At 43.7% G+C, this 126,704-nt stretch overlaps 1 protein-coding gene across 2 annotated transcripts; it reads left to right on the top strand.

Annotated features, from left to right (window-relative positions):
* Positions 1-14,346: 14,346 nt before the first annotated feature.
* LOC106573315 (protein BANP) lies at positions 14,347-86,959 on the top strand. 2 transcript variants are annotated; one of them, XM_014148265.3, is made up of 14 exons: positions 14,347-14,646; positions 24,554-24,632; positions 28,217-28,305; positions 36,629-36,828; positions 37,236-37,337; positions 37,569-37,741; positions 43,352-43,591; positions 45,812-45,973; positions 47,288-47,418; positions 49,689-49,760; positions 50,900-50,944; positions 71,004-71,147; positions 84,724-84,880; positions 85,042-86,959. In XM_014148265.3, the coding sequence occupies exons 2-13, from the start codon at positions 24,563-24,565 to the stop codon at positions 84,838-84,840; spliced, it is 1,545 nt and encodes a 514-aa protein (XP_014003740.1). In that variant the 5' UTR covers positions 14,347-14,646; positions 24,554-24,562; the 3' UTR covers positions 84,841-84,880; positions 85,042-86,959. The 2 variants fall into 2 exon arrangements, with proteins under 2 accessions (XP_014003740.1, XP_014003739.1); XM_014148264.3 differs by having other exon boundaries at positions 84,724-86,959.
* The last annotated feature ends 39,745 nt before the right edge of the window (positions 86,960-126,704 follow it).

The following is a 126,704-nucleotide window of genomic DNA, read 5'->3' as shown; positions in this document are numbered from 1 at the left end:
CTCATGTTTCTTTGCCCAACCAAGTCTCTTCTTCTTATTGGTGTTCTTTAGTAGTGGTTTCTTTGCAGCAGTTCGACCATGAAGGCCCGATTCCTCTGAACAGTTGATGTTGAGATACTTGAACTCTGTGAAGCATTTCTTTGGGCTGCAATTTCTGAGGCTGGTAATTCTAATGAACTTATCCTCATCAGCAGAGGTAACTCTGAGTCTTCCATTCCTGTGGCGGTCCTCATGAGAGCCAGTTTCATCATAGCGCTTGATAGTGCGACTGCACTTGAAGAAACTTTCAAAGTTCTTAAAATGTTCCGCATTGAATGACCTTCATTGTAACGCCCTGGCCATAGAGAGGGGTTTTTGTTCTTTATTTTGGTTAGGCCAGGGTGTTACATTGGGTGGGCGTTCTATTTTCCTTTCTCTATTTTTGTATTTCTTTGTTTTGGGCCGTGTGTGGCTCCCAATCAGGCACAGCTGAAGCTCGTTGTTGCTGATTGGGAGTCACACATAAGGAGCATGTTTTTCCTTTGGGTTTTGTGGGTAATTGTTTCTGTTTAGATTTTCCTAACAGGACTGTTTTGCTGTCGTGTTTTTGTTCATTTTTGTAGTGTTCTCTTTTGTTCTAATTAAATTCCAAGATGAACACTAACTCCGCTGCACCTTGGTCTCTCTCTCACGACAGCCCTTACAGAATTACCCACCAACAACGGACCAAGCAGCGGAGGAAGGAGCAGCACAAGGAGAGGCACCAGGAGAAAAGCTATCTGGTGTCGTGGACTTGGGAGGAAATCCTGGACGGGAAAGGACCATGGGCTCAAGCTGGGGATTATCGCCGCCCGCAGTGGGAGATCGAGGCGGCGAGAGCTTAGAGGCGCTGGTATGAGGAAAGGGAGCGCAACGGACACGGGAGGCAGCGGCACACGGGGAGATTGGCGGAGTCAGGCGGTAGACCTGAGCCAACTCCCCGTGCTTACCGGAAGCAGCGTGGTGCTGGTAAGACACCGTGTTATGCTGTGGAGTGCACGGTGTCCCCAGTGCACGGTGTCCCCAGTGCGCTACATACCAGCCCCCGCAAGTGCCATGCGAGTGCAGGCATCGAGCCAGGGCGGATGGTGCCAGCTCAGCACGTCTGGTCTCCAGTGCATCTCCTCGGTCCAGGTTATCCTGCGCCGGCATTGCGCACTGTGTCTCCAGAGTGCTGGGAGGGTCCAGTTCGCCCAATGCCTGCTCTCCGCCCGTGCCAGGCCAAAGTGGGCATTCAGCCAGGAGTGTGGGTAAAGAGCGTCGGTACCAGAACTCCAGTGCTCCCCCACAGCCCGGTTTATCCTGTGCCTCCTCCTCGGACCAGGCCTCCAGTGGGTCTCCCCATCCTGGTCCGTCCTGTGCCACCTCCCAGGACTAGGCCTCCAGTGGGTCTCCCCATCCTGGTCAGTCCTGTGCCTGCTCCACGGACCAGGCCTCCCCATCCTGGTCCGTCCTGTGCCTCCTCCTAGGACTAGGCCTCCAGTGGGTCTCGCCAGTCCGGAGCCACCAGAGCCGCCCGCCAGTCCGGAGCCGCCAGAGCCGCCCGCCAGTCCGGAGCCGCCAGAGCCGCCCGCCAGTCCGGAGCCGCCAGAGCCGCCCGCCAGTCAGGAGCCGCCAGAGCCGCCCGCCAGTCAGGAGCAGTCAGAGCCGCCCGCCAGCCCGGTGAGTCCTGTGCCTACGCCTAGGGCCAGGCCTCTTTCAAGTTTAAGCCTCGTTACAAGTGCTTAAACTTGTAACGAGGCTTCATGGGATTTATTGTATCATAAAGTAATGTGGTTTTGTTGCATCTAATGGCAGTGTTCGTGATAAACAAACGCAAGGAGACACTTGTGGATTCGACAGCTCCAATGCAGTTCCGACACCGCCAAAACAAAAGCTATGCTGGTGTCGGCTAGTACAGATCTGATCAAATCTAGCCCTGTGTTGGAGTTTGTAGTGGCTGTTTAAACTGATCCAAACTGATCCATGAATTACACTTTCTACTGGCTCGGAATACTTTGTGTCCTTGACTTCCAAACTTACTGCTGTGGAAGCCTGCTTTTGTAAGAGCAGGAATGGTAAACATAGCATCCCCAAACAGCTTAGTGAATACATCATGGTTTTTCACCTGATTTACAGAGGTTCCCAGGTATTCATCTGCTATCAGCTCTGTTATCCACTGATCCTTTGGCTGAAGGAGACAACCATTTAGTGTAGCCACATTTTTATCTGTGCAATGTCTTGGCAGGTGTGACTGCAGTCTCTTACATCAGGGTAGAATAATGCCAGAAAAGGCATGACCTGCTCCCGGTCAATTCCATCCACCCAACCAGGAATTAACAGTGAAGGAAAAGCAGCCATCAAGTGCTCAGCATATGTGAGAACTCCTTCCAGATGGTTGGAAAGCATTCCAGGTGAAGCTAGTTGAGAGAATGCCAAGAGTGTGCAAAGCTCTCATCAAGGCAAAGGGTGACTACTTTGAAGAATCTCAAATATAAAATATATTTGGTTACTACATGATTCCATATGTGTTATTTCAAAGTTTTGATGTTTTCACTATTATGCTACAATGTAGAAAATAGTACAACTAAAGAAAAACCCTGGAATGAGTATGCGTGACCAAACCTTTGACTGGTACAGTATGTAGATAAGTAAATAACTCCATTACTATGCAATTGCTAAAGAATTTTATAACATGTTAATAGCCTAAAGATGTTACTACAGTTGTTTAAAGATATTCCTAAATAGCTGAAATAACAACTGAATGTTTTTTTCAGCTTAATATTGCGGAAAGAATATTGCTTCCATCAATGTAATTGTCTTCATCATTTCCAATCCCCCATATATTTTTGGGGGTAAATATATATATCCATACATGCATGCATACATATACACATATATACATACACATACCTATATAGACATACATACTTTTTAAAAGAATATACCTTTATTATTATTCCCCGCAAACCCTACCACCCTTCCCCCAATTGGAGTAAACTAATAAACACTTCGGCTTTTACCTTCAATTTATTCATCTTATACATATTTTACAGACACAGTCTATTTTACAATAGTTATTTTTTGTTTGTTTTTAGTCCTTCCTCTATTTCTGATGTCCATCCAGTTTGATTTCTATTTGTAACTGCTATTTCACAAAAGTTATGAACCAATATACATTTTACAGACCCCGTATGTTTTACATTGTTTATCTTGTTATTAGTCCCACCCTTCAGCTCCATTTAACCCTTCCCATCTATCTCTCAACATCATCCATTTCAGATTTCTATTTGCCATATATTTTTCAACTGTGCTGTGATGCTTCACAAAACAATTGAACCTTTCTATTCTCATAGCTTCTACAGATTGTAAATTAAAAATAAACATTTTTGCTAAAATAATATTATATTACTGATTGATTGACTATGGCTTTTCAAATCACCCAGTATTGCTATCTGCAGCGTTAGTTCTAGGCAAATGTTGCAATTCTTCAGCCATTCCTGGACCTGTGACCAAAAACGAGCTACATATGGACAATACCAAAATAAATGATCTAATGACTCTGCCTCCTCACAGCAGAATCTGCAGAGCTGGGAAGATTGTATCCCTCATATATATAACATCCTATTAGTTGCAAGAATTTTGTATAGTAATTTAAATATAAAAATTTGAAGTTTTGAATCCACCGTTGTTTTGCATATGAATTCATTAACCATGTGTCATGAAATGGGTACATTGAAAATCTCTTCCCAACTATTTTGCAATTTATATGGCACAGCTGTCAGTTTTTTGGTCCTTAAATGAAATTAGTATATGTTTTTATTTATCACACTTTTAACCATTTATGTTCTTTAATACAGGGCCGACATACAAGTTCCTTACTTTTTTCCCCTTCTACTTGCCTCTTCCATTTTTGTGGTAATGCTGCAATTAATTGGTTGTAATTTTTGGGTAAGGACCCATTTGATTATTGGGGTTGTTCTTTGCAAAAGTGTAAAATGGATGAACATTTAAGAAGTCAATAAACAAGTGAACTCTTACCCATGTCCCTTCCGCCAGAGGGCACATGCACTATATTGAGCTGGACAATAAATGTCCTGATATGCTCACATTCCAGTCTTGCAAAATCTAAGTTGATTACAAAATAGAGGAATAACTAGTGTGTCATAGCGACATTTATAAACTGGGTGGTTCGAGCCCTGAATGCTGATTGGCTGAAAGCCGTGGTATAGCAGACCGTATACTATGGGTATGACAAAACAAAGAATTTTACTGCACTTATATGTTGGTAACCAGTTTATAATAGCAATAAGGCTCCTCTGGGGGATGTGATATATGGCCAATATACCATGGCTAAGAGCTGTGTCCTAGCACTCCGTGTTGCGACGTTCCTAAGAATAGCCCTTAGCTGCGCTATATTTGCCATATACCACCCCCCCAGGCCTTATTGCTTAACTATATTCATAAACAAAGATACAATTAAAAAACAGACTATAATAACATCAAAAGATATGTCGATGTTGGCAGATAACTTTAAAATGTGCCTCTTTTGGCGGTCACAAGAGTAGCTGCAGCAGCTAATGGGGATCCATAATAAATACAAATACTAAACATTATGTTGCAGTTGCTGATAATGGCAAATTCCTCAGTCTCTAAACAAAAGAAAGACCATCTTAGACACACATCTAGAGGAAATAAGAACTCACAATACTATGTTGTCAGCAAATTAAGAAGTGTAACCAAACATGGTACTCATATTAAGACGCTTTGTTAAGTTGTTGAATGTGGAAATGAGGAAAGGTTTCCCAGCCTCATCCAACAACATCTAACTGGAGACAGATGTATTTGTCCAGGTCAGTTGGAACTGAAGCTGGTGGCTGGGTCTCTGTCATCCCTGCCTCGATCTCTGGTGGCTGGGTCTCTGTCATCCCTGCCTCGATCTCTGGTGGCTGAGTCTCTGCCATCCCTGCCTCGATCTCTGGTGGCTGGGTCTCTGCCATCCCTGCCTCGATCTCTGGTGACTGGGTCTCTGCCATCCCTGCCTAGATCTCTGGTGGCTGGGTCTCTGCCATCCCTGCCTCGATCTCTGGTGGCTGGGTCTCTGCCATCCCTGCCTCGATCTCTGGTGGCTGAGTCTCTGCCATCCCTGCCTCGATCTCTGGTGACTGGGTCTCTGTCATCCCTGCCTCGATCTCTGGTGACTGGGTCTCTGCCATCCCTGCCTCGATCTCCAGTGGCTGGGTCTCTGTCATCCCTGCCTCGATCTCTGGTGGCTGGGTCTCTGCCATCCCTGCCTCGATCTCCGGTGACTGGGTCTCTGTCATCCCTGCCTCAATCTCTGGTGGCTGGGTCTCTGCCATCCCTGCCTCAATCAATGGTGGCTGGGTCTCTGCCCTCCCTGCCTCAATCTCTGGTGGCTGGGTCTCTGCCATCCCTGCCTCAATCAATGGTGGCTGGGTCTCTGCCATCCCTGCCTCAATCAATGGTGGCTGGGTCTCTGCCATCCCTGCCTCAATCAATGGTGGCTGGGTCTCTGTATCCCTGCCTTGGTTGCTGGTGAGTGGGTGGCAGGAGTTGTCCTCTTATGATCCTTAGAGTTAAGAATATTGGTGTGCTTTGTTGTAACCAGTTGGCCTGGCTGAGAGTGGGGTCCGATTACAGAAGATATAGATACTCACTCAGGAGTTGTAGAATGGGGACACAACAACAGATATAAGTTTCCCGAAACTCCAGTTAATTGCACAGATGCAGTGGTACAAGTCAGTGGGGGCTCTAGCTGCAGCTCCATTGGATAAGAGCTCAACGGTGACACAGAGCTAAGGTGAGCACAACATATTGTTCACTACACAAACACATAAGGGGGGGTCAACACAGCCGGACGTCTTACTGTAATAATATTGTTGTGAAATATGTCAGTTTAAACATGTCTTGGTTTAACATATTCATATTTGATAAACAATTAAGATGCAACTTCACAGATTTCCGTCACCACAGTACAAGGATTCTGCTGGGGTCATATTTACACCAACTGGCGGAAATATCCAGACATCTGGCGTCATTGGCCACGCTTTTTGGATGGTCCTCGAATACAAACAAATGAAAATCAAATGTAGCTACACTACTGGGGATACATCATGCAATATATCTACAATTTAACAATTCAGGTTTCAGGTTCCTCTGCACGAGCCTCCTCACTTAGCTCCTGAACCTCTCCACGCGCCCCGTCTCCATGCGCCTCATCTCCATGCCTCTCCTCGCCCCACGTCTCGACGGCCCTCCTCTCCACAACTCTCCTCTCCAGACGTCTCGTCTCCACGGCCCTCCTCTCCATGCCCCTCCTCTCCACGGCATTCCACCCCGCGGCCCTCCTCTCCGCGGCCCTCCTCTCCACGGCCTTCCTCTCCACGGCCCTCCTCTCCACCTGCATCCTCAGTTCTTGGCTCCTGAACTACTGTACTTCATAGAGAGGGAAATATGATGCAATACATACATAATTGATCAGATATATCATGCAACATATCTACAATTAAACATTTTTCCGTTTTAATACTTGTTAATGCTTTCATATACACTGAAAAATCAGTCTTACCTTACGATGACCTGCCCTGTGGGTACTAAGTGGTCTTCATCTAACCCTGCCTATAATAAGTATTATCTTCTATGGGCTACATGGGACGCTAGCGTCCCACCTGCAGGACATAGCCAGTGACATATCAGGGCGGCAAATTCAAAAACAATAAAATGTCATAATTCAACTTTCTCAAACATACAAATATTTTACACCATTTTAAAGATGCACTTCTCCTTGATGTAACCACATTGTCCAATTTCAAAAAGGCTTTACAGCGAAAGCAAAACATTAGATTATGTTAGGAGAGTACATAGACAAAAATAATCACACAGCCATTTTCCAAGCAAGGACATAGGTCAATAAAACCCAAAACACAGCTAAATGAAGAACTAACCTTTGACGATCTTCATCAGATGACACTCCTAGGACATTGTTACACAATACATGTATGTTTTGTTCGATAAAGTTCCTATTTATATCCAAAAACAGCATTTTACATTGGCGCATGATGTTCAGAAAATGTATTCCCACCAAAACGTCCGGCGAATGTGCACATCAATTTACAAAAATACTCATCATAAACGTTGACAAAATATATAACAATTATTTAAAGAATTATAGATAGACTCCCCCTGGATGCAACCGCTGTGTCAGATTTTAAAATAGCTTTACAGAGAAAGCACATTTTTCAATATTCTGAGTACATAGCTCAGCCATCACGACGAGCTATTCAGACACCCGCCAAGTTCGGGGCAACCTAAACTCAGAATTAGTATTAGAAATATTCTCTTACCTTTGCTGATCTTCGTCAGAATGCACTCCCAGGACTGCTACTTCCACAATAAATGTTGTTTTTGTTCCAAATAATCCATATTTATGTCCAAATACCTCCGTTTTGTTCGTGCGTACAGATCACTTATCCAAAGGCATAACGCGCGAGCGCGGAACCAGAGACGAAAAGTCAAAATGTTCCATTACCGTACTTAGAAGCATGTCAAACGCTGTTTAAAATCCATCTTTATGGTATTTTTAACGTAACATTGCGATAATATTCCAACCGGACAATAGCGTATTCATTCAAGGAGAAAAAGAAGGAACAGCGTGCTCGCGTGACCGCGCATATCCAATCCCTTTGTTGCCAGGCAGTCCACTCAGTAACTGAGCTCCTATACTCTGCCCAGTGACAGGAGAAGGCTCAAACCACTTTCTGAAGGCTTTAGACAGCCAATGGAAGCCTTAGGAAGTGCAACGTAACCCCACGGATACTGTCGTTTCGAAAGGGACTAGAAAGAAGAACTACAATTCTCAGATCCTCCACTTCCTGGTTGACTTTTTCTCAGGTTTTTGCCTGCCATATGAGTTCTGTTATACTCAGACACCATTCAAACAGTTTTAGAAACTTCAGAGTGTTTTCTATCCAGAGTAGTAACCTGTTTAAATTGGGTATGTTTTTCATCCGGCCGTGAAAATACTGCCCCCTAGCCCAGACAGGTTAAGTAGCCTACTTACTATACCTGCTCTTATACCTGTAGCTATGTTGTATGTAATGTAATTATATAACATGCCTACCAGCAACAGTTCTCAGCATGTATGTTGGACAGTAAACACTATTCAACCATGGTCCTGTAGAGCCGTGGGTTAAGCAGGCTTGAGGTCAAGCCCAGCACATACAAACCCTCCAGTGTGTTAGTTCTCATAGTGTTAGTCGGGACAAAATCATGGACACCCAGGGGCTCTCCAGGAACAGGGTTGGTGACCAACGCCCTAAATTTCATGACATGTCAGGAAAGCCTATGACGTTACTTTATTGGAGAGAGTGTAATTTTTGCGGCCTTAAAACCAGAAATCACATAAGTCTTGTTCTGGACCTGGAGAAAGTCAGAGCCCAGGGTTTTGGTCCATTGGCACTAATCCATAAAACCCAAAACAAGCCCTAACCCCTAAGTAATACCTTCAAGCCCAGGAACAGTGAACATGTGACACTGGTCATCTCTGCAATATAGATACAGCCAGGCAGGTAGCTAGGCATACGTGCAGGTAAATATAATAAAATCACTTCTAACACTCTTCCCTTGTTAAACACATTAAATCTGCATTAACGTTATTAGTAGCTAAGTTAACATATTTCTGATGATCCACTGTCACCCATGGTGTGTTGCTGCTATCTACTGTATATCTACCGGTAGTAGCTAGCTAGCTAGAGTCAAAAAGCATAAACAAATCGTTAGGACCAATGAGAGTAGAGTTACCGAGTTTCCGCGTCACACACACACATGTCCATATATGGCATTGCGTTGGCAGCCATATTGGATTTTCTATCTGGTGATATCCCTGGAACCACGACCACGTTATACCTTGTAATAAATGCTATTCCTTCTAGTCTTGTACTGCTGGTGAAAGGGATGTTATTATATTCAGATGTGTCTCCTTCACAGGAGGTTGGTGGCACCTTAATTGGGGAGGACGGTCTCGTGGTAATGGCTGAAGCGGAATTAGTAGACAAATACATCAATCACATAAGCTGTGTTCTAATACCAATACTAACATACTGTATAATCAATACTTAATGACTACATACTACATACTATTAGTTCATTTTAGTATACTGTAACCAAACAGTATTCTTTCAGTTGAGCGTACTAACACTTCGCCTGTCTACCGGAAGTTAATGCTGTTGCCATAGAACTTCTTGCTAGCTTGTTAGCATAGCTAACAAATTACTAGCTAGACATCTTACGACTTCATTTACAATGTCGATTGAGAACGCACGACGACTATACCACTTAGCTAAGCTAAGAATTAAGTGAATAATCAAGTCAATAAACTTTGGGTAGTTAGTTAGATAGGATATAATTAGTATACTGGCAAGTTCGATGTATTAGTAGCCAACTAACGTTAGGTAGCTAACTAACATACCGGTACATACAAGCAGCTGCTGTAATGATATGCTATGCGGTTTGTAAGGCTAGCGTAGCTAACAAATTGTCAGCCAATATAAAGTGTAACGTAACTTATTTGAAATGTCATTACTTTATTACATTGCTCAACATTTTCTTAACACTTGTCATAATTAGTTAAAGCAATTAATTTGTATCCGCTCTCGTCGGACTTCGGCTGCATATTTTCCTTAATTTTCTTCAAATCTGAAAATGTTGTGAAGCTACGCCCATTTTCTGAAGAATTTCATTATGGGCCCTAAAAGCACAGAAATAGTGTTCACTGCTTGTCTACTTCGTATTTTGGAGAATGTAGGACGACATCCGGGAACTTTTGGAATACTAACTATATTCATACTATGACCAATAAGAATACTGTCACACCTGCTGGCGCTCGAGGGCGCAAGGTTGCCCTTCATTACGCACACCTGTCACCATCATTACACGCATCAGCGCTCATTAGACTCATCTGGATTCCTTCACCTTGTTGATTGCCCCAGCTATATCTGTCTGTTCCTCCGTTGGTTCCCTGTGTCAGCATTAATGTCATTATGTTTTCATGTCCAGACGCTGTCCTGTCCTGTTTCATGTCCATTGTTAATTAAATGTTCACTCCCTGTACTTGCTTCTCGTCTACCAGCATCGATCCTTACAAATTCTACATACTCAATTCACGTAACAGATAGTATGGTTAGTATGAGTATTCAAACACAGCTATAGTTTGATGCCATTCCATTTACTCCATTCCAGCCATTGTTACGAGCCATCCTCCCCTCAGCAGCCTCCACTGGTCTCCTTGCCTACCATCTTTATACAGTTGAAGTCAGAAGTTTACATACACTGTCACGACTTCCACCGAAGGTGGCTCCTCTCCCTGTTCGGGCGGTGCTCGGCGGTTGTCGTCGCTGGCCTACTAGTTGCCACCTATCCATTTTTCCTTTTCGTTTGTGTCTGTCTGTTTTGTTTACACTTGTGTCCTATTAGTTAATTTCGGTGGGTTTATTAACCTCCGCTGCCTGCTATTCTTTAAGCGGGATTATTTGCTGTTGTTGCTCTGCTAGGGGTGCATGTTTGCGCCACAGGGTTTTTTTTCCTCACGGTCGTGTTGTACCGTTTGTAGTGTATTTAGGAGTAGAGGTTTCTCCTCCGTGTGTTACGTTTATTTCCGTGTGTGGCGACTTCGTTGGGTGTGTTTCCCCACCTGTTGTTGTCGTGTTTGGGACGTTCAATAAACGATTGTGCTACTGGAAATTCCTTGCTCTCCTGCTCCTGACTCCTGCACCTACCTCTTCTTAGGTGGCACCTAACATACACCTTAGCCAAATACATTTAAACTCCGTTTTTCACAATTCCTGACATTTAATCCCAGTAAAGATTCCCTGTTTTGGGTCAGTTAGGATCACCACTTTATTTTAAGAATGTGAAATGTCAGAATAATAGTAGAGAGAATGATTTATTTCAGCTTTTATTTCTTTCATCACATTCCCAGTGGGTCAGAAGTTTACATACACTCAATTAGTATTTGGTAGCATTGCCTTTAAATTGTTTAACTTGGGTCAAATGTTTTGGGTAGCCTTCTACAAGCTTCCCACAATAAGTTGGGTGAATTTCGGCCCATTCCTCCTGACAGAGCTGGTGTAACTGAGTCAGGTTTGTAGGCATACACTTTTTCAGTTCTGCCAACAAATGTTCTATAGGACTGAGGTCAGGGCTTTGTGATGGCCACTCCAATACCTTTTTTTTATTTTTTTATTTCACCTTTATTTAACCAGGTAGGCTAGTTGAGAACAAGTTCTCATTTGCAACTGCGACCTGGCAAAGATAAAGCATAGCAATTCGACACATACACCAACACAGAGTTACACATGGAATAAACAAAACACAGTCAATAATACAGTAGAAAAAAATAAAACAAAAAGTCTATATTCAGTGAGTGCAAATGAGGTAAGATAAGGGAGTTAAGGCAATAAATAGGCCATGGTGGCAAAGTAATTACAATATAGCAATTAAACACTGAAATGGTAGATGTGCAGAAGATGAATGTGCAACCTTGACTTTGTTGTCCTTAAGTCATTTTACCACAACTTTGGAAGTATGCTTGGGGTCATTGTTCATTTGGAAGACCCATTTGCGACCAAGCTTGAACTTCCTGACTGAAGTCTTGAGATGTTGCTTCAATATATCCACATAATTGTCCTTCCTCATGATGCCATCTATTTTGTGAAGCGCACCAGTCCCTCCTGCAGCAAAGCACCCCCACAACATGGTGCTGCCACCCCCGTGCTTCACGGTTGGGATGGGGTTCTTCGGCTTGCAAGCCTCCCCCCTTTTTCCTCCAAACATAACGATGATCATTATGGCCAAACAGTTCTATTTTTGTTTCATCAGACCAGATGACATTTCTCCAAAAAGTACGATCTTTGTCCCCATGTGCAGTTGCAAACCATAGTCTGGCTTTTTTATGGCGGTTTTGGAGCAGTGGCTTCTTCCTTGCTCAGCGGCCTTTCAGGTTATGTCGATATAGGACTTGTTTTACTGTGGATATAGATACTTTTGCAGCTGTTTCCTCCAGAATCTTCACAAGGTCTTTTGCTGTTGTTCTGGGATTGATTTGCACTTTTCAAAGTACGTTAATCTCTAGAAGACAGAATGCGTCTCCTTCCTGAGCGGTATGACGGCTGCATGGTCCCATGGTGTTTATACTTGCGTACTATTGTTTGTACAGATGAACGTGGTACCTTCAGGCGTTTGGAAATTGCTCTCAAGGATGAACCAGACTTGTGGAGGTCTACAATTTATTTTCTGAGGTCTTAGCTGACTTCTTTTGATTTTCCCATGATGTCAAGCAAAGAGGCACTGGGTTTGAAGGTAGGCCTTGAAATACATCCACAGGTACACCTCCAATTGACTCAAATTATGTCAATTAGACTAACAGAAGCTTCTAAAGCCATGACATCATTTTATGGAATTTTCCAAGCTGTTTAAAGGCACAGACAACTTAGTGTACGTAAACTTCTGACCCACTGGAATTGTGATACATTGAGTTATTAGTGAAATAATCTGTAAACAATTATTGGAAAAATTACTTGTGTGATGCACAAAGTAGATGTCCTAACCGACTTGCCAAAACTATAGTTTGTTAACAAGAAATTTGTGGAGTGGTTGAAAAACGAGTTTTAATGACTCCAACCTAAGTGTATGTAAACTTCCGACTTCAACTGTACATAGATGGCTGTTGTTTGCAGGATAAGAAGTTTAATAATAAACATGTTAGACAAGTTCTCCAAATATTTATATCTGTAATTTTTTTATGTATCTATAACCAAGAAAATAAGAACAAAACATTATGTTTCCCTATACCACCCATGGACAAAGAGAACCATTTTAAAATTCGAAATTATATTTATTCTTCAAATGAACTTTTAAGATTGAAATTCAATGTAAAGCGTAGTTCTATTGACCTCTTTACCATATCTATGGCGTGGTGTTCGTCATCGATGATGTCCTTTTAGGTCCTGGTGTGATGTAATCCGCATTCACGTGCTAGTCGGAACTAGGAAACTCAGCTTTTCTCCATAATTGTCGGCTCCACGCTCTCTAAAGCCTCCATGCACAGGGTTGCCAATATACGGAATTTTCCGGGAAAATTGTAGTCTATTCATTTCTAAGCCATTGTAGGCTACTGTGCTCTACCATTTGATACAATAAATATGTTGAAATTACGATATAACTGGAGTCATTGCAAATCAATTTGTGCCACTTGTGTAGCCTACAGGCAAACGGATTTAATAGATATCCTATAACTCAGTTTGTTGTTGTATCCTTGTGTTATTATGCAATTATTAATGGCCATGTTTAGTTAAATTAAATTCAAAGTTATCAATTGTGATCATGGTCACAGCTCTATCACAAATGTATCATTCTCCACATTTAATGTCAGTTTCACTGTGGACTACTGTCAGTTTCACTGCGAGATGTTGTCCTATCAAGGGCTATAGGCTACCTGCATCTATACTGAACAAAAATATAAACGCAACATGCAACAATTTCTAAGATTTTACTGAGTTCATATAAGGAAATCATGTAATTGAAATAAATAAATTAGGCCCTAATATATAGGTTTCACATGACTGGGCATGGATGCAGTCATGGGCCTGGGAGGGCATAGGCCCACCCACATGGCAGCCAAGCGTACCCATTGGTGAGCCAGGCCCAGCTAATCAGAATGAGTTTTTTGCCACAACTGGGCTTTATTACAGACATAAATACTTCTCAGCACCCATTCAATTCTCTGGCAATAGCTCTAGTGGACATTCCTGCAGTCATTCCTGCAGGCAGCATGTCAACGCTCTCTCTAAACTTGAGACATATGTGGCTTTGTGTTGTGTGACAAAACTGCACAGAGATTTTGAGATCCTCTGTCCAACTTATCACTCAAACTCACCTGTCAGATGTATCTATAGTTATGCACATTCACAAACAGGATCTATCTACAATTATAAACTGTGTGGTTTGAGCCCTGAATGCTGACTGGTTGAAAGCCATGGTATATCACACTGTACCACAGGAAGGAGAAAAAAATAATTTGTACTATTCTAATTACGTTGGTAAGCAGTTTATAATAGCAATAAGGCACCTAAGGGGTTTGTGGTCTATGGCCAATATACCACGGCTAAAGGGTATGTCCTAAGAACATCCAAATACCACACTTCCTCGGCCTCACTGCTTAATAATAGCAGTCAAAACAAGTTAAATCGACATCCATTGATGGAAAATGATCTGGAGAGTTTAATAACGTCAATGTATCTTATATTTTCTCTTGCGAAACTCTCAATTATTTTGATGTTAAACTACATTTTGCTTCTTCTTAGCTCGATAACGTTATGGGAAAAGGGTTTGATTGATAAATGTGGCAACTCGTCTGTCGCTGCAAAAAAAATAAAACGTCGGCTAGTTTTAAGCACTTGTGAGCGAGTTTTCTGAGCTCACTGCCTAGACATATTTTGCTAGAACCTGGCAACCCTGCCATCGCAGCGGGTGGTCAGTGAAGAAACTGAGGCGAAGTTCAGGCTTTTTCTCTCGCGAGGAAGGACGCCGTTATCGAAATCCCTACAAACAACACGAGAATTCATCATTCACACGGTAATATAACCCAATCTAACACCGTACATACCCCGTGAGCCAGAAGTGGAGATACTGTATGCTTTGAACCTTCATTCAAGATTTCATTTAGAGGACTATTAATATAAGATAAACCACATCATAAATGTACAACGCGGCCACGGATATGGGCATTGAGGCCTAGCGTACCATTGTAATGCGTGCTTGTTGTACTTGTGGCTAGCACGCTAGCTACCGCTAATGAGAATTATAAATGGTTAACGTTAGTTAGCTAGTTTAGTGTACCTTCTGCAATGGCAATTGTTTTTGCCCTGATATATTACATCTAAATACACAAATGAGACTCAATTTGTAACCTCCTTTTTGTTGACGTTTTGTAAGATATGGCAGCATTCAGAAATGTTATTCCATATTTACCATGCAAGTTAGCCCAGCTAGCTAAGTAGCCCAGCTGCCGGGTAATGTCTGACATGTTAGCTAGTTTACTACTGTAATCATGGTTTGTCATGCAATAGTTTACCGTTCAGAATTTCTGCTGTTAATAATACAAATATACATGGATGAATCTAGGCTTATCTAGAATGTAAATTAGACGGGCTAACTAGCGAGCTACTTTACAACTCACTTGGATTGGCCTATATCAACGTTTCTCAAACTAACTGGGGAATCCCAAGGGCTGTACGTTTTTTTGTTTAACCCTAGCAGTACACGGCTTATTCAAACAATCAAAGTTTGATCATTTGAATCAGCTCTGTGAAACGCTGGACTAGATATAACTAGCTAGCTACATGCAATGGTGGAGAGTCATAATTTAGGCCCAGGGACTTATTCAGGAACGTTACGTTGATTCTGTGGCAAAACATTACACGGAAGCTAAACCGGGAGGGACCTACCTACATTTGTCCAATAGAAACTCGAATTCGTTGCAGAACTGAACCGTTTGGACTAGTGATTACACCATAGGTTTTAGCTAGTTTAGAGTCAACATCAAGACCTAGAATATCTGCAACTTCATTGTTTAAAGTTAGGTTGTAAACATATTGTCAGCGAATGAAGACATGCTGTATTATTTGTGCACAGTCGCCTGTTCGTTCAAGTTCAGACATCTAGCTTAATTGTAGTGCCATACCTCTATTTACTATTGCCAACAAGATAATGACCATAATTAAGTGTAAATTGTTGATCAATAAAGCTATTTATTTTCACACCCCTCCACACATTGGCATTCAAACCAAAATCCAGATATTTGCAATTAGGTACAGGTGGACCGTTTGTGCCACTGTAGGCTGCTACACAATATCCCATGATTAGTAGGCAAAGTTGGACACATGACACATAAGCTATGTTCGAATACCCATACCGTATACTACATACTTAATGACTATATAATATTAGTTAATTTTAGTATACTGTAAACCATGGGTGGGCAACTTCAGTCCCCGAGGGCCTGATTGGTGTCACTTTTTCTTTATCCCTAGCAAACACAGCTGATTAATCAAATTGCATTCTAAACTGAAGATCATGATTAGGTGATTATTGGAGTCAGGTGTGTTAGCTGGGGCAAAACTGTGACACCAGTCAGGCCCACGAGGTCTGGAATTGCCCACCTCGCTGTAAACAAATGGTATCCTTTCAGTTGAGCGTACTAACGCTTCGCCTGTCTACCCGAAGTTGGTGCTGTTGCTATGCAGCCTCTTGCTAGCGTAACAAATTACTAGCTAGACATTGTACGACTTTGTGTGTGTTCTTAAATTCAATCTGGAGTGCCAGAGTGCACTCTGCGTTAGTAAATTCAGAGAGTTGTCAGATTATCCGTTTTTAAATTCAGAGCGTTTCTCCCTGGGGGCGTTCAGAGCACACACTGGACGCTCTTACCGAGGAGCAGGGTTGTTTCGAACATTCTGACCTTAGCTTGGGTGCTTGACTGCCTCTAACTGGCTAACTACTTCCAGACACAAATGAGAGAACACCTCACTCTGACCATTTTACTCGCCCTAGCAGAGGTGGTTGGCAGTTTTCATGTTATCCAGAGCGTTGGTGACTGTAACTGTGCTGCTGGCAAGAATTGAATTCCGCTTTGTTTTGCCGACGTTTAATTACACAGGACATATTCAACGGGTGTTGAGTGTTCGTAAATTCATCATTTATTCTGTGCTCTGTAACATTCAGGCGAGTGCTCCGAACGGAGATAGCCAGAGCGAATTTACAAAAGCTCCTGAATGTCCATTGAGAACGCACGACGACTATACCATTTAGTTAAGAATGACGGGAATAATCAAGTCAATAAACGTTGGGTAGTTCATTAGATAGCATATAGTTAATATACTGGCAAGTTTGATGTATTGGTAGCCAACTAATGTCAGATAGCTAGTAAACATGCCTGGTACATACTGCTGTCGTGATATGCTATGTGGCTCGTAAGGATAGCGTAGCTAACAAATTGTCAGCCAACATTACGTGTAAGGTGACTTATTTGAAAAGTCATTACTGTATTACATTGCTCTACATTTTCGTCGGACTTCGGCTACATATTTTCTTCAAAACTGAAAACGACGTGAAGCCACACCCATTTTCTGAAGAGTTGCATTATGGGGCCTAAAAGCACGGAAATAGTGTCAACTGTTTGTATACTTTGTATTTTGGGGAATGTAGTACGACATCCGGGAACTTTTGCCATACTAACTATATACGGTTAGTGTGAGTATTTGAAGTTATACACTATATATACAAAAGTATGTGGACACCCTTCAAATTAGTGGGTTTGGCTATTTCAGCCACACTTGTGGCTGACAAGTCTATAAAATCGAGCACACCGCCTTGCAATCTCCATAGACAAACATTGGCAGTAGAGTGGCCTTACTGAAGAGCTCAGTGACTTTAAATGTGGCACCATCATAGAATGACACCTTTTCCAACAAGTCAGTTCGTCAAATTTCTGCCCTGCTAGAGCTGCCCCAGTCAACTGTAAGTGCTGTTATTGTGAAGTGGAAACTTGCCGGAGCAACAACGGCTCAGCCGCTAAGTGATAGGCCACACAAGCCCACAGAATGGGACAGCCGAGTGCTGAAGCGCGTAGTGCATAAAAATCATCTGTCCTTGGTTGCAACATTCACTAACGCGTTCCAAACTGACTCTGGAAGCAATGTCAGCACAAAAACTATTAGTCTGGAGCTTCATGAAATGAGTTCTTATGGCTGCACTCAAGCCTAAGATCAACATGCGCAAGGACAAGCGTCGGCTGGAGTGGTATAAAGCTCGCCGCCATTGGACTCTGGAACAGTGGAAACGCGTTCTCTGGAGTGATGAATCACGCTTCACCATCTGGCAGTCGGACTAATTTGAGTTTGGCGGATGCCAGGAGAATGCTACCTGCCCCAATACATAGTGCCAACTGTAAACTTTGGTGGAGGAGGAATAATGGTCTGGGGCTGTATTAAAAAAAATATATATGTATTTTTTTTTTGTATCTAGCCCCATTTTCTTTCCAATTTCATGATATCCAAATGCGATCTAATTACGATCTTGTTTCATCGCAGCAACTCTCCAACGTGCTCGGGAGAGGCGAAGGTCACGTCATGCGTCCTCCAAAACATGACCCGCCAAACTGTGCTTAACAAATCAAATCAAATATATTTATATAGCCCAGCTGATACATCAGCTGATATCTCAAAGTGCTGTACAGAAACCCAGCCTAAAACCCCAAACAGCAAGTAATGCAGGTGTAGAAGCATGGTGGCTTGGAAAAACTAATCCTTTTGCCTGCTTAACCCGGAAGCCAGCTGCACCAATGTGTCGGAGGAAACACTGTTCAACTGATGACCGAAGTCAGCCTGCAGGCGCCAGGCCCAACACAAGGAGTCGCTAGAGTGCAATGAGTCAGGTAAAGGCCCCATGGCCATACCCTCCCTAACTTGGATGACGCTGGGCCAATTGTGCGCCGCCCTATAGGACTCCAGGTCACGGCCGGTTGTAACACAGCCTGGGATCGAACCCGGGTCTGTAGTGATGCCTCAAGCACTGCAATGCAGTGCCTTCGACCGCTGCGCCACTTGGGAAGCCACTGGGGCTATTTTTCATCCTTTTGGCTAGGCCCCTTAGTTCCAGTGAAGGGAAAGCTTAACACTACAGCATACAATGACATTCTAAACGATTCTGTGCTTCCAACTTTGCGACAACAGTTTGGGGAAGCCCTTTCCTGTTTCAGCATGACAATGCCCCCATGCACAAAGCGAGGTGCGTGAAGAAATTATTTGTCGAGATTGGTGTGGAAGAACTTGACTGGACTGCACAGAGCCCTGACCTCAACCCCATCGAACACCTTTGGGATGAATTGGAGTGCCGACTGCAAGCAAGGCCTAATCACCCAACATCAGTGCCAGACCTCACTAATGCTTGTGGCTGAATGGAAGCAAGTGTGTTACTGGCCCACAATACCCCATAAAGTGAAATTATGTTTTTAGAAATGTTTACAAATTAATTAAATTAAAAGCTTAAGTGTCATGAGTCAATACGTATTCACCCCTTTGTTATGGCAGTCTAAATTATATCAGGAGTAAAAATGTGCTTGACAAGTCTCATAATAAGTTGCACTGTGTGCATCACAGGAGGTTGGTGTCACCTTCATTGGGGAGGACGTGCTTGTGGTAATGGCTGGAAGGAAATCAGTGGAATGATATTAAATACATCAAACCCATGGTTTCCATTTGTTTGATACCATTCCATTTCTTCTGTTCCAGCCTCCACTGATGTGCATTAATAGTCAGTTAACACGATTAAAAAAAAAATCTCATCTCTGTATCTCACACATACAGATAATTGTAAGGTCCCTCAGCCGAGGAGTGAATTTCAAACACCGATTCAACCACAAAGAGCAGTGAGGTTTCCAATTCCTCGCAAAGAAGGGCACATATTGGTAGATTGGTAAAAAAGAAAGCAGACATTGAAAATCCCTTTGACCATTGTGAAATTAATTACACTTTGGATGGTGTATCAATACACCCAGTCACTACAAAGATACAGGCGTCCTTCTCCAACTCTGTTGCCGGAGAGGAAGGAAAACATTCGGGGATTTCACCATGAGGCCAATGGTAACGTTAAAACAGTTAGAGTTTGATGGCTGTGATAGGATTAAACTGAGGATGGATCAACAACATTGTAGTTACTCCACAATACTAACCTAAATGACAGAGTGAAAAGAAGGTATCCTGTACAGAATAAAATATTCCAAAACATACATCCTGTTTGCAATAAGGTACTAAAGTAAAACTACAGAAAATGTGGCAAAGAAATGAACTCTTATGTCCTGAATACAGCACGTTATGTTTGGGGCAATTCCAACACATTACTAAGTACCACTCTTCATATTTTTGTGCAAGGTGGTGGCTGCATCATGTTATGGGTATGCTTGTCATCGGCAAGGACTAGAGATCGTTAAAAATTATTTTTTTTAAATAAAAAGCTAAGCATAGGCAAAATCCTAGAGGAAAAGCTGGTTCATTCTGCTTTCTTGAAAATGGCTGTCTAGCAATGATCAACAACCAACTTGACAGAGCTTTTGCAAATATTGTACAATCCAGGTGTGCAAAGCTCTAATAGACTAACATCATGATCAAACCGGCTCAGCGAGTGTGTGCTCCATCGTGCGCATGTTGAGTTTGTCTATCCCCACCAGACATGATCAGGACACGCAGGTTGAAATATCAAAACGAACTCTGAACCAACTATTTAAATTTGGGGACAGGTTGAAACACATATGAAACATTCATGGACATATAAATCATTTTATTGTTCACATACACATGTTTAGCAGATGTTATAGCGTGTGTAGCGAAATGCTTGTGTTTCTAGCTCCGACATTGCACTAATATCTAACAAGTAATATCTAACAATTTCACAACCTATACCCAATACACACAAATCTAAGTAAAGGAATGTAATTAAAAATATATAAGTATATGAATGAGCAATATCAGTGCAGCATAGACTAAGATACAGTAGAATAGTATAGAATACAGTGTATGTATGTATGTATGTATGTATGTATGTATGTATGTATGTATGTATGTATGTATGTATGTATGTATGTATGTATGTATGTATGTATGTATGTATGTATGTATGTATGTATGTATGTATGTGAGATGAGCAATGCAAGATATGTAAACATTATTAAAGTGACTAGTGACTAGTTTGTTAAAGTGGCCAGTTATTTCAAGTTTATGTATATAGGGAGTAGCCTCGATGGGTTAGTGATGGCTATTTAACAGTCTGATGGCCTTAAGATAGAAGCTGTTTTTCAGTCTCTCGGTCCCAGCTTTGATGCATCTGTACTGGCCTCGCCTTCTGGATGATAGCAGGGTGAACAGGCAGTGGCTTGGGTGGTTGTTGTCCTTGATGATATTTTTACCTTCCTGTGACATCGGGTGCTGTAGGTGTACTGGAGGGCAGGTAGTTTACCCCCGGTGATGCGTTGGGCAGACCGCACCACCCTCTGGAGAGCCCTGCAGTTGCGAGCGATGCAGTTGCCGTACCAAGCGGTGATACAGCCCGATAGGTTGCTCTCAATTGTGCATCTGTAAAGGTTTGTGAAGGTTTTAGGTGAAAAGCCCAATTCTTTCAGCCTCCTGAGGTTGCGGCTTCTTTACCACACTGTTTGTGTGGGTGGACCATTTTTCAGTTTGTCAGTGATGTGTACGCCGAAGCTTTCCACCTTCTCCACTGCGGTCCCGTCTGTGGATAGAGGGGTGCGCCCTCTGCTGTTTCCTGAAGTCCATGATCAGCTCCTTTGTTTTGTTGACGTTGAGTGAGAGGTTATTTTCCTGGTACCACACTCACTCCCAGAGCCCTCACCTCCTCCATGTAGGCTGTCTCGTCACTGTTGGTAATCAAGCCTACTACTGTTGTGTCGTCTGCAAACTTGATGATTAAGTTGGTGGTGTGCTTGGCCTAGCAGTCATGGGTGAACAGGGAGTACAGGAGGGGGCTGAGCACGCACCCTTGTGGGGCCCCAATGTTGAGGATCAGCGAAGTGGACGTGTTGTTTCTTACCTTCACCACCTGTGGGCGCCCGTCAGAAAGTCCAGGACCCAGTTGCACAGGGCGGGGTCCAGGACCGAGTTGCACAGGGTGGGGTTCAGACCTAGGGCCTCGAGCTTGATGATGAGCTTGGAGGGTACTATGGTGTTGAATGCTGAACTATAGTCAATGAACAGCATTCTTACATAGGTATTCCTCTAATCCAGATGGGATAGGGCGGTGTGATGGCGATTGCATCGTCTGTGGATCTTTTGGGGCAGTAAGAAAATTGAAGTGGGTTTAGGGTGACAAGCTAGCTTGTTGTTGCTAGCAAATTTGTCCTGGGATATAAACATTGGGTTGTAATTTTACCTGAAATGTACAAGGTCCTTTTTGTTTGCTGAATCTTTGTAGAATATTGACCAATTTTTAGTAACACAAAATCGTGTGTTCTCTACTATAACAATTCATCCATAGATAAAAGGACCAACCTAGTTAGTTTCTAGTAATCTGTCCTAGTTCTTCTTCTGTGGATTTTATATTGCTGTTGGCAGCCAACTTTAAGGTGCATTACTGCCACCAACTGGACTGGAGTGTGGACCTCATTCATCTTTCAATCACCCACATGGATATATGCTCCTAAAAACCATTGAGGAGATGGGAGAGGCAGGACTTGCAGCTTGTCTAGCATCTAAAATAGAACCATTGCGCATGTCTGTGTGGTCAGCATGTTACCCAGAAAGACTCACCGCTGTAAGCGCTGCCAATGTTGATTTTTAACATGTTGACCCAGGTGTGAATGCTCATGTAAATCAGATATTTTTGTATTTCATTTTAGAAAAATTTGCTAACATTTCTGAAAATGCATGAATACATTTTGAATTCAGGCTGTAACTCAACCAAATGTGGAATAAGTCAAGGGGTATGAATACTTTCTGAAGGCACTCTACATCTCAGTATAAAGTAGCTTCTTTGTCTTTCTAGATGAGAAGATGAGAGGATGCCACCTAAGCAGTGGTGTAAAAATACTTTCAAGTAATACTTCAGTAGTTTTTTGGGGTGTCTGTACTTTACATTTTTGACGACTTTTACTTCACTACATTCCTCAAGAAAATAATGTACTTTTTACTCCCTACATTTTCCCTGACTCCCAAAAGTACTATTTTGAATGCTTATCAGGACAGGAATATGGTCCAAATCGTGCACTTATCAAGAAAACATCCCTGGTCATCCCTACTATCTCTGTTCTGGCAGATTCACTAAACACAAATGCTTTGTTTGTAAATTATGTCTGAGTGTTGGAGCGTGCCCCTGACTATCTGTAAATTAAAAAAATAAGAAAAGAAAATGGTGGTTTGCTTAATAGAAGGAATTTGAAATTATTTACACTTTTACTTTTGATACTTAGGTACATTTGATCAATTACATTTACTTTTGATACTTAAGTATATTTAAAACAAAATACTTTTGGACTTTTACACAAGTAGTATTTTACTGGGTGACTTTCACTTTTACTCGAGTCAATTTCTATTAACTTATCTTTACTTTTACTCAAGTATGACAATTGGGTACTTTTTCCACCACTGCCCTTAAGACACCCACATTAGGAAGCTTGCTCAACAAGAAGCTAACACTCTAGCTGTTATTATTAGTTCTATGACCCAGACCCACTCAGGTAAAACTTCACACAGGGAATAGAGCAGGAAATAAATCAGACTCTTTCTCAGTTGTTTTCTCCTTGAATCTGGGGCCCTGTCCAGAACCCAAGACAAAAAAATCAAGGACAATCAATAAAATACTTAATTCAACCTGAATTTCAAACAGGGTTAGGGTTGAGTGCCCTCTGGTGGAAATCTGGTATTTTGACAAATGGAACCAGACAGTAACCACTTATTACTATTAACTATATTTGATTAACTGAGTTTATAGATATTTAATAATATTGACAATAAAATGTATACTTTTACTAGCTTCAAGGCTAAGAGCACATTCATTTCTCAGTTGCAGGGCATAGCTCAAGTAGTCAGTTCTTCATTCATCTTATATCGACCTTGAGGTAATTTGCCTTGTTAATCGCAAGTTGGAATATTGAAATGATGAGTTACGCATATTCTATGCCATGTCAGGATTTGTGGCCCTCTAATCAAGCCTAGTAAATTCACATGACTCAACCAATATTGAAACAAATGTATCCCAGTCCCCAATCAGTGAGTGGTGATATGTGCCAAACTAGTTAAGTGACTCGTCCTTGAATTATGAGGTCCAGTTAAGCAAAAGGCACAGAACAAATCACATTTTGAGGGTCACGTGTTGAGGGTCAACGTGACGGATGTGTTGTTGCCTACCCTCACCACCTGGAGGCGGCCCGTCAGGAAGTCCAGGACCCAGTTGCAGAGGGAAGTGTTCAGGGACTTAACTTAGTGATATCTTGGAGGGCATTATGGTGTTGAGTACTGAGCTGTAGTCTATTAACAGCGTTCTCACATAGGTGTTTCTTTTGTCCAGGTGGGAAAGGGCAGTGTGGAGTGCAATAGAGATAGCGTTGTCTGTGGCTCTGTTTGGGCATTAAGTGAATTGGAGTGGGTCCAGGGTTTCTGGGATGATGGTGTTGATATGAGCCATAACCAGCCTTTCAAAGCTTTTCATGGCTACAGATGTGAGTGCTACGGGACGGAAGTAATTTTGACAGGTTACATTGGTGTTCTTGGGAACAAGGACTATAGTGGTCTGCTTGAAACCTGATGTCTGTGCTACATGTTTTCTTTTTAGAACAACCCCCTTTGTCAAACTGTTTTATTTGCTTATTGCTGATTGTCATAAATTCACTGACATTGGGATTGAAGAGCCAGAGAATGTCAAGGCTCTTTTTATTTTCAATAATGATGTTGTTTTGTGGTCCTCTCTGGCTTTACAGGTCTGAATAATGTCGGAACAAGATTTGGCGGAGATAGTGCAGATAGCAGTGGAGGACTTGGGCCAGGGCGACCAGACTGGTAAGATCTATATTACAGACCACTAAGTTCTGTCCAATCACCATAACTAGGGCCATGTGACCTGACAAGGAAAACCACAAAGGGGAAATTGCTGGCTCTCGATAAATGTCATGCTAATACATCCAAAAATGTCTCTATACATCCATTTGTCTGTATTGTAAAGGAAGGGTCAGCACTGACTAACTATCCATTGGCTAAAGGTGAAGCTTCAATTCTGGCTTTAGATGTTTTATTTTAATGGCAGCTACTACCCATGTGGGTACATTAGCAATGGTCATAGAAATTGTTAAAAGGTTTTAAAAACAATTCTAATAAATTGACAATGGATTTTTACAATCTATCAGATATCGACAGAATAATAGCACATCATCTTTTTTACTCTCATGGACAAATAATGGGGTTCAGGGAGGTGCGTTGGGTCATTGTCCTGTTGAAAACAAATTATAGTCTCACTAAGCTCAAACCAGATGGTGGGAATTCGGGTGTTAAATTTGTCAAATTTTACTTTCGTAGAATGCACATTAATGTAATGTAGTGTAGTGTGTGTGTATGTATGTATATATATATATTGTTAATGTGTATATATATATATATATATATATATATATATATATATATATATGTTAATGTGTATATATATATATATATATATATATATATATATATATATATATATATATATATATATATATATATATATATATATATATATATATATATATATATATATATATATTGTTAATGTATCAGGTATTTAAAAAATATATATTCTTTGTTAAAATAAAGTAAAAGATATTTGCATAAATAAACCAGGTTATAACCGTTGCAGAAATGTTACACTAAATATCTGCGTGCACTATTTCTGAAAAGACTGCACGCACACACAAATATTGAGATTTATAAACTTGGCACATGCCATATATACACATGTTTCCCGTTATAAATCAGACCTGAATGAAAAACTGTGCACGCTTTAACACACATTATAACTCTTCCTGAATACTGCCCATCATTCACCTTTTATGGTGACAATAATGTTGTTTTTTGCTGTATACTTTGGAAGATTGGAATTAGGCCAAGACAGTATACCTAAAGGGAATATCAATGGCGAACTTGATCAAATGTCTTTGGCGGTGTTGGCAAAATTATTTATTTGCAGTGATATTTGCTGTATCGACCGTTTCAAATTGTTGTGGACCTGTAAACAGATTGTTTGAATTCAATAATGTTTTGCATTTACTTTCTCCTGAACCTAAATATGCTGCATGCCTGCGATTTCTGAAACGTTGTCTACTCTGAAAAAAAATGAAAACAACAGTAGGCCTATTTACTGTGGTAGCCTATACACTTCAATGCAAAAGATCAACTGTCTATTCAACTGTTAAATTCTACTGTATGTTATAAGCCGTGCTTCCTTTCGGATGCATAGAGCAAAAACGTGAAATTATAATAATCTAATAGGCCCAATGAAATGAGAGATGCACATGGTAATTTGTTGTATGGCTATTTCGGGAATATGAACTCATGGCCAGAAAAGGTAGAATGGTTATGATATACAGTACCAATCAAAAGTTTGGACACACTTACTCATTAAGGGTTTTTCTTTATTTTTACTATTTACTACATTTTAGAATAATAGTGAAGACATCAAAACTATGAAATAACACATAGAATCATGTAGTAACCAAAAAAAGTGTTAATATTTAATATTTTAAATTCTTCAAAGTAGCCACCCTTTGCCTTGATGACAGTTTGCACACACTCGGTGTGCAAAACTGGAATGCTTTTCCAACATTCCAGAAGGAGTTCCCACATATGCTGAGCACTTGTTGGCTGCTTTTCCTTCACTCTGTGGCCCAACTCATCCCAAACCATCTCAATTGGGTTGAGGTCAGGTGATTGTGGAGGCCAGGTCATCTAATGCAGCACTCGATCACTCTCCTTCTTGCTCAAATAGCCCTTACACAGCCAGGAGGTATGTTGGGTCATTTTCCTGTTGAAAACAAATTATAGTCTCACTAAGGTCAAACCAGAGGGGATGGCGGATCGCTGCAGAATGCTGTGGTAGCCATCCTGATGAAGTGTACTTTGAATTCTAAATAAATCACTGACAGTGTCACCAGCAAAGCACCATCACACCTCCTCCTCCATGCTTCACAGTGGGAACCAGACATGCAGAGATCATCTGTTCACCTACTCTGCATCTCACAAAGACACGGCGGTTGGAACCAAAAATCTCAGATTTCGACTCATCAGACCAAAGGACAGATTTCCACCGATCTAATGTCAATTGCTCATGTTTCTTGGCCCAAGCAAGTGTTTTCTTCTTTTTGGTGTCCTTTAGTAGTGGTTTCTTTGCAGCAATTTGACCATGAAGGCCTGATTCACACAGTAGTATCTGAATAGTTGATGTTGAGATGTGTCTGTTACTTGAACTCTGTGAAGCATTTATTTGGGCTGCAATCTGAGGTGCAGTTAACTCTAATGAATTTATCCTCTGCAGCAGAGGTAACTCTTGGTCTTCCTTTCCTGTGGCGGTCCTCATGAGAGCCAGTTTCATCATAGTGCTTGATGGTTTTTGCGATTTTCGTTTCTCTTTGCTTATTTGAACTGTTTTTGCCATAATATGGACTTGGTCTTTCACCAAATAGGGCTATCTTCTGTATACCACCCCTACCTTGTCACAACACAACTGATTGTCTCAAATGGATTAAGAAGGAAAGGAATTCCACAAATTAACTTTTATTAAGAAGGCATACTTGTTAATTGAAACGCATTCCAAGGGACTACCTCATGAAGCTGTTTGAGAGAAGGCCAAGAGTGTGCAAAGCTTTCATCAAGGCAAAGGATGGCTACTTTGATGAATCTCAAATATATTTTGACTTGTTTAGCACATTTTTGGTTACTTGATTCCATATGTGTTATTTCATAGTTTTGATGTATTCACTATTATTCTACAATGTAGAAAATAGTACAAATTAAGAAAAACCCTGGAATGAGTCGGTGTGTCCAAACCTTTGACTGGTACTGTATGTATTATGTTTATAAATGAAATATTGTCTAGGCTACTCGATACATTTGACCATTATAGTTTTCAGACGTAGCCTACAAACGTCAATAGAAAAGGTGAACAGTCTGTTAAACTGTGCTTCGGATCGGATTGTATAGAATGGTAGCCTATACAAACTTGTTGTAGGCCTATACACTATTTTGCGAGTATGAAACCATCACAGTCAGAAAAGGTGAGGAAGTTATTCTGCAATGATCATGGAAATGAAATAAATAATTGGAAATAGATTTATAATTATTTTAGAATGCAAAGATAAAATAAGTCTACTTTTGCTCTTCTCACTAACAACAAATGATTGCATCTTATTATATTTAGCTACCTGTTTTTTTGTTATGAATATGTCAAGATATAGTCCCCATTTGCACAAGGCTACCATTAGAAACTGTGCGTACGCACGGTACATTTGCGTACGCTAGGGTACATTTGGATAAATCACTTTGAAAGAGCTACATACAAGCAGCAACAGTGCATCTTTTTTTTATGATTGTGTGTGACTGCATGTGTGATGTGTTAGATGTGTTGGACAATCATGAAGATTCTGATGACAAGCCTGACAGGAAAAGGCCAAGGGTGGACAACAGCACCCAGGATGCCTCTCTAAAGGTAGGTTACTCATGGACTACTTTGGGGGTATATTGGATATGATATGCAGTTCTAAGCTGAGTCAGTCATGTGAGCATGTCAGTTTGTTTGTCCTATGAAAATAAATCTAATTGCATTGATGTAGTGTTACGATCCCAAACAAGAACTCCAAAAAACACTGCTCAACAGAAAAAGGGAACAAAATAATGAGCCACTGACAACCAGTACAAAACAGGTGGGGTTTTAAAATGGGTTCTGAAAGGCATCTATGGGGGGTGCCTACTGTCTGGGTGCTGGCCAAGTAAACTCAGGTAGGGTCTTAACGCCCACGAGATTTGCCATATAACGGAGAAATAAAAAAAAAAAGAAAACCCGCTCCAACTTCGGTTAGAAAGTGAAAATAAACATGGTGGAGGGATACATCTGAGGTGAGGATTTACAGATTTACTCCCGTGTACACCTGTGTCACGGCTGGGGTCCGCCCCTATATATAGACCCCATGGCCGCGACACACATTCTCCTTAATTTTCTCAGCGGACGTCCGTATGGTTTGAGGTACAAACTTTCTGAAGTTTGCTTGGTAAGTCACTGGTAAGTGTAATATCTTGCGTGGAAGTATACTCCCTGGCTGTTTGCAGCCTGGAGCAGCTGGCCACAACATGGCCGCCCCTCCTCTTGAGTGCTCCACTCGCTGCACGTGGTTGATCTGTATCTTCCGCCCGTGGTTTGTCGTACTTGTGTTTCGCTAGCGTTACACTACGACTCTGTGTGCACCCATTAGTATGGTGGCTCTTGCTGCCACAAACTGTAATTCACCTTACACAACTTGCCAACTGGCTTGTTCTGTGTGTGTGTTGTAAATTGCTTTAACATGCTGCTCCCAATGCCATAGGCGCAGGTTCTCTGCTAATTACCCTGTGGGCTTTTTGTCTTGTTCTTTCCCCTGCAGAGTGTAAGAGTATCTCGGTGGGCTTTCCACTACGTTGAGACATTAACTTTGGAGTTCCTCTTGGCGTTCCCCTAGGATAGGGGGCGCTAAAGCGATTTTTGAAAAAAATTTGTGCCCATTTTAAACGGCCTCCTACTCAAACTCAGAAGCTAGGATATGCATATAATTAATACTTGTGGATAGAAAACACCCGAATGTTTCTAAAACTGTTTGAATGGTGTCTGTGAGTATAACAGAACTCATATGGCAGTCAAAACCCCGAGACAGATCGAAACAGGAAGTGGAATTCTGAATTGCGAACTCAACTTCATCACGTTGCCTATTAATCACACCGTGAGCTATGGTTCATTGAGCACTTCCTATTGCTTCCACTAGATGTCCCCAGTCTTTACAAAGTGGTTTGAGTCTCCTACTGTTAAAACTGAATGAATGAGACGCTGTGGAACGTGGTCACACGGAGAGGGCCATCACCATTATGACGCCGACGCCCCTGGTTACCCTCCCCTTTCGAAACGTTTTGAAACACAATGCAATCGTCCCCCTCGAATCTTATTGGCTCTCTTGTTGAAAAACGCCCTGAAGATTTATGTTATACAACGTTTGACATGTTTGAACGAACCTAAATGGGAAAAAAATGCATATTCTCAAAATGGCTGTCCCGTGGCCGACGGAAGTTTTGGAGCAGCCTTCAGACGCGCTAACAAGAACAAGCTCTTGGAACATAAAGGAGTATTTTTTTCGAACTAAAATACATTTGTTGTGGACCTGGGATTCCTGGAAGTGCTTTCTGATGAAGACAACCAAAGGTAAGGGATTATTGACAATAGTATACAAGACTAGATGTGATATGCGATTATTCTAAGATGGCGCTGACCTGTAACGTTAGCCTATTTTTCAGAGTATCGCATCCCCTTTCATCGCAAAGTATGATTACCCAGTAAAGTTAATTTTAAATCTGGCATTACAGGTGCTTTCAAGAGATATTCATCTATAAATCTTAGAATGACAATATTACATTTGAAAAATGTTTTCGAATAGTAATTTAGTAAATTGTAGCTCTGTTTCATCGGATGCATTTGAGGGAAAATAGTTAGTCAACGTTACGTACCGATGTAAAATGCTGTTTTTATATATAAATATGAACTTTATCGAACAAAAGAATGCATGTATTGTGTAACATGATGTCCTAGGTGTGTCATCTGATGAAGAATGTCAAAGGTTAGTGCTGCATTTAGCTGTTTTTTGGTTATTTGTGATGCATGTGGTTGGTCGGAAAATGGCTATGTGGCTACTTTTATGATATACTCCTCTAACATAATCTAATGTTTTGCTTTTGCTGTAAAGCCTTTTTGAAATAGGACAACGTGGTTCGATTCAGGAGAGGTGTATCTATAAAACGATATAATTAGAATTTTTTTAATTTATTTTTTAATTATTAAATTTTGTTATGCTAATGGCGATATGATTTTTCGCTGGATGTCAGAGTTACTCCATCATATGGTGCTGTTTTTACTGTTTGCATATTAAAACCGGCTAGGTAATATTGCAGTTGGCGTAAAACAAAAACAAAAAACTAATAAATCAAATCCATGACCTGGTAATTTATCCCTCACCGGGTTCCTATTCCTTCAAGCGGGTCACGACATAAGCTCTCCCAGGGCGTCACACCCCTGCTCCGTGGTCTTGTTGGCTTGGCTGAGCTTATGGCTTCCCTTTGTGACAGGTGTGATGGTGGCATCCCCTCTGGGGAGAGGGCGGTGGAGCGCCCTACTGGATGCCTGTTTGTGTGGTGTTCTCAGAACGCCTGTGCCTGGCACGATTGGAGGCCATGCGCGAGTGGGTCGGCCAGACTCGGGCTCAGGCTGGGGACGAGCTCCCTCCCTCAGGAGTGGTGTACCAGCGAGCTGTTAGTCCCTCTCCTGGGCTCAGTATCCCTCCTAGGAAGCATGGCTGGAGCCACCGCAGGCAGAGCCCATCTGCTGCCAGTCCTGGATGGGGGCACGAGTCGGACCGCTGGGACCACCTTGAACGGAAAGTGCATGCCCTGCATTAGGAGGTTGATACCTTCGATGGCGATGACAGCTGTTCCCTGTTGGCCAGTGATATGCTGTTCCTGGGGGACAATGCTGGCACTGTTCACCACCGTGAGCGGAGCTACCAGGCTGACAGGCTATCAGAAGCCGGCAGCGGGGCTTCATCGCCCCCAGCGGCTCGAGAGGCTATGAGGAGCCTACTCACTCGAGTAGCCACTGCATTGGACATCAAACTGGTGGACAGTGATGACTCTCCATCTGTCCCCATCTCTGCTGAGTTCTGCGAGCCCTTTCAGGAGAACTGGGCCTCTGTCAGGGGGCTCTTCCGACTCACAGCAAAGACTGGACCATGGAGTTATGTTACGAGTCACTCGGCCTCCGGGAGTACCCAACCATGGACGCCATGATAGCTGCCATGGTCCTCCCGGACTGGGAGATTATAGTGTGGAACCTGCGACTGAAGCCGGGACCCCCCAGAGTCTTTGATGTGGACTTGAAAGCCACATATTGGATCCCTCTGCTCTGTTGGCTGCCTTACAAAAGCGGCCATGCTGCTGCAAACCTACCTGCAGACTCTGTTGCCCTGGCTGCGGGGAGTTCCTCCGGGAAGCGATGGAGGTGTCTCGCCTGGTTTCCCTGCTCCAGAGGGATGTGGCCTGCGCCAACGGATGGGCCATGGCGCAGGTGGTTACTTCCCGGCGCCATCTCTGGTTGGCCCAATCTGCCATCTGCCAGCTGCTCTCCAGAGCTACTCTCCCCATTACCCCAGGGGTTGATAACGTTCTGGAGCAGACCGATAAGGCTCGTAGGGACCGGGAGACCCTGAGATGGTTCATGTCACTGCCTCAGGCACCGGGTCCAAGGCAGATGGACCGTCACCTTCCACCTGCACCCGAACGACAGTGGGGTCCCTCTCCTGCCCCATGGCCTCGTGCTGAGGGACGACAGCGGGGAGGGGCACAGCGCGCGGTGGAGCAACAACCTGTCAACCGTCACCGCCATAGGGACATGCCTGTGGGACCCAGGCGCTCGTGGTGCCAGAGGAGAGGAGGGCCCTGGCAGGACCCCTGACACACCCTTCCCCGGCCTCGGCCGCTTCTCCTGGTCTCAAAGAATGTGGAGTCTCTCTGGGTGTTGTCCAAAATGCTTGAGGGGTACCGACTCCAATTACACTGCCGGCCCCCGTCCTTCAGGGGCCTTCGTGTCACCACGGTGGCTGACCCCCTGAAGAAAACCCCGTGGCTGGAGATCTCCTTACTTCTGGACAAGGGTGCCATCTGCAGGATCGAGACATCAGAATGGCTAGGTGGGTTCTACTCCACTTATTTTGTGGTCCCAAAAAGAGACGCAGGATTTCGACCGATTCTGGACCTCCGCAACCTCACTGGGTATTTGAAGATACTGAGGTTCTATATGCTGCCCGCGTGTTGCAGGCCGTGTCCAGGGACTAGTGGTTTGTGACGCTGGAACTGAGGGATGTGTACCTCCATGTTCCTGTTCACCCAGCTCATTGACAGTACCTCCGATTCACTTTCGAATGGATGGCTTACGAATTCGTGGTTCTTCCCTTCGGCCTCTCCTTGGTACCCCACACTTTCACAAAGTGCATGGACGCTGTCCTGGCACCTCTCACGTCCAGAGGATTGTTGATCCTCAATTACCTGGACGAATGGCTGATTTGTGTCCTGACCAAGACCCAAGTCCAGTCAGACTGAGACATGTTCCTGACCCACATCGGTGGGCTGGGCATTACTGTAAATGACGAGTCGTCTGCCTCCCGAGTGCCGCAGTGGTCTAAGGCACTGCATCGCAGTGCTAGCTGTACCACTAGAGATCCTGGTTCGAGTCCAGGCTCTGTCGCAGCCAGCCGCGACCGGGAGACCTATGGGGTGGTGCAAAATTGGCCCAGCGTCGTCCGGGTTAGGGGAGTGTTTGGCTGGCAGGGATGTTCTTGTCCCATCGCACTCTAGTGACTCCTGTGGCAAGCCGGGCACAATGCACGCTGACACGGTTGCCAGGTGTACGGTGTTTCCTCTGACACATTGGTGCGGCTGGCTTCCGGGTTAAGCGGGCATTGTGTCAAGAAGCAGTGTGGCTTGGCTGGGTTGTGTTTCGGAGGATGCACGGCTCTCGACCTTCGCCTCTCCCAAGTCCGTACGGGAGTTACAGCGATGAGATAAGACTGTAACTACCAATTGGATAACACAAAATTGGGAAGGAAAAGGAGTAAAAGTAAAAAAAAAAATATATATATATATATATATATATATATATATATATATATTAAAAAGTGCCGAAGGGTGGCCCAGAGGGTGGCCTTCTTTGACATGGAACTGGACTCAGTCCTCATGAGAGCACGCCTGCCCACCAGAAGGGTTCAGGCGATCTTATCTTGTCTCGACCACTTTCGGCATGGGCGGGTGGTATCCACCCTGACCTGCCATTGCCTGTTGGTCTTGCTGACGGCGGCCTCGTTGCTGATTCCCCTGGGCCTGCTCCATCTCCGGCCTCTTCAATGGTGGTTCAACTCCCACCGGTTGCACCCAAAGCGCCACCGTCACCGCCAGCTGCAGATGACCGCACAGTGCCACACGGCATTGTTGAGGTGGCGCTGTTGCTCCTTTCTCTCAGGTGGGGTGGAGATGCTGAGGATGTGCCACCGGGAGCTGGTCAGCACAGACGTCTCCCAGATTGGCTGTGGGGGGGGGGGGGGGGGGGGTGACCAAGGGCAGGTCGGCCAGCGGCTGTTGGCTACCCCCTTGGAGCGGCAGGCACATCAATACACTACAGCTCCGAGCTGTACTGCTGGCCCTGCGGTCTTTCCTTCCACATCTGAAGGGAATGTCCTGGTGAGAACGGACAACAACACTGGTGGCTTACATCAACCATCAGGGTGGACTGAGGTCCCACCGCCTCCATCTTATGGCACGGGAGCTCTTTCTCTGGGCTCAGGGACGTTTAGCGTCTACACACAGCGCATGTACATGGCATCCTGAATGTGGCAGCGGATATGCTCTCGAGGGAGGGCCCGCTACCTTGGGACTGGAGCCAACATCCCCAGGTGGTGCAGCACCTGTGGGACAAGTTCGGGAGGGTGCAGGTGGACCGGTTCGCCTCCCTGGACAATGCAAACTGCCCCTTGTGGTACTCCATGTCAGAGCCACCAGGGCCTCTGGGCTTGGATGCTCTGGCTAATGATTGGCCAGGGCTGGAGCTTTACGCATTCCCCCCTTTTCTCCTGACCCAGGCTGTGGACAGGACCTGGATGGCGGAGCATCGTCTGCTAGTGGTGGCCCCATACTGGCCCGGACGACCCTGGTTCAGCCTTCTCCTGTCCCTGTTGTCTGGGACACCTTGGCAACTGCCCCTGAGACCCGACCTGCTGTCTCGGGCCGGGGGAACTCTGTGGTATCTGAGCCCGCACCGCCTCAGTCTGTGGGCTTGGCTGCTGAACAGCACCAATGGTCCATGTTAGGAGTACAGGAGGGTGTAATGAAGACCATGCAGAGCGCAAGGGCACCAACTACAACCGTGACATACCAGATGCGCTGGCGGTTGTTCTACTCTTTGTGCACTGGTATTGAGGTTGTGCCCAAGTCATGCGGGGTGCAGTATGTCCTCCAATACCTGCAGTCTCGCTTGGATGAGGGCTTGGCAGCCTCTACACTGAGAGGGTATTTGGCCGACACATCTGCCTGCCATGTGGGGTGGATGGACAGGCCAGTGGGCCGCCATCCTTTGGTCTCTAGGTTTATGAAGGGGGTTCGTCAACTGCGTCCACCTAGGACCCGCTCAAGGGCGAGCTGGGATCTGGATGTGAGCTTGGCAGCTTTGGCAAAGCCGTTGGAGTCTGCCTCAGTGAAACACCTCACTATGAAGATGGCTTTCTTGGTAGCGATTACTTCCATGAAGAGGGTGGGTGAGCTCCATGCTCTTTCGGTCTGTTCTGAGTGCTACCGAATGGACCCCGGTGGGAGGAGTGTATCTCTGCCCCAACCCTTCATTCCTCCTGAAGGTTCTGTCAGACAGGCATGTGAACATCACTTTTATTCTGTTTGCTTACGACCCCCTGGCAGTGGTGGGGGGAGTCTGGGCCTCCCTCCGGCATGCTGTGCCCTGTGCGGGCACTGGCTGCCTATGCCTATGTGGAGCGGACAGGGTCAGTGAGAACAACAGGCCAGCTCTTTGTCTGCTATGGTGAGAGAGTCCTAGGCGCTGGCCTGTCAAAGCAGAGGCTCTCTCACTGGATCGTGACACGGTTGCGATAGCATACCGCCTGGCTGGCAGGCCAGTGCTGGGATCTGTGCTGGCACATTCAACATGAGCGTCCTGGGCTCTACTGAGAGGAGTGCCCCTCGCTGATTTCTGTGCTGCGGCCAGCTGGGCTTCCTCTTGCATCTTTGCTAGGTACTATCGGGTAAATGTGGCACCTCCCTCTGCGGTTGGTTCAGCGGTCCTGGGCGTCGCCTCCCCTTCCACATTGACGGCCCCTGCGTCTCGATCCCGCGCTGGGACTTCACTGCTGGCTGGCCAGGTCCCTCTAGCACCGACTAAATCTGGTACGGGTATACCAATATATTGTAGTGATCCGATACAGTTAACCATAACCAATGTTACCTATATATATTGATTGTGAGCTATATGGATCACTCCAATCCTCTACAGTGCTAGAAGCGCCTCAAAAATGATGTAGAGAATGTGAGTTGCGGCCATTGGGTCTATATATAGGGGCGGACCCCAGCCGTGACACAGGTGTACACGGGAGTAAATCTGTAAATCCTCACCTCAGATGTATCCCTCCACCGCGGAGTGATGCCAATATATTGGAGTGATCCATATAGCTCACATAACCGTGGTTATATTTGTAACCTTCGTTGTGATGCCAGCTGCAGAGAAGTATTTGGGATTATGATATTTTACTGCAGAAGCGTTACAGGGGGTGTTGAATGGTAGTGTTCTGTCCTCCCAGGCTGTCGGCCTGGGGTAGGATTAGATACTGATAAAGTAGTGCAATGGGGTGGTGTTTTTTTAATGACGGTTAATAGTTGGTAGGGTATTTTTTCCCCTTTTGTATCACCATGTATAATAGATTGTAAAGTAGGTGGTGGCATGCAGCTTTAACTTTTGTTTGCGGTCCGCCATAATACTATAGAAGAAGAACGAAAACTGAAGATTGTAAGAATAGGGCTACTGTAGTGCTTAGTCTCTAAGCTCATTGTAAAGAAGGGAACTTACTTCAACAACCACCAATGTGTAACATGCATTTACACACACACACACACACACACACACACACACACACACACACACCCACACACACAACTCTCTCTCACTCTCACTCTTTCCCTCTTCCACTCTCCAGACCTTGTTGTACTCCATCAGCCAGACGATCTGCCAGCGTCTGGACAACATGGAGGCCAAGTTGCAGATGGTAGAGGTCACGTGCCGGACCCTGGAGAAGAAGCTGGATGCCGTGGTCAACAAGAACCAGGCACCCATCCAGGTCCCTATGGTGGCCGGCTCCCCTCTGGGGGCCACCCAGACCTGGAACAAAGTGCGCTGGTGAGTTGAAGTGTGGACCCGGGTCCATATTCATTAGGGTATATCGTAGCAGGCCATTTTGCCATGACAAACAAAAATGAGAGTTTCTTATTGGACATGTCCAGGTAGTCTTTTCTGTCTCAGTCTGTTTTCTTCTGGTGCCTAATGAATACAACCTGGATAGGACTGGGGATCATGGTGGGATAGAATTCTGGGACTGGTCAGGGTGAGATGAGGACTTGGAGACAAAGGGTGATACACTGGAGGATGTTGACACTGGTTGACTTGTACTTTATGAGGGGTGAGGGAGTACTCATTCTCTTTCAAGTGAGTGCTTAAGTAGAATGCACTTATTCCCATGAACACAATTTGACACTGGAGCCTGTTGAGGTATTTGACACAGAAGAATTCCACATCTGCCCCTGCAGTGTTGTTCCACAGACCAATGTGATAGTGAGCCAAGACCGACCGAAGGGTCAGGAGGAGTCAGTAACTCGAGGGGCAGATTCACTGGAGAACCTCCTTAGCAAGTGAGTGACTGACACCTGTTTTTTTTAGAATCGCATATAGAACAAATACTGTTGTGCATGAAACTGTGATCTAAAGTCTGATATACACAGAACCGTCGTAACATGGTGGTCCTATGAAACCTGCAGAGTTTAGTGACTCAAACAGAACCCAGTGGAATGCAGTTTGGCTCGGCCTATGGGTCCCTGTGTTGATACCTCGCTCTAACTAAGCCTCTGTGTTTGTTCCATCAGCACAGTGGGCGGGCGGAGGCAGAACACGTTCTTGGTGAAGGTACCGGCGCCGGAGGACAGCCAGGAGGAACAGGAGAGCGGATCAGAGGCCAGCGACTCAGTGTCCAACAGTGGCCAGGCCAACAACTCCCAGAGCACCCAGAACGTCACCCTGATCACCCTCAACTCCGAGGGTACGACCCTGTCGGAGCGTGCACACGTGATACATGCATGCACATACACAAACCTTCACAGAAAACCAGAAACATGCACACACAGAGAAACTCAGAAACCACACACATGTCCCAAACATGGTTTGAAGTGTGCATTGTAAAGAAAAAGCCACTTGATCTTTTCATCCCTGTCCCCATTTTGTGAATCGGGCTAGAGTCTTCTTAGTTAGACAGATACATCAACACATTTGAACTCCAATGCAGCTGGAATTTGATTTCTGGATGTGATATGTTGCCTGGCACTTCTTCCTTAACGCCCAAATACTACCACCTGTGTTCGTGTATAATGGTGCTGTGTTGACGTTTCAGTCTGTATCATTCCCAGCGCATTCCCATCTGTTGTAGCTAGTGTCTCACACAGACTGTTTTTAAGTCTTCTAGGATGGTCTCACTCTGTCGAGTCAGCGGCTTTCCCAATGGTCACTGACACGCCTGAGGAGAGGAAATGTTTTTCTGATTGAGCAAAGTCTCTCACTCTGCAGCTCATGCTGTTGTTTTTGTTGTTTGGGCTGTTTTGAGTGGTTTCTGGAAGTTCCTTGGTTAGCTTCAAAGACGTTCCATGCATACATATTCATTTATTTGCAGCTGCAAGTTTCCATGGTGACGTGTCTTTGTCAGTGTTAGCCGGAGGGCACCATGTGGCTTTCAAAAAGGGTGTGCGTGTGTGCGAGATCCTTCCACTTTTTATTTATTTATTTTTATTTGACTAGGCAAGTCAGTTAAGAACAAATTCTCCACACCTCTCAAAAGCTTGGGGTCACTTAAAAATGTCCTTGTTTTTGAAAGAAAAGCCCATTTTTTGACCATTAAAATAACATCAAATTGATCATAAATACACTGTAGACATTGTTAATGTTGTAAATGACTATTGTACCTGAATATCTACGTAGGTGTACAGAGGCCCATTATCAGCAACCATCACTGTGTTCCAATGGCACATTGTGTTGGCTAATCCAAGTTTATAATTTTAAAAGGCTAATTGATCATTAGAAAACCCTTTTGCAATTATGTTAGCACAGCTGAAAACAGTCGTGCTGATTTAAAGAAGCAATAAAACTGACCTTTAGACTAGTTGAGTATCTGGGGCATCAGCATTTGTGGGTTTGATTACAGGCTCAAAATGTCCAGAAACAAAGACTTTCTTTTGAAACTCGTCAGTCTATTCTTGTTCTGAGAAATGAAGGCTATTCCTTGTGGGAAATTACCAAGAAACTGAAGATCTCGTACAACACTGTACTACTCCCTTCACAGAACAGTGCAAACTGGCTCTAACCAGAATAGAAAGAGGACTGGGAGGTCCCGGTGCACAACTGAGCAAGAGGTCAAGTACATTAGAGTGTCTAGTTTGAGAAACAGACACCTCACAAGTCCTTAACTTCAGCTTCTTTAAATAGTACCCGCCAAACACCAGTCTCAACGTCAAGTGAAGAGGCGACTCCGGGATGCTGGCCTTCTAGGCAGAGTTGCAAAGAAAAAGCCATATTTCAGACTGGCCAATAAAAATAAAATATTAAGATGGGCAAAAGAACACAGACACTGGACAGAGGAAGATTGGAAAAAAGTGTTACGGACAGACAAATCTAAGTTTGAGGTGTTCGGATCACAAAGAAGAACATTCGTGAGACATAGAAAAAATGAAAAGATGCTGGAGGAGTGCTTGACGCCATCTGTCAAGCATGGTGGAGGCAATGTGATGGTCTGGGGGTGCTTTGGTGCTGGTAAAGTGGGAGATTTGTACAGGGTAAAAGGGATCTTGAAGAAGGAAGGTTATCACTCCATTTTGCAACGCCATGCCATACCCTGTGGATGGCGGTTAATTGCAGCCAATTTCCTCCTACAACAGGACAATGACCCAAAGCACAGCTCTAAACTATGCAATAACTATTTAGGGAAGAAGCAGTCAGCTGGTATTCTGTCTATAATGGAGTGGCCAACACGGTCACCGGATCTCAACCCTATTAAGCTGTTGTGGGAGCAGCTTGACCGTATGGTACATAAAAAGTGCCCATCAAGCCAATCAAATTTGTGGGAGGTGCTTCAGGAAGCATGGGGTGAAATCTCTTCAGATTACCTCAACAAATTGACAACTAGAATGCCAAAGGTCTGCAAGGCTGTAATTGTTGCAAATGGAGGATTCTTTGACGAAAGCAAAGTTTGAAGGACCATTATTATTATTTCAATTAAAAATCATTATTTATAACCTTGTCAACATCTTGACTATTTCCTATTCATTTGCAACTCATTCCATGTATGTTTTCATGGAAAACAAGGACATTTCTAAGTGACCCCAAACTTTTGAACAGTAGTGTATATACACTGAGTGTACAAAACATTAAGAACACCTTCCTAATATTGAGTTGCGCTCCCCATTTATCCCTCATACAATCCTCAATTCATCGGGGCATGGACTCTACAAGGTGTCAATAGCATTCCACAGGGATGTTGGCCCATGTTGACTCCAATGCTTCAAAAGTTGTGTCAAGTTGGCTGGATGTCTTTTGGGTGGTGGACCATTCTTGATACCCTGATGAAGACAGCTTGTCTGTCGAAACGTTGGACATTATTTTTGCATCTGAGCTCCTACAGCCTTGCAGACCTCTCCATTATTTTTTTACGTGTTCCACTCCGCTAGCCAGCACCTCGCCTCTATAGGTGTGGACCATTCTTGATACACATGGGAATCTATTAAGTGTAAAAAACCTAGCAGTGTTGCAGTTCTCAACACAAACCGGTGTGCCTGGCACCTACTACCATACCCTGTTCAAAGGCACTTAAATATTGTCTTGCCCATTCACCCTCTGAATGGCACACCTATACAATCCATGTCTCAAAATCCTTCTTTAACCTGTTTCCTCCCCTTCATTTACACTGATTTTGAAGTGGATTTAACAGGTGACATCAATAAGGGATCATGGTGTTCACCTGGTCAGTCTATGTCATGGAAAGAGCATAATGTTTTTTTACACTCTGTGTAGATAGATATAGCTATCCCGTAGGAAGTGTGTTGTTTCCTTGTTGAACTCTGTAATGCCCCAGGGAGATTCCTATTGTTAGAGAATGTCACAACACTCATAATAACCTCTAGAACTGTGTGTTGGTGTACTCCTGATGGTCTCCACAAGGCTGTGCTGTGGTATCAGCAGTAGCAGAGATAGTGAAGGTCTAGGCTTCTATTTAGATTTTTTTATATATATATATATTTTTTACCAAGTATGTATTTGCGTTGTCATATTTTTGTTAAGGGGGACACAGGTACATTATTGATGTCAATTTACACTTAATTTATACCTCCATGTATCTATCTGTAGGCTGCCACAAAATACATTCATACAGAGAAAGGATCATATTGATCACACAGGATTGTGTAATAATAAAGTTGGTATGTAAAGAGAAACAAAACGTGGTGTAGGCCTACCTGTGAAGTATTTTTGCTCTCTGTGTGTTTTCTTATGTGCATGTGTGTTACTGTGTCGATACATAGAGTAGACATCAGAATAAATATTCATTAAAACATTCAGCCCAAAAACATTCACCCATGAAAAGGTGTTAGAGCTATTACTGCTTCACACAAATATGTATTGTAGACACCGACCTACAAATACACACATACACTACATGACCAAAAGTCCTTGACAGCAGCTACTCTTCCTGGGGTCCAGCAACATTAAGGCACTTAAATACAATTTAAAATATTACATGACATTTCATAACATTTTCCACAACACATTGTGTTCCCTCAGGCAACTACTCTACTACCACGTATATACAAAATGAATGTGTACGTGTGTGTAGAGTGCGTGTCTTATCATGTGTAAGCGTGTGCCTGTGTTTCTTCACGGTCCTTGCTGTTCCATAAGGTGTATTTGTACTGCTTGCATCAGTTACCTGATGAGGAATAGAGTTCCATGTAGTCATGTCTCTATGTAGTGCTGTGTGCCTCCAAAAGTCTGTTCTAGACTTCGGTTGTGAAGAGACCTTTGGTGTCATGTCTTGTGGGGTATGCATGGGTGTCCGAGCATTGTGCTAGTAGTTTAAACGGACACCGCGATGCATTCCGCATGTCAACACTTCTTAAAAAAACAAGTAGTGATGAAGTCAATCTCTCCTCCACTTTGAGCCATGAGAGATTTACATGCATATTATTAATATTAGCTCTCCGTGTACATTTTAAGGGCCAGCTGTGCTGCCCTGTTCTGAGCCGATTGTAATCTCTCTTTATGGCACCTGACCACAGGACTGAACATTAGTCCAGGTGCGACAAAACTAGGACCTGCCTTGTTGATAGTGTTGTTAAAAAGGCCGAGCAGCGGTTTACTGTTATGTGGACACCTGCTCGTCCAACATCTCATTCCAAAATCATGGACATTAATATGGAGTTGGTCCCCCCCTTTGCTGCTGTAACAGCCTCCACTCTTCTGAGAAGGCTTTCCACTAGATGTTGGTACATTTCTGCAGGGACTTGCTTCCATTCAGCCACGAGCATTAGTGAGGTTGGGCACTGATGTTGGGCGATTAGGCTTGGCTTGTAGTCGGCGTTCCAATTCATCCCAAAGGTGTTCGATGGGGTTAAGGTCAGGGCTCTGTGCAGGCCAGTCCAGTTCTTCCACACCGATCTCAACAAACCATTTCTGTATGGACCTGGCTTCGTGAAAGGGGGCATTGTCATGCTGAAAAAGGGAATAGCCTTCCCCAAACTGTTGCCACAAAGTTGGAAGCACAAAATCGTTTAGAATGTCATTGTATGTTTTAGTGTAAAACGGTCCCAGACAATTATTCCTCCTCCACCAAACTTTACAGTTGGCGCTATGCATTGGGGCAGGTGGCGTTCTCCTGGCATCCGCCAAACCCAGATTCATCTGTTGGACTGCAAAATGGTGAAGCGTAATTCATCACTCCAGAGAACTCGTTTCCACTGCTCCAGAGTCCAATGGCGGTGAGCTTTACACCACTCCAGCCAACGCTTGGCATTGCGCATGGTGATCTTAGGCTTCTGTGCGGCTGCTTGGCCATGGAAAGCCATTTCATGAAGCTCCCGATTAACAGTTCTTGTGCTGACGTTGGTTCCAGAGGCACTTTGGGACTCGCTAGTGAGTGTTGCAACCGAGGACAGACAATTTTTACGCACATCAGGACTCGGTGTTCCAGTTCTGGGAGCTTGTGTGGCCTAACACTTTGCGGCTGAGCTGTTGTTGCTCCTAGACGTTTCCACTTCACAATAACAGCACTTATAGTTGACCGGGGCAGCTCTAACAGGGCAGACATTTGATGAACTGACATGTTGGAAAGGTGTCATCCAATGACTGTGCCACATTGAAAGTCACTGAGCTCTTCAGTAAGGGCATTCTACTGCCAATGTTTGTCTATGGAGATTGCATGTTTGTGTGCTCGATTTGTATATACCTGTCAGCAACGGGTGTGGCTGAAATAGCCAAATCCACTAATTTGAAGGGGTGTCCACATACTTTTGTTTATATAGTTTTGGGGGTTATACCCAGAGTAGTTTTGGGGGTTATAACTTTTATCACTGCACCCACCCACCCACTTAACTTCCCCTTTCACCTCTCTTTATAGACGACTACCCAGCAGGTACGTGGCTTGGCGACGAGAACAATGCAGAGATGCGTGTGCGCTGCCCAGTGTTGCCGGGCGACATGCTCCACCTCAGCACCAACTGCCGCACAGCGGAGAAGATGGCGCTGACGCTGCTGGACTACCTTTTCCACCGCGAAGTGCAGGCCATGTCCAACCTGTCAGGACAGGGCAAGCACGGCAAGAAGCAGCTGGACCCGCTCATGATCTACGGCATACGCTGTGAGTCACGGACACCAACCCACTCACTCACACACACGCTTGACATGGCACCAGCTGTCAGTGACTATTTGATTCATCTTTCCCCATAGATGTATCATCGGCAGGGCTCAATCCCTTCACCCTCTAGCACTTAGGTTACCCTTTGACCCTGTCATCAACCACTTGTCACAACAGCCACAACCTCAACTCCAAATGCTCCTGTGTTACCTGTTAAGATAGCACTGACCCATGTTGTAGTGTAGCTCCAGTTCCATCCAGTGAGACCTGAATCTCTCTGCATTCCCCAGGCAGGTTAGAACAACACATGCATTCATGCGTAACACATTTTACAACATACCAAACTCCAATTGACAAGCACATGTAGGTCGGAGTGTTCATGATGGGGCCGTAGCTAATGCGCTGACCCCTTTGATTCCTAATTAAGCTTAAATGGGTAATGAGGGAAGCTGGAGGGGAGCCAGGGGAGGCTGGCTGTGGTAGAGGAGTATTTATTGGGAGTAGTCTTTTGTGTGTGTGTGTGTGTGTGTGTGTGTGTGTGTGTGTGTGTGTGTGTGGTGAGAGATTTGGACTCTGTCTCCCCACATCTATTACTGTTTGTTGATCGCAGGTGCCGTGCAGGAGTGGCGGAGTGCGTTGGTGTGTGTGTGTGTGTGCACTTGTATGATGCAGGTGTTTTGTGTGTGTCTTTGTGTAATTCAGGTGTGTGTTTATGCAATTCAGGTATGGTGTGTGTGTACCTGTGTGTGTGTATCTGTGTGTGTGTGTGTGTGTGTGTGTGTGTGTGTACCTGTGTGTGGAGACAGATTTGGGCTGACACTGAGTTATGTGGGGGCTGGAGCAGGGCCAGGTGACTCACTCACAGTAGGCATGTTTCCATTGACCCAGGTTTATCTGGCAAAAGCAACGTCACAAAAAAATCGTTGCATGTTCAATGGAAACGGCAGATATAGCAGAAATGTTCTAAAGATCGCCAACATTTTGTATCCGTTCGACAGGTTAATTTTTCTGTCGACAAACTTTCTTTATTGCGATAAACTATGATGGAAACGGTGTTTTTTCTTATAAATGATGATTGCCAAATCATTTTGAAGGTACACATGGCACATAATGTCACCCCGTAACTATAATGTTCCACCCAACATTTAATTTTAAATGCCCAATACTATTTTTCTTACTATAAAAATGTTTACCCATGCCTGAATTGCTTCGCCTTGCTTTTCTGTTTGGCTGGCAAGTTTAACCATCCAATTATTTCAGATGTACAGGAGTGCAAGTGTCACCAATGCACAGACCATGCTGATACTTTGGCGCATGACAATTGTTAGAATATGGCAAATATAAATTATTGCATTCTATCCATGCTGTCTTTCACGGGCTACCTGAGACCTGAAACAGATAGGTGGCAGTTGCCAATGTATTAATATGCAATTTGCCTAAATGGGTAAACACTTCAACCACTACATTTTTATTCGACACTAGGTTTTTCTAAAAAATGTTTTGTTGGTGTGACATCATTAAGTCCAGCTGTTTTTATTGACACAATGGTTAAATGGAAACTCACCCAAGCAGGCAATTGTCACATCTATTTTATATGCGACCTTTCTAAATGTCGACCAAAAATCGCTGGACAAGTTAATGGGAACATAGCTACTCCTCTGCCTGCCTGTCCAACTGGGACTGGTAAGAGAGCACCTGCCTTTCGTGCCTGTACACGAATGTCAGGCGTTTTGTGTGTTGGTGTGTGTGTGCTAGAAGCCTACCCCCACACCCCCTTCCCCCTCCTCGTGTCTCAACTCTTCCCCTCGGGTGATAGCAGCCTTGTTAATCGGGGTAGAAAGAAGCTGTCAACTCCTCTGTCTCACCCTCAAACCAGCTGCTAACATAACCGCACCCTCTCACATGTTATATATCCACCTACATGGTCCCCAGTGTCGGAGATTGGGATGATATGAGTACTAGCAGTGGTACATGTCCACCTGTACCTTGACCACCAGATTTAGAATCTAGCTAGAGTTTTCAGTGCTTCTGACATTTTCACAGTTCAGGCAGAGTTGCATTGTTAGTGGGACAAGGTTGCACTGTACAAACGACACACAGACTTGGCATGGACCGCTCTCCATCTTAAGCAATTATTATGACCATTTCTACCTTGTCATGGTGAGTTAACCATCTTAAACTGAAGTCATCCTAACATGTGCCCTCGGTCCTTGTTCCCCTCAGGTCACCTGTTCTATAAGTTTGGCATCACTGAGTCGGACTGGTACCGGATCAAGCAGAGCATCGACTCCAAGTGTCGCACGGCGTGGAGACGCAAGCAGCGCGGCCAGAGTCTGGCGGTCAAGAGCTTCTCCAGACGTAGCGCCAACGCACCAGGCAGCTCAGGTAGTCATGATACCTGGGGTCATCGCACACACGCACGCACGCACGCACGCACACTTTATAGTAAAACTAGTCTTTCCTCTCACTTATGTAAGTGTTGGTGTATAAGGAACCCAGTGAGTAGTGCAGATGCAGAGTGTAGCAGATGGTTCTAATCTTCACAACACAACAACGCCTCCTGTCCTCCCCTCCCTGTGATCCATCACCTCTCACCCCGGACCAGAGAGAGTGGGACAGCAGGGGAAACCCAAATATCCTGTGAGCCCACACAAGGGGTGTACAGTCACAGCCCGCTCTTTTCCCAGGCCATGCACCCTGCAGAGCACGTTCTCTCACACTCACCTTAATAAAACTGCTTCGACATTTAAACTAACTTTAAACAGTTATTTATTAATGAATGTAGAGAGAGGGCTAACACCAAAAGTACAGTCTCCACGAGCCACCAGGCTCTCGCCTCATTGCCAATGGCTGGGCTGGGGATTATTTACATACCTGAGGCTGTGTCCCAGATGGCATCCTATTCACTATATAGTGCACTACTTTTGATCAAGGCCCATAGGGCTCTGGTCAAATGTAGCGCACTATATAGGATTACGGGTGGCATTTGAGAGACAGCCGTGGTCATGCTGAAGGTTGGAATATGGACCTCTTACTGGCAGGAAATGCAACACATAGCTATGATATGAGCTGTACCAGTCAGATGTCTGTGCCTCGTGTTTTATATACCATGATATTATTATTTTGAGAATGAGTCATTTAGGCCTGCTTTATCCCTTTTATGATCAGTGTGGTGGAATGTAGGCCTACATCAATCTAGCAACAAAAAAACATATTCTCATAGCGAGCACGCACGCACCAGTGTAAACTAATCACACACACCAAGCACACACACCCCCAATGAGATAATAGATGGAGCTATGGTGGGCTGATGGGGGACGTGGGTGTGATAGTGGTGGGTGTTTAGACTGAGACCGGGGGGTTTGTGTTTGGCCGCTGGGTCATGAGTCTGTTTGGACTGCTAGCTTGAGAGTCCTTGTTGTGTATTTAGACATGATTGATACAGTATAAACACACACCATCATCCAGCAGATGGCCTGAGCTGTTGCCAAGTATTCCTCCGGAGGAGAATGGGTTTTTATTTCAGTTTGCTATCCCCCCCTTTCCACCTAATGGATCTGGGGGAGTCGGTCAGTAATCTGGTCCTAGATCTGTGTCTGAGCTGGGTAACTTCTATCCGGAGTATACCTTACTGTTGTTAACTCTATTGCATTACACTAGTGCCTCATCCTGCCCTGTGCTAATGCCCTTCCTCCCCAGAGGGTGGCGCTGTGGCGGAGGTGGCTCACATGGAGGGGGTGACCCAGCAGACTCTACACTACACCCTGGCCAACCAGGCCGTCCAACAGGTTCAGATCCACCGCATAGGAGAGGATGGACAGGTCCAAGTGGTGAGTGTCACACTCTCCTCTCCATCCTGCCCTACAGCCCTGATTTATTTAGGTTAATCTCTCTATCTCATCCTCTTTTGCTTCTCTCTCCTTCTCTTACCTGCCCTGTTTCTCTCTCTGGCTTACTCCCTGTCTTCTATTTCTCTCGGTCGCTCTTTTTCCCCTCTTTTCTTTTGCACTCCCCATTTCTCTGCCTTTGGTCTCGGTTCTTCTCTTCACAAACCCCTGCGCACACACAACTTAGCATGGTGGCTAGGAAAACTCCCTAGAAAGGCAGGAACCTAGGAAGAACCTAGGCCAGTCGTCTTCTGGCTGTGCCGGGTGGAGATTATAACAGTACATGGCCAAGATGTTCATAGATGACCAGCAGGGTCAAATAATAATAATCACAGTGGTTGTAGAGGGTGCAATATGTCAGCACTTCAGGAGTAAATGTAAGTTGGCTATTCATAGCCGATCATTCAGAGTTAGAGACAGCACGTGCAGTAGAGAGAGGGTCCAAAACAGCAGGTCCAGGACAAGGTAGCACGTCCAGTGAACAGGTCAGGGTTTCATAGCCGCAGACAGAACAGTTGAAACTGGAGCAGTAGCATGACCACGTGGACTGGGGACAGCAAGGAGTCATCAGGCCAGGTAGTCCTGAGGCATGGTCCTGGGGGGGTGTGTGTGTGAGAGAGAGACTCCCCCCAGGTATAACAGATTGACCCTATCCCCCCGACACATTAACTATTGCAGCATAATTACTGGAGTTTGAGACCGCAGGGGTCAGGAGACACTGGCCCCGTCCGATGATACCCCCGGACAGGGCCAACCAGGCAGAATATAATCCCACCCACTTTGCCAAAGTACAGACCCCACACCACTAGAGGGATATCTTCAACCACCAACCTACCATCCTAAGACAGGCTGAGTACAGCCCACGAAGATCTCCCCCACAGCACGAACCCGATGGCTCGCCAACCCGGACAGGAAGATCACATCAGTGACTCAACCCACTCAAGTGATGCACCCCTCCTAGGGACAGCATGGAAGAGCACCAGTAAGCCAGTGACTCAGCCACTGTAATAGGGTTAGAGGCAGAGAATCCCAGTGGAGAGAGGGGAGCAGATCAGGCAGAGACAACAAGGGAGACAGTAGGTATGTACGGCAGGACCAAATCAGAAAGATGGGTAGGAGCAAGCCCACGTAATGCTTTATAGGTTAGCAGTAAAACTTTGAAATCAGCCCTAGCTTTAACAGAAAGCCAGTGTAGAGAGGCTAACACTGAAGTAATATGATCAAATTTTGGGGTTTTAGTCAAGATTCTATCAGCCATGTTTAGCACTAACTGAAGTTTATTTAGTGCTTTATCCGGGTAGCCGGAAAGTAGAGCATTGCAGTAGTCTAATCTAGAAATGACAAAAACAGTTATTTTGTTATTTGGGAGAAGTATAGTTGTACATACAACGACAGGCTAAGAACAGGCTAAGTCCAGAATTCCACCCTTGCGCACTATAAAAAGGAAATGATCATTATTTGTGAAAGTTTTGTGTTCATCTCGGTTGACCCAGAACTACAATCTTGCGTAATTTGGGAAGATGCTAGTCTGTCCATGAGAGATTAGTTTTGCGTTAATATCCAATGCAATATTATCATGTAGAAAAATGAGAAAAATATGTATTAGTGAGTAGACCTGGGTTAAACTATTTGAAATAATTGTAAATACTTATGTGTTTGATTGAGCTTGCCTGGCTTAATGGTCCAATGTAAACTGCAAAACCCACCCATCTGGCACTCCAAGCAGGCTAGAGCAAACGCTCAATGTACATTTTGAAAGATTTCAAATAGTATTTGAGTCTAGGCCTAGTGGGGAGAGAGTGAATCATGATGGGGAGGTTACCGTTGTGCAGTTATTACCCTCTTGATATTCTACAGAGTATTAGCGGGTGCAGCCAAGCCTGAAATTTACGAGTGCTGCTAATGCAGTGGAGGAAATGTAAAGCATAGGATCTGTCAGGCAGCAGGGCTCAGACAAGAGGCTGATGGTGGAGGGGTGGGAGTGGATGTATGTGTTAACGGTGCCACACACACATTGTGAGTTCTTGTTCTCTCTCTCTCTCTCTCTCTCTCTCTCTCTCTCTCTCTCTCTCTCTCTCTCTCTCTCTCTCTCTCTCTCTCTCTCTCTCTCTCTCTCTCTCTCTCTCTCTCTCTCTCTCTCTCTCTCTCTCTCTTCCCCTCTCGTTCTCTCATCTTGTTCTCTCTCTCATCTTGTTCTCTCTTTCCATTATCAGATCCCTCAGGGACACCTCCATATTGCCCAGGTCCCACAGGGGGAAGAGGTGCAGATCACACAGGACAGTGAGGTAAGTGTTTCTGTCTGCCCGTCAGCCTGTCTGTCTATCCGGGTATCTCAGTGAGTGACTGAGGGCCACTTTAATAGTCAGTAATGGTAGCCAGTATTAAAGTCATTAGGCAGAGTTCACCGTCAACAGATGTTAAATGTTAATGGTGCTTGTTTATATCTACCGCCTGCCTATGCATGGGTTATTATACTATTTGTTTCCAAATAATACCCAGATGGTCTGTGTCTCTCACTAGACAGCCTCACATGCACAGAATGGGTTGGCTCTAAGAGAGTCAGACTCAGAACCACACAGTGTCTGAGAAATAATTATCTGCCTCAGCATTATAGTTAAATATTTTTAATAAGATGTGGGGAGGAGATTTATTTTGAGGCGACACTGCGCGCGCACACACACTTGAGTAGACATATACATACACACACGTACACATACATGCAACCATCGTGTGTGTGTGTACACACACACACACACACACACACACACACACACACACACACACACACACACACACACACAAACAAACACCTGCACTGCAAAGGGCTGACACATCGTCCAGGTATTCTACGGAGGTTCCTAACCTGTACAACCAAGTCACAGGGAGGAAGACAGTTTGAGAGAGACTGAGGAAGAAAAGCTCTGAAAGCCTTTCCTGCTCTTTGTGATTGGATGCCAGAAAATACATTTTTTCACTCTATGATTTTGTTTGTTTTGGGAGTTCAAAGCTTAGCAACAAAATCCCACTTTTCCCAACTGTCGCTCAGTGTGCGTTTTCATTAGAAACAGGGGCCTCTTCATCAAAGCCATTGGTTTCAGCATGTTGGAAAAGGAAATAAGGCTATTTGGGAGAGATTACCATGCTGCCTGTCCATATGGCAGCTCAGACAGCATTGAATATGAAATAGAATTAGGAGTGAAAACAGAACAGGGAATATAGGCTAAATTGGGCTTGTTTTTCATGTGGTCTTGTTAATGTCATGGCGTCTGTGTGATTTGTTTATGCTGTGTGTGTGTGTGTGTGAGTGAATGATGCTGTGATTGGTATGTTCATTATGCAGTATGATTAGTGGGTGTTTACAAAATGTGTGTGAGACTGTGATGCTCTCAGGCTGTCTGAATGACCCCTCTCTTCTCTCTCTCAGGGGAACCTTCAGATCCACCAGGTGCATGTTGGGCAGGATGGACAGGTAAGTCCCTTCACCCCCTGCAGTAACTTTATCCTCAGTCTTCATTACGGAAAACATTTTAAAACATTTTGCAACAGAACACGTGAAGTCCAGGTAGCTCCTCCGTTTCAGGCCGTTTTCTTCAGTTTGGTACCTAATGAACACGACCCATGGAGGTTTAAGGTTGAAAGTTCCCACAGATTGTTCATTACTTTTGGGTTAACTCAGTGTGCTGGTCCCCCTCTTTCCTGCAGACCTCTTAAATGCGCACCGAGAGGAGCTAGCTCTCTATCCCTGTCTGGTCTGCCTCTCACTCTGTCTGTCTCTCTCTCTCTCTCTCTGGCTCTTCCTGTCTCTCGAATGTCTTTCTTTCTAATCTCTCATTCTCTTGCTCTTTCTCTGTTTTATGTGCCTCTCTCTCACTGTCTGTCTCGCATGCTTTCTCAACTTCCTGTCAGTCTTCCCCCCCTCCATCTCTCCATCCTTCTCTCCTCTCTTTGTGGATAGAGGAGAGGATGGTGTGTTTAGTACAGAGGGCTCTGTTCTTCCTGTTTCTCTGTTCTTTCCTCTGGGATCAAAGGGAACCTCCTGATCAAAGCACCAGGGCTGTGTGACGATCGCAGATCATACATCACAGATGGGCGCTGTGCAGACCAGGGCATTATTTCATATTCATGATCTCGATTGTCTAGAAGCCTGGCTGTAGAGGAAGTGGCTCGCTCTCTTTCTCACGCTACCTAGACTGTTTTTCTTTCTGAGGACAGGTGCGTGTGTGCACAGCACCATTTGTGTGACGTTAACTCTTTCTCAGCTTATGAGTTCTGCCCTTACTAAACCCAAGCTATTTTTCAGCCAATTAGCTCATCCCTTATTCCAAGGTGCTGTCATTGTTTGGAGAGCAGCTAATGTTAGGTAAGGAACTCCAACAGTCCTGGCTACTCCAAACTCTAGACTTGGCTAGCTAGGCTAGAGTAAATGCCCCTATGTGTGCCAATGGTACTTTCCACAATATAATAGTTTATCACTTGTCATTTACCTAGCTTGAACTCCAGCTGTTCTCGGTATCTCCATAACTCATTGAACTCGGTGATTCTCAAATTATAGTATGTGTTGATTGCGAGACTACCTGGCTTAGAGCTAGCCTGGATGAGTCTGTTTCTGCTCTCTTGTCATGCCAATGTTTGGCTTGACGATGACAATGGAGAAGGCACACACTGAGACTAAGACACACTCACGTCCTCAGTTGAACCGGTCGTTGAGTCCGGTGGGCCTGACAGCAGCATTCCTGTTTCTCTCTTGCATCTTGGCTCCGGTTGCAATTTGGTACTGGTTCTGATTTTGAAGCCGACAAAAGCGAAAACAGTTATACAGTAGTGGTACAACTCTGTTTCCAATGTTATTTAGCACTAACGTGTTGTTAACTCTGTCTTTCTGCTTTATTTAGTACATCTCACTTATCAGGTCATGGCTAGTTCCTCGTTGTTTACACTTTTACTGTAAGACTATCAAATGCATCCCCCCTCCCCACACTCTGATGACATTGTAAAACACCTTCTGCCATTAACACTAGATCCAGCCACTCTGTGTAAACACACTGTGTAGTGCATTGAAGAGCAGAGTGTGTCTTAGATCGTAGTGCCCCTCACAGTGCCAGAGTGTAGCTAACTAGGCTGCGTCTCAAATGGCACCCTATCCCCTATAATATAGTGCACTACTTTTGACATAGGGAATAGGGTGCCATTTGGGAAGTACCCTAGCCGTGTATAGGGACTTAACGAGGCAGGGTCCTATCCCCCTGGCAGAGCATGGAAGCCTTGTCCAATAAAGACCCTCTCTTTTCTTTTCCCCCTTAACTTTATTCGTAGTTTGCACCTCTGTCACGCCATTGTTTTGAACGTTCTCAAGCTGCCCTCTGTTGGTGGCGCCATAGTGGTGCCCTAAAGTGTTGATAAGCCACATATTTAGTAGGAAACAACTTTGCCAGCGTTATCATGTTGTCAAATTTACTTTTGACAGATGGCAGTGTTGCCATTAACTAGCAAAGTTTGTCAGAAATAGCTGGCAATACTAATGTTAGCTAACTAAAATCCGGTGGCCTACCCCCAATCTTAGCTAGCTAGCTAACGTTATACTGCATCTAAAGTCAATCTGGTGACATCAAAAGGTTTTTCTACCAATTATTGCCTCATTTTGAATGTCATTGTATTTGCAAGCCACTGTAATTCACTTTTGATGGAATCTTCATCAGTGCCCATTGACGATGCATTGAGTAGAATGCTCAGTCGGGCATCAGTCCAAAACGAACGTTCAAAACAATATTGTGACCAAACTTGCAATCCATGAATAGCTTGTATTTTGTATTGTATCTGTAAAATGATATGTGGCCCGCGCCAAAACAAACACACTGTCCATTCTTCTAGCCTTGTGTTCCAGGTCTGGCTTTTCACACACCCACACACACATAGACATAGACACAGACACATGGCACACACACACATGCACAAACAGTGACTCAATGGCATCTTCCCTCCTTGCTGGTGTGTTTTCCCAGGGAGTGAGACAAGAATAGCACTAGCTGACTCGGTCAGTATTGTTCATATGAGAGCGTGGTGTTTTTGTGTTTGTGTAATTGCTCTGAACATGGATGCAACCCAGATCAAATGAAAGGAAGGACACATACATTCTCTCTCACACACACACATGGAATATAAAGGCACATAAGAATGGCGCGTGAGTCACTTCTGACTTATGAGTCACTTCAAATCAAAGTTTATTGGTTGCTTACACAGTTTTGCAGATGTTATCGCAGGTGCAGCGAAATCTTATGTTTCTAGCTCCAACAGTGCAGCAATATCTACCGAATAACAACACATACCAGTGGAGGTGTCAAACGGTGGGTGTAGCTGGTGCATGGAAGTCAGGCGCAGGAGAGCAGAGATGAGTGGACAAAGCACTTTACTGAGGCAATTATTTGAACAGAACCCAACCACGTCACAAAAACAAATGCCCAAAGAACAAGTGAGGCTGCCACAAAGCACGGGTACAAAACACAACCCAGCGCAAACCAGCCGGAAGCGTGCCAACCTGACAATAAACAATTCCACACACAGACATGGGGGGAACAGAGGGTTATATACACGACAAGTAATGAGGGAATGTAAACCAGGTGTGTGGGAAAACAAGACAAAACAAATGGAAAATGAAAGGTGGGTCGGCAATGGCTAGAAGACCGGTGACGTCGACCGCCGAACGCCGCCCGAACAAGGAGAGGAACCGACTTCGCCGGAAGTCATGACAGGAGGCTCCTCAGAGGAGGAAGGAGAGGACCATCCTCTCTGTTTTAATTTTTTTTTATTGTGAAATATTAGTTAGCCTTTTTAAATAAAACTATACTAAATATTCACATCACCAAATCATTTCTAAAAACACACTGTTTTGTAATGAAGGTCTACAGTAGCCTCAGCAGCACTCTCTGGGGTTGCACCATGGTGTAGCTGGAGGACAGCTAGTTTCCATCCTCCTCTGGGTACATTGACTTCAATTCAAAACCTAGGAGGCTCATGGTTCTGACCCCCTTCTATAGACTTATACAGTAATTATAACTTCCAAAGGACGTCCAACAACCTGTCAGAGCTCTTGCAGCATAGGCCTCCCAAGTGGGGCAGCGGTCTATGGCACTGCAATGCTAGAGGCATCAGTACAGACCCTGGTTCGTTCCCAGGCTGTGCCACAACTGACCGTGATCGGTAGTCTTATAGGGCGGCGCACACCTGGCACAGCGTCATCCGGGTTAGTGGAGGGTTGTGCCCAGGGGTGCTAGGCCGTCATTGTAAATAAGAATTTGTTCTTAACTGACTTGCCTAATTAAATAAATGAATTGGCATGTTGTCCACCCAATCAATGGATCAGAGAATGAATCTAGTACTGAAGCATAAGCTACAGCTAGCTAGCAGTGCATAAAATGTGGTGAGTAGTTGACTCAAAGTGAGAGAAAAACAATAGTTCAACAGTTTTGAACAAATTTATTTACCGTAATTTCCGGACTATTGAGCGCACCTGAATATAAGCCGCACCCACTGAATTAAAAAATATATATATTATTTTGAACAGAAATAAGCCGCACATGTCTATAAGCCGCAGGTGCCTACCGGTACATTGAAACAAATGAACTTTACACGGGCTTTAACGAAACATGGCTTGTAAGAAAAATAAATAGGCTTTAACGAAACACGGCTTGTAACAAAAATAAATAGGCTTTAACGAAACACGGCTTGTAACAAAAAATAAAAAATTAGCAGTAAGCTTTAGTTGTCTTTTTGCACTGAGTCAATTCCTCACGCTGCTGTTTCCAACGTCTTATCATCGACTCATTAAGACCAAGCTCCTGTGCAGCAGCTCTATTTCCTTTTCCAACAGCCAGATCAATCGCCTTCAACTTGAAAGCTGCATCATATGCATTTCTCCGTGTCTTTGCCATGATGAGGGTGACAAAATGACTACCGTAATCAGAATGATGGGAAGTTTGAGAGCGCTCGATTTAATCTCAACAGTAAACAAAAAAGTTGTTTGACCTTAACCCGTTAGGCAATTTCATTGGTCTAATGAAAGCTTCATGCCGGCAAAAAACTGAGCACGTCACAGAATGTGTTTTTTGTAGAAAAAAAAATGAAAGCGGGAAAAATCCATATATTAGCCGCGTCATTGTTTAAGCCGCGAGGTTCAAAGCGTGGGAAAAAAGTTGCGGCTTATAGTCCGGAAATTACGGTATTCAAAAATGAAGAGAGAGAGCTAGCTATATTTTTGTATTTTTTTCACTTTCACTTAATTTGCTAGCGAATGCAGCTAGCTAGTTTAACCTACTCAAACATCCTGCTCAAACAGAGAGGGATGCTGTGTTAGCCAGGTTGTCTATGGCTATCCAACACTGGAGCTCTTCCAAGTCAAGGTAATTTTTTGTTTTTATTAATTTATTGCAACCTGGGCCCGCTGAACAGCTTACTGACTGTACACTGTACTGCATGATTGTAGCGGGTTTGCTGACGCATTAGTTCAGGTATCTATGTTGACTAGCTATGATGTTAGTTGATATGGTGACAACGATGTAGGCTGTGTGTAGTGGTTATGATATGAAGGTTTGCTTGGAAAGTTTTTTTCGCCTGGTCACGCAGCTGACGTGTTGTGCACTGAAGTCCACAAGTGGAGGGGAAAAGAGCGGGCAGATGCGAGAAGGGATTATACAACGAGCAGATCATGCTGTTTGTATGTGGCTTCTATTAAAATGAACTGTGTTTGCGTGTGAGTAGGGCTGTATTCATTCTGCAGATTCTGTTGACGAATGTTTTTTAAACGGAAGCAAACAGGAGGAAATGGGATAAATATACCTGAATTTCGCTAATAGAAACTCTTGTTTGCAACTGTTAGACTGATGATTACAACTTAGATCAGATAGATGCAGGCAAGAGTGTGCAAGGCGGTAATGAATGTCACGGTCTGTCACTTTGATTACTCAAATTTCTCAAGACCTGTGCGCCTACGTTGTAAACTTTAATTTACAGGCTAGGTTGTAATGAAAATGTGAGTGTCATCTATTAGCCTTAACCTATCGATGTTACTTTGAGCTGGGTGAATGGAATATGCTGTAATAGAAATAAGGCCATGTTCATAAAAAAAAATATTGTCCTCCCTCATCTTAAACGGCACTGACTACCACTGATACACACATAATCTAAAAGTTAAAAAATAACAAGAAATTAAGACATAACAGAATATATGCATGTGAATGGTGTGTATGGACAGTTTAAGTTAAGACACCTATAAGTGAAGTCAGATTTATCCAAATAACTTGATTACTTGATTGCATTCCGGATTGTGTTCTGTTCATTGGGCGCTGGTAATGCTCGAACATGGTGAGGTCACAGCAAAGATTGTCAAAAGACCATAGAGAAATGTGGTTGTCCATTTGCAGCATATCCATTTGGGCCTGTGAATGAATCTGCTACAATCTACAAGGCTGTTTCTGAGTTGGCAGGCTACAGCTACACTTAGTCTCTGTGATGTCATTGTTCCTCCAGTGCAGTGGGATACTGCTCACTCAGGCTATGTTAGTGTAACTTATAGCACACTGCTGGAAGACTTCCACATCTCCACCCTCCCTCCTCTGCTCTCTTATCTGGGCCGCTCATCCCTCCCTTTCTCCATCCCTCTCCTTCTGCTATACATAGACTGGCCCTGTCAGGCAGAAGCTGGGTGCTTCCCTCCGCACCTCTCACTTCCTCTCCACACAGCTGCTGACTGCTGCCCTCTGAGGTTCGGTGGGGATGCTATGTTTCATGCGGTGACTGATGTTTCTGTGGCGGTGGGATCCACAGTGGTCGTTCGGCGGATTGTGGCTTGTGTAAGGGGCGTGTATTCATGGTCCAGACACAAGAGTTGTAGTATAGGCCTGAGTCATTGCAGTGCTGTGTAACATACTGGGGATTGTGACTCCCTATCACAGGTCTTGTTAATGGGTGAGGGTCTACAGTCTGCTCTGGGTTTAGAGGGGAAAACTAAGAGAGAGGGTTTTGGCCAAAACAAGACAGACAGAGACTGGCCCCCATCTTACCCTCTCCATCCTCTCCACTTTACTGTGACTGCCATAGTTTCTGGACATTTCCTGCCTGCTAAGAGTTCTGCAGCATGGTATATCACTTACCCTGTGTGTGTGTGTGTGTGTTTGTGTGTGTGCACGCCTGCATGCCTGTAGGTTTGTGCGCTCGAATGTGTGTCCATCCCTCATTGACAGTCTTTGGCTGTTGAGGTCCTGGCAGGGCTGGATGATGGATCCAAGCAGTCCGATAACTTATTCATGATGCTGGAAGAGCAGGCTGGCCTGTGAAACCATAAAGAAATACTCTGTCCTCTCGTCCTCTCTGCTCTGTTCTAACCATAACCATCTAACCATCTAACCATACCCTAATGGACACTGAATGTGTGTGTGAGAGAGAGGGCTCTATCACACACACACTAGACACCCTTACCTCACACCACCAGGAGCTGAACCACATCTCACTCCTGGAGATAACCATAGACATCATCCTCTAAATTTACTGGCTCCTTCTTCCAAGTCTGTGTCATTCACTGAGGCTGTACCAGAACACTCCCCCCATGCAACCTCCGGTAGAGCCTCGGACCAGGCCTCCTCCTGTCAGGCAGATGTTGCGTAACACCTGGAACATCCTGAGGTTCTGCTGTTGTGGATCAGCAGTGGGAACCGGGTCAGGGATCAGTGATCCTGGCCGGACGGCTCAGTGTGTCCTGGAGTCTGTCCAGAACCCCAATCCCCTCTCACTTCCCCAGGCCCATCTGTCTGTCAGGGGCTGTATACTGTACACCAAAGGGAGAGAGAGATGGGGAAGGGGAAAGCGGGAGCGATAAGTGGATGGGGGGGGGGGACAAGAGGAAGCTGGCAGGGGAGAGAGAGGGAGAAATGGTGGTTCAGATTAAGAGCAGGAGGATGGGACAGGTAGAGGGAGATGAGATACGGGGGAAGCAGCACCATATCGTAGCAGGGCTGTTTGGAACTCAGCTCCCTCTGAATTCTAATCTGTTGCTTCCCTCTGGGGCTCTGCGCTGGACTCTGGCTCGACTGAACTTAGCTCATGGCCCAGAAAACACAAGAAAAGCACCAGGAGATGGCTGCACTCAAACTAGTGATTGCTATTTGGCAGTTTGTGTGTGTGTGTGTGTGTGCGTGTGCACTTTTAGAGATCACAAGCACGTGTGTAGGAGTTTGTGCTTGTTTGTTGGGGGTGTGTGTGTGTTTCTAATAGCAGGTTGACATCAGTTCCTCTCACAGACGGCTGCAGTGAGTTTGCTACAAATTAGGCCTAGGTGTGGACTTTCAGTCACCATGTCTCTAATGTTACTAATGTTTGACACAGAGCAGATGTTGAGGAGGTCCACAGGGTTAAGCACACAGACTTAGAACATAAGACACTCTGGATCGAACCACTGGACCACAGCCCGAATTTCTATTTAATCGTCCTATTTCTCCCTGTCCAAGAATGTTGTTGATAATATCATGGGAGAGCTTGTTGAGCATTTTGGGATCCACAATGCAGGAGGGAAAGAGAGGGGGGAGACTGAGAGGGGGGAGACCGAGGGGGGAGAGAGACAGTTGAAGATGGAGTAAATGGCTCCACCCGTAAATAATGTCCATGGAGGGGAGGGGGGAAGAGGGAATTGGATAATTGGAAACCGAGTGATATACTTACAGAGATACATTAAACATGGGACATAAAACATGCATGTTAGCAGTGTAGGATTTAAAGCTGGTTCTATTACAGAGGATCCCATTTCAAAGGAACTGTTTTTAGGGAGCCTGCGCTATCTCATATAGACCTATGGGAGGAAGATAAGGGGCTTTCCCTCAGATCACAGATCATTCTGTAGATCTCCAAGATCATAGATGGAGGTCACAGATCGCATGCCAAAATGTCTGTCTAGTTGGTCTTTGCTTTGCTGTGTAAGTGTTGGTGCATATATCATTGTTTGATGTTTATGTATGTGTTTTTCAGTGCAAGTCTATGTGGGGAGAGTCATCCGTGTGTGTGTGTGTTTGTACTGGCCGAGAAGTACTTGATGTCCCTGGTAGTGTGTTAACAAGAACCAGATTTCTCTGGTAGCAACTTCACTGTGCCTGGAGCACCACCACCACCACATCCAACCTCCAGACTCCTGCTGGGTTCTAGCCCACAGCCACCCCATGAAGATGCAGGGCTTAGTGTCTCAAATTACACCCTATTCCCCATTTAGGGGTTAATCATAACTACTACCTAGTGTGTTTTCACACATAGTTTTGAGCTATAGTTTGAATCAGAGTTGATTTGTTACTTTGTATTTTTTTTATTTGGCCCATTTTGCTTTTACATTGTCAAACCACTACAATTCCTAAACAAAACCACTTATCCATGCAAGTAATTTGTTAATTGGACACAAATGTTAATCTTAAATCCATCTATGATTATCATGACGCATCACTTGTGTCCAAATCTTCATATTACTTTCGCTTTTGTCTTCCAACAACATGCGGGAGGAATTCGCAATAGCCGCTCTAACTTCAACTTGAATAGGTTATATTCAGTAGCCTATAGCCCCTGTCTCCCCTAATCTGCATCGGATACACTCATCAATCCACTGCTACTCACAGAATGTCTGAGATATCAAGTTATGATGCTGCATGCATTTTATCAAATGCTTGCAGTCAAACAACTAGTAATACTGCACGACTGGTTATTTTCCTGTGTTTGGTCTGGACTGCATTCTCACCTGCCGCTGAATCGGACCAAGATCACCCTTTTTGAGCAAACCACGGTGCGTTGTTTAGTGCGCGAGTGTGGATAGTGTTCACACCAGTCCAAAGGAAGAGAACTTAGGGGGTAAACGCACCAGAGTTCTGAAAAAACGCTACAAACCAATTAGGTGTGAAAGGCCCCATAGTCACATTTTCCCTAGTGTCTCATTTACATCAATGCATGACTAAGGGAAAATTTGACACATTTTGGTAACATTCCTCTTCCTTGAAGTTGTCTGTAGGCGAGTAGTGACGGCATCCACAATAATCTGTTGTTTACTTTTGCCACAACCAGGAGGTAGCATGATTAGCATCTTCCCCCCCAAATGATGTTAACAAAGCTGCATTGCAAGCTGTAACAAGTGTCGATACCTGAGACGAACCTGTCCATCTTTTCTTTCCTGCGAGAATGTTATTTGTTGCAGTAATATCTGAATATTCCAATGCTCTGATAGTTCCATCAAGCCACCGGTGAGTTTTGCAGCTGGTAATCAATCTGCGTCTGAGTGCCCAACAGAAAAGGAAGCACACAATACAACTTTATTGTCCATGTTACAGCAAACAGACTGATGTGGCTGTGAGAATACATAAGGAAATAGTTCCAGTTTTGCGTAACAAAGTTCCAGTGACTATTTCAGAGCATGCAAATAAAAAAACGAACAAACTTAGTTTGAATTGTTTTTGAGGACGTTTCGACTTGGAAGGCAGCTTTGCTAACATCGGTAGCATGAATTACATGCATTTTTTTTAGATGATGCTAATCATGCTAACCCCTGGCTGTGACAAAAGTTAACAACAGTTTATTGTGAATATGGTCACTACTGGCCTACAGACACAACTCAAGGTTGTGTGTGTAGGCCAAATAGGAATTTGACCCCAAAATCTATTTTGGATGTGCTATCCCTTTAAGAATACACAGCCAATAAACACACATGTTCCATCCCATCCCGCTTTGATGACACAAGCAAGCAAAGATGATGAAGAGGATCCCTTTAAAAGGGTCCATCTTTTGTTTTCTTTTTCTGATGAAGACTGCTCGTATAAACAGCAGTAAAAACACTGAATGATGCCTCTATATCAGGATAAAGAGGCTTTTATTTACGTCTGTAAATAAGCCAGAGATGTTCTTTCATGTAAGACAGTTGTATCGTGCGCCATGTGGGCGGCATGTGAAAAGCACGGAGGCGAGGGTGCGGCCGCTCCCTCAGAGCGGGTTTGCCAGAGGTTGCCGGGAGGTCAGAACGATTTTTTTTAGTTTTACGGCATATATATCACGTCCATCTAAACAAACATGCTAATTACAATCATGATAAAGTGATCATTGTAAATAATTATTTTAAAGGCCCTCGTAAAAATGCATTTGTCAATCAGCTAGGCCAAGCTAGATTTTTGAGCCAGAGAACAGACATGAGTGTATATAGTACACTGGGGGCCTGTCTCGTTAAAAGAAAAAGGCCCTGCTAAATTACAGAAGTTATTTCAGTCATCGCAGAGGCCGACCGAAGGCCTTTGATTATACTGGTCCTGGATCAGAATTCAAACCGATCTGGTTTAGTCAAAACCACACTAGCCTTGACTGAAACTGTAGTCTACTGAAAGGCATGGGAGTTGGAGGAGAGAAAGAAAATAATATAAAGCAGGGTTAGTGTTAATGGAGGTGTCAAGCCTGTGTTTAGGAATGGTGTTATCGAGTGGGTGGAGGAGAAACAGTATATGCAGCAGAGAGAGTGAGAGTAAGTGCCTTTAGGACAGATTTAGAAAGGTTAGGGCTTTATTTTCATTTGTATTTCTGCAACTCCTCACATCCTAACTCCTTGCCGCCTCCTCTCTCGAATATTAAGATGGTGGTTACATGATAGTGCCAGGAGTTTTTCCCTTGCCACCTGACGATAAAAATAAATAAACACTTGTAGTTATCTACATGTTTTTCCTGGTCAGGTCATGTGGTTAGGAAAAACTCCTGGCCTTAGTTCTATGACTTGAACTGATTCACTCCGGTAGGCATTCCACTCATAAGCAAAGCAAAATATTAGTTGAGGAGATGATGACAGGTGGATTTCAGGGTGCTCTCTTTCCAGCTGTGGAGACAGCACATCTGTACAATCTTATTTTGATCACTCTGATGTCGCTGAGATTTTCCTGAGAAATTCCAATGAGCCTTGTGATTTGCATAAATTCACTGAAAACCCTCAGTTCTCTTTCTTGCTCGCTCAAATGCTAAAGCAGCAAACAGAAGAAAGGTCCTACTACTCTAGGTCCTACTCTACTACTGCAACATTCAAATGTACAAAAATGTATCTGAAGGCCAGCCATACACATCAACAACCATCATTTTATATAGCTTAACACAAGATAGATATTGGTCTTCACTACGACGTACAAGTGTATCCGAAATACAGCCATAGGGTACACCTAAACTGTAACCTATTTTTAGCCTATCAAAATTAATGAACTCTTTTTTTTATAATCAAATCCTCCTACTGCGGGATTATTTTACTCCTGTGATGATAACTGGTCAAATTAATATCCGACTGTAGATCTGTGTTGAGAAAGTTATTTAGTGGGGATAGTTGACTTGGAGAGGGTATTTTTCAACTGACGCTCCAGGGCTAGGCTTAACTAATAGAGGATCTTCAGTGTGACTGAGTGTTGGGTTTACATCTGAACATCGTATTCTATAGAGGGATACAGTAGACTGACAGACTTTTGGAAGGATTGAGTAGGAAAGGGGACTCGGAGCATCAACTCCAGCTGCTCCCTCTGTGTCCTGATGCCCCCCCACATCTGTCCTGACTGGCTCAGGAGAGCTGCTGCAGATGTTGTTGACGGGCTATAAAGCAGGGAGGAAGTTCCAACCTCTCAAACTCCAAACGTTTATTTTTTCTATTCTTTTCTTTTTACACGTTAGATCTGAGAGGATATGAGTGATTCTATTGGGACTGATAGAAAACAGATTGGAGTGGTGCCTCTGATTTATTTGAGCGGTGCCTCATAAAAGTGTTTGTGTGTGCTTGTAGGTCTTTGTGTGTTTGTGGGTTGCAGTGAAACAGAGCTCTTTGACAAAACATGCATTCATGCACTTAGATAAATGTGCACACACACACTACCCAGTGCCAGAGACCTGGGTTACAACATAATTCATTATTTCAGATCAATTGCACAGTCAAACTTTAACCGTTGAAGATCGAAGGGTTGTGTACAAGTTAACAAAACAAATATGCTTTCTTTTGTTTTCTAACAACTGTCTTATTGCCCTGTATCTTTTCATTATTCAATCTAAACCAGAATCATGTGCAACCAAAAGTGCAGTTTGAATTGGGACAACAAAAAAGAGGTTGGGCTGGGAAAAAGGTCCTTGTTTGCACAGTTGGTTATTGTGTTTCAATCTGGCCCTCTCTGGCTGTTTTTTGCATTAAGACGCATTTGTTGTTTGGTTCTCTGCCTTCTTGCGCCCGACACTGTATTTCTTCAGTATCCTGTCTCCATTACTGTTGAAAGCATTATGGCATAAAGAACAAAAAAAGATAGATTTATCCACTTTTCTGTTCTTTTCAGAAGGTCATCGCAACTAGCAAACTCTGCTGAAGTGAATTTAAGCCGACTTGTTTGTTCGTTGTATTTTCTCCTCCAGCTCTCTTTTGGCATGGAGACAGCGTGGGCTGTTCTGATGCAGCCATCTAATCCTCCCTTCTACACACACACACACACACACACACACACACACACACACACACACACACACACACACACACACACACACACACACACACACACACACACTCATTGGGCCACGCTAGTATGTTACCGGTGTGGATAGACAATAAGAAATACTATTTAGGGGCCCCAATAACACAAGCTGGAGGACAACAGTTACTAATGCACTTAAGAGCAGCCGAACTACCAGGTCCTATTCTCATTTATGTGGTTTCTCTCGCCAAGTTAGATTTTTCTTTCTATTGTGTGTTTTTATTTTCTGACAACTCACTGCAAGTGGATGTGATTTTGACTTACGTAATGCGTGCGAACTTGGGTCTAAAGCACAAATTAGGCTATTGGAAGCAGTGCAAGTGTTGCGTGCCTGTGTAAAAGTCAGAATATGGCACTGAATGGATTGTCCCCCCCGGGGGGCTGCGTGTGTCTGACTCTCCAAGTGTGAGATGGTGTGTAGTTTATGCCGTATCGCTAACAGATCTCTATCATGTGTTTGGGTTAATGTGGTTGATGTGTTTCCTGAATGTCAGACCCATAATTTCATACTACAGTTTGAGTGTTTTTGATCAGAACACAGTCCCTCCCCTCCTGTGTAAGAGGTGCGTAACTGGCTGCAGGGAAGTCAGGCGCAGGAGAGCAGAACTGGGTAATAACCGGAGCAGTTTAATGAGGCAAAACCAACGGCACCCAGAACAACAAAATATGGGTTGAAATAACCCGTCGCAAACCAGTCTGAAGCGCACTTACACTTTACAACAAACAATTCCACACACAGACATGGGGGGAACAGAGGGTTATATACACGTCAAGTAATGAGGGGATGTAAACCAGGTGTGTGGGAAAACAAGACAAAACAAATGGAACATGAAAGGTAGATTGGCGATGGCTAGAAGACCGGTGACGTCGATCCCGAACGCCACCCGAACAAGGAGAGGAACCGACTTCGGCGGAAGTCGTGACATCCTGACCTTTTCCTACAATGTGTTCTGAGGAGAAGGTGAGGAGACCGGATTTGAGGAATCAGGGAATGTCAAATTGGGAAAGAGATGAGCTCTTTTTGCAAACCAAGTAGTGGGACAGGAAGTGGTCCCTGGGAGACTTCCTGTATTCGCTGTAGAGATCTCACACAACGTTCCAGAACTATAAACCCCTCTGCTCTCTGTGTACTCAGATCCTCACAGCTGAGAATGCTCTCATAAAGGATTGAAGTCCCAACCTATAATCGAAGAGTACAAGAGTTAGTCAACCCTTGAATCCCCCGTCCTCCTTGATTGCACACTTACAGTGCATTCGGAAAGCATTCAGATCTCTTGACTTTTTCACCTTTTGTTACGTTTAGCCTTATGCTAAAATAGATTTTTTTTTTTTTAATCCCCTCATCAATCTACATATAATACAAAGCAAAAACAGATTTTTGCTTTGTATTATATTACTACAAATAAAAAAACTGAAATCACATTTACATAGGTATTCAGACCCTTTACTCAGTACTTTGTTGAAGCACATTTGGCAACGATTACAGTCTCGAGTCTTGGGTATGACGCTACAAGCTATGCACACCTGTATTTGGGGAGTTTCTACCATTCTCTGCAGATCCTCTCAAGCTCTGTCAGGTTGGATAGGGAGCATTGCTGCAGTTTTTTTCAGGTCTCTCCAGAAATGTTCAATCGGGTTCAAGTCCAGGCTCTAACTGGGACACTCAAGGGTTGTTTTCCCGTGGGGCGAAGGTTCACCTTCCAAGTCTGAGGTTCTGAACGCTCTGGAGCAGATTTTCATCAACGATCTCTCTGTACTTTGCTCTGTTCATTTTTCTTCAATCCTGACTAGTCTCCCAGTCACTGAAAAACATCCCCACAGCATGATGCTGCCACCACCATACTTCAGCGTAGGGATGGTGCCAGGTTTTCTCCAGACGTGACGCTTGGCATTCAGTCAAAATGGTTCAGTCTTGGTTTCATCAGACCAGAGAATCTTGTTTCTCATGGTCAGAGAGTCCTTAAGGTGCCTTTTGGCAAACTCCAATCGTGCTGTCATGTGCCTTTTACTGAGGAGTAGCTTCCGTCTGGCCACTCTACCATAAAGGCCTGATTGGTGGAGTGCTGCAGAGATGGTTATCCTTGTGGAAGATTATTCCATCTCCACAGAGGAACTCTGGAGCTCTCTCAGAGTGACCATTGGGTTCTTGGTCACCTCCCTCCCTGATTTCTCAGTTTGGCTGGGCGGCCAGCTCTAGGAAGAGTCTTGGTGGTTCCAAACTTCTTCCGTTTAAGAATGATGGAGGCCACTGTTCTTGGGGATCTTCAATGCTGTGCCTCGACAATCCTGTCTCGGAGCTCTACGGACATTTCCTTCGACCTCATGGCTTCGTTTTTGCTTTGACATGCACTGTCAACTGTGGGACCTTGTATAGTCTGGTGTGTGCCTTTCCAAATCATCTCAAGGATGATCAGTGGCTCAATGGAAATAGGATGCACCTGAGCTCAATTTTGCATCTCAAAGGAAAGGATCTGTATACTTGTAAATAATATATTTCTGATTAAAAATATATATACATTTGCAAAAATGTCTAACAACATGTCTTTGCTTTCTCATTATTGGGTGTAGATTGAGGATTTTTTTTTGTTTAATCCATTTTAGAATAAGGCTGTAATGTAACAAAAAGGGAAGGGGTCTTAATACTTTCCGATGGCACTGTAAATATACTAGTAGACACTCAAATGCTACACCTAACACACTTGGAATTTCGCTTTACCTAACAAGGTCAGAATCAATTAATAATTATTTGGTAATTATTAAGTACCTGCCCTGCCATGTTTACCTACACTGTTACTCCCTACCGCATACCAGCTCCACCATTTTCACCCAATACCTACTATAGTTCCTTACTTACCTGCCTTGTTGAATTCATTCATCATGTTGTAAGTTATCATTTATTTCCTCTTCGTCTATTACCATGTTCCTTTTCACCTAATACCCTCCACACACCAGCTCAACTATTTTTGGTCATTACCCACCACATCTACCTGTCAGTCTTTCATTACCTCACAGAATTACCTGCTTTCTCATTTTCACCTATCACCCCCCCATATACCAGCTTAAGCATTTTCATTTAGTATCAACTACATTCCTAGCATACTGTCATGACATTCCTGCTTCACCTGTATGTAAATGACTAGGGTCGAATGTGTGTATCCCTAACAAACAGATTAAGCCTAGTGTCTTTCTACAGGGTTCGTATGACTGATGGCCTATCTGTATTTATTTCACAGCCGTCTGTCTTTTTATGCGGAGCTGACTTGAACTTTTGATGTACCGCAGATGCATATAACAGAATGTTTACAATCGATTCATCTGTCTGTAATGGCCCTTGGTCAGTCTGTTTCGCTGTGGTCAGTTAGTGTATACACAATCACTCAGACTACAATCTGCAGCCTTCAGTTTGTGTATGTTCACTCAGATGACTCTCAGCAAGACCACTCTCAGACCAAGGCTATGACCCTCTGTAAGTGGTCAGTGTGTGTACGGACCCTTTGTCAAGCATTTCGCTACACCTGCAATAACATCTGCTAAACATGTGTATGTGACCAATAACATTTGATTTGAATCACACACACCCTGTCAGTCTGTGCGTGTATATTACAATACCACAGAGCAGTGCCCCTAGAGCAGATTTGGGGAGTTAAGTGCCTTGCTCAAAGGCAAAATGGTAGTAGGTAGGACATAGGATATTAGACACAGCAACCCTCCAGCTGCTGGCTCACTCCTGCCGGATTCCTCTGTCAGCCCTGGGATTTGAACCGGCAACTCTCTGATTACTGGCCCGTCTCTCAAGGCTACAGTCACCCCAAATCAGCCGGTCTTTAGTTCACTATGTCTGTCTAATTTTGTGGCACTGATCTGGCTAGCGTAGGCCTTTTCATCTAATAGTTCCCATCAGGCTGGCTGGGAATGGTGTGTTCTGGCTGCATCAGACATTGTGGTGAAGTTAAAAAATCTGTCTAAATCTCCTGGAGCCTGACACAGCCCCCCCCCCCCCCCCAGAGTTCAGCAACTTCAAAGTGAAGGCCGGGGTTTGGTTGGGGGTGGAAGGGGAGGGTTGGTAGGGCAAGTGGGTCACATACAGCGTCTGTAATTGGGGTTTTTAAGGCTTAGTTTTTTTCTGCAGATTCTGATTCATCCCCAAATTGGGTATGTCTGTTAGGCCTGCACCCAGCTGCTCTACTGTATGTAAATGACTAGGGTCGAATATGTGTATCCCTAACAAACATAACATGGGAGTAAGTCAGACTGGGTTAGAGCTGCAGACGGCATCAAATACCAGAGAAGCTTCACATCATGCAAGAGGTAGAGAGAGACAGACCATGTTGTAGTGTAGAGTATTAGATGCAAGCGAGAGCCATGGTTTTATTTACACACACAGCTACCTGTGAGGACTTTTTGGGGACCAACAGTTGATTCCCATTCAAAATCCTATTTGCCTTAACCTTAACTCCTAATTCTAACCCTAAACCTAACCCCTACGCTTTTAAATGTTTTTTTTCCATTTTAGGACCGGCCAAATGTCCTCACTTGTTCGAATTCTCCTTGGTTTACTATTCTTGTGAGGATTTCTGGTCCTCACAAGTATAGTATCAAACACACACAGCTCACTTAATATTTCCCTCCATCAGTCTTGCTGGGTCAGATGTGATGGTATGTTAGCTTTGCATGTCTGTTTGCACATTCAACAACTTATTACAGTTGGCCTACTGTATGTTATCCAATTAGGTCTAGACGTCATAACTCTAAACCTATAGCCCCGGTTTCCTATAGTGTGTGTGTGAATGTAAATCTACAGGAATACCCCACACCATGTTTCTGCTGCCCCATCATCAAATCAAATCAAATGTATTTATATAGCCCTTCTTACATCAGCTGATATCACAAAGTGCTGTACAGAAACCCAGCCTAAAACCCCAAACAGCAAGCAATGCAGGTGTAGAAGCACGGTGGCTAGGAAAAACTCCCTAGAAAGGCCAAAACCTAGGAAGAAACCTAGAGAGGAACCAGGCTATGAGGGGTGGCCAGTCCTCTTCTGGCTGTGCCGGAAGGAGATTATAACAGCACATGGCCTAGATGTTCAAATGTTCATAAATGACCAGCATTCTCAAATAATAATAATCATATTAGTAGTCGTGGGTGCGACAAGTCAATAACACAAGAGTAAGTGTCAGTTGACTTTTTCATAGCCGATCTTTGAGAGTATCACTACCGCTCCTGCTGTCTCTAGAGAGTTGAAAACAGCAGGTCTGGGACAGGTAGCACGTCCGGTGAATAGGTCAGGGTTCCAGCAGGTCTGGGACAACAGGTCTGGGACAGGTAGCACGTCCGGTGAACAGGTCAGGGTTCCATAGCTGCAGGCAGAACAGTTGGAACTGGAGCAGCAGCACGGCCAGGTGAACTGGGGACAGCAAGGAGTCATCAAGCCAGGTAGTCCTGAGGCATGGTCCTAGGGCTCAGGTCCTCCGAGTGAGAGAAAGAAAGAAAGAAAAAGAGAGAATTAGAGAGATCATATTTAAATTCACACAGGACACCGGAAAAGACGAGAAATACTCCAGATGTGACAGACTGAACCTAGCCCCCCGACACATAAACTACTGCAGCATAAATACTGGGGCTGAGACAGGAGGGGTCAGGAGACACTGTGGCCCCATCCGATGAAACCCCCGGACAGGGCCAAACAGGTAGGATATAACCCCACCCACTTTGCCAAAGCACAGCCTCCACACCACTGGAGGGATATCTCCAACCACCAACATACCATCCCGGGACAAAGCCGAGTATAGCCCACAAAGATCTCCGCTACGGCACAGCCCAAGGGGGGGCACCAACCCAGACAGGAAGACCACGTTAGTGACTCAACCCACTCAAGTGACGCACCCCTCCCAGGGACGGCATGGAAGAACACCAGTTCATCATGCTGAACACCAGAACATCATGCTCTATTATTATTGAGTGTGTTAAAAGACAAACTCTGGCACAGCTTGGCTGTATTTCAACACAACAGGGTTTCCCCTCTCTCCTCTTCTCTCTGTTTTATCTTTCCCTCCCTCTCTCCCTCTCTCCTCTTCTCTCTGTTTTATCTTTCCCTCCCTCTCTCCTTTTCTCTCTCTCTCTCTCTCTCTCTCTCTCTCTCTCTCTCCATGGCGGCTGTGCATGGGAAACAAAACACTTTTTCAAGTGGTAGGGCTCTTATTGGCTGATCTCTGTCTTTAGCGTTCCCTATTGGTCCCCTGCATCCTCCGAGACTTGTTTGCTAGATTTTCCCTGAAGAAGGAGCATTCTCTCCTTCTAGTCACTGTTACCAGTGTCTCTACGTCTCTCTGTGTGTGTGTGCGCGCCGGCACTAGTCTGGGCTTGTTACACCCTGATAGTTGTGACTAATAAAATAATGTAAACACACATCGGAGCATAAATGTCTTTCTGCTGTTTGTTTTAATTGGCCTCTCTTCAGGGAAGTGTAGCCAGCCAGTTAGTTACAGAGCAGACCAGGTCCTGGCAGTAAACTCTTGATTCAGAGCATTAGCTAGCTGGCAGAAGAAGCTAACAGTGGCTGCATCTGAAATGGCACCCTATTCTCTATATAGTGCACTACTTCTGACCAGAGCCCTATGAGCCCTGGTCAAAATCAGTGCACTATGTAAGGAATAGGGTGTCATTTTGGGTGATGCTAAGCAGACCTCTTCTGGGGGTCGTGTGTTGAAGTTTGACACACAGACACATTGATTGACCCTTGCACAAGCACTCACCACAGGCAAAATTGTTATTGCAATTATATTAACAATAGTTTTGTGATTAATTTAAGCAAATTAATTGTGAAAAAGAATTCCTCAATTTTTTTTCAATTACATTTTATATTAATCTCTCCCCTTTCGCTCCCCTCTAACCTCCCTCTTTTTCTCGTACTTTTTCTCTCCCTCACATTCTATCCCATCTCCCCTCTTTCTCTCACGTTCTCCCTCCCTCTCCCTCCCTACCTCTCCTCCCCCTGGTCAGGTGCTGCGTGGGGCCCAGCTGATAGCAGTGGCGTCAGCTGACGGAGGTGCCACAACAGTGGAGGGCTCCCCCCTACAGGCCAGTGACATCCAGGTGCAGTACGTCCAACTGGCCTCTGTCAACGAGCACACCGCTACTGTACAGGTGAGGAACGCACGCAAACACACAGAGACAGACAGATGTCCTTGGATGAACTGGCCATTGAGTCCGGTGGGCCTGACAGCAGCATTTCTGACCTTCTCTTTTGCATCTTAGCATCGGTTCCAACTTCCTGTTGCTCAAACTCCTGAGGTACACCTTTTACATTTATGCACATCCAGTAAAGTAGACTGCAAAGGTACATTAGAGGTCAGTGCGGGACTGATTTCCTCATCACGCTGCCTCAGCTTTTCATACTGTAACCGCCCGGTCCCGCTGGCTTTTTGTCGGATTCCTACCTGCTCCCGCAGGAACTGGTCCCAAACCCAACCGCAGTCCCACAAATGTTATTTTAGGTGTATGTGATGCAGATCACTTGGCAGCCATGGTCCCAGCTATTTTGCATTCAGTAGGCAATATCGAAATGTGCAAAAAATAACCCAAGAAATAGGTTAAATTACCAGAGTTTCTCATGTGGCCCATTTATTTATATTAGGCTATCAGTATTACTGGGCTTCGTCAGCGAATAGCCTAAACTTAGTTTGAAAGAGAGACAGAGTTGGCTCGAGAACGGACACTTGCACTTTCTCTTGAGCTATGTGTTGCGTAATAGCCTACCTTAATAGGAGCAGAACGCTTGGAGGCAGAGACAAATATGAGTGATCAATATTTATTTCCAGACAATGTGGTGGGCTTAAACTATAGCTTAATAATATTTAGGAAGTACATTTCCTTCATTTCCTTGCATATAGCCTACTCTATTTAATAGAAACCACACGCGCAGCTGATCTCGCAAACCCAACTAGGAGAGGTAGGCTACTTAACTTGAAGCAGCAACAATGATGGGAGCGGATACATGCACTTTCTTTTACGTTTTGCATAGCCTATAGCCTACCTTCTAGGAGCGGGACGATTTGCAGGCAGAGACAAATAAATGGGTTATCAATATTCATTGAAAAGGAAAAGCCGCATCATTGCGCCTTTTCAATGATGATCAAATGTTTTGGTTGCACCTCGACTCGCGTTGATTGAGCGCCCTCCACTTCTTTCCATTATCAATATTTATTTCCAGACACTGTAGTAAACTCTAGCCTAATCATGATGGTGACATCACAGGCCTCTGGAGGGGGGTGGATTAGTGTAAGGTATTGTGGAGGTGAGGGGGAAATGGATGGAGAGGATATGGATGAAGTAGGTATTTGCAGATGATGTTAGGGGAGGTTAGAGTAGGTGGTTGAATGGGTGTTGTGTGTAGGGGTGTTAAAGCTGGTTCAGATGTTAGGGACATTGGGGGTAGGTGATGTGGGGGAGGAGTATAGAGGGTTGTGCTTTAAATATACCTGAGTGTTAAGAGCTCACACAGACATTCAGTCTCTCACACCCCCTTTAAATGACTCACCATCTTGTGCAATATTCCAGTAAAACTATGTGGTGCAATGCGCTTTCTCCTTATAATTAGTGACATGTTGAAATCAAAATGCCAGTGTAATAATTAGCAATTTCACCAAACTTCTTGCAGGTACTCAACACTCTGCTTTTCTCGCTATTGTCATGCTTTCATTCAAAGCGAATGCCCTTCTCCTTTAAGTCCTAGAGTTGGTGTTTTAATTTAACAATGTAAAATGCACAGATGCAGCTTCAGAAAGAGGAAAGTAATAATTACTAGATTAGCTTTGAATCCCTTGATGGTTGAGTTCAGAGAATGGGAGCCATGTGTTGAAAGCAGTAAGGGTGCACAGGCACCCACAGCAGTCCCTCCTTTTATGTGGTCAACTTGGCAAGGCCAGAAACACAACAAAAGAACGAGACCTTCGCTTAGTTTTTCCCTCTTGTTTTTTTTCGAAAACCATGTTGAATGCCACTTGTCCTCCGTAATGCTTGGTTTGCTCACTTCCCCAAAAGTCAAGTTTTATATGGATATCTCTGATTCGTCCCATCGCCAATTCGTCCCTGCGTGACATTATAAAAAGAGGACCCAAAAAAAGCTTGGCTCTTTTAAAAGTGATTTGTTTGGCTGTTTGTAGAAATGCCAGTCCTGCTCGGAGTTGGAGTAATTTGAGTCTCCTTGTTCATTTGGACTGGTGTGATTGTATACCTATGCATACACAGAGAATATCCTGCCCACCACCTATCACTTTTTTGGGGCGACTAGCTGAATGAGGCATGGCATCCTCTGTCATTCCTGGTGTCTCTCTTTGTCGGTTCTGTAGTTTGTTCCACCCGTCCCCCATTCCCCTCTTGGAAGCATAGACATCCTAAGTTAATGAATTTCTCTCCCTCACTTACATACATGATTGCCACCCCATACATTGTGTTTAGCTGCGGTCTGGGTTCCATTTCACCTCTCTCTACTCTCCCCTCTCTCAGCAATCAGACCGTTGTTTGTGTACACTTTTGTGAATGGGATTTATTTGTTCTAATGGTTGATTGTACACAGACAGCTTGACAGAAATCAACAAAGTTGACCGGGCCCTGATCAATCTCCAATTTCCTGTTCCCAAGAGATGAAATTAAGCCTCTTGGGTTAACCAAGGGCATATGGACCAGGCAGGGGAGAGAATACAACTGTTGAACAGCCACTACATTCTGTTCTGTTAGGCTAGTCAAAGAGAGACTACTCCAATGTCATTTAACAAAGTTTTAGAGGCCCACTCCTTATTTTGAAATTCAACAAAACGGTGGCCACCAAAATTCCACCGTGTTTGCTATAAAGCTGAGGGATTGGGGTTTGAGAAATGTAGGCTAACATTCAAATTCATATCAAAACGGCTGTAAATGTTGGAGTGGACCTTTTAAACATTAAGCAAATCAATCACAGTGGGCTTGTGAGGAGATGTACGCTCAAGGCCAATACTGACCGTTGGGTTGCCGCCCTTTCCAGTTCTAAGGTCAGGGAAAGGTCAATACATTTTCCCCTCCCTGAAATGTGCCGAACTGTTTTCCCGAACATATGGTATCATTTATAACTAAGTTCTTGAAAAATTACTTCAGCTTTTTATTTATTTATCTTTTATATTTTTTCTCCCTCTTTATTTAATAGTTTCCATTACACAAGCTAGATCAAATAAAGTACACAAGCTAGATTCAAATAAGATATTTCCGAACAGGAAGGCCTGTTTGGCCTCGTGACAGATTATGCTATGTTTTTTTACATTTAGCCTTGTGATGGTTCAGACACTGGTCAGGTCTAAAGCTGGCTCTATTACACCCTAACATGGTCTGGTCCTGGGCGGGGTCCTCATACCGTGCCAGAGATGCCTGTTATAACCAGATGAAAAACAATTGCAGAGATGAATAGAAAGAGTTTTTTAGATTGACACATGGGTCATATTCATTAGGCACCAAATGGAAGAAAGCTGACTGAAACAGGGAGGGACTACCAGGACTTGCTCAATAACAACCTCTTGTTTTATTTTTCTGTTGAAAAACATGTTTAAATGGTTTCCTATGGTGTGCTTTAATGGATACGTTCCTGGGATATGCTTGGGAGGTGGTACAATTTAGTATTAGATGTGTTTGGTTGGATGCTGTAGCTAGGTGGTCACATAGTTTAAGCTGTGAGCTTTCTGTTGCAGGGCTGATTTCATGGCTGTTACTTGGGGAGCAGTGGAGGCTTCTCAGAGGAGGAAGGGGAGGACCATCCTCAGTGAATTTCATATAAAACTATGCTAAATATAATCTCATATCACCAAATAATTGATTAAAACACACTATTTTGCAATTAAGGTCTACAGTAGCCACAACAGCATGCTGTAGGGTAGCACCATGGTGTAGCCAGAGGACAGCTAGCTTCAAATCAAATCTAAGTTTATTTGTCACGTGCGCCGAATACAACAGGTGAAATTCTTACTTATAGGCTCTAACCAACAGTGCAATTTAAAAAAAAAAGGTATTAGGTGAACAATAGGTAAGTAAAGAAATAAAAACAACAGTAAAAAGACAGTGAAAAATAACAGCAGCGAGGCTATATACAGTAGCGAGGCACACAATGCAAATAGTCCGGGTAGCCATTTGATTACCTGTTCAGGAGTCTTATGGCTTGGGGGTAAAAACTGTTGAGAAGAAGCCTTTTTGTCCTAGACTTGGCTCTCCGGTACCGCATGCCATGCGGTAGTAGAGAGAACAGTCTATGATTGGGGTGGCTGGGGTCTTTGACAATTTTTAGGGCCTTCCTCTGACACCGCCTGGTCTAGAGGTCCTGGATGGCAGGCAGCTTAGCCCCAGTGATGTACTAGGCCGTACGCACTACCCTCTGTAGTGCCTTGCGGTCGGAGGCCGAGCAATTGCCGTACCAGGCAGTAATGCAACCAGTCAGGATGCTCTCGATGTTGCAGCTGTAGAACCTTTTGAGGATCTGAGGACCGATGACAAAGCTTTTTAGTTTACTGAGAGGGAATAGGCTTTGTCGTGCCCTCTTCACGACTGTCTTGGTGTGTTTGGACCATTCTAGTTTGTTGGTGATGTGGACACCAAGGAACTTGAAGCTCTCAACCTGCTCCACTACAGAGCGTGCTCGGTCCTCCTTTTCCTGTAGTCCACAATCATCTCCTTAGTCTTGGTTATGTTGAGGGATAGGTTGTTATTCTGGCACCACCCGGCCAGGTCTCTGACCTCTCAAATAGGATGTCTCATCATTGTTGGTGATCAGGCCTACCACTGTTGTGTCGTCTGCAAACTTAATGATGGTCTTGGAGTCGTGCCTGGCCATGCAGTTGTGGGTGAACAGGGAGTACAGGAGGGGACTGAGCACGCACCCCTGAGGGGCTCCAGTGTTGAGGATCAGCGTGGCAGATGTGTTGCTACCTACCCTCACCACCTGGGGGCGGCTCATCAGGAAGTCCAGGATCCAGTTGCAGAGGGAGGTGTTTAGTCCCAGGATCCTTAGCTTAGTGATGAGCTTTGAGGGTACTATGGTGTTGAACGCTGAGCTGTAGTCAACAAATAGCATTCTCACGTAGGTGTTCCTTTTGTCCAGGTGGGAAAGGGCAGTGTGGTGTGCAATAGAGATTGCATCATCTGTGGATCTGTTTGGGCGCTATGCAAATTGTAGTGGGTCTAGGGTTTCTGGGATAATGGTGTTGATGTGGGCCATTACCAGCCTTTCAAAGCACTTCATGGCTACGGACGTGAGTGCTACGGGTCTGTAGTCATTTAGGCAGTTTGCATTCGTGTTCTTGGGCACAGGGACTATGGTGGTCTGCTTGAAACATGTTGGTATTACATACTCAATCAGGGGCATGTTGAAAATGTCAGTGAAGACACCTGCCAGTTGGTCAGCACGTGCACGGAGCACACGTCCTGGTAATCCATCTGGCCGCACAGCCTTGTGAATTTTGACCTGCTTAAAGGTCTTACTCACGTCGGCTACGGAGAGCGTGATCACACAGTCGTCCAGAACAGCTGATGCTCTCATGTATGCCTCAGTGTTGCTTGCCTTGATGCGAGCATAGAAGTGATTTAGCTTCTGGTAGGCTTGTGTCACTGGGCAGCTCGCAGCTGTGCTTCCCTTTGTAGTCTGTAATAGTTTGCAAGCCCTGCCACGTCAGACGAACGTCGAAGTACAGATAATACGAAGTACAGATAATACGTCAGTACAGAGCTTGCTTAGGAATGGCAGCAGGCAGGTGTGAGTGCATCTGCACGCACAGTGAGGCAAAGACTTTTGGAGGATGGCCTGGTGTCAAGAAGGGCAGCAAAGAAGACACTTCTGTCCAGGAAAAACATCAGGGACAGACTGATATTCTGCAAAAGGTACAGGGATTGGACTACTGGGGTAATGTCATTTTCTCTGATGAATCCCCTTTCCGATTGTTTGGGGCATCTGGAAAAAATATAGTCTGGAGAAGACAAGGTGAGCGCTAAGATCAGTCCTGTGTCATGCCAACAGTAAAGCATCCTGAGACCATTCATGTGTGGGGTTGCTTCTCAGCCAAGGGAGTGGGCTCACTCACAATTTTGCCTAAGAACACAGCCATGAATAAATAATGGTACCAACACATCCACCGAGAGCAACTTCTCCCAACCATCCAGGAACAGTTTGGTGATGAACAATGCCTTTTCCAGCATGATGGAGCACCTTGCCATAAGGCAAAATTGATAACTAAGTGGCTCGGGGAACAAAACATCGATATTTTGGGTCCATGGCCAGGAAACTCCCCAGACCTTAACTTCTTGTGGATTAGTGGGACGCTACCGTCCCATTTCGACAATTTCCGGTGAAATTGCAGAGCGCCAAATTCAAATTAAATTAATATAAATATTAAACTTTCATGAAATCACAAGTGCAATACATCCAAATAAAGCTTAACTTGTTGTTAATCCAGCCCCTGTGTCAGATTTCAAAAAGGCTTTACGGCGAAAGCAAACCATGCGATTATCTGAGGACAGCGCCCAGCACACAAATGCATAACAAATCATTTTCAACCAGGAAGTTGCGACACGAAAGTCAGAAATAGTGATATAATATATGCCTTACCTTTGAAGATCTTCTGTTGGCACTCCAAAAGGTCCCAGTTACATTACAAATGGTCCTTTTGTTCGATAATGTCCTTCTTTATATCCATAAAAACTCAGTTTAGCTGCCGCGCTTCAGTCAATTATCCACTCGGTTTCCCTCCTTCAAAATGCATACAAAATGAATTCCAAACGTTACCAATAAACTTATCCAAACAAGTCAATCAACATTTATAATCAAACAATAGGTACCCTAATACGCAAATAAACTATAACATTTAATACGGAGAATCGTTATTGTCTTTACCGGAGAAAAATACCAAAGAACGCGCTTTCATTCACGCGCTTGGAAACACTACAGCCAAAATGGGAGCCACCTAGAAAAACTACAATTTCTGGCTCATTTTTCCAAAAACCAGCCTGAAACTCTTTCTAAAGACTGTTGACATCTAGTGGAAGCCCTAGGAACTGCAATCGGGCAATTTCGCCCTATTATAAAAGTGCCAGCCATTGAAATCAGTGGTAGGATGATTTTTTTTTGGGGGGGTGGGGGGGGTTGGTTTGTCCTCGGGGTTTCGCCTGCCATTTCAGTTCTGTTATACTCACAGACATTATTTGAACAGTTTAGTGAAACTTTAGAGTGTTTTCATCCAAATCTACCAATTATATGCATATCCTAGCTTCTGGGCCTGAGTAGAAGGCAGTTTTACTTTGGGCACGCTTTTCATCCGGACGTCAAAATACCGCCCCCTATCCCAAAGAAGTTAATCCCATTGAGAAGTTGTGGTCAATCCACAGGAGGCGGGTGTACAAACAAAACCCCACAAATTCTGACAAACTCCAAGCATTGATTATGCAAGAATAGGCTGCCATCAGTCTGGATGTGGCCCAGAAGTTAATTGACAGCATCCCAGGGTGGATTGCAGAGGTCTTGAAAAAGAAGGGTCAACACTGCAAATATTGACTCTTTGCATCAACTTCATGTAATTGTCAATAAAAGCCTTTGACACTTATGAAATGCTTATAATTATACTATAGTATTCCATAGTAACATCTGACAAAAATATCTAAAGACACTGGAAGCAGCAAACTTTGTGGAAATTAATATTTGTGTCATTCTCAAAACTTTTGGCCACTGTGGGGACGACGTCCTCGATGCACTTGTTGATAAAGCCAGTGACTGATGTTGTGTACTCCTCAATGCCGTCGGAAGAATCACGGAATATGTTCCTGTCTGTGATAGCAAAACAGTCCTGTAGTTTAGCATCTGCTTCATCTGACCACTTTTTTTGTAGACTGAGTCACTGGTGCTAGCAGGAATCAGGAGGATAGAATTGTGGTCAGATTTACCAAATGGAGGGCGAGGGAGAGCTTTGTACGCGTCTCTGTGTGTGGAGTACAGGTGATCTAGAATTTTTTTCCCTCTGGTTGCACATTTAACGTTGATAGAAATTAGGTAGAACTGATTTAAGTTTCCCTGCATTAAAGTCTCCGGCCACTAGGAGCGCCACTAGGAGCGCCACCTCTGGGTGAGCGGTTTCCTGTTTGCTTATTTCCTTATACTGAGTGCGGTCTTCGTGCCAGCATCTGTCTGTGGTGGTATATAAACTGCCATGAAAAGTATAGCTGAAAACTCTCTAGGCAAATAGTGTGGTCTGCATTTTATCGCAAGATACTCTACTTCAGGCGAGCAAAATCTAGAGACTTTCTTAGATTTTGTGCACCAGCTGTTGTTTACAAATATGCACAGACCGCTCCCCCCCTCGTCTTACTGGAGTGTGCTATTCTATCTTGCTGGTGCAGCGTATATCCCGCTGGCTGAATATCAATTTCATAATTTAGCTATGATTCCATGAAACATAAGATATTACAGATTTGGATGTCTCGTTGGTAGGATATTCGTGATCGTACCTTGTCTAATTTATTGTCCAATGATTGCACGTTGTCGAGTTATATTGACGGTCACGGCAGCTTTCCCACTCGCCTTCTGCGGATCCTTACGAGGCACCCCGCTCTGTGTCCTCTGTACCTACGTCTCTTCCTCTTGCAAATAACTGGGATGTTGGCCTTGCCGGGTGTTCGGAGAATGTCCTGTGCGTCCTGCTTGTTGAAAAAATCTTTGTCTAATCCGAGGTGAGTGATTGCTGTCCTGATATGCAGAAGCTCTTTTTTTTGCCGTAAGATATGGTACATTGACTGGCTTTTTTTGCCATAAACTTCTGGGTACATTGACTTCAATACAAAACCTATGAGGCTCATGGTTCTCACCCCCTTCCATAGACTTACACAGTAATTATGTCAGGTTGGAGGACATCCTCCAGAAGTTATCAGAGCTCTTGCAGCATGAACTGACATGTTGTCCACCCAATCAATGGATCAGAGAATTCATCTAGTACTGGAAGCATAAGCTACAGCTATCTAGCACTGCAGTGCATAAAATGTGGTGAGTAGTTGACTCAAAGCGAGAGAAAGACAATAGTTGACTAGTTTTTAACACATACATTTCTTCCAAAATGAAGGAGAAGCAAGTGAGAGAGAGATTAACATTTTTCTCCAGTTTCATTTACTTACCTAGCAAGTGAATCTAGCTTGTTTAGCCTACTCAAACACTCTGCTCAAACAGAGGGATGCTATGTTAGCTAGCTGGCTATGACTATCCAACACAACACTGGAGCTCTTCCAAGTCAAGGTAAGCTTTTGGTTTTACAAATGTTTTGTCGCCGGTGTAAGTGCTAAACTGCTTACTGATTCTACAACATTAGTGCATGATTGCAGCGGGTTTACTAACACGTTAGTTCTACTAGCTATGTTGACTATGACGTTACTTTAGCTTATAAGGTGACAATGATGACGGCTGTCTGTAGTGGTGATATGGGTTGGCTTGGAATTTTTTTTTTTTTCGCCTGGTCACATACAGCTGATGTGCTGTGCATTGAAGTCCACAAGCGAAGGGACAAGGTGAGAGGAGGAGAGTGCATAGATGTAAGAAGGAATACAACATGGCTGCTATGAAAGTGAACTGTGTTTACATGTGATCAGGTGTCTATTCATTCCGCCGATTCTGTTGAAAAGCGTTTCTTAAACGGAAGCAAACAGAACAAAATTTGTCCAATAGAAACTCTCGTTTGCAACTGTTGGACTAATGACTACACCCTATATTAGCTGGATGCAGGCAAGAGTGTGCAAGGCGGTATTAAATGTGTCACTGTCTCTCTACCTATGTGTACCTACGTTGTAAACTTTCATTCATAGGCTAGGTGGTTGCAACCTCATGATAGGTACAGGGAAAATTTGAGTATCATGTAGTAGCCTAAACCTATCGCTGTTACATTGAGCTGGATGAATGGAATATGAATGAAAGTCATCCAATATGCTGTAATAGAAAAGGCCTCCCTCATCTTACTGCTGGGGAGCAGGTTATGTGTTGGCACTCCTCTAGTGTTTTACCTCTGTTCCTAGAGAGTTGAGCTGAGTTTACTGCTGTTGCTGTGCCGGTGCAGCAGAGCTACATTGAGAGTAAGAGAATTAAAAGATGCAGGTCAAGTTTTTTTTCTGTGTCCAAATTGGGCTTAGGTTGTGGGCAGGGGCGTGGCAGTGGTTGTGGTCAATGGTGTGTTACATTTTTTTGCTGTTTTAAAGCTAATTTCCTGTAATTCTACACATTTGCCACGAGGCAGAGAGAAACAAATTCTGTTTTAAAGCTAATTTCCTGCATATCTAGAAAGTTATGCCATGGGGCTGAGAAAAAATTGGCAGTTTTTAAAGCCAATTTCCTGGTTTTAGTCGTTTAAGTTAACACTGAATGTTTTCCCACGCTAAATCATTTTCAAAACTGCAGAAAAAACCCTGCAGGTATGCTGTTGGGGAGAACTTTGGCATCTTGGCCAGGAAAGAATGACTCAATGCGGTTCTCTCTCTCTCTCTCTCTCTCTCTCTCTCTCTCTCTGTCTCTCTCTGTCTCTCTCTCTGTCTCTCTCTATGTGCGCAGTGACTCTTCCTTGACTCATCTTTTACTGGGGTTTACCCATTCCACCTCTCCGTGCCTCTCGGATCAGAGGTTGGCCCAGGAGATAATACGTCTGCATTTTATTAGAGACTATAGCCCTTCACCCATTGCTTAATTTGTAAAGCGGGAGGTGCCAGAACAAAAAGTGAGCGAGAGAGGGGGGTGACCTGGGGAGCTCTGAGGTACCAGAATGCGTTATCTTTTTTTTTAACAAAGCTTTATGATAAAGCATTGCATGCATATCATCACATTTGTGTAGTGGCATAGAGCAGAAGGGGAGAGGTGCTTACAGAATTTGCACACATGGGAAAACAATTTTGTAGCCTTGGGTCAAGATTTGTTTTGCGTTTTCATAAACGCATTTTATGCAATTCTGCTTTGTATTCTGCTTTTACTTTGTAAAACAATATTTGGAAGTTGATAAAACAATTTGGTAGCCTATACCAGCAAGATTTGTCTTCTCTTTTCAGCAAGAGCCATTTGCTTTCCAACAGTGTTTTCCCACGATTGTATTTCACATTTTGGGAAAGGCCTGTTTTTGTCTGCATGCTGTTCGCACAAATTACATTTTTTAGGACGTACACACAAAAACATTATACTGAGTTACAGTTCATATAAGGAAATCAGTCAATTGAAATAAATTAATTAATCTTTAGTCTATGGATTTCACATAAATGGGAATACCGATATACATCTGTTGGTCACAGATACCTTAAAAGGTATGGGCGTGGATCAGAAAACCAGTCAGTATCTGGTTTGACCAATTTGCCTCATGCAAATCTCCTTCGCATAGTCTGTGGAATGTTGTCCCACTCTTCAATGGCTGTGGGAAGTTGTTGGATATCGGCGGGTACTGGAACACGCTGTCATACAGGTCGATCCAGAGCATCCCAAACATGCTCAATGGGTGACATGTCTGGTAAGTATGCAGGCCATGGAAGAACTGGGGCATTTTCAGCTTCCAGGAATTGTGTACAGATCCTTGCGACATGGTGCAGTGCATTGTCATGTTGAAACATGAGGTGATGGCAGCAGATGAATGGCACAACAATGGGCCTCAGGATCTCATCACGGTATCTCTGTGCATTTAAATTTCCATCAATAAAATGCAATTGTTTTCATTGTCCGTAGCTTATGCCTGCCCATACCATAACCCAACCACCACCATGGGGCACTCTGTTCACAATGTTGACATAAGAAAACCGCTTGCCCACATGACGCCATACAGCTGTAAGCCATCTGCCAGGTACAATTGAAACCGGGATTCATCCGTGAAGAGTACACTTCTCCAGCGCGCCAGTGGCCATCGAAGGTGAGCATTTCCCCACACTGAAGTCGATTATGATGCTGAACTGAAGTCAGTTCAAGACCCTGGTGAGGTTGACAAGCACGCAGATGAGCTTCCCTGAGACGATTTCTGACATTTTGTGCAAAAATTCTACGGTTGTGCAAAACAACAGTTTCATCAGCTGTCTGGGTGGCTCATCTCAGGCCATCCCGTGAAGAAGCCAGATGTGGATGTCCTGGGCTGGCGTGGTTACATGTGGTCTCCAGTTATAAGGCCCTTTGGACGTACTGCCAAATTCTCCAAAATGATGGAGGCGGCTTATGGTAGAGAAATTAATATTCAATTCTCTGGCAACAGCTCTGTTGGACATTGCTGTAGTCACATGGCAATTGCACGCTCCCTCAACTTCAGACATCTTTGGCATTGTGTTGTGACAAAACTGCACATTTTAGTGGCCTTTTATTGTCCCCAGCATAAGGTGCACCTGTGTAATTATCATGCTGTTTAATCGGCTGCTTGATATGCCACACCTGTCAGGTGGATGGATTATCTTGGCAAAGGAGAAATGCTCACTAACAGTGATGTAAACAAATTTGTGCACAACAGTTGAGAGATGCTTTTTGTACGTATGGAACTTTTCAGGGATCTTTTTTTATTTCACCTCATGAAACTTGGGACCAACACTTTGTTGCATTTTTATATTTTTGTTCAGTATATTTCCTATTCAACAAAACTGTTTGAATAAGGCTTGAAATTATGTGCTTTCTAAATATACACTGTATAATCAAATTATAAAACCACTAACCTTCCATATAACTGTAAAGTACATATTTTCTAAAGGTTTCTCTCTTGATAAAAAAAAATCTGGCCCCACTGCTGTGAATGTCACACAGAGATCTAGCTCATTAGGAACTATGACAGTGTTTTTTGTTTAAAACCTATTAAGCATTTTAGATTAATGGCTATAAATCAATCTCGGAATGTGCTATAGCAATGAAACCACTCTCCCCTGCTGCGCTACGATGTAAGGATTGCAGGCATGTGCTTTGTCATATGGTTCAGCCATGAGTTGATGGACAGTCGGAAGAGTGAATGTAATGGTAGGAGGGACATCCAAGCTTCAAGTGGTTTCAGGTTTCACATCCTATGTCACACAGGCGCAAAAAAATATACTACTGTGTCCTTGGGAACCTAAGCTATTGCTCAGTGTACACTGAACGATTTATAACAAACATGTCGGTCTGAACCAGTACCAGAAACACGCATGTCCCCTAAACAGAAGACTTTACATCTAAGAGGTTTGAAGACGTGCATCCATAGATGCTATACTCCAAATTTGGTGCTGAGCGGTTCTGGAGAAGACATTTTAAAGTAGTCAACGTCATGAACATTTTTCCAAATTATATGAAAAGCATACTGCATGATCTGTTCGATTTTGAGGTCTGAAATTTGGCAAGCGTGGTAAGGATTACAGAAGAAGCTCATCCTAGGTTGAGGTGTCAAAATTGTCCTGATGGTGCCGCTATGGGACCATAGATTGAACCCTGCAATGTCTGCTTGCAGCTATATTTTATAACTTGTCTCTTTCTCTTGCTCTACTTTGGTTTCATCTTCATCTTCCCTCTCTCTCCACCTCTCCCCTCCAACTCACTGCTCTCTGTCTCTCCCCTTCCTCTGCTGGCCTCCTCACTCTCTCTTCCCTGGCTTCCCTATATTCTCCTGCATTTCTCCTACCCCTCTTCCTCCCTTGTTTCTTCCCTCCCCATCTCTTCCTCCCGCCCCCACTCCCCTTCTCCTCCCTCCCCTCCTTTCTCTCCCCAACTCTCCGTTCCCAGGCGGCAGAACTGGCACCAGCCATGCAGGGTGAGATGGAGGAGAAGGAGGGATCCATCCATCTGCCAACAGGGGAGAATGGGGAGGTGGTGCAGATTGTCAGTTCTGTGGGCACCTGAGGTGCCTGGAGAGAGAGATGGCCACCACAGAGATACAGAGGTGTGGATGAAAGGGATGGGGAGTGGGGGATTCAATAAATAGAGACAATTTAAATAAACAAACAATGAAATAAGAGAGAAAAATTAGCAAATGTCAACAGAACAGATCAAGAGAAGTGTTTTAGTTAATTAGTTATTCCTCTGATTGATTGTCATCATCAGAAGAGGACCTGGACTGGGATTAAACCCCACCCATGAAGGATGCTGCTCAGGCAGACCGACCCTCACTGGCTACACCTCAGCACTGGAAAAGCATGGAGCTATTAGAAGTTAAGCCGATTGGCTCAATTTACAGTTACAGTAGGCTAGGCTAACCCCCTGGACACGTACTTCACACAACCAATACTGTACTGTTCTCCTCTATAGCATCCTGCAATCGTGTCATGTTGGACTGCTGTGGAAAGTAGTACAAGCCTAAAACGGGCACTTATTCATAGTTGAGTTTTCTTTGGCTTTGCCTGTCTGTCCATCATTTCTGGTCTGGACCGCGGCTTTCGTTGCCATCTTTTCCCAGCTTGTTTTCATATTGGTTAACCCACATACAGTGGGGTCTGAAATTATTCACACCCTTGATAAAGATGAGCAATAATGACTGTATTAAGTAATTAAATTACTGAGCTATATTGTATGCTCAAAAAAAATGTGGTAATTATATTTTTTTCCTAATGCAATTGCTCAAATGTTTTTAGTAAACTCAGCAAAAAAAGAAACGTCCTCTCACTGTCAACTGTGTTTATTTTCAGCAAACTTAACATGTGTAAATATTTGTATAAACATAACAAGATTCAACAACTGAGACATAAAGTGAACAAGTTCCACAGACATGTGACTAACAGAAATGGAGTAATGTGCCCCTGAACAAAGGAGGGGGTCAAAAGGGGGTCAAAAGTAACAGTCAGTATCTGGTGTGGCCACCAGCTGCATTTAGCACTGCAGTGCATCTCCTCCTCATGGACTGCACCAGATTGGCCAGTTCCTGCTGTGAGATGTTACCCCACTCTTCCACCAAGGCACCTGCAAGTTCCCGGACATTTCTGGGGGAGGGGCCCTAGCCCTCACCCTCCGATCAAACAGGTTCCAGACGTGCTCAATGGGATTGAGTTCCGGGCTCTTCGCTGGCCATGGCAGAACACTGACATTCCTGTCTTGCAGGAAATCACGCACAGAATGAGCAGTATGGCTGGTGGCATTGTCATGCTGGACGGTCATGTCAGGATGAGCCTGCAGGATGGGTACCACATGAGGGAGGAGGATGTCTTCCCTGTAGGCGACGTTGTTGCCGGTGATGTCTGGTGAGGACCTGCCTTACAACAGGCCTACAAGCCCTCAGTCCAGCCTCTCTCAGCCTATTGCGGACAGTCTAAGCACTGATGGAGGGATTGTATGTTCCTGGTGTAACTCGGGCAGTTGTTGCCATCCTGTACCTGTCCCGCAGGTGTGATGTTCGGATGTACCGATCCTGTGCAGGTGTTGTTACACGTGGTCTGCCACTGCGAGGATGATCAGCTGTCCGTCCTGTCTCCCTGTAGCGGTGTCTTAGGTGTCTCAAATTACGGACATTGCAATTTATTGCCCTGGCCACATCTGCAGTCCTCCTGCCTCCTTGCAGCATGCCTAAGGCACTTTCACGCAGATGAGCAGGGAACCTGGGCATCTTTATTTTGATGTTTTTCAGAGTCAGTAGAAAGGCCTCTTTAGTGTCCTACGTTTTCATAACTGTGACTTTAGTTGCATTCCGTCTGTAAGCTGTTAGTGTCTTAACGACCGTTCCACAGGTGCATGTTCATTAATTGTTTATGGTTCATTGAATAAGCATGGGAAACAGTGTTTAAACCCTTTACAATGAAGATCTGTGAAGTTTGGGGATTTTTACTAATTATCTTTGAAGACAGGGTCCTGAAGACAGGGTCCTTTTTTTGCTGAGTTTATTTGGTCCCATATTCCTAGCACGCAATGACTACATTGACAATGACTTACATGTAGAGTATCCAGAGAAAAATAAACATTTTGTTTTTCCTGCTGTATTTCTGTGGAGGACACGTTCATGTGAATAAAATATTTTGTGGTGCCACAAATGTAAGTTTTGCTCTTACATTTCAACTGTATTTTCATCTTCTCTTTTTAGACAGTGGTCAACAAACTCCAAGTCAATCTCAAGAGGTTCAAGATGTACAGAAATATGCTTCTGTGGAGATGTTAAGAGAGTGGGAGGGAGCGCTCACTGCTCAACACTTGGGTGTTTGGGTCCATGGTGTGTGATGATATGCTATTGCTGTGCTATTTTTGAGCTAGCCTGTGTTTTTCCATTTACATTACTTTAAGGGCCTATCTTTTCTAAGAGGAAAAACAAAACCAACATGAATGATGGCTGTGCCCAGCTGGTGGCTGTCCTATCGCCTCATACCACAAAACATCAGCTGACATTTTCTATTAATTACCCAACAATTCTACATGTTGATCCGCCAGTGTTTGTCGACACCCAGCAGGTGATCTACTGCCCCTGTCGTTCATGTGGGTCTGTCTTCCATGTAATGTAATCCAGGTAAACAAACTTAACACTTTCTGGTAAACAATTAACCATGATACACTGATAAAGATTCACATGGAGTTAGACATGCTCAGGAGGAACAGATTATACACATACACAGTGGGGTTATATTACAAGATGGCTTACGTTGTCTGATGTAAGTTTCCACACTTGACACACTCATATGGATTAATTGTACAGATCACTCATTCAGATCACTTTCACTCACTCCCTCCCTTCAAGAAACACATCCTGTGTGTGTGTGTGTGTGTGTGTGTGTGTGTGTGTGTGTGTGTGTGGTGTGTGTGTGTGTGTGTGTGTGTGTGTGTGTGTGTGTGTGTGTGTGTGTGTGTGTGTGTGTGTGTGTGTATGCACACCTGTTCATGCATACAGTACATGTCGGGGTGTGTGTAAGGAGTGATTCTATTCCAGATAAATTCGGCTCTTCGGCGCACTTTAGTGCATATGGGAGATTTCCCAGACACAGTGTGACGTAATGGTGTACAGTATTTTGGAGCGGCAGCAAGAACCAGTCGTACTAGGAGAGCAGAACTTGATAACATCTGTTGTTTCCCTTTACTTTCTCTCATTCTGTCTGCCTACGCTCTGTCTGTTTCAATCCCACTCGGTTTCTCCTTTCGTCTCGCTGTCTTCCTCTGTTGAACTCTGACTCTCACACACTCTTTGACACTGTAGAGCAGTACGTTTTGGCATGGGCAGTCCCAGCCTCCCCCTGGCCTGCTCTTCCCTCCTCCCTTCCCCCTCTGAATCCAAGGGGGACCTGGGGGACCTTTTACAACCCTGGGCCCTGGCAACTGCATGGGCCTTCTGAGCTCCGGCACGGAATCCTGCTGAAAAACAGAGATAAATGATGAAGGAATGGGGTGGCTAAGTTTGGAGGAGAGACCAGAAAAAGAGAGGGTGAAATGACTCCAGACCGGACACCAGGATAAGGTGACTAAGGGGGCAATTAAATTCAGCCATTTTTTGTGTGTGTGTGTGTGGGGGGGGGGGGGGGGGGGGGGTCTTGCATTGGAATTATATTGAATTATGCTCATCACGCTATATCAAAAACAAAGTTCAAATGCTGAGACTGAGATCCTTGAGGGCTTTTGAAGTGACAGGTACGCTACATAACCAAAAGTATGTGGACACCTGTTTGTTGAACGTTTCATTCCAAACTCATGGGCATTAATATGGAGTTGGTCTCCCCTTTGCTTCTATAAGAGCCTCCACTCTTCTGGGAAGGCTTTCCACTAGATGCTGTGGCATTGCTGCGGGGAATTGCTTCCATTCAGCCTCGAGCATTCATGAGGTCGGGCACTGATTTTGGGTATTTAGGCCTGGCTCGCAGTCGGTGTTCCAATTCATCCCAAAGGTGTTCGATGGGGTCTGTGCAGGCCAGTCAAGTTCTTCACCGATCTTGACAAACCATTTCTGTATGGACCTCGCTTTGTGCACGGGGGTATTGTCATACTGGAAGAGGAAGAGGGCGTTCCCCAAACTGAATTGTCTAGAATGTCATTGTATGCTCTAGCGTTAAGATTTCCCTTCACTGGAACTAAGGGGCCTAGCCCGAACCATGAAAAACAGCCCCAGACCATTATTCCTCCTCCACCAATCTTTAGTTGGCACTGTGCATTGGGGCAGGTATCGTCGTCCTGGCATCCGCCAAATACAGATTAGTCAGTTCTTGTGTTGACGTTGCTTCCAGAGGCAGTTTGGAACTCTGTAGTGAGTGTGTCAACCGAGGACAGACTCTTTGTACGTGCTTCAGCACTCGGTGTTCCCGTTCGGTGAACTTGTGAGGCCTACCACTTTGCGGCTGAGCCGTTGTTGTTCCTAGACATTTCCACTTCACAATAACAGCACTTACAGTTGACCAGGGCAGAAATTTGACGAACTGACGTGTTGGAAAGGTGGCATCCTATGGCGGTGCCACATTGAAAGTCACGGAGCTCTTCAGTAAGGCCATTCTACTGCCAATGTTTGTCTGTGGAGATTGCGTGGCTGTGTGCTCGATTTACGTCAGTAACGGGTATGGCTGAAATAGAAGAATCCACTAATTTGAAGGGGTATCCACATACTCTTGCGTGTATATATAGTGTAGGTTGGTGCGAAATCTGTAGTCCAGTGCGCTGTATCAGCACCACGGACAGCGCCCGACACACTAAAGTAGCAAGGCCGTTTTGGTAATGAATACAGGCTACAAGATAGATGGGGCAATTCACCTATTAAACAGCCTATTTGAATCCAACGTACACACCGCTGTCTTACCAAAATAATGCTAGCAAAATGCTGAAAGTAATAGCCTAGTTATATATTCATGCAAACAAAAATACTGAATAGCAGTTTGGCTTAGAATACCGACACAACTGCGAATGCGAATGAATGACTGCATACAGAACAAAACGGAGGTATCAAGTAGTAGGCCTAGTAAACAAAATATCAGATCGCTAAAAGCATGACACAATCTATATTTAGGATAGTTACAGTAACAGTAAACAAACGCAGTAAACAAAAGGCGACTTGAGATCCAAAACAGCATATAGCCAACTACAGTGAGACGCAGCCATGCACAGCTGTCTTGCCAAATAAATAGGCCTAAAGTATAGGCCCGCTTCAAACATGGAAAATTAGCCGCTCATCAGTTCAGCAACACGTTGTGATATGGCACAATACACTTCTGTGACGACCCTCCCACTCTGTCTGCCGTATTCTCTTTGTTCTTGTTTCCTTATTAGGATGCCGGTGGGCGGAGTTGGGAGGGTCGTCAGCTAGATGGGAAACACCTGGGCCCGGTGTGTCCCAGGATAAAGAGACCTCTTCCACAGTCATTGAAAGAGACTCTCTCCATGCAGACACGTTTGTTAATTTATGTTGTGGTAGTTTTGTGGCTTTTTGGTTATTTGCTTTGGCACCTTTCAACACCCTGCACTATTACATTCAGGCATGCAAAACACTCACTGACACTACTGATTACACAAACCATTGTTCATTGTTTTTAGTTACTTTATTTAATAAATATATATTTTGATATTCCTTGTCTCCACGTTGTCTCCCTTTTGTTGCGAACTCGGAGCCGGTTCGTAACACTTCTGTGGATCAAATTCGACCCATGGAATCAATTAAGCAATGCCAGCCTAGCATAAACAATACCAACAGTTCCATTTACAACCACAAAAACCAATAGGCTACCAAGAAAACCATAATCGAATATCTTTCTATGATGAAACGTACCGATATGTAGCAATACCCAGGGGCGTCATTTGGGTTCTTGCATTGTAATTGTATTGAATTCTGCTTATGTCATTCTATACCACAATAAACATGAAAGTTCAAATGCTTTTAACCAATAATTCTGGTTGGTGTGAAATCTTCACTGCGCTCTCAGCACCATGGACAGCGCTTTACATACTAAATAAAGATGTTGATAAAACAAAACAGCTAGTTTTTTTCTTACCTTTTCAGAAGAGTTGTAGCCTCCTTGATGCTCTGTGGAACTTCCTGAGTAATCGATCATTCCATTTTCCCATAAATCTTCTTGTAAGATTCCCGTCAAATGCCAGTTGGATTAGTTGAGCTTCCCTTAGGTATAGCGTGCTTCTTCTGTGCTGGCTGAACAAGTTTGTCAAAGTGGGAAATTTGGAATCGCGTGTAGCTGTGGATATCCCAAAAGTCACTCCACGTTTCAATGCACTAAGCACGGTCGGCATAGTGGAGAGAGGCCCAGAGAATCATTGAAGGATATCAAGTGGGGTCCATTTGGAGAGGGCGGTATCAGTCTGCAAAAACTGGTGAGCGTCACTAAATTTACAGTAGCTATCACCTAATCTGTTTTGCTAAATTCCAGCAGTGGTTTCACCTTTTTCACATCTAAAAACTCATGGCTCTCTGGGTCAAGGGCACACAGGGCCTCCACCAGTTGGCTGTTGCGTTCGTTCTAACATTTCACCAATGACAGCATCCAACATGCTGAAGAACAATCTTTTACACTCAATGGATATATTTTCACATCCTGTAGGACCCTTGGTCCCGTCTACCTTCAGTTGTGTACCAAGATTCTCTGTCACTGAGGAAATAGTTAAAGAAACCAATCTCATTCATGAGCCCCACGATTTCATTTGGAATATTGTATGACGTGTATGTGGCATTTTGGGGTATGGTGCTTAACACCTTGGAAAGTTCCTTTTTGGAGAGAATATTCCATCATAGACAGAACAAGTCCACTACTCCCCTCCCCTATCGCATCCAATGTCCCCCGCAGTGATTGCTGGTTTGAAACAAGGAACTCAATAATGTCGACAATCGGCGACATATACAGTACCAGTCAAAAGTTTGGACACTTACTCATTCAACGTTTTTTCTTTGTTTTTACTATCTTCTACATTGTAAAAACGATAAAATAACACAGAATCATGAAGTAACCAAAAAGTGTTTGAAAAATCTAAAATATATTTTGATTTGTCTAAGTAGCCACCCTTTGCCTTGTTGAAAGCTTTGCACATTCTTGGCATTCTCTCAAACAGCTTCATGAAGAATGCTTTTACAACGGTCTTGAAGGAGTTCCCACATATGCTGAGCACTTGTTGGCTGCTTTTCCTTCACTCTGCGGTTCAACTCATCGCAAATCACCTCAATTGGGTTAGCTGGTTCGAGCTAGCTAAATAGGCTAAGGCTAATAACACTAATGCTTTTTACAGCTAGCTAAGAAGCTAAATAAACTCTAGTGGTGGGGTGTGAGGCAGGGTTGAGTGAAGCAGCTTCAACGGTCAACTTGACCCCGCCCTTATAAATCAAACCACGTTATTCACTTAGCCTACCACAGTTGAAGCATTTTTTACCACTTTTTATGGAAACCCACAGGAGTAATATCTAACCGGCCCGGTGGCTTTCCAATTCCATAGCCCCCATACACAGCCGCGGCACTCTGTCCATTGTGTTGACAAAGCGCAGCAGAGATACAGATTTTGCGCCAACCTTTCACTCAATCATTTAAACTTTTTTGCAATAAAACTGCCATTAAACTAAAACCGAGGGGCACAAGTTTCAAATGAGGGAGCTAAGCCCCCTTTTGCCCCCTCGTGGAGACGGATATGAATGACTCCCATCCTCCTCTCAACACCCACATGTTCCCATGTTCTTTTGATGGCAGGCCCATCAAGGATCCAGCCTGGTTGTAGATTGATATGTGCTTAGCCAACTCCTCAGACTGTCATGAACGATCCAATGATTTTCCATAGTTGTATGTATGGCATGACATATATATAGCATGACAACGGCTATCAGGGGAGTTGGCCAAAGCACATTCTGATCTGAGACCAGGAGATTCACTGTTGTTTACTATATCTACGCTTTATTGCCAAAGTGAAGTTTTACAACGCTTGAAGGGTTATCCTGGGATACGTAAAATGCAGAGAACATAGTTTGGCTTTTTAATTTTTTATTTTAGTCCAATCATATTGTTTCCAGGGAAATAAATCAGCACTTGTTATAATCCTGTGAAAGCAAAGCTCCTCAGAGCCAGGATGTGTCTGATGCTGGCTCACACTAGGCTGAAACACCAGGGCAGAGTCACTGTTTAAGAAGCACATTTCCTCACCATCCTTTTACATCTCCCAGGCTCTGACATATGGATCTCTGTGAGAGTGGGTGGTCCTGTGCCAGGGGATTCACGGCTGGCTTATGGTGAGAGATATTGTTTGTATGTTGAGTAGGGAATGAGTGAGTGTTTGCATTGTGTTTACACTGGTTTGATTAGAGAAATGGGTCATTGAGTGCGTGGAGATTTCACAGGTTGGGGATCACAGAGTCTGAGGAACTCAGGAGCTCCCATTATTTATCCAACTGCCTGCAGGCTGGAGAGTGCAGACCACCAACATGAGACATACCAGCTGCAGGTATCAAGCATTCTAATGGGAACAGTCAAGCATATGAAATGCTCTTTGTTATAAATGATCTTTCCCTTGAGGTAATTGCCAATATGGCATGATGGGTGAAAGATATGTGATACAAGTTAAACATTTGCTTACAGCTATTCAATTGTGTTGCATTAGTGAAGTGAAGGCGGAAATATGCATCTTGGGCATTTGAGTAAGCCAGGCCAAGGAGACATATTTGAGAGGACCACGCATCATGTCCAAATCATCTGAAAGTATCTAAAATTGATTGTGTAGCTCAACAAAGTCCCTTATAGATGATTTGAACATGATGCGTGAAAAATGCTAATACCAGTACCATGACTTAAATATAATTTTTTCCCACAAATGCTAAAGCAATAAAACAGTGCCATGAAAATGATAGTTTAAATCATGTTTTGAGGCTATATTGGCCTAGTGTTTGTTGACATTTGCTTTGTTTACAAACATCGGCATAAAACAAGCTTACATTTTGGGTTCTGATGAGGTATGACAGTTTAACTGAGCTCATGATGCATTTTATAAATGTGTATTCTTCAAATATTAAATTATAGGATAAATAATGGATATAGCAACTGCAGATTGTCCTTTTAACCCATATTGGACAAAATGTTAGAATTTTTCTGACAGTCTGCTTAATTTGTTACATTAGGTATGCACCGTTTATGTAACGTGTCAACTCCAATTCTAAGAGGGGAAAGTCTGTTTCATATTGAAGAAAAATGCCTGTTGTGACACTTGTTTTTATGGAGATTTTTGTAGAGAAAATCGCAACATGCTTTACTCGTCTTCACCAGGAGATTGTTAGATGTTCTTCTTTTTGGCAAGATTTGTTCAAAATTCCCACCTGGATTAAGCGGAGTATTCATGCAGTAATGGGTCGAGATGCGGAAACAGGCATAGCACGCGCCTACATATTTTATTTTAGACGTCCCCTAAATAATAGAAATTGTGAAATAAAGACAATTCCTTATATGAATATATGACGAAGTCCATCAGGAAAACGAATCACCCAACACGCGGAGACCCTGCATGCTGTGGGACCAGGCTTGAGATGGAGCAGGAAGGGTTGCCCTGTGGCTCAAAATCTGGTTTTAACAGCGACAAGAAAAGTGTGGCCTACAGTTCTGATGGAAAGAATTACAACTCCTATCGCAACTTGGAAATATTACATTTGGACGTCATAGGTGAGTTTAACCTCTGAAAACTACATTGTGTGTGTCCTGTCCTCCCCGAAGCCTGTTTTGCAGACCACAGTGATGTCCTCACGTTGAACTTCCGGAAGTGATGACGTGAGAATGTAACAACTTTTGACATATTCAGTCCTTAACCAGCTCGTAACCTGCGAAGTTCACATACATTTGGTTCTAAAATACACAGTTAGTGATGACATTTAGTTTAGTTAAGGTTAGGGATAAGTTTAGGCATTAACTCCGAATGGTTAAGGTAAGGGTTAAGGTTAGGGATAGGCTTAAAACAAACATCTCAAAAACAACTTTCTATCACTGTATTTGAACATGCAACCTTTGGCACCAGAGGCGGATGCTTATGTTCCTCATGCCAGAAGGTTTGCAACGTACCTCAACTTCGAACATGCAACCGGTGGCACCAGAGGCGGATGCTTATGCCCATCCACCATTCCCGTCCACAACGCCCTAGCCAAATCGAAAGCTGCTTGAAGGTAACATCGCTTACTGTTGCCCCTAGTGGCCGGTTTCCACGTCATCTCCTGCTGTCCTCAGACAAGGATGGATGTCGAATACTAACCTTTATCACAGGTGACCTGACTGATTTTGAGCCACTTCATGTAAAGTGTAGGACCTATGTCTCATGAGCTGAAATAAAAGGTCCCAGAAATGTTCCACACTCACAAAAAACACATTTATTTCAAATTTACTGCCCAAAAAATGTGTTTACATCCCTGTTAGTGAGCATTTATCATTTACCAAGATAATCCATGCACCTGACAGGTGTGGCATATCAATAAACTGATTAAACAGCATGCTCATTACACAGGTGCATCTTGTGCTGTGGACAATAAAAGGCCACTTTAAAATGTGCAATTTTGTCACACAACACAATGCCACAGATATCTGAAGTTTTGAGGGAGCGGGAAATTGGCATGCTGACTGCAGGAATGTCCACCAGAGCTGTTGGCAGATAATTGAATGTTAATTTCTCTACCATAAGCCGCCTCCAACGTCGTTTTCGAGAAATTGGCAGTACGTCCAACCGGCCTCACAAACCGCAGACCAGGTGTATGGCATCATGTGGGCAAGCGCTTTGCAGATGTCAACATTGACCAGAGTGCCCCTTTTTTTACTTTAGTTTATTTGGTAAATATTTTCTTAACTCTTCTTGAACTGCACTGTTTGTTAAGGGCTTGTACGTAAGCATTTCACGGTAAGGTCTACACTTGTTGTATTCGGCGCATGTGACAAATAAAGTTTGATTTGATGGTGGTGGTGGGGTTATGGTATGGGCAGGCATAAGCTACGGACAATGAACACAATTGCATTTTTATTGATGGCAATTTGAATGCACAGAGATACCGTGATGAGATCCTGAGGCCCATTGTCGTGCCATTCATCCGCCGGCATCACCTCATGCTTCAGCATGATAATGCACGTCCCCATGTTGCAAGGATCTGTACACAACTCCTGGAAGCTGAAAATGTCCCAGTTCTTCCATGGCCTGCATACATACCAGACATGTCACCCATTGAGCATGTTTGGGATGCTCTGGATCGACGTGTTTGACAGCGTGTTCCATTTGCTGCAAATATCCATCAACTTCGCACAGCCATTGAAGAGGAGTGGGACGACATTCCACAGACCACAATCAACAGCCTGATCAACTCTATGCGAAGGCAAATGGTGGTTACCAGATACTGACTGGTTTTCTGACCACGCCCCTACTTTTTTTTTAAGGTATCTGTGACCACCAGATGCACATCTGTATTCCTAGTCATGTGAAATCCATAGATTAAGGCTTAATTAATTTATTTCAATTGATTGATTCCCTTACAGTGCATTCAGAAAGTATTCAGACCCCTTCCCTTTTTCCACATTTTGTTACGTTACAGCCTGATTAAAAAATGCATTAAATAAAAATCCTCAACAATCTACATATATTACCGCCTAATAGCAGGTTTGAGATTTTTTGCAAATGTAAATACCAGTTTTTTTTTTTTTTAATGTGTTTTTTTTTACATAAGTATTCAGACCCTTTGCTATAAGACTCGAAATTGAGCTCAGGTACATCCTGTTTCCATTGATCATACATGAGATGTTTCTACATCTTGATTGGAGTCTGGTAAATTAAATTGATCGGACATGATTTGGAAAGGTGTGTCTATATAAGGTCCCAGTGTTGACAGTGCATGTCAGAGCAAAAACCAAGCCATGAGTTTGAAGGAATTGTCCATAGAGCTCCAATAAACTGTATTGAGGCACAGATCTGGGGATCTGGGTACCAACACATTTCTGCAGCATTGAAGGTCCCCAAGAACACAGTGGCCTCCATCATTCTTAAATGGAACAAGTTTGGAACCACCAAGACTCTTCCTAGAGCTGGATTTTCACAGATGCTTCCTCGCATTGTTCTGTCCATTTCCATGTTTTGTCCTGATAATGCAACTGATGCAATGGCTTCAGCTTCGTTGCTAAGCTCGGGATAAAGCGTCCGTAGTACTTCAGTAACCCCAGGAAAGAAGGGAGTTGCCTAATGTTCTGAGGAGTTGGGGCATCCAAGACAGCCTTGACCTTTGACGGAGCCTTGTGAAGGCCTGTGGCATCATCGACGTGTCCAAGGTATTCAACCGATGGTTGAAAGAATGCACGTGTCCTTACGAACTCGCAGTCGGTAGTCCTTTTTAGGTTGCTTCCAAGTTCTGGAGATGGTCGTCTTTTCCAATAACGAGAATGTCATCCAGGTAACATTGTACTCATGGCAATCCACTGAAGATCTGGTCCATTGCCCTCTGGAACAGAGGTGGTGCAGTTGTGATTACAAATGGTAGACAGCACCTGAAGAGCCCCTTGTGTGTCAGGACGTTCAGCAGTCTCCACATATCCTGATTCCACCATTCTTCTTAAGGACTGGTATGAAGGGTGTAGCCCATTTACTCACACTGACCAGCTCCAGTACTTTGTTCTTGATTAGAGCGGGTCATGCATTGAGAAACTTTGGTTTGCTGACTGGCTTATTGCTCAGCTTCATTGTAATGTATTTCATGCTGCCCAGCTCTCCATTAAATACTTGCCCATGTTTCTTTAAGATGGCGTGTAGGTGTGTGTCTCCATGTGTCATTGTACAAACTGATGGCCAGTGAGTCCAGTGTGATTTTCTCCAGCCACGGACGTCTCAGTAGTGATGGATAGTATCCTTTCACGACAGTGGCAGCTTTCAGTTTGTCCACTTAACTGAACTGTGACATCAGTGATGCCTTTCACGGTGACAGATTCACCTGTGTAATTCTTTAGTACGATGTGGAAGAGACATAGTAGCCGTGTGGGCCCCCCACCAACAGTCAGTATATTCAGTGTGACTTCCACGTCTGATGAGTCACTCACCTCTGTGTTCTCTTGCTCAACAGCGTGAACGGGTTTCTTTTTTCTTTCCTTTTTTGGAGTGTCTCTTTCTTGATTTCAGTCTTTGAGGTTTTCTCTGAGCTCTTTTTGCTTCTGCAGGCTCATTCGGTGTGGCCCTTTTTTCCACAGGCTCTGCAATTCATGACCTTACACCTGATGCCTCGCTTGCCACAGTGGAAGCATGTGCCTTGATTTCCCTGTCTCAGATTTTCAGTTGAAACTTTGCACTCATCCTGATGAACCCATCTGCTCAGCCTCTTTAGCAGCTAGTTCCATGGACACATTGACTTCAATGGTCTTTGCCATTGCTTTCAGTCAATATTCTCTTTTGTGTAGCTTCACTCTGTAGCTCACATACTAGTCTGTCTCTAATGGTGTTATTTAGAACATCGTTAAACTCAGTGCTCTGATTCTCCCTGTTCCACATCTCTCCTGTGGAACCTAAACCTTTCAGTAATAACTAGTGGTTTTGGTCAAAAGTGTCCTTTTAGCAACATCAACAGGGTTAAGCGTTTGGAAAGGTATTTCATTTATGCTGTCTCTGATAGTGGGTTTTGTGACGCAGTGCTATGTCTTGTGGATTTCATAACCAAGTCTATATAACAATTCAATAATGATGAGACGAGTGACCGGAATTCAGTTCAACCATTTTATCTAGAATGTGATCATCTACAACGTTCAACACCCATGATGCTCCGCACACACAAGCAAGGTAAGTACAGAGGTACGAAAGGTACAGTACAACCTTAATATACAACAGTTTGGAGAGAGATACTGGGAAGAAAGAAGGGAGGAGGATGAGTGGGTTCCCAGGAACTCTACAATAGTGTTCTTTGGATGATTCCCATGAAGGCAAAATGTGATGCAAATATCAAGAAAATGTAATTAAAAAAATGATTGTAAAGTCCGTAATGAAGTGTAGCCCATTGCATTGTATCATTTGTAGTACAACACTGACCTTGTTAAGAGGTTTGGACCTCTCGGCCTAAATCCTAGATTAACAGATACGGGGTTAACCATCAAGTTTGCTGCATTAGTGGTAGAAGTCTGATGCTGTTACAATGGGGTGACTGGAAGTTGGAGGTAAGGATGACAGAGCGGTCTAAGGTGCTGCGTTCAGGTCAACATTCTCCCCTAGCGGTGTTGCTTCGAATCCCATTTCTGACATTGCTGGGACATCATTTAGCCTAGATACCGTGGGTTGTACTCAAGCACATACTCAAATCTTTTTTAAGTTGGAGGCTTTTGTAGTTTCGATTGTTCATATTTTTATTCTTATTATTTTATTGGAGTATGTAATTTTCACTGCTCAACCCTTATGGTGGTTTGAGATTCACCAGACACCTCAATTGGTGGGTCACAAAGTAAAAAGTTAATAAACAGGCGGGCCAGAAACTGAAGGTTTGCCAGTTTGAATCCCAACAGGAAAAAAGTTATGTCGACAGTGTACAAAGTTGAATAGATCTCAACATAATGGAATGTTTGACATGGTTCTGTGTGTCTTTTAGTGAAACAAATATTTTATAAGAATTATGTTTTGGAAGACCATGCGGTCAGGCTTTTTTATGAGTCACAATGCAACTCTCAGCTCAACAAGCAGTGTTCTCACAGTTATGAACCCCTGAAACCCACTTTTGTTGGATATGCTCTGTACACTCCAGTTGTTTCATATTATTACAGTGAAGGGATTTCTATAATAAGCAAAGTACTGTTTTATTGGAAACCTATTATAGTCCAGATGTTGATCCTGGGTTTAAACTGCGAACCCTAGCTATCTGTTGAATTTGCCATCCACTTTTTTTGTACACATAGGCTGTTTCCTTTTTGTGTCTTGACCAGCGGCTCACTGGATTGAGATGGTCTGTTAGGCATACTCTTTTATGATACACAAAATACCTGGTCACACAGTTTTAACAAGCCTAATATAGAGTAGGCCTTTTGTTTTTCCGGAGCTAAGGAAAACTCGGGAAGGTCACGAAGTTTGGAACGGGGTATGGTCTGATTCCATGGGAGAACCAAAACGAATGAGTTTGATCACGCCAAAACACTCTCTCACTGTCTCTCACGTGATGAAAGCCAAATAAACTCCATTTAGCTTTTTCATTGAGCAAAAAACACTTTACATGACACAGTGTCATAAACCATGTTATAATATGTCATAACAGCTGACATAACTTGTCATAACCTGTTATATAATGGTCATAACAATGTCATGACCCATATATTTACACCTGTTGTGACATACTGCATTATTGTAAGGCTGTTGCACCCTCGACAACTACTATGATTATTATTATTTGACCATGCTGGTCATTTATGAACATTTTAACATCTTGACCATGTTCTGTTATAATATCCACCCTGCACAGCCAGAAGAGGACTGGCCACCCCTCATAGCCTGGTTCCTCTCTAGGTTTCTTCCTAGGTTTTTGCCTTTCTAGGGAGTTTTTCCTAGGGAGTTTTTCCTAGCCACCGTGCTTCTTTCACCTGCATTGCTTGCTGTTTGGGGTTTTAGGCTGCGTTTCTGTACAGCACTTTGAGATATCAGCTGATGTACGAAGGGCTATATAAATACATTTGATTTGATTTGATTCTGGGTATGACACCTACATAAGTGTCAAAACCTACATTTATTCAAATGTATTTTTTCCCTGCCAAGAAGTTTCCTTTTGTTTTGAAAGTTTCTTAAATTCTCTGTTGTTGTAATGACTTCTTTTACAGTCGTTTTGTTTTCATCAAATTTTAAATAATGACACTGTCATAAATTATGACACTGTCATAAAGCATTGACCATCCTGTGTCACTTTACATGGACTAAGAAAAAACACTTTATGACACTGTCAAGAAGCATACACATACATACCTTTATGTCCAACCTGGTCTCAGAGCATTTTGTATTATTCTGTATGTAAATCCGAGGCTCCATTTATTATGATATGTTATGTTTTGTATGGTATTTATTAATTTGTGTATGTTCATCACCCATTTTGAATTTGTTGCGAATGAAAATGTATATTATGTTACTAATTTGCTAAATGTTCAATATGTTACGAAATTTCAAAACATACTATATGTTTTGGTTTAGGGTACGAGTTAGGTTAAAGGGTTAGGGGAACGGTTAGCTAACATGCTAAGAAGCTAAAACGTAGTAAGTAGTAAAAAAGCTGCTAATTAGCAAAACTGCTAGAGTAACAGCTATCAGCTATCAGTCAGCAAATCATTGCTAGCGGTCATCAGCTAACCTTTAGCTCGGAAAGCTCTCGCCAGTTCGAACAACGTGACTCAAACCAGAGCATAACGTACCTATTATTATTTGTAATTTTTTCCCCCATATCCCTGGATTCCTACCGCAAACTCTGAACATTTTCATCTGGATCTTCGCAACTAGCTAACCGCAATTCCGGGTGACTACTCCTGGCTAGCGTTTCCATCCCGGAGCAAACACCAATTAGCCTGAAGCTAGCCCGGCCAGGGCTTCTGTGCTACCACCGAAGCCCACTCCTGGGCTACAATATCCGAACCCCTTCTACTGCCGGTATGGGGCACGGAACCCCGCCGATCCTCTACGACTGGAATACCGACATAATCTGCCTGAGGATTCCAACAGGCCCATCAGGCGCGACGTCCACTGAAGGCCCATTCTGCTAACCGTGGCCTACTAGCTACCTAGAGCTACTTGGAACCCTACTAATTCCACGACTGGTCTATCGACGTCACCACACGAAGAGGCAAAAACAGACTTACACCCATCGCGACATCCCCCAAATGCTAACTTGCTAGCCCCGGTCTGTTAACTGCTAGCTTGCTTGCCCCGGTCTGCTAACTGCTAGCTTGCCTGCCCTGGTCTGCTAACTGCTAGCCCCGGTCTGCCAACTGCTTGCTTGCTAACCCGGTCTGCTAACTGCTAGCTTGCCAGCCCTTGTTTAATTGCTGCCCACTGCTCTGAGGCTAGGAAACACTGTTACTGTAACACTGCCTCTCGTAGGAGGGGTGTGTGTAGGAAATCAGGAGCAGGAGAGCAGATAAGTTCAAGGGTAAGTCAACGTTTATTCAGGCGCTCCCGAAAGCACAACACAAACACAATCGGAATAACCGCACTATCGTCGTCGCCACCCACATGGAAGGAATTGCGCACACGGAGGAGAAACCGCGACTCCGCAAACTAAAGCGCAAACTGTACACGGTAAACATATACCGTAAGAAACAAAATGAATTCCCGCGGTGCAGGCACGCATCCCTTACAAGCACAATACACAGTAATAATCCCACACACAGCCTAGCCTGCAGCGGTGTGATATAAACCCACCGAAATCAACTAAACTAAACACAGGTGTGAAAAACAGACAGAACTAAACGAAAAGGAAAATGGGATTGGTGGCAGCCAGTCGGCCGGCGACGACGACTGCCGAGCACTGCCCGAACAGGGAGAGGAGCCACCTTCGGTGGAAGTCGTGACAGTTACCACCGATAAATCCACTATAATTGAGAATTTCAATAAGCATTTCTCTACGGCTGGCCATGCTTTCCGCCTGGCTACCTCTACCCCGGTCAACTGCCCGGCACCCTCCACAGCAACTCGCCAATGCCCCCACCATTTCTCCTTCACCCAAATCCAGAAAGCTGATGTTCTGAAAGAGTTGCAAAATCTGGTCCCATACAAATCAGCCGGGCTAGACAATCTGGACCCTCTCTTTCTAAAATTATTTGCCAAAATAGTTGCAACCCCTATTACTAGCCTGTTCAACCTCTCTTTCGTATCGTCTGAGATTCCCAAAGATTGGAAAGCTGCCACGGTCATCCCCCTCTTCAAAGGGGGAGACACTCTAGACCCAAACTACGACAGACCTATATCTACCCTACCCTGTCTTTCTAAGGTCTTCGAAAGCCAAGTTAACAAACAGATTACCGACCATTTCGAATCCCACCGTACCTTCGCAATGCAATCTGGTTTCAGAGCTGGTCATGGGTGCACCTCAGCCACGCTCAAGGTCCTAAACGACATCATAACCGCCATCGATAAGAGACATTACTGTGCAGCCGTATTCATCGACCTGGCCAAGGCTTTCGACTCTGTCAATCACCACATTCTTATTGGCAGACTCGACAGCCTTGGTTTCTCAAATGATTGCCTCGCCTGGTTTACCAACTACTTCTCTGATAGAGTTCAGTGTGTCAAATCGGAGGGCCTGTTGTCCGGACCTCTGGCAGTCTCTATGGGTGTGCCACAGAGTTCAATTCTCGGGCTGACTCTTCTCTGTATACATCAATGATGTTGCTCTTGCTGCTGGTGATTATCTGATCCACCTCTACGCAGACGACACCATTCTGTATACTTCTGGCCCCTCTTTGGACACTGTGTTAACTAACCTCCAGACGAGCTTCAATGCCATACAACTCTCCTTCCATGGCCTCCAACTGCTCTTAAACGCAAGTAAAACTAAATGCATGCTATTCAATCGATTACTGCTCGCCCGTCCAGCATCACTACTCTGGACGGCTCTGACTTAGAATACATGGACAACTACAAATACCTGGGTGTCTGGTTAGACTGTAAACTCTCCTTCCAGACTCACATTAATCATCTCCAATCCAAAATTAAATCTAGAATCGGCTTCCTATATTGCAACAAAGCATCCTTCACTCATGCTTCCAAACATACCCTCGTAAAACTGACCATCCTACTGATCCTCGACTTCGGTGATGTCATCTATAAAATAGCCTCCAACACTCTACTCAACAAACTGAATGCAGTCTATCACAGTGCCATCCGTTTTCTCACCAAAGCCCAATACACCAAAGCCCATTGCGACCTGTATACGCTCTCGTTGGTTGGCCCTCGCTTCATATTCGTCGTCAAACCCACTGGCTACAGGTTATCTACAAGTCTCTGCTAGGTAAAGCCCCGCTTTATCTCAGCTCACTGGTCACCATAGCAGCACCCACTCATAGCACGCGCTCCAGCAGGTATATCTCACTGGTGACCCCCAAAGCCAATTCCTCCTTTGGTCGTCTTTCCTTCCAGTTCTCTGCTGCCAATGACTGGAATGAACTGCAAAAATCTCTGAAGCTGGAGACTCATATCTCCCTCACTAGCTTTAAGCACCAGCTGTCAGAGCAGCTCACAGATCCTGTACATAGCCCATCTGTAAACAGTCCATCTACCTACCTACCTCATCCCCATACTGTATTTATTTATTTGTTTTGTTTATTCCATGTGTAACTGTGTTGTTGTATGTGTCGAATTGCTATGCTTTATCTTGGCCAGGTCGCAGTTGCAAATGAGAACTTGTTCTCAACAAGCCTACCTGGTTAAATAAAGATGAAATAAAAATAAATAAAATAAAAACATTTTAACTTATGTCTCGTCCTGCTTCTGAAGTCTGCTCCTGCATTCATCCCAGGCTTCAGAAACAGGGCATTGGGGTAGGTGCATGTCTGACATCAATGTGTGCACAATTACAAAGATAACTTTACATGGTAAATTTAAGAACATGTTATATAAAATAAACATACTGTTGACAAGTAGGCTATGGTGTAATGGAAGGTTTTGCCTTGTGTGGTAGGTTATGTGGGTTTTGACACTCATGTAGGTGTCATAACCAGCCATAGAAAAATGCAATATATGTCACAACAGGTCTAAATATATGCATCATGATAGTATTATGACAGGTTATGTCAGCTGTTATGACATATTATGACAAGGTTATGACCGTGTCTTAACGTGTTATAATGCTGGGTGTCAAGTAAAGTGTTATCAAAAATCACTTCTCTCTTGGCCTGGGAAAGGCTGTCTTTGATTTACCTCATCGTATCTTTGTTATGGTTACATATATCATTATGCCAGAAGTGGCACGATTACAATCGCTCGCTGGGAGCCAAGAAGTGGTTGATAACAAAGTTCGGAGTGTTTTCCTCCAGCCGGTCCGTGCCAGAAGGTCAGCCCAAGGGAACAGATCTCTCGCTCTGCTAAAGAAGGCCCATCTTTCTTTTTCTCTCTGACGATTGCAGCATCTGCATCCCACTGGATCTGAGTACCATTCAGATATACTGTACTGTGTACGCAATCAAGTTTATCTTGAGTAATTTTGTGTGAGTGTGTGAGCGATTGAGTGAATAAGTGAGGGTTTGGCAAGTGTGTACAGTGCATTCGGAAAATATTCAGACACTTTGACTTTTTCCACATTTTGTTACATTAGAGCCTTATTCTAAAATGGATTGAATATAATTAGCTGACAAAGGTGCTTCCACAAAGTACTGAGTAAAAGGTCTAAACACTTATGTAATGTGATATTTGTTTATTTTATTTTTAATACAAACATTTCTAAAAAAACATTTTTTGCATTTTCATTATGGGGTATTGTGTGTAGATTGATGAGGGGAAAAATAATTTAATACATTTTATAATAAGGCTGTTAAGTAACAATGTGGAAAAAGTCAAGGGGTCTGAATACTTTCCGAATTCACTGTATAGGAGGGGGTGAGTCTGTGCTAGTGTGCTTTCTAAGAGTGAGCCTTGGTGTGAGAATGTGTGTGTTGTGTGTACTCTTAAGTGTGATTGTGCTTAAAGCCCTCTGGTGTGCTGGGTCGTGTTCGTGAGAGCAGCTCAGCGCCCATGGATTGTCAGCAGGCAGGCAAACTGTTCCAGACAGACATGAGGGTCGCGCCCTTACAGCACTCACACATTCACATGCCAAATCATTTACCGGCTCACTTAACCTCAGCCAGTCAGCCTACATGATGCCTCTGCCCTGCTAGACAGACTGACACTGAGGAGGGACAGGAGATAGTCTCCATACAACTCCCTGGCTAGACAAAGGGGGGAGTGACAGAAAGTGAGTGAGTTAATTAGCAGGTATTATCTTCTGTAATGTGTGTTTGTGTGAGCAGGTAATGCTCTGTGCTGCTTTCCCTTGGACAAAGAGTGTCTTACTGAAGTCACGAGAGGGATGGGGCTATGGAGAGTGAGGGATGGACATAAGAAAAGAGGGATGGAGGTATGGAGAGTGAGGGATGAAGGTAAGAAAAGAGGGGTGGGTGGAAGAAAGAAAAGCGAGGGATGAGAGGGAGCAAAGTGAGAGAGGAAAGGAGAAAGGTAATGGGAGGGAAGTAGAAAGACAGTGATAGGAAAAGGAAACTTCAGTTAGGTTGAAAATACTGTATCCCTGAAAAATGGAATTTAGCATTTTCTGGCAACTGCGTAGGCTCACTTTATGCTGACTTGGATTCTACAGTGTACTGGACAATGGACAGCTGTTATGATTTGGGTGCTCTACACCTACTTGGCAGTTGATGGCAGTCTGGATGTTGAGGCTCTTTGAATTTAAATTACAAATCAGAGTTTAGAAAAGGTGCATAGAGTGTATGCCAGGATTATGTATTTGCTATTTGTAGATTTGTTCAGTTTCTTTAGGGCTGACCCCATTTAGTCGGCTGGTCGATTGTTTGGTCAATAGGCTGGCTGTTGGTCGACTGAGATTTTTTTTTAGTCGAGCAGTTGCAAAAGTATATAAAAAATGTATGCCGCACAAGACATCTGTCAGATTCGCACTTGTCTCAGTGAACTAATCCATTGGAGGCCGCAGGGATGGCACAATCCATTACACTGTTACTGAAAATGTATATGGTTATATTATGTAAGAACAATTGTGCAACACTAATACAAATATTATTTTATAACAAATGCGCTTTCTCCTGCGTGGATAAGCGGTCGCTGTCCACGGTTCTGAACCGATCTTCAATGAGCCATTGAATTGCCGCCTTTCCCTAGACCATGTTGCTATGTGCATAATATCAAAGTTAACCAGCATATTTGTGTTGAGAACAGTGCGGCGGAGGCAGCAGCGGAGTGAAGAGACGAGGAAACAGCCCTTGCCTTAATTGTGTAAGAAAATTAAGGAGAGAGGAAACCCCAACTTAATTAGGGCTATAATTAATAGGCTAAATGTTAAATGTGTTTGGCTTTATACACTGTGTACAAAACATTAAAAACTCTACAGGGATGCTGGCCCATGTTGATTCCAATGCTCCTCACAGTTGTGTCAAATTGGCTGGACGTCCTTAATCTGATCCCTTCCAGAATGTCAACAAAGTTATAAGATTTCTGTACACTTTTATTCTAATAGTGTGTGTGTGTCCTTCCATATAAAACAGCATGGACCAGTATCATGAAAGGTAATTGACCTAATGGTAAATTCTAAATCTGAAATATTGTCATGTCTTGCATGGCATGCATTCAAATGTATTAAAGTTATTATATTAATGCCACTTTGACATTTATGTTTCCATCATTACACTACATGTCGTAAAGTGGCAATCAGCAGTAGAATCAATAGCAAAGAGGTCTCCCCTCCGCTGGTACGGTGAAAAGCTGAGGGATGGGCCTGGAGAAGTGTAACCACTCTCATATTCATAGACAGAGCCATGGATGCAAGGACTGACCAGCCATAATATCACAATTATAGTTTTAACCATGTTTTGAGGCTAAATAGCATTTGTTTACAAACGTTGGAGTAAAACAAGCTTGTATGCTGGGTTCAGATGGGGTACGACAATTGAACTATGCTAATGAGCCATTTATACATTGGATACATCAATGGATACATATAATTCATTTATAAGTCCAAAAATGGATGTAACAACAGTTGATTGCCCACCCCAGGCTGGCAAACCTGGATAAGGTGTTCTTTGCCCTTGATGTGATGTTCCCCAAGGTGACATTCTGGTGAAATCCTCCCTACTCCTGGTCATGTATTATGTCTGCATATCAAATCAAATTTCATCAGTCTACCATAATTATATCTAAAGTATAAATGTATAATATCCTACTAAAGCAAATTTGATTGGTAGCCAACTGGGACTCCCTGTGACAATCAGTCCCACACCTGTGTCTAGGGGTGTCAAACTCAATTTCTGGATAGCTGCGTGTCTACTGGGTTATTTCCTTTGACTTTGTATTAAATTAAGACCTAAAAAAAAACAGGTTAGAGGAGTTCCAAACTAATAAACCAACAGACACTCGCCCCACCAGGAACTGAGTTTGACACCCATGCCTTAGTCCTTACATTGAGTTCTGAGCATAACAATACATTTCAAATGCCAGAATTCATAATTAATTGGGCTTCCAAAAATAATATGGTTGCTGGGGTAGGTTTATTTTGATTGCAGATTTTCTGAAAATTATTAAGTTATACGGCCTATCTAAACAGCAGCTGCGCCCTGATTATAAGTTCCATTGAGGGGATTCGATTAAGCTGGCCAAGGCGGAGATTTCACCGGGTGAAAAGTGATTGCATTCGTTTTGAAACCGGGCTGCCTCCTTGGTGTGAGCCAGGTGACATGGAAAAGTCGTCTCAAAACAAAGTGACGTATGTAAAGCACATGGAGTAATGATTACAACACATGAGTGTTTCCTCTTGATAAAAACGCATACAGTGCATTCGGGAAGTATTCAGACGCCTTGACTTTTTCCACATTTTGTAACATTAGAGCATTATTCTAAAGTGGATGAAATACATTATTTTTGTCATCAATCTACACACTTTACCGCAAAATGACAAAGCGAAAACATTTTTTTAGCAAATATATTAAAAATATAAAACAGAAATACCTTAGTTAAAAAAAGGTTAAATAACATTTTAATTAAAAATTCAGACCTTTTGCTCGAGATGTTTCTACAACTTGATTGGAGTCCACCTGTGGTAAATTCAATTGATTGGACATGATTTGGAAAGGCACACACCTGTATATATAAGGTCCCACAGTTGACAGGGCATGTCAGAGAAAAAAAAAACAAGCCATGAAGTTGAAGGAAGTGTCCGTAGAGCTCCAAGACAGGATTGTGTCGAGGCGCAGATCTGGGTAAGGTTTTCAAAGAATATCTGTGGCATTGAAGGTCCCCAAGAACACAGTGGCCTCCATCATTCTTAAATGGCACAAGTTTGGGACCACCAAGACTCTTCCTAGAGCTGGCCACCCAGCTAAACTGAGCAACCGGGGGAAAGGGCCTTGGTCAGGAAGGTGTCCAAGAACACAATGGTCACTGACAGAGCTCCAAAGTTCCTCTGTGGAGATGGGAGAACCTTCCAGAAGGACAACCATCTCTGCAGCCCACTTGGAGTTTGCCAAAAGGCACCTAAAGTATTCTGACCATTAAAAACAACATTCTCTAGTCTGATGAAACCAAGATTTAACTCTTTGGCCTGAATGCCAAGTATCACGTCTGGAGGAAACCTGGCACCATACGTATGGTGAAGCATGGTGGTGGCATCATCATGCTGTGGGGATGTTTTTTCGGCGGCAGGGACTGGGAGACTATTCAGGATCGAGGGAAAGATGAACGGAGCAAAGTACAGAGAGCTCCTTGATGAGTGCTCAGGACCTCAGACTGGGGCGAAGGTTCACCTTCCAACAGGGCAACAAGCCTAAGCACTCAGCCAAGACAACGCAGGAGTGGCTTCGGGACAAGTCTTTGAATGTCCTTGAGTGGTCCAGCCAGAGCCCGGACCTGAACACAACCGAATATCTCTGGAGAGACCTGAAAATAGCTGAGCAGCGACGCTCCTCATTCAACCTAACAGAGATTGAGAGGATCTGCAGAGAAGAATGGGAGAAACTCCCCAAATACAGGTGTGCCAAGCTTGTAGTGACATACCCAAGAAGACTCGAGGCTGTAATCACTGCCAAAGGCACTTCAACAAAGTACTGAGTATTGGGTCTGAATACTTATATATATGTGATTTTTCTGTGTTTTATTTTTATATATTTGCAAAAATGTCTAAAAACCTGTTTTTGCTTTGTCATTTTGGGGTATTGTGTGTAGATTGATGAGAGAAAAAAACAATTTAATCAATTTTAGAATAAGGCTGTAACGTAACAAAATGTGGAAAAAGTCAAGGGGTCTGAATGCACGGTATGTACTTTATCTGCCTTAAAATAGTTTGAAAATGTTTAAATTTATTTATGGAAAATACATGTATGTTCCTGAACGATGCACGATGCTGCTTTGTGGACAATATGTCCTGGTGGCGCAGATTATAGTTCTATTCGAGCAGGGCGCTCCTGCCCGTTCACACATGCGCCATAGCCCAGTGCACACTGGTTCAGCTTAATCAAACTCCCTCATTCATATGCGGAAACAGTGTCAAACAAGGCATATCTACATGGACAGTAAATTAAATACACTTCATCAAAGGTTCAGATGCTACGATGCTATTCAAAAAGCTAACAAGGAAAGTTAGTGTTAAGTAATTACACTGTGGTATGACATGAGAAGGAGATCATCTCACTTAAAAGGAAAAACAGTAGACTTTTTTTGGTGTTTGTGTACTTTCTCTGTCAACCTTATCACATACTGTTGGGATATGGAAAAAATAACAGTAGATTGGATTGTTAAGCACAAACTGAAGTCCTTTTAAGTATGTACCACCGCACTATACACTGGATATGTCTTAATCTTGTCTTTTTTCATACCTGCTGCGTGGACCAACCAGCTGCCTGGCTTAGAACCAGTCTTGCCTGGCCCAGTCCACTCTTGCTTCTTGCCCCTCACTGTACTGGGTAACACAGGGTCACAAACCATAACAGGCTGGAAAAGTAAGTGAAAAAAGTTGTCAGTGAGTTTCAAGATAGTAGGTAGCTTGCTATGCAGCCTCAAAGACAAGAATAGGCACACAAAAAGGGCAAGGACATTATTTCTAACCAGTATGCCTTTCTGCCATCAGGGCACAGGATCGTGGAAGTGACTTCTAACTTTATAGCTGCCTCCATAAGGCTACTGAGTGAGTGCTGCGCTCTGTCCTAGGCACCCTAGCTGCCTATTTAGGGATTTATGGATACATTTATTAACAGGCTACACCCTCATGCACTGTATTTTATTTGCTAATGTACACATGCCCTGTTCATGTAATGATGCATAGTTATATGTGTTTTAAATTAAAGTGTGTTCGATGTATCTGACACCACAAATTAAGTTCCCTCTGGGAACATAGTTAGTCATATGTTTTGCTATGATGTGTTTCCAATAGCCTTAATTTCTATATTGAATCCATTTGCCACATGAGCGCTGCAACAAGACTGTGTTATTCATCTCCTCCACAAGCTATTTACTTAGTACCAGTCAAAAGTTTGGACACCTACTCATTCAAGGGCTTTTCTTTATTTTACTATTTGTTTTATTGTAGAATAATAGTGAAGACATCAAAACTATGAAATAAGAATGCTAAGAGTGTGCAAAGCTGCCATCAAGCCAAAGGGTGGCTACTTTGAAGAATCTCAACTATAAAATATATTTGGATTTGTTTAACACATTTTTTTTGTTTACTACATGATCCACATGTGTTATTTCTTAGTGTTGATGTCTTCACTATTATTCTACAATGTAGAAAATAGTCAAAATAAAGAAAAACCCTTGAATGAGTAGGTGTGTCAAGTTTTGACTGGTACTGTATGTACAAGACACATTCTTATTGCTCTTCCATGCTGGCAACATTTCTGTCCTCTGTTTCCCCATACAGTATGTAGAGGGGTCGAGTGAGGTCAGTGAAGATGAGGGAGGTGAAGCAGGGGCAGTAGGAGTTGGCAGAGTAGGCCTATATGTAACCCGAGCTGGATGTGGAAAATAAATGTAGGATATGGGATATTTAATGTTGATAATTGGTAAATTCATGATCTACCATAATCTATTTCTGAATTGGTTAAAATAAGGTTAGGTCAAGGGGGTTAGGGTTAAAGGTCCAATGCAGCTGTTTATATCTAAATATCAAATCATTTCTAGTCCTGGGTAACAATTAAGTACCTCACTGGGATTGTTTTCAATTAAAATGTAAAAAAATACACAAATGTGGTACATCATCTTAGGAAAGAGCAATTTCTCAAGCAAAACTTTAGCTAGGACTGTCTGGGAGTGGTCTGTATGGGGAGGGGGAAACGGACATTTTGAGGTTATTGGCAGAGAGCTTTGAAACTCTATTTCTTATTGGTCTATCAACTAATTTACCGTCTGGTGACGTCACCGGGCAGGCCAAAACACCATCCTGCCAAAACAGGCTGAAATTCCAAGCAGTCTTTTCAAAAAGCTCATACACTAAAAGGGCATTATCATAATTTTCACAATTTCACAGTATTATTCCATCTTCATAGTGTGGAAATATACACTGAGTGTACAAAACATTAGGAACACCTAATATTGAGTTGCACCCCCTTTTGGCCTTAGAACAGCCTGAATTCGCCAGGCATGGACTCTACAAGGTGACAAGCATTCTATAGGGATGCTGGCCCATGTTGACTCCAATGCTTCCCACAGTTGTGTCAAGTTGGCTGGATGTCTTTTGGGTGGTGGACCGTTCTTGTTACACATGGGAAACTGTTGAGCGTGAAACACCCAGCAGCGTTGCAGTACACTCAAACCGGTGCACCTGACATCTACTTCCATACCCCGTTCAAAGGCACTTCATTCTTTCGTCTTGCCCATTCACCCTCTGAATGGCACACATACATAATCCATGTCTCAATTATCTCAAGGCTTAATACAAATACTTCTTTAACCTCTCTCCCATTCATCTACACTGATTGAAGTTGATTTAACAGGTGACATCAATAAGGGATCATAGCTTTCACCTGGCTTGATTGCCAACAACGACGAGACGGCCTATAGGGAGGAGGTGAGGGCCCTCAGAGGGTGGTGTCAGGAAAATAACTTCAGGAAACAGCAGAGGGAGCAACCCCCTATCCATTTCGAAGGGACAGTAGTGGAGAAGGTGGAAAGTTTTAAGTTCCTTGGCATACACATCACAGACGAACTTAAATGGTCCACTCACACAGACAGCGTGGTGAAGAAGGTGCACCAACGCCTCTTCAACCTCAGGAGACTGAAGAAATGTGGCTTATCACCGAAAACACTCACAAACTTTTATAGATGCACAATTGAGAACATCCTGTCGGGCTGTATCCCCGCCTAGTATGGCAACTGCTCCGTACCACAACCGTAAGGCTCTCCAGAGGGTCTGCACAACGCACCACCGGGGGCAAACTACCTGCCCTCCAGGACACCTACACCACCCGATGTCATAGGAAGGCCAAGAAGATCATCAAGGACAACAACCACCCGAGCCACTGCCTGTTCACCCCATTATCATCCAGAAGGCGAGGTCCTGGGCCCGAGGCGGAAGACGGCATCAAACTGGGCCCGAGAGACTGAAGAACAGCTTCTATCTCAAGGCCATCAGACTGTTAAACAGCCATCACTAACATTGAGTTGCTGCTGCCAACATACAGACTTAAATCTCTAGCCACTTTAATAATTCATAATTGGATGTAATAAATGCATCACTAGTCACTTTAAACAATGCAACTTTATAATGTTTACCCTACATTACTCATCTCATATGCATATACTGTACTCTATACCATCTACTGCATCCTGCCTATGCTGCACAGCCATCGCTCATACATATATTTATATTTACATATTCTTATTCATCTCTTTACACTTGTGTGTATAAGGTAGTTGTTGTGAAATTGTTAGATTATTTGTTAGATATTACTGCAATGTCGGAACTAGAAGCACAAGCATTTCGCTACACTCGCATTAACATCTGCTAAACATGTGTATGTGAGCAATAACATTTGATTCGACTTTTAAATGATGTCAACCTCAAATGTTGATCTTTTCCAGTGATGAAGACATGGATGTCTCATGATATTGTTGGGTATGCAAAATAGGTCAACTTTGAGCATCTTTATCTCTTGAATGCTTTGGAATTCAGGTCCAAAAAGTCACTTTCTGAGCTCTTATGGAAGGTATCGTTTGAATCAAAAGGGGTGTTGTCAAAAAGTGATTGAATTCAAATTGATTTATCCATATGGAACATGTTTTTATGTTCCAGCTCCATCAACATGTTGCATTAATTTTGCCAGGTGATCCTCAGGGCCGCCACTTTAATGAAATTATTAATGATTTTATTTCCACCCTGGATATATAGCATCAGTCAAAAGTTTGGACACCTACTCGTTCAAGGGGTTTTCTTTATTTTTACTATTTTCTACATTGTAGAATAATCGAAGACATCACAACTACGAAATAACACATATGGAATCAAGTGGTAACCAAAAAAGTGTTAAACATTATTCAAAGTAGCCACCCTTTGCCTTGATGACAGCTTTGCATACTCTTGGCATTCTCTCAACCAGCTTCACCTGGAATGCTTTTCCAACAGTCTTGAAGGAGTTCCCACATATAGTGAGCCCTTGTTGGCTGCTTTTCCTTCACTCTGCGGTTCAACTCATCCCAAATCACCTCAATTGGGTTGAGGTTGGGTGATTGTGGAGGCCATGTCATCTGATGCAGCACTCCATCACTCTCATTCTTGGTCAGATTGCCCTTACACAGCCTGGAGGTGTGTTGGGTCATTGTCCTGTTGAAAAACAAATGATAGTCCACTAAGCCCAAACCAGATGGGATGGCGTATCGCTGCAGAATGCTGTGGTAGCCTTGCTGGTTAAGTGTGCCTTGAATTCTAAATAAATCACTGACAGTGTCACCAGCAAAGCACCCCCACACCATCACACGTCCTCCTCCATTCTTCACGGTGGAAACGACAAATTCAGAGATCATACATTCACCTACTCTGCGTCTCACAAAGACAGTGGTTGGAACCAAAAATCTCACATTTGGACTCATCAGACCAAAGGACAGATTTCCACCGGTCTAATGTCCATTGCTTGTGTTTCTTGGCCCAAGCACATCTCTTCTTCTTATTGGTGTCCTGTAATAGTGGTTTCTTTATGGCAATTCGACCATGAAGGCCTGATTCACGCAGTCTCTGAACAGTTGATGTTGAGATGTGTCTGTTACTTGAACTCTGTGAAGCATTTATTTGGGCTGCAATTCCTGGGGCTGGTAATGCTAATGAACGTATCCTCTGCAGCAGAGGTAACTCTGGGTCTTCCTTTCCTATGGCGGTCCTCATGAGAGCTTGATGGTTTTTACGACTGCACTTGAAGAAACTTTCAAAGTTCTTGTAATTTTCCGTATTGACGGACTGTAATGATGGACTTGCTTATTTGAGCTGTTCTTGCCATAATATGGACTTGGTCTTTAAAGAAATAGGGCTATCTTCTGTATACCACCCCTACCTTGTCACAACACAACCGATTGGCTCAAACGGATTAAGAAAGAAAGAAATTCCACAAATTAACTTTTAACAGGGCACACCTATTAATTTAAATGCATTCCAGGTGACTACCTCATGAAGCTGGTTGAGAGAATGCCAAGAGTGTGCAAAGCTGTCATCAAGGCAAAGGGTGGCTACTTTGAAGAATCTCAAATATATTGTTTAACACTTTTTGGGTTACCACATGATTCCATATGTGATATTTCATAGTTTTGATGTCTTCACTTTTATTCTACAATGCAGAAAGTAGTAAAAATAAAGAAAACCCCTGTAATGAGTAGGTGTGTCCAAACTTTTGACTGGTTCTGTACACTAGAAAACAGCTTAAAAATAGCGATGTGGAATCACGTTCTCAGATCTGCCTGGCTCAGTGGAGCGCTGGTGTGTGCCTCTGGCTGTTTACATTAGGACGGCTAAAACGACTTAACCTATAGAAAGCTCCCCCTAAACCTTTTGGTAAACTCCCAGTTAATCAGTCAGAGACTTAACACTGTCCTGTGTCTCAGCAACGGCAGCACTGGCCGTTCCTATGCACAAAATCCCATCCCCCGACTAAACGACTGAACCTCACGCTGTCTCTGTACGTTCTGTTGTTTTCTTCATCTCCCCTAATGAGCTCCAGAGCATGTGGTGGAGGGAGAGTGGGAACAAAATGAGAAGCAGACTCTTATTAAATCTCTCACAATGAAACAAATCACCAGTGGTACGTTAAGCTAAGCACACTGAGTGCCGAGCGGCAGTTATGATTATCTGGGCCTTTGAGTATCTTGGCTGAGGCACCCGCACGCGTGGTCTGCTTCAATCAGGGCCTGCCGTTCTGGGACGCAAAGCTGGGCCATGCCAGGGTTCTAATGCGAGTGAGGAGAGGAGAAGAGAGGAGGGGAAGAACAAGAGAAGAGAGGAGCTGCAATGTGAGCCCGCCTGCATGGTTGATAAGCCCTGGTAATTAGCCTATTCCAGCAATCTGGCCTAAGCAAAAAGCGTTTTATTTTCAGGGATGAGGCCTGTCTGCTGTCCTTAGCTCAGCTCAGCCTAGCTCCTGGAGATGATATGACTCTGGTTGAGCGCATGACCTGTTGTCTCCAGGCTCACTGATGATTTAGCACAATTAGAGAGTGAGAAAGGTCCAGAAAACATCCCGATATTGTGTCACTGCCATTCTTCTGCCCTAGGTTCCCCCCCCCCCCCAAAATAGAATAGTCCCAGTAAACAAAATGACGATGACAAGATGTCTAAAATATGTATTTTCCAGACGTTGAAGTTAGGTACAATTTCGGTTCTGAATGAAAGGTGAAAAGAAGCAATTTATTGACATGTATGTTTGGGACAAATCAAGGCGTCTATGATTGGTTCAGATTTAGCCTGGACAGGACCAAAAATCTATGTCTGTGGACTTTGAAATCAAGCCCGATCTGGACCGCACCAAATCTGAACAAACATAGACATCTTTCAGATTTGGTCTGGACTGGACCAAAAACCAATGTCTGTGGATGTGAAAATCAAGGCTGGTCTGAACTGCAACAAAAAAAGACGTCCAAAAGGCGTCGGCATCGGTCCGTGCTTACTGAGGTGTAGCCTACAGTGTTGCCTGAAATATAATTTTATGAATGCCCATCTATGTGGTAAGCCTACCATTTGTAAAACAGGCTGTTGCATTGGCTTTATTAGTCCTGATTCCTATGACTAATCAATTTGGCTATTTAAGCTCTGAATATCAGCTACCCAACTTTATCAGGAGTTATCGTGAGCCTAAGTGTTTACACAGCGGGAAATGCAGAAGTAATTTATTTTTCGCTATGATCAGCGTGTCAAAAATGTACGGATACAAACTTGAAACCACTGATTATGACCCTCGTCAATCTGACACCACAGGCGGCCACCTAATCCTGCCTAGTGAGTGGGCTGGCCGTGCTAGCAATGATCAACAAACAACTTGACAGAGCTTGAAGAAATGTTTTTACAATAATGTGCATATATTGTACAATCCAGGTGTACAAAGCTGTTAACCCTTGTTCACACTGCAGGCCTTAATGCTCAAATCAGTTTTGTTTTCCAAATCCTTTTTGGACTACTGACTGTGCAAGCAGCAAGTTACAAGTGACCAAATCGGATGTGTGTTCAAACAGCACTCATTTGCTGACCAGGCTACATTAGTTGTCATAAACTCAGCAAAAAAAGAAATGTCCTCTCACTGTCAACTGTGTTTATTTTCAGCAAACTTAACATGTGTAAATATTTGTATGAACATAACAAGATTGAACAACTGAGACATAAACTGAAGAAGTTCCACAGACATGTGACTAACAGAAATTGAATAATGTGTCCCTGAACAAAGGGGGAATTGGTCAAAAGTAACAGTCGGTATCTGGTGTGGCCACCAGCTGCATTAAGTACTGCAGTGCATCTCCTCCTCATGGACTGCACCAGATTTGCCAGTTCTTGCTGTGAGATGTTACCCCACTCTTCAACCAAGGCACCTGCAAGTTTCCGAACATTTCTGGGGGGAATCCAACAGGTCCCAGACGTGCTCAGTGGGATTGAGATCCGGCTCTTCGCTGGCCATGGCAGAACACTGACATTCCTGTCTTGCAGGAAATCATGCACAGAACGAGCACTATGGCTGGTGGCACTGTCATGCTGGAGGGTCATGTCAGGATGAGCCTGCAGGAAGGGTACCACATGAGGGAGGAGGATGTCTTCCCTGTAATGCACAGCGTTGAGATTGCCTGTGATGACAACAAGCTCAGTCCGATGATGCTGTGACACACCGCCCCAGACCATGATGGACGCACCACCTCTAAATCGATCCCGCTCCAGAGTACAGGCCTTGGTGTAAAGCTCATTCCTTTGACCATGAACGCGAATCCGACCATCACCCCTGGTGAGACAAAACCGCGACTAGTCAGTGAAGAGCACTTTTTGCCAGTCCTGTCTGGTCCAGCGATGGTGGGTTTGTGCCCATAGGCAATGTTGTTGCCGGTGATGTCTGGTGAGGACCTGCCTTTCAACAGGCCTACAAGCCCTCAGTCCAGCCTCTGTCGGCCTATTGCGGACAGTCTGAGCACTGATGGAGGGATTGTGCGTTCCTGGTGTAACTTGGGCAGTTGTTGTTACCATCCTGTACCTGTCCCGCAGGTGTGATGTTCGAATGTACCGATCCTGTGCAGGTGTTGTTACACGTGGTCTGCCACTGCGAGGATGATCAGCTATCTGTCCTGTCTCCCTGTAGCGCTGTCTTAGGCGTCTCACAGTACGGTCATTGCAATATATTGCCCTGGCCACATCTGCAGTCCTCATGCCTCCTTGCAGCATGCCTAAGACACGTTCACGCAGATGAGCAGGGACCCTGGGCATCTTTCTTTTGATGTTTTTCAGAGTCAGTGGAAAGGCCTCTTTAATGTCATAAGTTTTCATAACTTTGACTTTAATTGCCTACCGTCTGTAAGCTGTTAGTGTCTTAACAACTGTTCCACAGGTGCATGTTCATTAATTGCATTGCATGGCAAACAGTGTTGGGGCTAGGGGGCAGTATTGAGAATTTTGAAAAAAATATGTGCCCATTTTTAACTGCCTCCTACACCAACTCAGAAGCTAGGATATGCATATTATTAACAGATTTGGATAGAAAACACTCTGAATTTTCTAAAACTGTTTGAATGGTGTCTGTAAGTATAACAAAACTCATATGGCAGGCAAAAACCTGAGAAAAATACAAGCAGGGAATGAGAATTTTGTGGCTGTACTATTTTCGAGTCATTGCTAATAGATCACACAGTGACAAAGGATTCATTTTGCCCTTCCTACGGCTTCCACTAGATGTCAACGATCTTTATAAAGTTTTTTGAAGCGTCTATGATGAACAGAGACCGAATGACAAGGAAGGGAAGTTGACGTCCCTGGGATGTCGTCACTTCATTATTGCGCGCACATGCGCGTTCATGTGAGGCGAGACATTTTTCAAAACGTTTTTCAAGACACAGGAGAGGTCGGGTTGAAATATTACTGATGTTTCACGTTAACAATGGCCCTAAAGATTGATGCTAAACAAATAGCTTTTTTTTAAACTTTTCGTCGTGACTTCCCCCCCCCACCCCCGCCCTACATTTTGAGGAGCCAACTGAACGCACTAACAACATGGAACAACTTGGAGTTATTTGGACATAAATTATGAACTTTGTCGAAAGAAACCACATTTGTTGTGGTCTTGGGATTCCTGGAAGTGCCTTCTGATGAAGATAATCAAAGGTAAGGGATTATTTACAATAGTCTTATTGATATTAGATGGTTCCAAGATGGTGCTTACCTGTATATCCTAGCCTATTGTTCTTAGCATAGCACCCCGTTTATTGCAAAGTGTGATTTCCCAGTAAAGTTATTTTGAAATCTGGCAATGCGGTAGCATTTACGAGATGTTAATCTATAATTCTTTGAATGACAATATTATAATTTACCAATGTTTTCGAATAGTAATTTTGTAAATTGTAACGCTGATCCACCGGAAGCATTTGAGGGAAAGAAAATTCTGAATTTCACCGCCACTGTAAAATGCTGTTTTTGGATATAAATATGAACTTGATGGAACAAAAAATGCATGTATTGTATAACATAATGTCCTAGGAGTGTCATCTGATGAAGATTGTCAAAGGTTAGTGCATAATTTTAGCTGGTTTTCTGCTTTTGGTGACGCCTGTCTTTGAATTGACAAAACATTACACACAGCTATTTTCAATGTACTCTCCTAACATAACCTAACTTTATGCTTTCGCCGTAAAGCCTCTTTGAAATCGGACAATGTGGTTGGATTTAGGAGATGTTGATCTTTCAAATGGTGAAAAATAGTTGATTGTTTGAGAAATTGAAATTATTAGATTCTTGCAGTTTTGAATTTCCCGCCATGGTACCTTGTCAATAAATCCCGTTAGCGGGATCAGAGCGGGAAGGGGTCCTTTGGATTTTTACGAATTATCATTGAAAGACAGGGTCCTGAAAAAGGGATGTTTTTTGTTGTTGCTGAGTTTGGTAACGGCGAGTGTGTGTGTGCAGTGGTGTAGATTGATTGTTGGTGGTGCTTGTGCTTCCTATCACTCAGAGGTTAAGTAGCAAGCTAAGGTGACAACAATGCCTGTGATGGATGTTTCCCAGTTGCTTTGATTGTTCAAAATCATAGGGTAAGAACTTTTTAAAGCCTCAAAGGATAAGATGATCCAACTTTCAAAACAAGTCATTTTTGGCTAGCCGCATCAGTTATCTACCTAACTAGGTAGCTGTTTAGCTTTCTAGCACATTTGAGTCACTTTAAATTGCCTGTGTAAACATGGCTTTAGAGACTTAGCCAGAAAGACTCACAGCTGTAATCACTGTGAAAAGGTGATTCTAACATGTATTGACTCAGGGGTTTCTGTACTTCTGTATTTCATTTTCAATAAATTTGCAAAAAAAATCTAAAAACATGTTTTCACTTTGTCATTATAGGGTATTGTTTGTAAATGGGTGAGAAACAAAAAATACTAATTTAATCCATTTTGAATTCATTATGCGGAACCAGTTGAGAAAGGAAACCCGAGTGCCCCGCCTCAGCTAACGCATCAGCATCTGTGGTGCCACCACCATGCTTCACCATAGAGATGGTGCCAGGTTTTCTCTAGACTTGAAGCTTGACATTCAAAACAAATAATTACATCTTGGTTTCATCAGACCAAAGTGTTCAAAGCTGTCATCAAGACAAAGGGTGGCTATTTTGAAAAATCTCAAATATAAAATATATTTTGATTTGTTTAATACTTTTTGGGTTACTACATGATTCCATATGTGTTATTTCAGAGTTTTGATGTCTTAACTTTTATTCTACAATGTAGAAAATAGTAAAAATAAAGACAAACCCTGGAATGAGTAGGTGTTTCCAAACTTTTGATTTGTACTGTCTATTTGTAGTGGCTGCAGACTATGTCGGCACTTCTCTTATAAATGCCTACAGACAGCTGTCAGCAGGGCTTTTCATGGTACCTATACTTGCCCTCGCTCTAGTATTCTCTATAAGACTCTCTCTTGCCTTATTCTGTCATATGGATCACTGCCACGGTTCCTCTATACTCTCTACAGATGCTATAGTCTCTACAGCATCTGTAGTCCCTCAGTATCCATAGTACCATACCGCCCAAACAGATCCACAGACAACGCAATCTCAATCGCACTCCACACTGCCTTTAACCACCTGGATAAAAATAACACCTATTTGAGAATGCTGTTCACTTGACTACAGTTCAGCATTCAACACCATAGTGCCCACAAAGCTCATCACTAAGCTAAGGACTCTGGGACTAAACACTTCCTTCTGCAACTGGATCCTGGACTTCCTGATGGTCCGCCTCCAGGTGGTAAGGGTAGGCAACAACACATCTGCCACGCTAATCCTCAACCCTGGGGCCCCTCGTGGGTGCGTGCTTAGTCCCTTTTTGTACTCCCTGTTCACACACGACTGCGTGGCCAAACACGACTCCAACACCATCATTAAGTATGCTGACGACACAACAGTGATAGGCCTGATCACCGACAATGATGAGACAGCCTATAGGGAGTAGTTCAGAGAACTGGCAGTGCGGTGCCAGGACAACAACCTCTCCCTCAATGTGAGCAAGACAAAGGAGCTGATTGTGGACATCAGGAAAAGGCGGGCCGAACAGGCCCCCATTAACATTGACTGGGCTGTTGTGGACTGGGTCGAGAGTTTCAAGTTCTTTGGTGTCCACATCACCAACTAACTATTAGGGCTCAAACACACTACGAAAGTCGTGAAGAGGGCACGACAACACATTTTCCCCCTCAGGAGACTGAAAAGATTTGGCATGGGTCGTCAGATCCTCAAAAAGTTATACAGTTTGCACTATCGAGATCATCCTGACCGGTTGCATCACCGCCTGGTATGGCAACTGCTCGGCATCTGACTGTAAGGCACTACAGACGGTAGTGCGTATGGTCCAGTCTAGGATCAACAGGCTCCTTAACAGCTTCTACCCCCAAGCCATACGACTGCTGAACAATTAATCAAATGGCCACCTGGACTATTTACATTGACACCGCCCTCATCCATTAGTTTTTTACACTGCTGCTACAGTGGGGGGGAAAAGTATTTGATCCCCTGCTGATTTTGTACGTTTGCCCACTTACAAAGAAATTATCAGTCTATAATTTTAATAGTAGGTTTATTTGAACAGTGAGAGACAAAATAACAAAAAAAAAAAACAGAAAAACGCATTTCAAAAATGTTATAAAATGATTTGCATTTTAATGAGAGAAATAAGTAATTGACCCCTCTGCAAAACATGACTTAGTACTTGGTGGCAAAACCCTTGTTGGCAATCACAGAGGTCAGATGTTTCTTGTAGTTGGCCACCAGGTTTGCACACATCTCAGGAGGGATTTTGTCCCACTCCTCTTTGCAGATCTTCTCCAAGTCATTAAGGTTTCGAGGCTGACGTTTGGCAACTCGAACCTTCAGTTCCCTCCACAGATTTTCTATGGGATTAAGGTCTGGAGACTGGCTAGGCCACTCCAGCACCTTAATGTGCTTCTTCTTGAGCCACTCCTTTGTTGCCTTGGCCGTGTGTTTTGGGTCATTGTCATGCTGCAATACCCATCCATGACCCATTTTCAATGCCCTGGCTGAGGGAAGGACGTTCTCACCCAAGATTTGACGGCACATGGCCCTGTCCATCGTCCCTTTGATGCAGTGAAGTTGTCCTGTCCTCTTAGCAGAAAAACACCCCCAAAGCATAATGTTTCCACCTCCATGCTTGACGGTGGAGATGGTGTTCTCGGGGTCATAGGCAGCATTCCTCCTCCTCCAAACACGGCGAGTTGAATTGATGTCAAAGAGCTCCATTTTGGTCTCATCTGACCACAACACTTTCACCAGTTGTCCTCTGAGTCATTCAGATGTTCATTGGCAGACTTCAGACGGGCATGTATATGTAGTCTGGAGTAGGGGGACCTTGCGGGCGCTGCAGGATTTCAGTCCTTCCCGGCGTAGTGTGTTACCAATTGTTTTCTTGGTGACTATGGTCCCAGCTGCCTTGAGATCATTGACAAGATCCTCCCGTGTAGTTCTGGGCTCCCTTTAAGAGTGTGCTCCTAATCTCAGCTCGTTACCTGTATAAAAGACACCTGGGAGACAGAAATCTTTCTGATTGAGGGGGTCAAATACTTATTTCCCTCATTAAAATGCAAATCAATTTATAACATTTTTGACATGCTTTTTTCTGGATATTTTTGTTGTTATTCTGTCTCTCACTGTTCAAATAAACCTACCATTAAAATTATGGACTGATCCTTTCTTTGTCAGGGGATCAAATACTTTTTTCCCCCAATGTTCACGCAGCCTATTTTCTATGCATAGTCACTTTACCCATGCCTACATGATCAAATTACCTCGACTAACCTGTACACCTGCACATTGATTCGGTACCGATTACCCCCTGTATATAGCCTTGTTATTGTTATTTTATTGTGCTACTTTAGTTTATTTAGTATATATTTTCTTAACTCTATTTCTTGAACTGCATTGTTGGGTAAGTAAGCATTTCACTGTACGGTTTACACCTGTTGTATTCAGCGCATGTGACAAATACAATTTGATTTGATCAACAGTTTATATAGTCATACATGCAATGGTCAAATGAAATACAATTTTATTGGTCACATACACATGGTTATCAGATGTTAATGCGAGTGTAGCAAAATGCTTATTCTTCTAGTTCCGACAGTGCAGTAATATCTCACAAGTAATCTAACAAATTCACAATGAATACCTTATACAAACAAATAAATGTAAAGGGATGAATAAAAATATGTACATATAAATATATGTATGAGCGATGGCCGTGCGACATAGGCAGGATGCAGTAGATGGTATAGAGTACAGTATATGCATATGAGATGAGTAATGTAGGTTATGTAAACATTATTAAAGCGGCGTTATTTAAAGTGACTAGTGATACCTTTATTAAATCCATTTATTAAAGTGGCCAGAGATTTGAGTCTGTATGTTGGCAGCAGCCTCTCTGTGTTAGTGATGGCTGTTTAACAGTCTGATGGCCTTGAGATAGAAGCTGTTTTTCAGCCTCTCGGACCCAGCTATGACGCATCTGTACTGACCTCGCCTTCTGGATGATAGCGGGGTAAACAGGCAGTAGCTCGGGTGGTTGTTGTCCTTGATGATCTTTTTGGCTGTGACATCGGGTGGTGTAGGTGTCCTGGAGGGTAGGTAGTTTGCCCCCGGTGATGCGTTGTGCAGACTGCACTACCCTCTGGAGAGCCTTGCGGTTGAGGGCGGTGCAGTTGCCGTACCAGGCTGTGATACAGGATGCTCTCGATTGTGCATCTGTAAAATTTTGTGAGTGTTTTAGGTGACAAGCCAAGTCTCCTGAGGTTGAAGAGGTGCTGTTGCACCTTCTTCACCACGCTGTCTGTGTGGTTGGACCATTTCAGTTTGTCCGTGATGTGTACGTCGAAGAACTTAAAACTTTCCACCTTCTCCACTACTGTCCTGTTGATGTCGATGGGGGGTATTCCCTCTGCTGTTTCCTGAAGTCCACGATCATCTCCTTAGTTTTGTTGACTTTGAGTGAGAGGCCATCTCGTCGTTGTTGGTAATCAAGCCTACCACTGTAGTGTAGTCTGCAAACTTGATGATTGAGTTGGAGGCGTGCATGGCCACGCAGTCATGGGTGAACATAGGGCTGAGAACGCACCCTTGTGGGGCCCCAGTGTTGAGGATCAGCAGGGTGGAGATATTGTTTCCTACCTTCACCACCTGGTGGCGGCCCGTCAATGTCCAGGACCCAGTTGCACAGGGCGGGGTCGAGACCCAGGATCTCGACAATCACTGATGTCTCTCTGGAAGGCAACTCGTACCCTAAATTAGTCCACCTTGTTGTCTAGAGATTGGACATTGGCGAGTAATATGCTCGGAAGCGGTGGATGGTGTGCTCGCCTTCTAAGTCTGACCAGTAGGCCGCTCCGTCTGCCTCTCCTTTGGTGACCGCGTTGTTTTGGGTCAGTCTCTGGGATCCGATCTCATGTCCAGGGTGGAGGTCCGAACAAAGGATTCGCTTCAGGAAAGTCGTATTCCTGGTCGTAATGTTGGTACGTTGACGTCGCTTTTATATCCAATAGTTCTTCCCGGCCATATGTAATAACACTAGAAATTTTCTGGGCTGACAATGTAAGAAATAAAACGTATTTTATTTTTTACTGCATAGTTTCCTAAGGACTTGAAGCGAGGCAACCATCTCTGTGACAGCGTTTTCCACCACCATCAACAAAACACCAAATTATGGAATTTCTCGTGAACGAATGGTGTCGCATCCCTCCAATAGAGTTCCAGACACTTTTAGAATCTATAGCAAGGTTGAAGCTGTTCTGGTTTGCTGTGGTCCAATACCCTATTAAGACGCTTTATGTTGGTGTTTCCTTTATTTTTACAGTTACCTGTACATACGTTAGAAGTAGGCTATTCAACCACACTTGCTTACGAGTGTAAGGGCAAAATCACACTGAGAGACTTCTCCAGTCTCAAGCAGAAGTTTGAAGGATTCAAGGCATTAATTTGTCATGCTTTCTATTCAAAAAGGACAAAACTAGACTCCTATTGAGAGCTACCGCACCCAAAGATACATTTTATAGAACTTAGTAAGAGTTGAGCATGTATTTTAGAGCATGCCTGCAGGACTGTGAACCCCAAAGAATCCAGAGTTTAAGATCATTGTAAGACTGGAGCCAGAGTGTAAAAGGGGTGCCTGAGAGTTTAAGAAAATGTAAGAAATCAATGTAAGTGTACACGTATTTCAACAATGCAGAGTAGATACTCTGCTGTGAAGTGGCTTAGTTCAAATGTTGTACCCCATCAGAACCCAAAATGAGCTTGTTTTACTCCAATGTTTGTCAACAAAGTAAATGTAAAAAAACACTATATAGCCTCAAAACATGGTTAAAACTATTATTTTGATATTGTGGATAGTTGGTCCTTGCATCCATATCTCTGTCTATGAATTTGAGAGTGGTTACATACAATTGAAGTCGGAAGTTTACATAAACCTTAGCCAAATACGTTTACTCAGTTTTTCACAATTCCCGACATTTAATCCTACTAAAAATTCCCTGTCTTAGGTCAGTTAGGATCACCACTTTATTTTAAGAATGTGAAATGTCAGAATAATAGTAGAGAATTATTTATTTTAGCTTTTATTTCTTTCATCACATTCCCAGTGGGTCAGCAGTTTACATACACTCAATTAGTATTTGGTAGCATTGCCTTTAAATTGTTTACCTTGGATCAAACATTTCGGGTAGCCTTCCACAAGCTTCCCACAATAAGTTGGTTGAATTTTGGCCCATTCCTCCTGACAGAGTTGATGTAACTGAGTCAGGTTTGTAGGCCTCCTTGCTCACTCACGCTTTTTCAGTTCTGCCCACAAATTGTCTATAGGATTGAGGTCAGGGCTTTGTGATGGCCACTCCAATACCTTGACTTTGTTTTCCTTAAGCCATTTTTCCACAACTTTGGACGTCTGCTTGGGGTCATTGTCCATTTGGAAGACCCATTTGCGACCAAGCTTTAACTTCC

Source organism: Salmo salar, chromosome 16 (genome assembly GCF_965601325.2).
Source record: "Salmo salar chromosome 16, fSalSal1, whole genome shotgun sequence".
NCBI classification, from domain to species: domain Eukaryota; kingdom Metazoa; phylum Chordata; class Actinopteri; order Salmoniformes; family Salmonidae; genus Salmo; species Salmo salar.
The sequence above is the reverse complement of the archived record's forward strand: the minus strand, read 5'-3'. Positions and strand labels throughout refer to the sequence as shown.

Excerpts from the sequence above, each read along its gene's own strand:
- LOC106573315 (XM_014148265.3), top strand. The coding sequence starts at position 24,563 with ATGTCGGAACAAGATTTGGCGGAGATAGTGCAGATAGCAGTGGAGGAC. Across the intron at positions 24,633-28,216 it reads GGGCCAGGGCGACCAGACTG|ATGTGTTGGACAATCATGAA; the intron begins GTAAGATCTATA and ends GTGATGTGTTAG. Across the intron at positions 49,761-50,899 it reads AGATCACACAGGACAGTGAG|GGGAACCTTCAGATCCACCA; the intron begins GTAAGTGTTTCT and ends TCTCTCTCTCAG.